The following is a 111,079-nucleotide window of genomic DNA, read 5'->3' as shown; positions in this document are numbered from 1 at the left end:
TGGGCTCTTGGTTTTGGCCAGGCCACCTTTAAGCCACCTTTGCAGGACATGGGTGAGCAGCCACCGCGGTGCCAGGCTGGGGAACCTCAGAGCAGCAGGTGGGGGATGTGGCGTGACCCAGAGACAGGGGAGCCACGGCCAAAGCTGCCGGGGCAGCAGTGCAGGAGGCTGCAGGCTGGTGGCAAAGCCTTGAGAGGAACCCAAGAGCCCAGCAGCCTCTTCTGGTGCCCGGCCCCGTGCGTTCCCTGGGGCTAAAGCCTCGGTGTGTTGAGGTGACGCCTCATCCTTTATCAGCCTTCTCAAAGGTTTCCTCTAAGAGGATTGTCGTGGTAGGTGTAATATACTTAAAGGATTGTTAGGAACAATGGCATTTTGGCAGCACAATCAGTAGTGGCTGCTGTCATGGTCTGTTTGGTCCACAGAGGTTTACAGGACAATGTACTCTGTAAATAAATCTTTATTTTATGGGCATATTGAGAGAGAAAAATAAAGAAACCAGGACTTGAATTCCTTTGTCCAGATGAAACTAATGTTGGAATTCACTAGTTCATGGGGAGGTGGGGGTCAGACTCTGCTCCCCAGTGATGAATGACAGAACAAGAGGAAATGACCTCAAGTTGTCCCAGGGGAGGTTTAGATTGGAGCTGAGGAAGAGCTTTTTCATTGAGAGGGTTGTCAGCCCCTGTCCCAGGCTGCCCAGGGAGGTGGTGGAGTCCCCATCCCTGGAGCTATTGCAGAGCCGTGTAGCTGAGGGACATGGGTTAGTGGTGGGCTTGGCAGGGTGAGGGGAGGTGTTGGATTGGACTTCTTCCTAATATCCTGTGCTCAGGGCAGGTGAATTGGGGCTTCCCAGGGCAATGTGAGGAGAGGCTGGGACTGGGAAGGAGAAAAGGGCCTACCTTTAAGAGCAGTCAGTGATGAGCCCTCTCCCCTCTAATGCCAGACTTTATTACAGAACTTGGAAGTGAAAGCTGATTTTTACTGATTGATTGAAACAGTCTTATCCTAAAAACATCCCCGAGATCTTCTCAATTTCCACTGAGGGTTTTGCACACTCGAAGCTGCGAAAGGTGACTTTTCAACAGCTGAATGTTGCAACAAGCTGAGAAAACAGCCATTCTCTAACATACACGGCAAGAGAGACTCCAGCCGCAACACGTCAACCCAAACGAAACAAACTTGAGTGTTGAGAAGGCCCCAGGGAGCTCACACTGCACCCGGGAACCTGTGGGCCCCTGGGGATGGCCTACCACCATCTGTGTGTCAGTAACCGTAGGAAGATGGTGTCCCTGTGGTGGGATAGGCCCCCATGTTGGGGATGGTGACCTCTAGAGTGATGAGTTGAGCAGGGACAGTGCTGTCGTGGGGACGAAGCTGCTTGGACTTGTCCCCACACTAGTGGGGCTGGCATGGCCCCAGCTGGCCCAGCTCCCTCCTCCATCCTTGTTGCTGAACATCCCTCCAACCAGCCTTTCAGGAGAGCTCCCATGGCTCTGGCGATGCAGCCCCGGGTCTCCTTTCCCTTCCCGTGGGGCTGGGGGCTTGAGCTACCCGGGAGGACACTGGCCACGATCCCAGTAGGAAAAGGGCTTGCAGACCCCAGCCTGGATGCCCTGCAGTAGCCAGCTGGGCACCTCTACCAGCCCCAGTAAGGGATGCACAGCCTCAGCATCAACTCCAGCCTCCAGCCCCATTTCTCTGGGACTCAAGCCACAAGTGGGACCCAAAGAGGAGAAATGCAGAAGAAGAGGTCCAGCAGCAGCAGCAGCAGCACAGAGGAGATGTCCCCTGAGGCAGCTGAGAGGCTGTGGGAAGGAGAAGGGCACAAGGCTGGGGAAGGTGCTGGTGTGGGACTGGGGACGTGGGAGAGGCTTCCATGCTTCATGCTCCCAGCAGCTTCTTGACCATATAGCCTGGCATGCTGTAGAGGAAGAGGGCGATCATGATGAGGAGCAGCAGGGCCAGGACGATTTTGATGATGAGCCACTTGTAGCGTGTGCAGATGAGGTACTTGATGGACTTGAGAGGGTTCAGGAACCAGATGAAGGACGTGTCTGGGCGGCTGCAGGGGAAGCAAATAGCCATCATTAATGCCACGGAGATGGGACCCAGGGCAGGCAAATCAACACAGACGTGGTGGGCAAAGGGAAGTGCAGGATCCCCTTTGCTGGCACAGAGTGAAAGAGCCCAACCAGGAGGATCAGGAGGATGGACAAGGGGAGTCAGCTTCACATGTCAGATGGAGTAATGCAGGTTTTTGAGGCAGCATGAGGATTTAGTCAAAGCTGGCAACTGACAGTAAGGACTGGAGAGAAAGAGAAGACGGGGGGGTGGGGAAAGGGGATGGAGCCAACAAGAGAGGCAGAGGAGGAAGAGTAAGGAAAAGCAGCAGGGCAGGGAATTGCAGGCAATGGGGGGGAACAGTGGAGATGGCTCTGCCTATGACCCTCACTCCTGCACAGAATCATCAAATCCTAGCATAACTTGAATTGGAAGAGAACTTAAAGCTCATCTAATTACAACCCTCTTCCATGAGCAGAGACACCTTCTACCAGACCAGGCTGCTCCAAGCCCCATCCAACACTGACAGGCATGGGGCAGCCACAGCCTCTCTGGGTATCCTCTAACATGACTTTGATACCCGATGCCTGGCTCCCCCTCCAGGGAACCCCCTCCAACTCCCACCACTATCTCACAGAAGCCCAGGTGCCTGGTGAGGAGTGGAGGTTTCCTACTTACTTTGGTTTCTCCAGTGGGTCAGGCTCGTTGCGAGCTAGCCCAGCAGGGGATTTCTCTGCCTCCTCCGCTGTCAGAAGGTGCAATTCAGCCTCCACTTTCCCCTGCAGGGAGCAGAGAGGTGTGTTGAGCCCCAGGCAATGCTCCTCATCTCAGCCCCTCAAGACATGCTGACAGAGGGGACCTGAGAGAGCAGAGGTGAGTGCAGGGTGGTGAAAGGTGCTGCAAAGAGTACAAGCCCCAGTATGCAAAATCTGTCCCTTTTCCCCATCCTTACAGTGATCTCCAGCTCATCATTCTCATGTCTGGCCACAAATGGCCACCAGCCCTTCACCCGCTTCTGCTTGAAGATGGAGATCATGGGCAGCTCTGCCTCGTTTGTCACCATCTCCAGGGTGCACTGTTTTGATGTCTTTGCTCCCCGGGGGAAGCGGTTCAGGTCCAGCTCAATGGTCCCTGGCAGGAGAAGCACACAATTACAGAACCATTTCAGCTGGAAAAGACCTTTAAGCTCCTCGAGTCCACCCCCTCCCCTCACGCTGCCAAGCCCACCACTAACCCATGTCCCTCAGCACCTCAGCTACACGGCTTTGCAATAGCTCTCCTTGTCCAGCTGTGTGCTCCTGGATGGCAGCCCCAGCTCAGAGGACCCTCCGCTTACCGAGGAAATCATCAGCTGAGAAGTGGTCGGCATCCCAGACCTGGAGTGTGAGGCGAGCTGGGATCTTATACTCGGTCTCATCCCAAGAGAACATCGACTCCTTCTTGGAGATGACGATCCTCTCCTCGGCCATCAGGTAGTCAAAGGGAAAAATGTAACGCCAGTTGAAGTTGCCTTCACCAGTGAGTGAGTGGTAATGGACATCTGTGTCTTGCTTGTCCTCCTGCTGACCCTTTAGCCACCTGCAGGGCCCAGAGGTGTGAGAGGGGTGCCACATGTTACAGGAGGGAGGAGAGGGCACAGGACCTCTCCTGTCCTCTCCAGGATAGACTGAAAAGACCTAAAAGATGTTAGCAATGAGCTGCTTAAACTACCACAGCAGCATCTCCAAGGGGCAGAATTGGCTTTGAGGCAAGATGGCACTAGAAGGAACAGGAGGGGTTTGAGAGAAAGAAATGCAAGAGGGTCATCAGGAGTCTTCGTTAAAGAGGTAGACGGGAGGATGGAGCATCGCTGGAGAGTCTGAAGCAGAGAATACTGTCCCCATCTCACATTGGTGGAGCAGTTGGGCCCCAAGGAGGCTGTTGAGACCTTCTCACTCCACATGAGGTAGTTAAACCTCCCCTGATGGCAGCTGCCCATGTGGACTGAGCTCAGACTGTGTCAGTCACTGCAGCTCCCTGTGTCAGAGCACATCTACCTGAGTCCACCATTTAGGGCTCTGCCCACCTTGCCCTCACATGTATTTATGATCGTAATTTTCTGGGCAGAATTCACAGAGCAAAAGGGACACAGAAGATGGTCCATATCGGCAAATCACTGGGCTGATGGGACCTGAGTTAGATAACAAAATCAGACCCAGTTTTCCAAGAGTAGCACAAGCTGCAAGCAAAGATCTGGCCTGAGCTGGCAGGGTGCCATTTAACAGACTGTTAGGAAGTCACCAGAGAGTCAGACACCAGCCTGAAATGCCATTGCATTGATTTAAGGTCATGTGAAGAATTGTGCTATGGGGATGTGGGTCCCCTCATCTCCATATGGGTGAGTTTTGGAAGGGGTGTTCCCCTACAACTGAGCAAGAGTCAACTAACTGTAGTTTGGCGCCAGATGCTGGAATTGGAGGTGACAGGGCTGGAATGCCAAGTGGGAGCATCAAGACAAGCTCAAAAAGGGGAAGAGGGGCAGACAGGACCAAGCAGCAAGGCCTCAGCCACTGCTCCCTGACATAGATATCAGACCCGTCAGGAAAACATTATCTTCCAAACCCACCTCATCGTTCTTCCACATAACAACCCTCAGCTCAAAGCTGGGCAGCCAGGCTGGGCATACACAATGGGTTATGCAGCCAAGAGAGAGATGGTGAGGCAAGAAACTTGGCACAGAAGACCACAGCAGCATTGGTGCTGTCTGATCTTCCAGCATAGTCAATATTGTATTCCCTCTTTCCACCCCAAAACCATTCCAGACACCCGAGAGCACTGACAACCCTAAGTAGAAGCAGAGGAGGTGGTGACGGCATGTCACACTCTACCTACCCCCTGACAAAAATGTCACTGGATTTCTCGCCTGTGAAGTAGTCGTCGTCCTCCAAGATGACCTCATCTGTGTTCCACACTATCACTCGAAGCTCGTATCTGGCAGGAGGAAGGGAGACAAGGAGGTGAGGCAGGGAGGCAGGACATGGGGAATGGCAGAAAGGAATGGGGTGAGGCTGCCCAGAGAGGCTGTGGCTGCCCCAACCCTGTCAGCACTCAAGAGCAGGTTGGATGGGTCTTGGAGCAGGTTGGATGGATCCTTGAGTCTACCTCCTCCCCTCACCCTGCCAAGCCCACCACTAACCCATGTCCCTCAGCACCTCAGCTACACGGCTTTGCAATAGCTCCAGGGATGGGAACTCCACCAGCTCCCTGGGCAGCCTGGGACAGGGGCTGACAACCATCTCAGTGAACAAGCTCTTCCTCAGCTCCAATCTAAACTTCCCCTGCGGCAACATGAGGCTGTTTCCTCTTGTGCTGGGAGAAGAGACTGAGTCCCACTTCACTACAACCTCTTGTCAGGTAGTTGTAGAGACAAATAAGGGTTTCTCCAGGCTGAACAAGCCCTGTTCCAGTCAAGGCACCCAGGCAGAGGGCTGGGCCATGGAGCAGCAGCAGGAGAGGGGAGAAGCAGGGCTCCATCCCTAGCCTGGAGTTCTCTCTGGGGTTGCTTGGGTGAGAGCTTCCTTACTTCTTTGGTTTCCTGGGAGATATATCAATGGCAGGGCCAGGCGCTGGCATGTCCATCGGGAACATGTCGACCCACATCTCCAGGCGACCCTGCAAGGTTTGAGAGGTGCAATCAGCTTCCCTTGTCCCTCCTTGCTGCCCATTCCCCCTCTGGCAGTGTTCCCCCCCACGTCTTCTTGCCCTTCCACGTCAGTCTGGCCATGATCTGGGACAGGGCAGGGTTCCCCCATGCCATTAATCCTTTTCCACTCCTCATGGCGTGGTGTGGTGCCAAAGGCAGGGACCAAGAGACTTTGGGGTATGAAATGGATGCAGGGTGGAGCAGGAGAGGCACTGAAGATTTAGTCAGTTAGGATTAAGAGGTGACTGTGAGGGGCTCTTGACACCCAAGCGCCACTCCTTGCAGGATGCCTCCCCAACTTCCACTGCTCACAATAAGGTGGGTAAGGAGTTGTCTGCCCGGGTGAAATTTCCCTCTATGAGCTGCTGGAAGCTTCCCCTGTATGTGACAGGGCCAGTGTCTCTGAGATGGACCCACCATTGACAAAGGTCGAGCCCATCAGCGACAGAGGTCACACCTCAGGGATTGACAGGTTGGAGAAGGGGAAGAAATTGCTGCACAGAGGCAAAACTGCAGCAGCAGGAGGGAGTGAGAATGTGAGAACAACAGCTCCCCAGACACCAAGGTCAGTGGAGAAGGAGGGAGAGGAGGTGCCTGGGCGCCAGAGCAGAGATTCCCCTGTGAGCTGTGGTGCAGCCCATGGTGAGGCAGCTGTGCCCCTGCAGCCATGGAGGCCACAGGGCAGCAGAGACCCACCTGAGCCTGGGGAGGATCCCACACTGCAGCGGGTGGGTGCCCGAGGGAGGCTGAGACCCCGTGGGAAGCCCACGCTGGAGCAAGTTCCTGGCAGGACCTGGGAACCCCTGGAGAGAGGAGCCCAGGCTGGAGCAGGTTTGCTGTCAGGACTTGTGACCCTGTGGGGGACCCACGCTGGAGCAGCTCGTTCCTGAGGGACTGTTTCCCTATGGATGAGACCCACACTGGGGCAGTTTGTGAAGAACTGCAGCCTGTGGGAAGGACCCACGTGGAGAAGTTCATGGAGAACTATCTCCCATGGGAGGGACCCCACAGTGTAGCAGTGTAAGTGTGAGGAGGCCTCCCCCTGAGAGGAAGCAGCAGCAGAGACCATCTGTGATGGACTGACCATAACCCTCATTCTCCACCACCCCTGTGCCACTGCAGGGGAAGAGGGAGAGTCCTGGGAATAAGGGGTGGGGTGGGGGGGGAAAATGTGTTAAGATTTGAGTTTAATTTCTCTATTTTGATTCTTTGTTAATAAACCAAAAACATCTCTCCCCAAGTTGAGTGTGTTTTGTGAATGCTGGTAACTGCTGAGTGATCTCCCTGTCCTTATCTCCACTTGTGAGTCCCTTGTTATATTTCTCTCTCCCCTATCCAGTTGAGGAGGGGGCATGATAGAAGGACTTGGTGGGCGCCTGGCACCCAGACAGGGTTAAACCACCACATCCTCCCCGCCTGGAGGATCTCGGGACCCCTCAGTGTGGGCTGCCACCTCCTCTGCTCTGGGCCTTTGAGGACCTGCTCGATGCCTGGCTTGTCAGGGTTTAGCAGTGGCCGCGTCTCCACATGCTCAGGGACCAGCTTGCAGCCTGCCCGGGGAATGTCCTCCCAGTGACGCAGCACAGCCAGGGCCAAGTGCTCATCTGTCTGCTTCTTCTGACCTGCATGGGCAAAAGGAAGGCTGAGCTTAGAGAACTGGGCAGAGAGAAACCAGGGACAGCAAAGAGCCTGGCTCCTCTACCCCTGATCCAAAGGGGAACTGCCTGCTAGCTACCCCTCTCCATTTCCTTGTGTCCACCTTGTCCTTCAGACAACACTTCCTAACTTCAATCTTTTTCCTCTCTCTAGGCATTTACAGAAGGTCCAGATCCTCTTTTCCAGGCCAAATAAGCTCTGTATCCATCGACCATGTTCTCCTCCTCTTCTGCACCCACCCTGGCCTGCCTTCATCATCCTTGAGCACATGTGAGTATGCTTGGACACCACCGTTGTTTGAGGATGCAGTTAGATGGAGAATGGCATGCTGAACCCTAGAAAAGTCAGGGTGGTTTTCATTGCTCCTTGGGCATACACTTCCAGGAGGAAGTTCTCAAAGGCAGCTTTGGTGATGCTGTGGCACAGATGCCCACAAGTGATTCTGAGAGCAACCCACTGGCTGGGGTGGTCTATAAGACTCTAACTGGTCATATACTGAAAGAGCCATTTAAGGTGGTGGTTGGGAAGTGATTGGCATGCTGCTTTGGGGTGATGGGGCCACTATATCATTCTCTGGATGATGAGGGGACACCTCAGACCCTTCCTCCCCTCCACAGCCTTCATCCTATGGGGCAAGTACCATTTTCATCCTCAATCTCCGTGGGGCCGGTGAAGACCCTGTTGGCAACTTTCACTCTTCCTCCTGGCCCAAAGTGCGGCCCATCCACCTTGCCCTCTTTGCACAGCTTCGACAGGATTTGGGAGGGCTTCATGGGGTCACGCCAGGTGTTATAACCGTGTCTGTGAAGAGGAGGGCAAGGTCAGTAAAGGAAAAGCAAGATTTAGAGGAATAAGTGAGCTTTGTTCCCCTCTGCCAACAGAACAAACACTGCTGCTGTGAAGGGCCTAGGATTCACAGGAAAAGGACCTGAGGCAGCAAACATGAAACTTCAGAGCAGACTAGGACCCCTTCCCTCACTCTACACTTTGCTGAAGACCTTTCCACCCCAGTCCTTTTACTCTTTTGCCGATCCAGACCTGAAATTCCCAGCACATTCAACTCCTGACAATCAGCATTGATCCTTTGGCCCTGCTGCTATTTCAGCTCTGTCCTCACCTCTCTGCCAAGTCTCACCGGTGCCCCTCAGCCCTTTCCTCTCTGCCCTGGGCTCCTTACAAGCTGCTCCCCTGCGGTGCTGATCACAAAACCTGTCTGAAAGGTACAGGCTAGACCCCTCCATTAGCAGGCAAGAAGGAGGGAGATTCCTGCAGGAGAACTGGGCTTGGTGTGGAAGGCAAGACAAGCATCAACTCAGGCAGAAGGCTGTGCAGATAAGGCTTTGCTCGTACATGGAGTAGGTCTGTGCCACCCCGCAGGTAGCTCGGTGCTTGCTGTAGTAGCGGTTCTCCAGGTCAATCTTGGTCTCTCCAATGAGGTCATCGGTCCCCACCAAGTCCCAGTCGTACACTGACACCGTCAGCATGGACTCCATGGGGAAGGTAGCCTCGATGTCAAAGGATCTAAACCAAAGCAAATCAGGAAAGCTGCTGAAGGGTCTGGCTGCTCCCCAAGACAGACCCATGGGTAAGGTGTGTCTGCTCCAACCTGTGGGTTTAGTTTGCATTTACCACGGCAGGACATCTGAGGTAGGGGTTTTAAATAAATCTCTGTGTGGACTGTTTCAGATCCAGCAGCCCTGGACAGGAGATGGTACAGGGTGACTGATTGACTTGGATGTCTCAATAGCCCTGAAACTAGGTTTGGATGTCACTGGAGAGCCAGGCTATGCTCTCACTGAAGCTTGGGGCCAATGATTCCCAAAGTAGCTGCTTAATTTCAATCAGATATGAATGTCTCTTGAACACCCTTTACTTTATTGAGCATACTGCTTGGCAAAGAAGGACAGATGTCTGAAATGTAGATCACAGAATTCCCAAATGGTGGGATTGGGGATGGAACTCATCCAGCCCAACCCCTTGCTCAAGCAGGTTCCCCTCCATCAGGGGACAAAAGAATGTGTCCAGGTGGGTTTGGAAACCTCCCAAGAAGGAGCCTCCACACCCTCCCTGGGCAGCCTGGGCCAGGGCTCCCTCACCCCAACAACAAACAAGTTTCTCCTCCTGTGCCACTAGCACTTGCTGAGTTCCAGCTTGTGCCCATGACCCCTTGTCCTGGCACTGGCCACTACACAACAAACACTGGCCCCATCTTCTCCACACCCACTCTTTAGGTACTATATAAGCATTGATGAGGTCCCCCCTCAGCCTTCTCTTCTCCAGGCTGAACAGCCCCAGGTCCTGCTGCCTTTCCTCCTCACACAGGTGTTCCAGTGCCCTCAGCATCTTGGCGGCCCTGTGCTGGCCCCTCTCCAGCAGTTCCCTGTCTCTCTTGAGCTGGAGAGCCCAGAACTGGACACAGGACTCCAGATGAGGCCTCAGCAGGGCAGAGGAGAGGGGAGAAGAACCTCCCTCCACCTGCTGCCCACACTCTTTTCATTATCCCCTGGATGCCACTGGCCGCCTTGCCCACGAGGGCAGATTGCTGCTCATGTTTAGTTTTTTATCAATCAGAACTCCAAGGTCTCTCTCCACAGAGCATCCAATGTAGGACGTTCTACATTGCTTGCAAGGAAGGTTCTGTGTGATAAGTCCCTTCTTTTGAGCCCCAGCAGCAGCTGCACTGTGCAGGACCAAGGGCTGGCAAGCTTGGCTCAGGTTTAGCTTATCACTTCCACATACACACAGGTAACAGGACAGGGACAACTCACTTTCCAAAGACAGGGTTCAGCTGCTTGGAGATGTAGTTCTCCTTGTCTTTTATGTCTGTTTTCCCCAGCTTGATGGCAATATAGGGGTCAGCTTTCCCATTGATATCAGCTGGGTGAAGATCCGTGGCCTGAAAAGAACAGATGAGATATATCAGTGCTATCTACAGCAGTGAAGAGTTCAGGGATGGCCCCATTCTCCCTCCCTGAGACCATTTCGCCTTGTCTGGCCATGAGCATGTGGCAAGTTCTCTCCACAACCTACTAGAGGGCCAAGGGCTTCTGGCTTCTCCCTGTAAAAGCAGTGAGTATCTCTATCGCTCCAGTCCCAGCCTCCTTCTTGGCACACAACAGCAGATGCCCAAGCCAGGAAACATCTAGCCAGTCCTGGTTGGTGGTGCTACCACTACCAAGGTGGTGACTACCATTACAGCCTCAGTCTGTTGGTGGTGGATGGGAGGCTCATTACCCCATCAGGCAGTGGGATGGAGTGCTCGATAGATGGTCAGACTGGTGGAAAATATAGACAAAAGCAGGTTGTACTTGTAAAACACCAGGTTAATGTGGTGCAAAGGGCAGCCCAAGTGCTTTTAGCAGGATAGAGAGCGCTCTCAAATGCCTGGCTACAGTACCTCATTTACATGCTCAGCTCAGGAAATGAGTTTTTGCAGGATACACTCTGTATCAAGAAACGTACAGGATCGGGATCAGATCAATAACCACTCAGTGCATTTGCAAACCAAACATGAGCAGCAATGTGCCCTCATGGGAAAGAAGGCCAGTGGCATCCTGGGGGGAATGAAGAAGAGTGTGTTCAGCAGGTGGAGAGAGGTTTTCCTCCCCCTCTTCTCTGCCCTGCTGAGGCCTCATCTGGAGTCTTGTGTCCAGTTCTGGGCTCCCCGGTTCCAGAGAGACAGGGAACTGCTGCAGAGAGGCCAGTGCAGGGCTACGAGGATGCTGAGGGGACTGGAACATCTCTGTGAGGAGGAAAGGCTGCGGGACCTGGGGCTGCTCAGCCTGGAGAAGAGAAGGCTGAGGGGGAACCCCCTTCAACACTTCTAAGTACCTAAATGGAGAATGTAAAAAAGATGTGGTGACACTTTTTTCCGTAGTGGCCAGTGCCAGGACAAGGGCTAATGGACATAAACTGGAACCCAGCAAGTTCCACTGGAACAGGTAGGGAAACTTGTTTGTTGTTGAGGTGAGGGAGCCCTGGCCCAGGCTGCCCAGGGAGGGTGTGGAGTCTCCCTCTTGGGAGGTTTCCAAACCCGCCTGGACACGTTCCTGTGCCCCCTGATGGAGGGGAACCTGCTTGAGCAGGAGTTGAGCTGGATGAGCTCTGCAGGGCCCTGCCAAGCCCCACCATTTGGGAATTCTATGCTAAGTTCAAGAAGATGCCATGCCCTTCAACCAGGTCCCACTTGCCCCAACCAGTTCCCATTCTGCTCTACATGTGTCACTGAGGTGGCATGGCTCTGTAAGGAACCAGCACCTCATAGTCCAGGCTTATCCAAATTATTCTCTTAAGCACTAGAACAGACATGTTGGTCCATCCTATATACCAGAAGAGATGTCTTGGGATCTGTCAGGATCTTAGATCTCTCTTTCTTCTGGTGCTGGGAGCACACAGCTATGTGCCTCCATTCAAATTCCCACCAATGAGCTGCTCTAGTCCTCATGCTGTATCCTGGGCCCTGAGAGCTAAAACTCAACATCCCTACAGCTCTGGGACCAGCTCCTGGGCTTGTGTCATGGCAGGAAGGGACAATCCCACACTCACCACACCTCAACGGCTGCACTCACCCGCACGATGTAGACTCGGACCAGCACATTGATGGGGTCGTTGCTGGGGATGCCCTGGAACATGCCAAAGTTAGGGTCGTATCCTGCCTCCTTGGTGATATCATCTGGGAGAGGCACTTTGTAGACACAGATGGAGCCCTGGTGTGAGGGAGAGCACAGCCCAATGAAGGTCCTGTTGTTCAGGGGCTCAGTGTTAGCAGATCCATCCCAAACCACCCTTCCTGAAAAGCCAGTAAATATCCTTGTTTCTAGGCACGTGCTGGAGCAGAGAGGCCAGATCTGGAAAGTTTCTCCACCCCAAAAGTACCTCTTCAAGGGGCTACAACCATGAGCAGAGAAGTCGGACAAAGGGAAGGAGGACTGCAGAGGAATCAGGCTGGCAAGGTGCTCATGGGCAGGGATTTCCAAGAGTAAAACTGGCAGGAGGACAAAAGCAACGGGAATAAGAGGGTTGATGAGGGATGTGCAGGAAAATCTGGGAACTACCATATGAAACACTGCTGATTTCTACAATTCCTAAGCACCTGATCCTAGTAAAGTGGGGAACTGCCTCATCTCCTTTGCTAAGCAAACAAAAGGAACAATTGGAATCAACAGGCTTCATCTGGCCAGGATCACACCCCCAAAAAGGTTTTTGTCCAAGAACTTCATAGCTGAGAGATGTGCTCCTTACGTTGCTTAAGGACTGGACATGAGCCCAGAGGACTGGTATTGGTGAAAAATGCTTCACAGAGATAACCCAGGTACATGACATTTTTACAGTGGACAATTATGAGGAGCTGCTTTTCTCATCACCTTCTGTAAGAATCATTAAGGATCTGTTTGCCTGCAGGTCAGCATCTCTGTGGATGAGCTCTTTGAAGCCATCTGAGCTCTGGGAGTATCTTTGAAGGCTCTCTCTCCCTGCAAGGTGCCTGCAGCTGGGTCAGTGTAAATAGGTTTCTATTGCATCCAACCCCTTCCTGCTAAACCTTCCTTCAGCAGAGAAACCTCTTGGCACAAACTCCCCAAGCAGCTCCTGCCCTGGCCAGACTCAGCAACCAGACTCACTTTGAACCTCCCCACTATTCGCTCCTCTTCTGTTGCGTTGTCATCATTGTCCCCAATCTTCCCACGGAGCAGGTTGAAAGTGTGCAGCCAGTCCTCAAAGTTATCAAACTCTGTTTCCAGCTCTTTGTCGAAGACCTGAGATGACAGAAAGTTAAAGAGAAGGAAGTTAATGAAATAAAAAGCGCCAACCTAAACAACCCAAAAGGTGAGGAAAAGATGCGGTGACTGCCTGAAGCAACTCAGAGGGAACACGAACACTTTGGCTGCCAGTCTCCAAGGGCTCATTGAGTTGGACCTTGATGCCACAAGCACCTCCTCAAACTGCTCATGTACAGGAGGGAAGCTCAGATGGATGGAGAAGGCAGCTGTACCCCCTCTGTGCAAGATCCAGGTTCAAACTCCTTCCAAACCCCAGGATCACAGACTCCATTAATCATAATTAATTAGGATTATTCCTAACTCCACCATGGGCCAGAGCCCATCCTTCCGCTGGAGTCCTGTCTGGGTCAACCTTGGCCAGGCTGAAAATTCTCCTCTCCAGCCAAGGCACAGTAAAGCTGCCCCAAGGATGCTCCTATCCCATGGCAACTCCTTTTCTGTAAACTTTGTTACGTCTGACTCCCTCCAACTTGGAAGTCTCAAGGCACATCTCACCTGGGGTTAGACACCCCTGAAATAGGCAAAGTGCGTCATGCAGGGTCGATCCATCCTGCCCTGATCTCCAGCTGGCTGGGAGAGCCATCCTGCCAGGCCTTCAGCCTGCCCCTGAGCAGGCAGGGCCTTCCTCTTACCCTCCCCACACACGCACCTTCAGTTCATCAATCTTCTGCTTGTTCTTCTTCTCAGGAAGCTCAGGGGCTGGCTGTTGCTTCTTTTTCTTATCGTCTTTGGGTGCCTTGGACTTCTCCCTGTTCTTCGCCTGACCCTTGGAACCTTTCATGGGAGAGTAATCAAATTTGATTTCTCAGTCCAAGGGGCAGTGACAGGGAGGGAGAAGACAGAAATGAGGGCGAGGAGTGTGGAAGAGACATAGAGAAGGGACTTGATCAAAGTCTTTCAAACAGGAGGAGCATGGAAGCTGACAGCTGCTACTGCCTGCAACTCCCATTCCTGTCCTTTCCTCTCTTTCCTTGAGCTCTGGCCACTGCTGCCCAGGTCATAGCACCTCCAGGAGCCCAGAGGTGCAGGAAACTTCCAGAGCTGACCTGAGCAGGAGTCATTTGGAAGACTACAAAGCATGGACAGAGAGTTAGGCTCTGGCTAGCTTCACTAGCAGGGAGAAGACCTGATCCTGCCCACAGCACCTCTTTTTCATCCTTTTGCTGGAGACTTTTCCTGCTGTATGTAGCCTGCAGAATAAATTCCCAAAGAAAACTTTTCCCACCTCTCTGCCATCCCTTGCTGCCTCTGCTAGTTTTCATGACTGCTGGACAATGCAGATGAGGACAGAGAGATGGCAACACACAAAGACTTAATGTGGAAGAGGAAAGGAGGACGGGATGGGAGTAACAAGGGGAAATGGACCTTTCTCGGAAGACAGAAATAAAATGGTAGGGGACACGTGACAGCCCCCCCAGGAGCTTTGCCATGACAGCAAGCCCAGGAAGGAGCTGCTTAGAATTGCCTCCAAGCTCAGCAAGACTTGGCCTCATCATTGTCATCATATGAAAATGAGTTTTCCAACAGAAACCAGGCTCTCTATTTTTCTCAGCTAGTGGATTTTGCATTGCCCAGGCATGACAACCACCTGCTGTCATGAGGACATTGAACATATGGAAAGCATGGTTGAAAGTCCTCAGGGAGAGTCCTCCAAGCTCTGCTGGTGGGACTGGCAAGGAGTCTTCAGGCTTCTAGATCCAGAGACAAACTCACTAGTACTCTTGGTCCACATAAGTTGTGGTACAAAATTAATCTCAACCAACTCCTACCACCCCTGCAACGGCCACAACCTCCTGTCAGGGAGTTGCAGAGAGTGATGATGTCTCCCCTCAGGCTCCTGTTGTCCAGGCTGAACACCCCCAGGGCCCTCAGCCCCTCCCCAGCACACTTGTGCTCCAGCCCCTTCCCCAGCTCTGCTGCCCGGCTCTGGACACGCTGCGGCCCCTCAGTGTCCCTCTGGCAGTGAGAGAATCCAATCACTCAACTGCTTTACTTGCACATGGCTTTCCTCCCAGCACAGACGGGTTGGAGGCTGCCACAATCCTGTGCTCTGATTTGGATTCACCTCCCATTGGCATGTAGGTGCAAAACACCCCACATCAGGCCTGCATTCACAAAAATGGACCCTCCATGGGGACGTACAACACTCTGTGGGCATCTGGTTTGGCAGGAGAGCAACAGCAGGTTCTGAAAGGGATGTCCTAGCCACCAAAAGGAATCTTGGTCCTACTTTTCCCTGTCATGTTCCCTCTCTCATTCGCAACCTGCTTACCTTCTGCAATCTCCATCTCTTCCTTCTCCTCCACTTCTGCTGCGGCTGCTTCCTGCTGCCGGAGTTGCTGGGGGAGAAATGAAGCGAAAAGGGAGTGGGTGCTTGTGCCGAAGTCTCTGTGCCTGCTGGAAATGCCTAATTCTGGATCACAGTTGTTAAATTCCTGTGCCTGAACACAAATCAGCCCACCCAGAATCCAGCTCAAGGAAGATGAATCCAGGTCATCTCTGCCAAGTTTAAAAAACAAAGCCTTTCCGACAGTCAGACAGGGTTATTGACGAAAGCAGCACAGCCCCCAGCCTTTGGGAGCACATGGAAATAGGTGAGACCACACATGCGGGATATTCCTCTTCCTCCCTACAGATTACTCCTCCTCCGCTCTGCACCCACCTCCTTCATAGTTTCAATTGAAGCAAAATACTTGGACCACCAGTCCAGCATGCTCTCATCTGGCTCCTCCTCTTCTACTTCCTCTCCTCCTCCTCCTCCTCCTCCTCCTTTCTTCTTCTTTTTCTTTTTCTCTTTATCTTCCTCAGACTGCAGGGAAAAGGGGAGCAAAGACAAAGAAGAGGGATCAGATGAAAGTGAAATATCTCTTGAAGTGCAGAGGTGGTGGGTGAAGTACTTCAGAAGGCAGAAACCTCCAGGTTTGGTGGCCTCATTAACACCTTCCCCCTTTTACAGCTGCAGATACTGGAGCACAGAGCAGCAAAGGAAGATGCCCAAGGCTCCAGGGAGACACAGAGTCCCAAGACATCTCCTCCTTTTCCTCATCCTTGTCATTCAGCACCTGAACCATACACAACAGCAACTCTCCTTCTATCCAGCAAAGTACCCTGGGTCCTGCAGTGGTTCAAGGAAGCCTTTTGCAGCTGGTACCTGGTTGTGGTGAGAATAACCAGCATCTCTCCCATGGGTGCCCTGCTCCTCCTGGGATAGCTGGGCTGAGAAGTGCTGGCCCAAAAGAGCTTCCCAATCTGCTGGAATCAAGCCCCTGCCATAACTATTGATGACATAACCCTTCTCTGGTGCAGATCTGTGGAATAATTACTAGAGGTAACTTATCGAGACTTGCTTGGACTTACAGAAACTTACAGGGCAACTTGGTACTCTGACTTGGGAGAAAAACAGCACAGAGGGTGGGGTGGAGTGGGGACACCACAGCCAGGCTCGGTGACACCACCACAGGGATGGGAACTTCATGATACTGTGCAGCTAATAAGCTGTCAAATTGCTACCCTGAGCGAACCGTTTTCCATTTTTTGTCGAAATCATGTCCTTTAGGTGAACTTTGCTCAGTATAATGTAATTACATCATTTGAGGGGGGACCTCAGCAACAATTGCTATTATCTAAAGGGTGGATGTCAGGAAGATGGGTTGACACTTTGTTCTGTAGTGGCCAGTGCCAGGACAAGGGGTAATAGGCATAAGCTGGAACCCAGCAAGTGCCACTGGCACAGGAGGAGAAAGTTGTTTGGTGTTGAGGTGAGGGAGCCCTGGCCCAGGCTGCCCAGGGAGGGTGTGGAGGCTCCTTCTCGGGAGGTTTCCAAACCCACCTGGACACGTTCCTGTGCCCCCTGATGGAGGGGAACCTGCTTGAGCAGGGGCTTGGGCTGGATGAGCTCTGCAGGGCCCTTCTAGCCCCAAATCTTCTGTGATTCTGTGATTATAATGCCAAAACACACCTCTATTCCAAAGGTTACCTGAGTCCAAGGTACGACCACCCCTCACTGAGCATGTGCTCTGAATATCCTCTAGTCTGTGCCTTTAAAAGCAAAGTGAGGCAATTTTACACTAATTATTACAAAAGTCTGTATGACCAGAGTCACTTAAGCTCCAACCTGAAAGTAAACAAACAGCATAAATATGGCTTAAAAAAGGAGGGATGCTGGGGAAGACAGTATTGCAGATGAGTCAGGAGGACTCATCACTGCTTTCTGAGATCAGTCAATGGTCTGAACTTCTCCCCCTCCACAGGGATACCCATTGAGTGAGATTCCAGCACTCAGTTGTACCAAGTGCTGGGAAACTGAGAAATCTCAGGTTTTTTATCATTTTTTGTTGTTTTATCATTTCACACATTCGCCTCTGGTCATGTTGCTCATATTCTTAATACTTAGACAACTTTTTGCAGGTAGTGTACTCATCACTGGCAATCCAAAAGACTCTACACTTCTGATGCTTCAATCAACTGCACTATTGGTTCATCCAGATATGAGAGTTCTTATTGAACATGACCAAACTCCTGCAGTGTGGCCATGCTGGTTTGTGAACATGACTGGACTGAAGGTGCACTGTGCTACTCGAGCATTTGTAATTGTGGTAATTTGATATACCAAATGCATCCAGAATTACAGCATGAATTTGGGCATCACTCAGAATCTAAGCCAAGGATATAAACAAACTCCCAGCCTCTCTGATATCTGAGGATGAGCTGGAAGGCAAGGGGGGTTGTTTTCTCCCAAATTTAACTTTTAATGCAACATAGTCCCCCCCTATCTTGGGCTTTGTGAGGGTGCACAATATGTTGAAAGCCACACAGGAAGGTAGGATAAGGTGTGGAGGGTCGAGAGCAGGGATGCAGAGCATATACATCACTTACCACATCCACCTTCACCACTGAGTCGGAGTTCTGCCGCCCGGGGTGGAAGGGAAGAGGGAGAGCGGGTTAGCAACACAGCCTCAGCTGAGTATGAATATACACCAGCATATTCATGCGTTACAAGTCACAGGCAGCTCCCCAAGGATGAAGGAACCAGACACCTTGAATGAAGGCTAGGAAAGCTCTGCAGACAGGGAAGACGTCTTCTGTGGCACACCAAACCCATCTCTCTCTCTGTTTGCTTGGGAAGAATCACAGTTCCTAACAGTGAAGGACTGGGTCTGGAAGGAGACCTTGGCCTTCAGCATGGATAATACCTTTCTTCTCTATCTAGGAAGGTCTGCAAGCTACTGTGGTAGACTTCAAGAAGCATGTTGGTGCTGGGGCATTCCAGAAATACCCACGTACCCACAACCTGTGGCTCCCCTTGCATGAAGCTATGTGAGCAGATATAGAATCACAGAATCATTTTGGTTGGTAAAGACCTTCCAGATCACCAAGTCCAACCCCTCTCCTCACAGTGCCAAGCCCACCACTAACCCACGTCCCTCAGCACCTCAGCTACACGGCTTTGCAATAGCTCCAGCGATGGGGACTCCACCAGCTCCCTGGGCAGCCTGGCACAGGGGCTGACAGCCCTCTCAGGGAAAAAGTTCTTCCTCAGCTCCAACCTAAACCTTCCCTGGTGCAACTTGAAACTGTTTCCTTCTGTCTTTTTCATTACTAGAGAGAAGAGACTGACTCCTACCTCACAACAACCTCCTATCAGAGAGTTGTAGGGAGTATACATGCATGATACAGCTTCTGGTGTGCATACAAGGAACTGCACATGAATCCCTATCCCTGGAGGGATTCCAAAGCTGTGTAGCTGTGGGACTGAGGGACAAGAGTTAGTGGTGGCTATGGCTGTGCAAAGAGAATGGTTTGACTCGAGGATCTAAAAGGTCTTTTCCAACTTGTCTGGGGGGCAGGTTGTGTGAGGATGTTGCTGCAAAGGGCCTTTTGCAAAAACAAATCTGTTTGGTTTTTTTTTTATGGAGTAAGCTCTGGAGCAGATAGGTATGAGGAGGAGTTGAAAATCCTGTTCTGGGGAGGAAAACAAGCACAAGCATGTTTAGTGTGTGAACAAAGCTGATGCTTCTGGATACATTGCTTGTCCTATGCACACCATGCCCTATTTTCAGGGCATGCACAATAGGTCTAAAGAGCTTTGTCTGCCTCAAACTGACTCTGTGTGCCTGGCTCAGTACTATGCTACATGCATCTGCTGTGGCCTGCATGGCGCAGACTTGATGTACAGTGGTTGTGCTGGAAGGGTATTTCAAATTGCTGATGGAGCCATCTGAAGGTCTCAAAACTATTGGAAAGAGGGGGAAAAATATCCCAAAAGTATGAGGGACGTTTTTGTGACCCTGGTTGCTTGCAGAGCCTGCACTGGGTACTATGCTGTGAAAGGGCAGGATTGGTGCATGGTGCAAGGGGGGGATTTCTGATGGGTCACTTGTGTGTGCCTTAGGCACAGACAAGGACAGGGTTGTGTTTGCAGGTTTTTGTTCCCATCTGGCTGGTTTTTGAAGGAAAATATGGAGCTGTCTAATTTGCATAGGCTAGGACTTTTCTGGGCATTGAGCACCAGCTAGTTTCAGAGAGAAAACAAAGAGACCAATTTGTAGGACCCAAAGCCTTGATGCTGAGGGGTCTGGAATATCTCTCTAAGAAGGAAAGGCTGCAGAATCTGGGTCTGTTCAGCCTGGAGAAGAGAAGGCTGAGGGGAGACCTCATTAATGCTGAAAAATCCCTAAAGGGTAGGTGTGGAGAGGATGGGGCCAGTGTTTGTTGTGTGGTGGCCAGTGCCAGGACAAGGGATAATGAGCACAAGCTGGAACCCAGCAAGTGCCACTGGCACAGGAGGAGAAACTTGTTTGGTGTTGAGGTGAGGGAGCCCTGGCCCAGGCTGCCCGGGGGGGTGTGGAGGCTCCTTCTCGGGAGGTTTCCAAACCCGCCTGGACACGTTCCTGTTCCCCCTGATGGAGGGGAACCTGCTTGAGCAGGGGCTTGGGCTGGATGAGCTCTGCAGGGCCCTGCCAACCTCCACCATTTGGTGATTCTATGAACAATTCCTGGCTTCAGGCCAACTCCACGTTCAGCAGGTCAAGGCAGCCTCTGTGTGGGGAGAATCCCTCAAAGACTGGCAATTCAGTGAGGAAGGATGCTGAAGTTCTGCCGATATATGGATACTCACAGCTTCCAGCTTCACCATCGTCTCCATCTTCTTGATGGGAACCTCAGGTTCCATATTGACAACGATCTCCCCTGTGGGGCGAGAGTGACGGGCTCTGTTGGACATGGCCAGATAGCCATTCACGTGTTTGGCTGGACAGAGGACAGAGGAAGAGAGAAAACAAGATAGAAGGATAGTAGAGGAAAAACTGGGAGCTCAGGTGAGATCTTACAGGATTCAAGCAGGAGTGACATGTGACCACCTTGTTCAGAGAAGAGCAGCATCGGAAATGAGCAGAGACACTTAGATGAAAACCCCCTTCCATAGTAAAGAAAAGAAGACAACGAGAAAGAATTAGGTTTTTCACTTGCATCAGTGTCTAGAGGAGAAGAGGCAGAGAAAGTGATTGCTCTGAAATTATCAGCTGGCATGGACACATCCATAGGTCCGGACCTCTGTCTGGAACCAGGGATGACCTTTGGCAATGCTCCCACAGACCTCCCGTCTCTGCCCAGCCAAGAATATCTCCACTTCCACCAAGGATTGGGAGGAGATGAGCAATTCCTGTGCAGGGAAAATGGATTTGTGAAGGTATATGCTGTGGGTGCTGATAGACAGGGTGGCCTTAGGAACTGGATGGGTGGCCTGCCAGTGTAGCTTTCTAGTCTTTACTCAAATAATAGCAGCACCAGGCACAGAGCATGGCAAATTCACCTTCCAGTCCAGAGGAATGTTTGAGGAGCCTAAAGCCATAAAGCTGCAGAGATAGTAAAGGTGAAATAGCCTTTCTTATCTTACAGATATCAGGTGGAGCAGGGTGTAGTTATCTCATCAAGATGCACAGATCAAAGAATCTCACATGACCTCCCACCCTGTGTCTTCTCAACCCCTTTGCTCAAACCCAGAAGTATTACTTGTTTAACCAACAAGCAGGCAATACCCCATCGTCCTTACAACCCTCTACTCATCTCCTTCTTCCCCATACACAATGCCCCACTGGTGACCTCTACTGGTCAGGTTCCCAGGGCCCAAGCCTGATACCTGTCATATTCCAGTGCTGGGCTTTCTTATCTGGTGGGTGGTAGATGAACTTTCGGAGAGAGCTGACAGCGTGGGATCCCACCAGGGTGTAACGCCCGAAAGCCCTGCAGTCCACCACCCGGATGTTGAGGGGTGGATGGAGCAGCTCGTTCTCCGGAAGGTCCTGGGAAGAAAAGGTGTGATGGTTATCAAGGGCTGGGTGTAGGCTGTCTGCTTTGGTGACTGGAAGACCAGTAGAGACTAAAAATAGCGATCATGCTGGAGGAAGAGGTCTAGAGCAGCTCCAGAAAAGCATGGCATGGGAGTCCTCAGAGAAAGTCTGTTGTCTACTGGGATGATGTTCCTCTCTTCCATAGCTATGAGGAAACTGAAGCAAAGGGCTGGGAGCCATGGTTTGGGCTCCAGAAAATATGGGTTGATGGCTCAGAGGGAAAAGGAAACACTCACCACTTCAAACCACTTGACCAAAGTACCGAAGTTGGGGTTTTTCTTGTAGTTCTGGATGAGGGCTGACTGGACTCCCTTCCCAGCACATTCAATGTCCACACGGGGCCGGTCCACCTGGGCTAGGTTCACTCTCTTCAAATCCCTGAGGCCCCAAAACAAGATCTAGGGCAAGAGGAGGAAGAACATGAATATGAGAAGGACTGCCCCTGTCTGGAGGCAAATGAGTTGGTTCTCCATATCCCCCAGGAGCAGGGACTCTACTGCAAACGTCATCACCTGGGCAGTGGTGGATCCCTGAGGCATCTTCTCCTTCTTCACGTGGCTCAGGTCTGCAGCACAGTCTGTCTGACACCTCACATAACCCACCTAATGCCTAATCTGCGGTGGCTTAAGATGTCCATCTGCTGCCTTCAATATTCCCTTTTCTGCCTTTCTCCCTTCCCAGCCGCCTCCTTCCCTGGGACTCCACAGAGGAGGACTAGACGAGCTTGTAGTGGACAAGTAACGTTTGGGTTTTTTACCACCTGAAAAATACTGTCCAGACTAAATGATCCAACATGGAGCTTTAGAGGAATGAGTGTGGAGTTGCAGTGATAGTTCAACACAGCTGCCACTCTAAGATACTTTTCTCTGCAACATGCACAGAAGGCATGTGGCTGTGATTTAGCTTAGTGGGAAGCACAGCTGGCTCAAGGCAATGGAGCTGGTAGATTGTTCTGAGCTGAGCCAGTCTCTCTTCATCCTAAAACACGTGGCAACCTATAAGCTTTTCTCCCCTTTCAGCCTTTTCCTGCTGTAGGACCAGATCAACTTTGTTTGCCCATAGTGGCTCTTGATTCAGCACTGGCATCATTTGGTCAAAAATATATCAGCATCACTGTATAAACTTGCCTCTCCCTTCTCAGGATAACTGACCACCACTGTGACCAAAAGTTTCCCTAAACTGAGATTTTCCCACCTCCTGATTCCACATGGCTGTATGCACCCTGCACATCAAGGGGATACAATTTATTTAACCAGATGTCAATGTCTGGAAGACCAGGCACTACAGTCCCTTTAGAGACCTGGAGATCTGGTCAGCAGCATTTCACCTGACCAGAGATATCTACAACCATGGGTGAACTGTGCAACGATCATCAATGTGCAATGTCATTAGAGCCTCAGAGATGCCTCCTGGCCTTCAAACACACATGGACAGGCTGTCCTGGCGCACACAATGATGAACATTACAATCTAGTGCTCCTAGGTAATTACCTCCACTCTGTATTTACTCAGCACCGGTCGAATTCCCAGTGGCACTGGTAGGATGGGACCCCGGTCCACGTCTGTGGGGCCATCAACTGGGGGTAAGTCTGACTTGCCCCCAGGGCCAATCTGGAAGAGATGCAGCATGAATTAGGATCTGTTTCTTTGAGATGGTGCTCAGCTACTGGGAAGCAGGTTTTTTATCAGTCTCAGCTGTAACTGGCACACCCTGGTCTGATGCATCAGGTCTGTGTAGTCTCAGGCGGGGCAGGAGCAACAAGAGTTGGTGAGTATTCAGCTGACTGTGCCATGCAGGTACTTCAGGAAAAGGCAGACATATGAGCAGAAGGTGCTGGGCAGTGGTGTGCTTCCACACAGGACAGACCCAGCAGCAAAGCAAACTTCTCAAACATATCCCAACCCCAGGGATACCCCTTTTCTACCTGCAAGAAGCTGCATCTGCCTGGGCTATGTGTGAAGATATGCAGAAATGGTCTGAGACCTCAGTCCAGGAGCAAGTTTTAGGTCTTGTTTAAAACCCATGGCATGAGGGAAATTAAATATCCCATGTGAGCCATTCACTAGAGAAAATGTCCTGCTGTAAGGAGAGTTGGGGAAAAAAACACTTGGATGAGAAAAGGAGTTGTGGGAACAGCATCTTGGGAAGTGGGACATCAGGTTGATTGGGGTTTGTCTGTAGTGTCCTTCAAATTGGCATTTCCAAAACCACTAGGACTCCAGAATTTGGGCTAACACAACATTCAGTGGGGTATTCTGTCCAGCAGGATGTCTGGGACCCACAGCACATCATCTTCACCAGCATAACTGGGCAGGAGCTGCCCTGTCATTGCATTTGCAGCTGTGCTAAACCTTTCCAGGATGAATTGAACTACCTGCCTTTTGTAACACCTAAGATATGGGGATATTGGTGTCAGTGGCTGAAGATGAGGCAGCAGCGTGCCCAGGTGGCCAAGGCCAGTGGCACCCTGGCTTGTATCAGCAGTGGTGTGGCAGCAGGCCCAGGGCAGTGGCCGTCCCCTGTGCTGGGCCCTGGTGAGGCCGCAGCTTGAGTGCTGTGTTCACTGTTGGGCCCCTCACTGTGCCAGAGGGACACTGAGGGTTGTCAGACACTATCACAGGCTGCCCAGGGAGGTGATGGAGTCCCCATCCCTGGAGCTATTGCAAAGCCATTGAGCTCAGGTGCTGAGGGACATGGGTCAGTGGTGGGCTTGGCAGTGTGAGGGGAGGAGGTGGAGTTCAGGATCCTAAAGGTCTTTTCCAACCTCAATGATTCTGCTATATAAACACAGGTCCTGCTCCCTTGCAACTCCCCATCCCACTCTTTTCCTCCCTCAGTCAGGGGTGGCTTTGGGCATCTGGTACCTGGAGCAGCTCAAAGGCAGCCAGCAGGTCTCCTGCTGTGGAGTTGCCTCGGTAGATCTGGTAGTATTCGAGCTGCGGTGGGAAGCGTGGGGGGCAGTACTGCTCATCTGACATCTTCACCACTGGCTTGGCAAAGGTGCGGCCCATGAAGTCAGCTTTGCCCTGCAGAGACAAAGAGAGTACTTGGGTTTGCTGACCCAACATGAGTTCTTCCAGGTTAGCCCCAGAGCTCTGCCCATTGTGGTCAGAACAGGACTCCTACTGGCCCTGAGACATTAAAGCTCAGTGACAGCTTTCACTCTTGGCTTCTTGAAACAAAATGAAGGAGGTGGCCTAGGGCTGGGACAGCAAGGAGGCCAGGGCTGAGCGGCTTTTCTAAAGGGAAAGACTCAGGCAATGTCTCCTTGCCTTCTGCCTCACAGAAGCTCTTGCTTCACTCTCCAAGATATCATTGAGTGTGAGGTCTAATGAGCAGCAGAGGCTACTCATCCCATGGGAGACGTTTAGGGGACCACCTTCCTAGGGGCAGGGTAGATGTTACTTCTGACATTCTCTGCACCATCTGCCGAGTCTCTGACTGAGGAGTCATCTCAGCATTTAAATAATAAACATTTTCGTTTGTTGGTGTTCATCTTACCACCGTGTCTTGGTCATAGATCTCAATGACAATTATGGGAGGGTCATCCCGCATCTCATGGGCTTCTCCATACAGCTCCACGTTGTCAAAGACCAGTAGCTGATCCCAGGTTGGGCAAAGGGTCTCATTGAGAACCTGGAAGAATGGGAGAGAGACTTACTGCTCCAGATAATAGCTAAGGACTTGTACAACGGCAGCAGACTAGACCTTGGTCTAAACTGCCTGGCAGCACTAGTAGGCTGCTGTGTGGTTTTTTAGACTAGTGAGGCATGGGGTATCTCCCAAGGATTCTTCTGAGATGAAAAAACCCCAACAGCAGGCAAGTAGACAAATTACATCATAGAATCCTACCAGAATGCTTTAGGTGGGAAGAAACCTTAAAGATCACCTAGTTCCAACTCCCCCTGCCATGGATAGGGACACCTTCCACCTTTTCCAGTGTCCACCAGGCTTGCTAAAGCTTGGCAGCCCTCAGACTGGAAAGGGAAGACACAAAACCCACTTCCACGTGCTCCAGTTTCTTCTAACCAGGCTGGTGAATTGTGGCCACAGAGACATGAGATAGCACTGTGGTGGTGTGAGGGGACATGTCATCAAGGTGCACCTGGCAAAGGGGCTCCTGGAGACAATCAGGCTCTAGTGTCACAGGGGAGCAGGATAGAGAGCTGATGGGACACACAATGCCAGAGCCCAGCCCTCCAGGTCAGGAGATGGTGTTTACCTCAGTACATTGGCTCTGGGAGATGAAGAAGACTCGTGCAAAGGGGTCCGAAAGGCCACTGCTGTCAGCTGCAAATAAACTCCTGGCTTGGTACATGTGGGCTCGCAGCTGGAAAACCTGCTTCTCTGCAAGGGAGAGGGGAAATGAGGCAGCTTCATATGCAACCCTAAGGTCCAGCACTGGGGCTCAAACTGCAGAGAGACATCTCAGGGGCATGCTTTGCTTGGGGCCAACACTGATGAAGGATAAAGGCTCAAAGCATGAGTCCCGAATGGGCATGGACTTCCATGGCATCCTGCTTGCCACGTACAGTGACAGCTACGAAAGGGGTAGGGAAGAATGTTCAGTTCCTATACCCCAGCTCCCCATGGGAGCAGTGTGAGACCTCAGACAAGTACAACTGAAATTTATAGACTCACAGAATGGTAGGGGTTAGAAGGGACCTCTAGAGATCATCTAGTCCAATGCCCCTGCTAAAGAAGGTTCACCTAGATCAGGTCACACAGGAATGCGTCCATATATTTCCTTCATAGTTCCTGAAAGCCCATGGGCCTTCCTGCCCTCTCCAGACCCACTGCAAGCAGGAGTTTCTTACTGGTGTAAAGGAGGCTGATGGGTGGGAAAGACGGCAGGTTTTGGCCTCTGGTGGTCTTCTTCTCCTCAAAGCCACAGGGAAGGCCACTCAAGAAGTCTTTGCGCTGTTTGTTGAGGCCTAGCCACAGGTATATCTCCATCTTGGCCTGAACTGTCCAGCCAGCAGGTCCAAAGCCCCTCTTCCCTGGTAGCTGGGTACAAAGGACAGAAGAGTTAACATGGATATAGGGAAAGTCTCAGATATGGACAGACTACCTCTAGCAGTATTCAGGTCCTTCTGGTGTACCACTTGTACCACTTCCTCTTAAAACCAAGGGACCCAGGCCTCATCCTTTTAGACCACAACAGTACTCTGGCTCATGCATTATCTTCTTCCCACCATGCTCATTTCCTCTCTCTAAGCCAGCATCCTTTTTTTGTGGTGAGCTGGATCAAACATCTCTCTCCTTCCAGAAATTTCTCACTTATCAATCTGAATAAGACCAGTGGGTCACACTCCCTAGTGGAAGGCTTCCATCTTTACCAGGAGAGTGTGGATGTGTCTTGCCTAGTATTTAGTCCCCAGTAAAAGCGGATACACAGTGCTCTCATCTTCATTTCCCATCCTCCCAGTCTGTCCTTCCCCCACCTCCCTCCTCCTGCCTGCATTTCCCCAGGAAAGGCAGATGAGCACCTTGAGGAAGATGGTCTTCACTTTGGCGCAGTCCTTGCCCATCTCCTCATCCACAATGGAGTAGAGGATATCCTTGGAAGGGATGCGGGCATAGGCGATGCGCTTGTTGTTGCTCATCATCCAGATGAAGATGTCTGGAATAGTGTGCTGGGGCTGTGGACACCAGTGAAGACCTCTGTCAGTGTCTCAGCTCTTTCTACCTCATCGAGGCACCAGTGGGGCTGGAGACTCAACAGATATCACTGGAGATGGAGGTACCTATTGCCTATTGCCACATTAGGGCCATTGAAAGGGTTTTGAGCTTCCTGCTGAAGAAGCTTGTCTGCTTAAGAAAAGATGCTCAGAGCTAAGCTCAGAAGGACAAAGCCTAGCAGGAAAGAAACTGTGATTTACCTTTGTTTTAGTATTTAAAAAACAACTCGAATGTTGTATTATAAGACTAAAGGTTTTCGTTCTCTCTTGTTTCAGCAGCCTTGAGGACTGTAGTGCAGTGTCCATACTTTCATTCCTTACTGTGGAAGAGATTCCCTGTCTGGACAGGTCCCATCACACTTTATGGAGTCATAGAATCATTTTGGTTGCAAAAGACCCTGAAGATCCCTGAGTCCAACCACTACCAAGCTCATCGCTAAACCACAGAATCATAGAATTGGGGGGGTTGGAAGAGCCCACTCAGCCCAAGCCCCTGCTCAAGCAGGTTCCCCTCCATCAAGGGGCACAGGAACGTGTCCAGGCGGGTTTGGGAACCTCCTGAGAAGGAGCCTCCACACCCTCCCTGGGCAGCCTGGGCCAGGGCTCCCTCACCTCAACACCAAACAAGTGTCCTTGTGTTTAAGTGGAACTTTTTGTGTTCCAGCTTGTGCCCATTACTCCTTGTCCTCTCACTGGAGACTACAGAAAAAAGTGTTGCCCCATTGTCTTGACATAAACTTTTTAAGCACTTATAATTGTTATTGAGGTCTCTCTCTAGTCTTCTCTTCTCCAGGCTGAACAGCCCCAGGTCCAGCAGCCTTTCCTCCTCACAGAGATGTTCCAGTGCCCTCAGCATCTTCGTAGCCCTTTGCTGGCCTCTCTCCAGCAGTTTCCTGTCTCCCTTGAGCTGGAGAACTCAGAACTATGTCCCTCAGCACCTCAGCCACACAGCTTTGCAATAGCTCCAGGGATGGGGTCTCTACCACCTCCCTCACCAGCCTGGGACAAGGCTGGACAACCCTTTGGGGAAGAAACTGCTCTCATTTCCAATCTAAATCTCCTCTGGGGCAACTTGAGGACAGTTCCTCTTGTCCTATCATTCCTTACTGGAAAGAAGACATCAACCCCCAGCCACAGCCTCCTGTCAGGGAGTTGTAGACAGTGACGATGTCTCCCCTCAGGCTCCTCTTGTGCAGCCTGAACACCCCCAGGGCCCTCAGCCCCTCCCCAGCACACTTGTGCTCCAGCCCCTTCCCCAGCTCTGGTGCCTAGGTCTAGACATGATCTGGCCCCTCAGTGTCTGGTTCATGTTCTGGTGTGGTAAGTCAAAGCCAAGGAAAGCTTTGCTGTAACAAAGGACTGCTCCCACATGGGCAAGTAACCCTCAATGTCTGACCTAGTCCTAAACTGTAAAAATATCAGAGGAATGGTGTATTTTTCTGAAGGAAGGAAAAAGTCTTTGTAGAAACAGGATTCCTTTGGAAATGCAACTCAAATGGATCAGGCTATTCTCTCTTGTCAGCTTCAGCAAAGCAAGAGTATGCTGCAGCAATAAAAATGAGATGGTTTGAGTTCTGCAAGAGGACAAAGCTTTATACCACAGACCTTCAAAGAGCCATGACTTTCAACACCTCCCAGGTGTCATCCTGGATACCCAGTCAGGATGAGAAATGGCTTCCTGCTGCTGACTTTAACACTGCTTGGACATGTGCCATCTTCCAATGACCAGTCTCCCAGAGAACCACTTGGCCTTGCCATGGCTGAGGCTGAGAATTGCCTTTATCTCTTCTGCAAGAGAACCCAGCTCTGTTGCTGGCTGGGAAAGGCTCTCGCATTTATTCTAGCACTGATTTGTTCCAACCCAGCTGTGCACAGGCAAACCCAGGAGTCATGGAGTAGTCTGTAGACTTGTGAGTGGCTCCTTGCACCTGTGCTATCTGTGCTACCAGTGACCTCTCCTGCTTGCAGGGTTTGCAGAGAGGTCCCCATCCATCCCAGGCTGCTGTCATCATGCGCTGACCCAGCTAACGCTGTCTCTGCACACAGGGAGACTCACCTCATCTGCCAAGAAGCGGAGTTTCTGCAGGAAGTTTTGTGCCAGCTTCAGCTTGTCTTTCATGGTGTTCTTCTTCACCTGCGACCGCAGGGTAGTGGCTTGCTGCCCCATGTTCTCCTATGGTTAAAGGGAAACCCATGGCATCATGTAAGTAAGAGCAGAATGGAGCACAGAGAAGGGAGAAGCACAAGGCCAGCCCTTGGCATTTGAAAGGGGGTGGTCAGGGGGCAGATATTGAAATTCCACCATGTGCATCCTGGTACATGTGACACCTGTTTGTCAGAAGGGGGCACCCACGCTGGAGCAGCTCATTCCGAGGGACTGTTTCCCTGTGGATGAGACCCACGTTGGGGCAGTTTGTGAAGAACTGCAGCCCATGGGAAGGACTCACATTGGAGAAATTCATGGGGGATTGTCTCCTGTGGAAGGAACCCCACACTGTACCAGGGGAAGTGTGAGGAGGCCTCCCCCTGAGAGGAAGCAGCAGCAGAGAGCATCTGTGATGGGCTGACCACAACCCCCATTCCCCACCCCCCTGCACCACTGCGAGGGAGGAAGGAGAGACCCAGGAAGAAGGGAAGGGTAGGGGGAGGTGTTTTAAGATACAGGTTTAATGTCTCATTTCCCTGCTCTGTTTTGATTGTTTATTAATAAATCAACCCAATTCTCCCCAAGCTGAGTCTGTTTTGCCCATTGTGGTAACTGCTGAGTGATGTCCCTGTACTTATCTCCACTCGTGAGCCCTTTGTTATATTTCTCTCTCTCTTGTCCAGTTGAGGAAGAGGAGTGATAGAAGCTCTTAGTGGGCACCTGCCACCTAGCCAGGGCTAAACCAACACGCTGTTGAATCCCACTTACCAGCTCTCGCATGCAGGACTTAAGCCTTTCCCGATCCAGCCTCGTGCGAGATGAGTGGTGCTGGTCCTTGTCAGCCAATGTCACAAAGTGCCTGGGGGAAAAGGTCAGCAGCATGAATCCCATGGGAGCCCATGGGCTCTCCCTAGGGAGGAGTGTCTGGCTGGATGTCTGACAGCAGGAGATCACTCTCTGGAGTGAAATGTCTTGTCCTCCCCACTCCCTAATGCAATCATGGCCACGTAGCCTCATTGCGCCCAATATTGAGTGTCACACAGGGGGAGTGGGTGCCAATCGGACACCAGCCTGTGGAGGACACAAGATTGAGTCTTTCAACACTGATTTGAAGTCTTTAGAGTGCAGATCAAAACACCACCTCACCTTTGCTCCAAGCCAGAATCTGGCATGATGCAAATGCAACTAAATGTTTGCCTGACATCCATAGCATCATAGACTCAGACTTATTTTGATTGGAAAAGACCTTGAAGATCCTTGAGTCCAATGCCTCCCCTCACAGTGCCAAGCCCACCACTAACTCATGTCCCTCAGCACCTCAGCTATACAGCTTTGCAATAGCTCCAGGGATGGGGACTCCACCAGCTCCCTGGGCAGCCCAATCCAGTGCTTAACAACCTTCTCAGAGTAAAAGTTCTTCCAAAACAGATATAGAGGAGCATATCCTCATGACCTTTACTGTAGCCCTGCAAAATGCAAAGGTCTGCAATGTTCCACCTTTGCCTGTCTTTTACTCACAAGCAGCCACTGCTCAGCTCCTCCAAGACCCCTCGGAGACGGCGCTCTGGGTGTGGCTTCTCCGTCTTGATCATTTCCTGCACATCGTTGAGCCCTTCCTCCTGCAACACCGATGGGGGAAATGGTGAAGGGGTGGTGGGGCAGAGCCCTGCAGTGAGGCAAGGTCCCCCCGAGGTCCAACCCTGCACAGAGAAGCCCTGGAGGGGGCTGCCAGGGGGAAAAAGACTGCTCATGTACTGACCAGCTTATCTGCAATCTTGTCCATGATGTTAGCATTATACAATCTGCGACGCTGGTCCTGCCACCAGCTCTTGATATATATGCAAGGCTTCTTCTCAAAGTATGGCAGGTGGAAGTAGTTCCTGCAAGAGGAGGCAGAAGACATGCTCTGTTGTGGGTAATACTCCAAGAACAGCCCACATTTTTCCTGGGGAGGTGATGCTGTGGTGGGGAGCATTGTATGTAGGAGGTCAGGTATGGAAGAGGGAGATGAGGTGAGTTGTATTCTGGAGGACAGAGCTTCCAGCTGTCCCAGCACCTTTCCTAACATCAGGCTTGGGGGGATGGGTCCATTGCCCAGGGATTGCAAATTTAGCATCTCACAAGTGGTGACCAAGAGAGAAACTGGGGAAGCTCCAAATCCCGCAACCTTGTGCATAGCCCAGCAGAGAGAAAACATCTCCAGCAGCAGCAATAGTGGGAGCACAAGGGAAAACAAAGCATTAACATTCTTTTCTGAATGCTGGTGACCATCTACTGTAGTCCCCTGGTCTCCACAGCTGATAGATTTCCATATCCTGGTGGGATGGACTGGCAATACAATCACAGAACCCAGAATGGTTTGGGTTAGAAGGGACCTTAAAGATCATCTTGTTCCAACCCTTTCCAAATGCAAGGCACCTTCCACCAGATCAGGCTGCTCCAAGCCCCATCCAATCTGCCCTTGAACACTGACAGGGATGGGGCAGCCACAGCCTGTCTGGGCAACTTGTGTCAGGGTCTCACCAATCTCACAGCTTAGAAGAACTTCTTCCCAAGATCTCATCTAAACAGTTGTGGTACAGTTAAAGGAAGGATGAGGCTGAAGAATGGTTTCATGCCTTTTGGTTGCCTGAGCACTGATAGGACAAGGGGAAATGGCCTCAATATTCCTCAGGGGAGGTTTAGATTGGAGTTGAGGAAGAACTTTTTCCCCTGTCCCAGGCTGCCCAGGGAGGTGGTGGAGTCCTCCTCCCTGGAGGGATCCCTAAGTCATGTAGATGTGGCTGAGGGACATGGGGTAGTAGTGGCCGTGGCAGTGCTGGGGGAACGGTTGGACATGATGATCTCAAAAGTCTTTTCCAACCTCCATATTTCTATGAGCTGGGAGTCACCCAGTGTAAAGCTGCACCTGGGATCACCACTAGTTGAAAACCACTTTTAACTCATCCATCTGAAGTCACTGGGGTTTTCCCAGACAGAAGATGTCAGCAGAGCTCCACAACTGAGCCTGATGTTCCCAGCAAGCAGGGGCTGGAGTCATCTGGGTAAATAGCACACAGCCAGAGCCCAAAGGACAGGCTCAAAAAAAGGCTGTGCTTCTCATCTCCATTCAGCATTCATCTTCACAAGAAGCTGGTAAAAAAATGAGGCAACCCCAGACAGTTATCTGGATTGCAAATGTACTTGATTCAGCTTGGTTTGTTTCACTTACTGGTTGCATTAAGCCAGTCAGTTAATTCTATTAACATCCATCTACTGTATAACACAGTTTAAATCCAGTTTAAGCATATATCATCAGGTTAAATCCAATTAGCTTTCCTTAGTACTAGTCCTTTGTATTCAAATCCTGTCTGTGGCCAAAGCTCAGTCCAGATATCTCAAGACACATATACTCATCCCATTCAGTTTAGGGCTTTCTGCTCCAGCTGCTTGGGGTGGAAAGCACCCACCAGAACCACACTTGCAACTCTCTGGATCTTGTCTGTATTTCAGGGTGACTGTTACCAGCACGTCACAAAACCATCTGTGAAATGGACACCAAAATTGCCATGATTTTAGAGCTGGAGAAAGCAAGGCAGAGGAAATAGAAGCAATTTGTCCACTGACCACCAGCCGTACATTAACAGATCCATGGTAAGACCCAGTTTCTTAAGTCTTGGTTCTGTTAAACAGCACAGTGGGGATGTCAATGACTGTAAGTAATGGGGAGAGACAGACTGATCAAAAGAGTGATGCTGCAGAGTGAGAGGATTCAAAGTCTTGTACTCCACTCTCCCGCCTAACACATTCTGAAGAACTCTTTTTCCATCACTTTTTGCACCCCCTCCTCTCTGCCTGTCAGTGATCTTCTGCTTTTAAGATCCCAAATGATGAAGAAATGCACTTTGTCTCAGCACAAATTTCCCTCACTTCTGAAAGCTGTGCCTTACCTCTAGATTTTAGAACCACAAAATGGTTGAGGGTGGAAAAGACCTTGAAGATCCTTGAGTCCAACGATTCCACCAGCACTGCCAAGCCCACCACTAACCCATGTCCTTCAGCCCCACAGTTACATGGCTTTGCAACAGCTCCAGGGATGGGGACTCCACCACCTCCCTTGGCAGCCTGGGACAGGGCTGGACAACCTTTTGGGGAAGAAATTATTCCTCATCTCCAACCTAAACCTCCCCTGGCACAATTTGAGGCCATTTCCTCTTCTGTTGCTTGTTACTTGTGAGAAGAGACTGGATGGACCTTTTCCTTTCTCTGTATGGTACTTGTGATGTATAGATCAGGCAGAGAGAGCACATATGCAAAGTTCAGACCCCTTGTGTCTGAGGTGCAGTACTGAGTTGTGCCACCAAAGACGGCAACCATTCTAAGGAAGGACCTGTTTATAGACTGGTTTCCTAAAGGTACAAAACTTCTATGTATGGAAGTTAACCTGTTTTTGTCTTAGTGTCCATCAATGATTTATTTGAATCCACTAATTAACTTCATCCCTGGTTGCCATAGGGAAAGAGCACTAAAGCTATCAGTTAACATTGGGCCAGGATGGGCTCTGTAGGTATATTCAGCCATTATTGCACATCAGAGAATCCATAGGAGTGCACAGAACTACAGGGAATGGGATTGGGGTTCAGCTTGCAGACTGTAGTATCTAAGACAAGGTATCTACATGTGGTATCTAATCTCCCTTTACAGGGCAGGGAGATCTGATCCCCACTGCTGCTCCCAGGTGTGTCTGGCTGAATGGATTCAGGCCCCGTAACAGCATTGACTTCACCTCTGACTTCAGCTCTGCAGGCAGCAGTGTGGGCTTGGACATTCAGCCCATATGGGAACACCTACAGACCATGTCTGAATTGAGAGCCACATCTCTGCCCAGTCGCCCTTCAGTGGCCAATCAGGCACTCTTACCTGTCTGTGACCAGGGGCTTCATGGGTTGAGATGAAGAAACAGAGACCAGCTCTCCATCCTCATCACCTTCATCCTCACTTGAGTTCTGGAGCAGCTCAGACTCCTCTTCATCCCCATCCCCTCCCTCTTTCTTCCTCCTCAGGATGGGTTTGGTCATGCCATCAATCTGGTTCCCATAGTTACCTCAAGAAAAAAACCATGAACTGAAGTCAGAGTTGCAACTCCCATCTAACTCAATCTCTTGGCTTTAATTCAGGTTGAGGAGAAGTTTTCTCTGCAGGGACCATGTGGGACAGTGGAGTCAACTCTCTGAAACTGTGCTTAGGAACCATGAATTAGTGATAGGTGTCTATCTTCTGGTCATGTTCCCTCTGAGGCCAGTGGGAATATACACCCTGTCTTTGGAGGTCAGTCTCAGGAGGCACAGAATCAGGCTGAGATACGAAGCAGCTCCACTAGCCACAGCACAGTGGGCACAGAAGAAATTATTTGGAGGACAGTGTAGCTTGTGACTGCAGAGTAGCTGTCACCTTCTCCCTAAACAGAGGGCCCTGCATGATCTGGCAGGTGCTGGTATCGAAAATGGGGAAGAAAACATGCTCTGAGCCTTGGATCCCACATTCCTCACCAAGCATGCTTCAAAACCACCCTGCCCCCCAAAAAAAAGCCAACCTATTGTGACCTCGAAGTTGATGGGTTTGTCACCAATCTTCCTGTCAATCATCGTAGCTTCCAGGAAGGCCCCAAAGAGAAAGAACTCCTCCATCTTCCCGGTGCAGTTCTGCAGAGGAGTCACAGGGATCAGGGTTGAGGTCAAATAAAGGACATTGGTCCCCTTGGGCTGAGGGGTGCATCATCTGGCACTGCTGAGTACCCTCATAGGCCTTGCAAGGGTCAGGTGCCACCGTGAGGGCTTTCAAGGGGACCATGAGAGCTTTTTCCTCTCTCAGCCTGAGCTAGTTTAATTAACGTTTAATTAAAGATTTTAGCCTAACTTTTAAATGTGTTGAGATCAGTCATCCCTTGCATGTGAGAGACCATCTAAGGGGCATTCAGCAATAATCAAACCCCACCAAACCATCTGCCTGGATGCTCTTGCAGAACCAGACCAGTTTTGTGTCCAGGTGGCTTCATTTTCCCTGGAGGTGAATTAAGGACATTTTACTTCTTTCACCCAAAGTGCACTGCCATTAGACTTATCCAGCTTTCCTTCACACCCTTGGGTCATACAGACTGACACTCAACTATCATTTCCATCTTTCCAGCCCCTCTGCCCCAGCCTGGGGTTGCTGTGGCCCAAGGGCAGGACTCAGCCCTTGGCCTTGTTAAACCTCATCCCATTGCCCTGGGCCCATCACTCCAGCCTGGCCAGGGCCCTCTGAAGAGCCTTCCTGCCCTCACAGAGGTCTAACCTCCTGTCCAGCTTGGTTTGGGGGATTTTGGCTTGACTCACATCAGCAATTGATGTGGCCTGCTCAACTTGCACTTCTGTGGAGCTGTTGATCTCTGGGTTGGTGGTGTCCAAGATCTCCACAGCAAGACTCATCAAGAGCCTGGCCCGGAAGGAGACGCCTTCACCCAGACCCTCATTCAGCTCTTGGTGCTCATCCATCAGGGTATAGTTCCGAGTGGAGCCATACATGTTCACCCATGCAGGGCCAAAGGTGGGCAGAAAGCCTGTGGCAGATCAAATATGCACATAAGGAAGGGGATATGCAAAGAGGAGGGCACATCTTTGCCTCAGAATACAAACTTACTCACAGATAGGCATTACTTTCCTGATCTGTGTATGCTGATGCAGATGTGAGCATGGAAATGCACACTTGTGACCATACATTGGGCAAATGACCCCACAGGACAGACAAGAAAAAAGAACCCTCCCCATTAGTCCCCTTTCTAGAGTCATCTTTGGTTTCTCATTGGTCCTGCCTACATATGTTGGTTTGTTCAAGTGCATATGAATGGGGGAGCCTGTCATATATTCATCCATTCACAGCAGTGACTTTTTTGTTCTTGGGTGTCTTTGCTTTCGTTTGATAGACTGTAGTCTTGTGGAAGTGCTTAGTTTTTCCAAGAGCACATGTCCAGTGACCTCAAAAGACCACTGCAGTGAATCAAAGTCTCTCCAGCTGAGGGCTAAAAAGCAGCTATCTCCAGGGGTGGGGAGAGAGCCTTGGCAATTTTGCTAACTCTCTGCCAAAGGAATGTCCCTTTACCATGAAGAAGGTATCCCAGCCCCCCACCTTAGCTTTACCTTTGTCTCCTTCGTTAGAGATCTTTCGCAAATCAATGAAATGGGTACCAATGGCTACATCATTGACTTTGTCCGAGTCTCGGATCTGGATCTTTATCCGCTTGCACAATGGGGGAAACATTTCTGTGAAGATTATTTGCTCATTCCAGAGAGGTTCATAGCTGCTTTTTTGTATGGATGTCTTCCCCTTCCGAGTGGGAGGAGACAGATGTTAGACAAGGGTTTGAACTCCCAAGCCATCCCTCACAATACGAACTTCTCGCTCACTAGTGACCACTGAAACATGCATTCTACCATTTCACTCTCCTCTCCCAAGCAACAAACTCCTTTCCTCAACTGCAGTGAGCTGCAAACCCATCAAAGTGTGCACAAGAGAAGGGAAATGTAGCAAAAAGTTTGCTTTGTCATATGTCTCAGCATCTACATGCCATCACAACTGAGATCAATGGCTGGTCCTGCTTGTTACCTCCCAGGCTCACCCTGGTACCACACACAGCTTGCTCACCTTCTGCCCTGCAAACACCACCTGCACATAGGGGTCTACCAAGTCCTTGTTCTCCCCAATGAGAGCCTTCTTCACATTGGCCATGATGCTGGTGTTCATACGGGGCAATCCCTCCGCTCGATAGATCTTGACATAGAAACGAGCCCACTGCCTCTCTGGAGGGACTCCATCTGGGAGGAGGAGGTTCCTGCAACGTCAGCAGATAGGGTTGGAAACAGCTGGTGGGTTTGTCAGGAGAGGCTTTATCAAAGAGGGAGAGGCTGCCCCACTTTCTGAGAACAGGCTCTATGGAGATGGGAAGTTGACCATTTCTGCAGCTGTACATTTTATTGCTGTCCCTTTTCTGCCCATCCTCCCGTTTTGGATTGAGGGACAGTGATTTTGCAAACAGAATTGTAGAAGAGCCCCTGAAGGTGCTCCTGTGTTAAAGGGCATTCCACTAATGGGATATAACTATTGTCAGTGGAGCCTAGGGGACAATTAAACTCAGTCTAATTTAGACACCTAAAGCAGGGCAGATAAAAGGGATGTTCAAAGAGCCTTTTTTCTTTATCAAGGTACAAGGAAAACTCCACCAAATTGTATATCTTGGCCGATTTCCTTTCCTCTTCTGAGGGAAGGAATGAGAGCCATAGGGAATGCTGTGTACAAAACTATTTCTAGAGGAATTGCTGGAATTGTCTGTGAAAAAGTGGGATAATATCACCAGTATGGAATGGAACACTGACCCAAAATAGTTTAGGTAGTGCCTTGAGCTCACAGATCCCCAGCAAGTCAAGAAAGCCATCTTTGGTATTTTACTGCTCATCTGGGTTTTTGACCATGTGGTGAGAGGCTAAGAGGTAGTCTTGGAGGTCTGTGGTTGCTCTCGGAGATATTTCATCAGCCTAAAACATTTTGAGGCTGGCACTTAAATTTTTAACTCTCCCAATTTTTCTACGTGGCTTTTTAAAAGCTCTGGGGAGTCCAAGAGCCCTGCCCACTCATACAGCCTGGGAAACCTTACCCAGACCTCCCTGCTCTGCCTGGGCAGTGAGTGATGAGACCTCATCCCATCCAAGGGCCAACAGAAGCATTGGGTAAACAGTGGGGACATGAGGTTGTATAGAGAGCTCAACAACCAGCAGATGGTCTGAACTGACAGAGACAGCTGTACTTGACATGACCTGGATTTGCACCAGTAATCTGTCATGTGTTCTCTCTTTTCAATAACTTGTTTGGTCCCTCTGGTTTCATTGCACGTGGTAGGCATGGATACTAGAAGGGCTGCCAGCCTTATCCAGAAGGGATAGTGCCCCCATTGAACAATCCAAGACGAAGAGACATGAAAAGTCACTCCCAAGCAAGGCTATGTGAAGCTGGCTATGCAGATCCTTACCCTTCAATATCTTCTTCTTCTGTCTCATTGGCTTTGTGTGGTGTCTTGATGTTGTCCCCCTTCCCTACCACAGCGATGTCACACTTCAGGTAACCTTTCAGTCCCGCAGTGAGATCCTCAGGGTCAGAAAGGATGGCCCATTTGTGGTAGAACTGGTGCTCTGGAAGACAGGGGACAAAACAGCTGTTTATTAGGATGAGACACAGCAATTACTGCAAAAACTGGAAATGTCCTTCCACTTCAGTGGCAGGACCTGCACAGATGCTGACCCCTCACTATAAGAGAGACACTGAGTTTCTGGAGTATGTCCAAAGAAGAGCAACAAAGCTGATGGAAAGTCTACAGAACAAATCTGATGAGGAGTGGTTGAGAAGCGGCCCTGGCGGCGTTCAGCCTGGAGAAGACTGAGGGGAGACATGATCACTCTCTACAACTACCTGACAAGAGATTGTAGTCAGGAGGGGTCAGTCTTTGCTCCCAAGCTATGAGCAACAAGACATGAGGAAACCAACACAAATTGCCCCAAAGGAGGTTTAGATTGGAGCTGAGGAACAATTTATTCCGCAAAGGGTTGTCCAGCCCTGTCCCAGGCTGCCCAGGGCCACGGTGGAGCTCTCATCCCTGGAGGGATTCCAAGGCTATGTGGCTGAGGTACTGAGGGACATGGGTTAACAATGCAGTGTGAAGGGAGTGGGTGGACTTGAGGATCTTAAAGAACTTTTTCAACCTCAACAACTATGATTATATGCATAAGTGTCATGGTTTTGTGAGGAGACACTTTTGCTTGGTAACAGAAGGGGGTTGTAGTGCAGGTCCAGTAAAGAGTTCTTGGACTTTTCCTCCGCTCTGAGGTTTGGGCCCACCTCCGGCCTGGTGCCAATTTGGTGCCTCTTCCATCACTATTTAAGGATGGGAATTTAAAATGCTGGAAGGAGGTGGAGGAGTGGTACAAGATGGAGGCAACCATGTGGATCTCACAGTCAGAGAAGGAGGAAGGAAGGAAGGAAGGAAGGAGTAGTGCTGGACCAGAGACCCCTCTGCATTCTGCAGCGAGAATGCAGCTGTGCACTTGCAACCCATGGAGGGCAATGGCAGGACTGAGAGCCACCAGCAGCTCCGTGCGAGTGCGCCTGGATGGGTGAGAGCCTGTGTGAGGAGGTGGCCATGGCGCAGGCTGTGCTGGAGATCCTGCGTGCTGCAGAGCAGACCCATATGAGAGGCAGAGAGGAGCTGCAGCCCTTGGGATGAACACGTCAGAGTAGCCCATGCAGGGCCGTCCAGCCTGTGAGGGACTCTGCGCTGGAGCAGGGAGGACTGGCAAGGAGCCCATCTGCTGGAAAGGACTGACTGAAACTCCATTCCCTGCCCCTCTGAGCCGTTCATGGAGGGAGGAGATAAAGACACTGGGATCGGGGCTCTGAGCCTGGGAAGAGGGGAGGAGTGGGGAGAAGGTGGCCTTAAAGGGCTGGTTGTGCTCTTCATTGTTGTACTACTCTGTGTTGTTTTCTCTTTGTTATATTTTGGGGGTTTATGGTTATGTTTTTGGTTGGTAGTACATTAAGTTTTTTTCTGTTTTCTTCCCCAAGCTGAGTAGCCTGGTCTGTTTTGTCCAGGACCATAAGTGGAAATTTAGCCCTCCTTGTCTTTTAGGGGTTTCAAAGTCTGTGGTACTTAAGTCTAATCGTGGTCTTTTGTCCCTGGACAGGCATAAATCAAAACATTAAGAGACATCTCCAAGGGTCAGGATTTCAGACAGAAACCTCAGTGATTTTGGAGGTACTTTTTCTGAAGGGATGCTGTGTGTTCAGCTCTAGCACAGTGCAATCACCAGGCCCTCAAATGGGCATAAGTTTTCTGTTCACCATCAGTGAGCAACACGTCAGCAGCTCTGGTCAACCTCCCTCTCTTTTCCATTGCACATCAGACACCTTCCTTTCTTGGTTTAAATGCTAGCCACAGAGGGCAAGATCCAGTCCACAACCTTCAGCTATCTGGGAGTTTTATATCTTGCCTAAGCAAGTTGCCTTTTTCTCCATTCGTCTGCAGGTCAGTGGACGGGGACCAGCACACCCAGAAGGCATCTCAGCCTCTTTATGGGGTACTCTGATACTCTGTATCAGTATGGGATACACAGCCTTCTCTGGAGGTGCTGAGTGCTCTTTCCTGACAAAGGGAACCCAGGTGACTAGCTTATATCTAGGATACTAAAATTAGTTAGATAAATATCATCCAAGGAAACTAAGACCTGCCCAGCTACCTTGGAAGGACATGTATTCAATGGTGCCGTTAGGCACACAGGACTGGTTGCAAACAGCATTTACATACCAGGCTGGGTATAAACGGTTCCAACATCCATCTTGAAGGAGCCTACCAAAGTCCCGCTGCGCAAGAGGTTTTTTGAGTGGATTACCTAGAAATGTAGAGGGGAAAACAAGTCAGACTTTTTGTTTTGTTTTCATGCCTTGGAAGCCGTAAGTGTCCTTCCAGAGGTGTTCAGTGTCAGATGGGAGAGGAGATGATGTCCTTCCCTTCGTCTGTATAAAGACACAAAGGGGCACAGTGAGGTTGGCAGCACTTGTTTGGCAGTCATGCAAACAAGTGTTCACTTGGATTGAGTTAAAAAAGATGCAAATGCAAAGAAATTAATCTTTGAAACAAGAGGTGGTTTTACAGCCACTATGAGAACAAACACTGGGATGTTCACCTGGAGAAAAGGTCTTTGGGATGCTCAAAAACTATGCTCTAATTCCCTTGTAGGAGAAATTGTACAGACAGGCTACGCATGGGATAGATATGGGTACTCCTAATTAGTGAGTTTTGGTCAGTGAATCTGCAAATCTTGTTCACTGCCCTCCTCTGTGGCTGGGGAGTGGGGTGCAGTCTCTGCTTTGCTCTCAGCATCTACAGTCCTGAATTTCCACAGAGGCTTTGTCAGTCTCATGTCTCAGGAAACTCTCTGGCAGGCTTGGGAAAGTCATGCTTCTGTCCAAGCCTAAACACATCCTTAGATAGGTTTGGTTCTGCTTGGCTCTGAAATATCATTAACCAGTCACAGAGAGGGGATAGCAAATGCAGGAGTGGAGCTGTGTGGACACAATAATGAAGGTCAACAAGAGAGACTGGGGATCTGTAAGGGAGGCGAGGCTTCTAGGATCAAACACCTTGGATCCTGGTGAGGGTCTCATATCAAAGACTGTAATTCCATCCCTAGTGCCTATGCAAAACAGGCTGGTTTCTTCCAAAGCCAGAAAAATTGACAAAACAACCATGTTCACTTACTGACAGCTTGATGATCTTGTCAAACATGACATCTGGAGGGACATGGAAATCGAAGACGAAGTACTGAAAGGGAAAGAGCAGTCGTGAAGGCAGGAGAGTCAGGGTGGGTTCCTTTCAGATTGAAAGACAGCATCACAGTGCACACTCCATCTGGAGAAGCTGTGGCTGCTGGGCTGAGCATCCTGCAGCACATGACCCAGCGGGGATACATCTGTGTGAGCCCCAACACCATCAGTGTCTGCAGTCAGCAGAATGAGAAGGAACCACTAACTTCTTTGAAAAACTGAGAATGGTTTAGCACAGATCAAGTAAGTGTTCTTGTTACCATTTTTGCAAAATGTCAGAGGGCAAAGGCTTCATTTCTTCTTCTGTGTGGTTTGGGATTTCATTTTATTACAACAAAAAGTGACACGAAAAAAAAAGGGAAAAAATGAAAAAGAAGAAAAACAAAAGGAAAAAAGAAAGAAAAGAAAAAAAATGAATAAACAACAAAAAAATCAAAAGCAAAACCCCAGGAGATGAGAAATGTCATTTAATTAACAAATGGCAACGTAGACTCTGGAGAGCAGGTAGCCATGAGCATCGCCAATGGACAGACCCACCTCATTGTAGTAAGGGCAGTTGGTCGATTCCTTCATGGATGTGTACTTCTTTTCCTCTCCAACCTCCACACAGACCACAGGGTCCATGTTGAGCCCAACCAGCTGCCGGGCCTCAATGATGGTGATGCTGACCTGGGGAGAGGGATTCATAGAGTCATAGAATGGTGGGGGTTGGCAGAGCCCTGCAGAGCTCATCCAGCCCAAGCCCCTGCTCAAGCAGGTTCCCCTCCATCAGGGGGCACAGGAACGTGTCCAGGTGGGTTTGGAAACCTCCCGAGAAGGAGCCTCCACACCCTCCCTGGGCAGCCTGGGCCAGGGCTTCCTCACCTCAACACCAAACAAATTTCTCCTCTTATTCTAATGAAAGTTCCTGTGTTCCAGCTTATGTCCATTGCCTCTAGTTGCTGGACACTGCAGAAAAGAGTTCTCCCCATCCTCTTGACATCCACCCTTTATTACTTATAAGTGTTGATGAGGTCCCCCCTCAGGCTTGTGTTATCCATTCTTTATTAACAATTTGTCCCTCCCTTCAATTCCACCTACTGCTACAGACTGAGGGATTGTCATGAGGCTTCCCAGGGACGAGGTCTGGAGGATTAAGCCCTTTCCTCTAACCCTCAGATGTTCCACAAAAGCCACTTGTCAATGGAAAGGAGACACACTGGAGATCAGCCAGGCACATACTCTGTCCATGAAACAGCCTACTGCTGAAAATCCTGTTATACTCCAGAAATTATCTATTCTCTATTAACACCAACCCTGTGATCCTCTTGCCCACAGCAGCCAGATAACTTGATCTTGTGTTCTCTTTGCCTCTTGGCTGTAAATTGTTCTGCATGTTCTCTCTCCTCTTCGTGTCCTTTATGGTTCCCTCTCCTGACCCAAGTACATTCATTCCCTGCAAGCCTCACAATTTGGTTTGCAGCGAGTGCTGCAAATGTTATGCAGTAAATCCTCAACAATAACAATTAAAAAAAAACCCAATTGTTTGTATTGTTCTGAGATACCCCCCAGGAATGTGCTGCTCTGCTGAGAGCCCAGGACATAAAGCTGAATTGCTGCTGAATCGGCACAACCTAGTGAAAATGAGAAGAGGATCCAATTTATGAAGCACACTGACCCCAACTAGTAAAAGAACATGTAGCAGCACGGATCCTCTGAGCCTTGGGAAGCTAAAAGTGTGGTTCTAAGTCTACATAAACTGGCAGAAGTGGAGCATCACTGAGCAGGACAACAGCAGCCATGTACCAGTCTATCCGAGGAAATCCAGCAAGCAGCCTACTGCCAGTCAGGGCTCATTGATCCTGAATACTAAACAGCATACTGAAGAGTCTTGAGGTGGAAGGGGGCTTGTTGGAGATAGTCTGTTTCAGCTACAGGGTAATTTGAGATTTCTGGATTTCACTCGGTGGAGCGCAAAACCAGTTAATTGCTTAATTTCAAGGTTATGGCGTGACCATTGAAATGCCAGCTCTGGGGAAGTCATGCTTTGTGGGTGCAGCACCTTGAAACCCAGCATGAACTGAGAACCTGAAGAGTGGTTTAGATTGAAGGAACCTTAAAGCTCATTCTTGTTCCAACCCCTTATCACAAAGACACCTTCCACCAGACCAGGCTGCTCCAAGCCCCATCCAACCTGCCCTTGAACACTAACAGGGATGGGGCAGCCACAGCCTCTCTGGGAATGCTGTGCCAGGGCCTCACCACCCTCACAGCTTGGAAGAACTTCTTCCCAAGAGCTCATCTCAGTCTCCCCTCTGTCACTTTGGAGCCATTCCCCCTTGTCCTGTCCCTCCAGGCCCTGGCACAAAATCCCTCTCAGCCTTTCTTGTCAGCCCTTTAGGGGCTGGAGGCTGCTGGAAGGTCTCCCCAGATCCTTCACTTCTGCAGGCTGAACACCCCCAACTCTCTTAGTCTGTCTCCATAGCAGAGGGGCTCCAGCCCTCGCATCATCTCTGTGGCCCCCTCTGGACTCGCTCCAGCAACTCCATGTCCTTCTGATATTGTGGGCCCCTGTTCCCTGCAAAAGAGTCACCCCAGCCCCTGGGTTGTAACCATTATGAGATGAGGTTGGGGACATATCATTGTCACCTACCTGATAATCCATTGGCCTTCCAGCACTTGGCTCCATTTTGATGTCAGGTTTGGACCTTTGGAGGGGCAGAAGAAACCCTCAGTCAAACCACAGATGCAATTGCTTCAACTTCTGAGTGAGCATTTGTAGTGCCATCCCTCGAAGCTCCTGCCCTCTTTGAATCTGAGGAATATAAACCCTGTGGGCTGTGAAACACCACTGGACATTGGTGCTCTTTGTAGCAGGGCAGGTATTTCCCCAAAAAGCCACCATCTGCACAGGACAACGTGACTTTTACCATACCTTGTCTCAGGGGACAGGTGGTTGTGGGGTATACTGATTTGCACAAGCTCACATCTGGACCTCACCTCTTGTTGGAGACATTGGTGGTGACAGCTGTGACAGAGGCCAAGGAGATGGTGTCTGGCTCCAGTCCAAATCCATGTCTCATGGCTTTCCTGTCCAGGTCTTCTGCCTCCAAAATAGCGGGTTCATCTGCATAAAGGAGACAAAAGAACGTCTCCTTTCCTTTCCACATGGTAAATAATAAAAGGTGAAGAGAAAGGTAACCAATACATCCTATCAGCCTTACCTGATGATCCAAAGAACAATGATCACCAGGTCAGATCACAGACAATCTGGTCTAAAAAGGCATTTAAAAAGAAAGAGGTATTGTCTTCTGTGACACATTATTCCCCAGAGCAACGTGCCTGTCTGTGGTTTTGGGAAAGCAAAAAGGAAACAGAAAATGACAAATATCCCAGAATTCAAGGGCTGAGAGAGCATTTGAGCAGCTTTAACTACCAGAAGAGCAGTTGCAAAGACAATCAACTGCCTAGCTTTGGGGTAGAGAGGTCTGAAAAAAATAGGAGAAAGTGGTGATTTCCCAAGAAGAGAGTCAAAACCCCAGATCCCATCAGCACTGAGACACGGATCTATGGTCCACCAATTTGCACCGTCAGTATAGCTGTTGGGTCCTTGGCTTGCTTTGGTTGAACAAGTGGCCATTTGTACAACATAGACCCTGCTCCTGGTAAGCAGGTTCCCTGTGTCTTTGCTAGCCTAGATTGGTATGCTCTAGGAGACCAGAAATCAGGTTTTTCACCATAGTCTGGCCTGGTTTTGTGAGATAAGCTGCTTCAGTTGAAGCGAGGAAGATGTAAGCTGAGTGTCAGGAACAGCTCTTCAGCAGGGTAGAGAGAGAGACACATTGCTACAGGTTGGGTGGGGAAAAGGTGTCCTCAGCTCAGCTGGGAGTTTTTGAGATTGAGTCAGAGCCACAATAACTGCTTAGGTCCTTCTCTCATGTGGGTCAGCAGACAGACTTGCACCTTCTTATTTTGGTGATTGTTGATTCAGAGGGTTGGTTTGACCTGAGCAGGACCAGCAGTCTGTGTGGAAGGAAAGCAGACCATGGCACAAGAGGGATGCTGGCTTGGCCAACAGGCAGAGGAGGCAACACATCCACTCCATCCCATCATCTCCTCACTGGAGCAAGTGTAGGAAACACAACCAAGACAGCACTGAGGCTGAGCTGAGGTGGTGAAGCCAGCAGCGCCTTGGGTGAGGTATGTGAAAGCCAGAGGTACCTGAGGAAGGTGGAAGGAGGAGCTCCATAGCTGTGCAATATTGGCCACACCAGAAGTTGTGTTGCAACTGTGCCCTGACCACAGGTAAATCCCCACCTGGGAAGGCACTCTATTATCTCCCAGCAAACCCTACTTCAGCCTTTACATCCCAGCTGCTTTCCTCATGGCCTGGGGTGAAGCTTTTAACCATGAGATAAACATCAAGGCACTGGGGAGAAAGAGAGGCCACCCAAGTTTCAATGCCAATCTTTCCCACAGACCAAATTCTCCTTCTCCTGTCCTCAAACCTGGTGGAAAACCAGTGAAGATTTGCCCACAAACAGTACCTAAAGTTTTCTGATGGCACCAAACTGGGCAAACTGTCTGAGTCACCAGTGACTATGCTGCCATTCAGACAGATCTGGACAGGTTGAGAGAGGGGCAGAGAGGAACCTCCTGAGGTTCAGCAAGGGCAAGTGCAGAGTCCTACACCTGGAGAGAAACAACCCCTGCACCAGGACAGGCTGGGGGTGACCTGCTGGAGAGCAGCTCTGCAGAGAGGGACCTGGGAGTGCTGGTGGGCAGCAAATAAACATGAGCAGCAATGTGCCCTCATGGGCAAGAAGGTCAGTGGCATCCTGGGGCGCATGAAGAGAGTGTGGACAGCAGGTGGAGGGGGGTTCTCCTCCTGCTCTCTTCTGCCCTAGTGAGTCCTGTGTCCAGTTCTGGGCTCCCCAGCTCAAGAGAGACAGGGAACTGCTGGAGAGAGGCCAGTGCAGGGCTACCAAGATGCTGAGGGCACTGGAACATCTGAGTGAGGAGGAAAGGCTGCAGGACCTGGGGCTGTTCAGCCTGGAGAAGAGAAGGCTGAGGGGGTCTCTCACCAATGTTGAGAAATCCCTAAAGGGTGGGTGTGGAGAGGATGAGGCCAGTGTTTGTTGGGTGGTGGCCAGTGCCAGGACAAGGGGTAACAGGCAGAAGCTGGAACCCAGCAAGTGCCAGTGGCACAGGAGGAGAAACTTGTTTGGTATTGAGGTGAGGGAGCCCTGGCCCAGGCTGCCCAGGGAGGGTGTGGAGGCTCCTTCTTGGGAGGTTTCCAAAGCTGTCTGGACATGTTTCTGTGCCCCCTGATCAAGAGGAACCTGCTTGGGCTGGATGAGCTCTGCAGGGCCGTGCCAACCCCCACCATTCTGTCATTCTATGATTCTAAAGCAACGCTTTGTCCTTGCCTGGAAATATACATTCACCTATTTCTTTGCCATTGAAACCCAATCCTTTGGTGTGAATGGAAACAGCAATGAATTTCCGATCACTGTCCCTCTTGTGCATTTCCAGAGAGGGTTCCGATTTCAGTGCCACTGTGGTGCTGATTCCAGCCAGCATGCAGCCCTGCAGCTGCTCAGTCCTTTCTCTCACAGTGCTGCAGCACTGAGCACCCAGAAAGGTGCAAGGACTAAGTCCTGCTTTACATTGTCCCATTTGCAAATAAATCCTGAAAGTAAGCTGGAAGCTGCCCAGTTGTTGCCATAGGTGGGATATCACTAAGTGGGTGATCATTAAACCCCAGAACAGTTTGTGTGGGAAGGGACTTTAAAGCTCATGCATTTACAGCCCCCTGTTATGGCCAGGAACCTACCTTCCACTAGATCAGGCTGCTCCAAGCTCCATCCAACCTGCCCTTGAACACTGACAGGGATGAGGCAGCCACAGCCTCTCTGGGCAACCTGTGCCAGGGCCTCACCACCCTCACAGCTTGGAAGAATTTAGTCATATCTGGCCAAACCTGCAGCTGGAGACTCTCTCCATCATTTTCTCCTTCCTATTTCCCAACAGAGACCGTCTCTCCAGCCCTCCCCATCACCCAACACGTCCCGTCCATCCCCAAGTTACTGACTGGAAGTGCCTGGTCTGAGCCACTTTGGGGACAAATATTTTAGCAGGGCAATAGGACAAGGGGTGATGATTTAAAAATAAAAGAGCGGCAATTCAGATAAGGGATAAAGAAGATTTTTATTCTTTTATGCTGAGGGTGAGGCCCTGGCACAGGTTACCCAGGGAGGCTGTGGCTGCCCCAGATCAAGGGTAAGTTGGATGGGGCTTGGAGCAGCCTGGTCTGGTGAAAGGTGTCCCTGCCTGTGGCAGGTGGGTTGGACTGGATGACCTTCAAAAATCCCTTCCCACCGAAACCATTCTGTGATTCTTTGGGGTTTCAGGTGCTTTTGTGGGATGTAGAAGATGGCCACAAAGCAGCACTAAAGCAGAGAGCAAACTCCTCTCAGGAACAACATACCTTGTTTCCGATGGTCATCCTTTGATGGGCGTGTCTTGCCAAGCTTCATGGATGAAAAAACTCCTTTCCCAGCTCTGGAAGAATACAGGGAGAAGAAAGAAAGAAAATCAGTTACTGTATTTTTAATGCAGGAGCCTTTTACAGCTCAAAAGTCTGAGAGGAAATAGCTGAAAGAATAAGCAGAGTCTGTTGCAAACAGGCCACAGAGGAGAGTCAAGTTGTAGCCTTTGAGTCTTGGGTCTTGTTTTTTATCTCAGGGAATGGCCCAGCTAGGTATAAAACAGCATTAGCAGCCAATAAACTCTTTCCCCTTGCCTTTGCATCCCTTCTCTGCTGCTGGTCCCTGCTACACACAGACTTCTCATCTCTCCCTGACCCACTTGTGCAATTGTTCCCGTTACCCAAAAGACAATTACCAAAAATCCAACCACTATCCCCACCAGCTTGCTGTGATAAAAAACCTCAAACAAACCTCTTTGGGTAGATCAGCAGCAAATCTGTGCAAATCTTAAGGTTTTTTAGCAGCCTGTTCCAGCAATGTGGGGTTTTTACCCCTTCTACCTTTTGCCAGCACCAGGTCAGTCAGTAAGTCAGTAAAACAGTCAGACTGTAAGAGCCTTGCAGATATTTTCAGGAGACTGTTCCCTGTTATTTAGAGGTTGGGCCATGCTGCTGTTGCAAAGAGGTGAGAGGTTCCGAGTTACCCTGGTGAAAGTTATGGACTCTGGATGTAATCTGGATTTGAAGCCTGAAGATTCATCTGAAAACCTCAGTAGGAAACAACCCTCCCACAGTTACTTGTAAAACTGGAAACACCAAGAAGCACAAGTCAGACTTGTTCTAACGTGAAAGAGCAAAGAGCTGGAGAGAGACTTGAAGGCCTGTGACTATCCTAAAAGCAGATGGTATTAAAGCCAAGGGGGGCATTTGATTTTATTGGAAAACTCCCATTACCTGAAAGTGTTCCTCTTTGCAGCAACCTTGTAGGTTTGATGGGAAAGCTCTTGGGTCAGCTTGGAAGAAAGGGGAAACTTCAACTCCAGCCTGGACCTCAACTCCAAGCTGGCTGCCAGGGAAACTGGGGCTCAACACCTGCCCTGGATGCAGCAGGATTCAGATGTGCTGCCCATGAGCCGGGTGACACTGCAAAATCCCCCCAAGTCTCAGCTTTGATCACACCTGTCTGGGGCCAAAGGGTGAAATTGCACCTTTTTTCTTTATCAAACCAAAGAAGTCCTGGCATTGCAGCCAGATTGATGCATTTGTTATCTTAAATAACAACTGGAAGTTTGCAGGCTGTTGACAGAGCCAGAGCAAAGGAGAAGAAAATTAAGAATAGGAAGATAATGTGTTCATCAAGGGAGGGGGAATTCATTCAGGGCAGAAGGCCAGTGTAAGGTACAACAACTATTTATAGCTGAGGTTTAATTGGAACTGAAGCGATTGTCAGGCCTCCAGGCAGTCTCTGGTAGCCGTGATTAATTCACAGGATCTTCTGTGAAAGGGCAATTTCTCAATGGGTAGAAGTAGGGAAGATGAGGGCTAGGTTTCCAAATCTGTAATCCTGCCAGGGAACATCTGCCTCGAGGTGCTGTGGGGGAAGTGACACTTTTAAGCTATTTGCAAACTATTTTTGTTTATGAGCAAATGCTGGAAGCACAGCTCAGGCTGTGAAATGCTACTCTGACACCACTCTCCATCACAGTTTCCTTCCAGCAGCTGCAGGAAATCCAGCAGACACACGGTCCTTCCATAAGCCAACATCTCTCCAGAGTTGGTTACATTCCATTCCCTTCTTTCCAATTAATTTCTTAAAAATGGGGGAAATAAGCCCCATAATCCCACCAGCCCCAGAACTGGCATGTGGGCAATTTGCATGCAGATGGTTAGAGATAAAAATCATTGCATCTGGCCTAGGAATTTCTGAGGTTCCTTGAGAAGTAAACAAAGCAGAAGAGGGGCTGGTGATGGAGCCACAAGGACTCTGTAGAGAAGATGCTGGCAGTGCTGGTCGTCTATCAGGACCAAAAATAACAAAGAACAGAGGATGCACAGCCAGCATCTGACGTCCCCATTAGTAAATGGATGAAGCTGGCTTTGGACCATGTGGAACAAGACTAGGATTAAGCACCTGGCCCCAAGCAGAGCTGAGACTTGTCCTAGCAGCACTAATCCAACCCACCTACTTCCAGAGGGACGCATGGGAGGGACAGTGTCATCACTCCCAGAGAAATGACCCCTCACTGCCAGCTGAGCCTTGAGCTCATCTTAAAGCTCATCTAGTCCAAGCCCCTGCCACAGGCAAGGACACCATCCACCAGATCAGGCTGCTCCAAGCCCCATCCAATCTGCCCTTGAACACTGACAGGGATGGGGCAGCCACAGCCTCTCTGGACAACCTCTGCTAGGGCCTCACCACCCTCACAGCTTGGAAGAACTTCTACATCAGCTGCAGGAGCCTCTCATGTGTCCCCAAAGGCATTTTTACTGCAGAAGAGATCCCAGAAGTGCAAAATAGTTTCAAAAACACCCACAAGACCAGCCTCAGCTCCAGCTGCTTCAGAGAGCAGAGTCCAGAGGGCACAAAGTGTGTCAGTAGCATAAAACTTCAGGTGCTGTCCTCATGCTTGCATCCTGGCCACATCTCCCTGTTGCTCTTCCCAGACCCAGTTACAACATCTAGTATTGCCTCCTTCCTCCCCACTGCCCTTACAGCTATTATCACAGTGGGTTGGAGCACCAGAGAGGCAAACATCCATGAAACCACAGAAGTCACAGAGAAAGAGAAACAAAGTTTTAAAAAAGCAGAAGAAAAGAGATGATTTGGTGTGCTGAGGAGAAGGGAAGAAGCAAGGGAAAGATGAAGAAGAAGCCATTCACCATTCATAGAATTGTAGAATAATTTTGGTGGGAAAGGACCTTTGGGATCTCAAAGTCTAACTCCTCCCCTCCCCTCACCCTGCCAAGCCCATCACTAACCCATGTCCCTCAGCACCTCAGCCACATGGCTTTGCAATAGCTCCAGGGATGGGGACTCCACCAGCTCCCTGGGCAGCCTGGGACAGGGGCTGACAACCCTCTCAGGGAAAAAGCTCTTCCTCAGCTCCAATCCAAACCTCCTCTGCTGCAACATGTTTCCTCTTGTCACTCAGGAGACAAGAGACTAACCCCTGTCCACAACCTTGAGAGCAAGAAGGTCTCCCCTCAGGCTCCTGTTGTCCAGGCTGAACACCCCCAGGGCCCTCAGCCCCTCCCCAGCACACTTGTGCTCCAGCCCCTTCCCCAGCTCCGCTGCCCGGCTCTGGACACGCTGCGGCCCCTCAGTGTCCCTCTGGCAGTGAGGGGCCCAACACTGAACACAGCACTCGAGCTGCCGCCTCCTTTTGAGGCAGATGCTCAGCTGCTCACCCTTATGCCCAGTCCCTTCCCAAGCCCCATCTGTCACCTTTTTCAAGCTAGCTGAGCACTGATACATCCCATAAACCCCTCCCCTTCCATCCCCTGGGAGTACTACCTTCACCTGCTGGACGTCCAGAACTTGGCTTCCCTCAGGAGGAGATGCTGGAAGAGCTCACTCAAGACAGGAGAGTGGCACGTTTAGGGTGGAGCAACCATCCCAGAGCTGTGTCCCATGTGCAGGTTGGCACTGGGCAGGGCTGGGGACCCCAGCCAAGCCTTCTCTCCAGCCACAGTGGGGTCTCTGCAGCATTAAACAAGGATTGTGCTGATCCTTCCACTGCTCCTGCCAGGCATTCGACAGTGCGGATGGGAACCTGGTGCTGGTGGAGAGCTGACACCGTACCCACGTGAATATTACATGAGGAAACACGAACCTGAGATGCCAACACAGGTTCAGAGAGAGCAAGGGAGCACTGAGAGCCCCTCCTTTGCCAAAGCGTGGGTTTAGCCTAAAGAACCAAGATACAGGAGAAAAATGCTGCTGCCCAACTGCTTCCAAAACAGTGTAAGCTGTTGGCCTATTGCAATCCCGTTTGGCAGCAGGGTTAAGACTGGGGTCCTGTAAGTTCTGAGGCAAAAGACTAAGCAGCTTTTCACGAGGAGGGTTGTCAGACACTGGTACAAGCGGCCCAGGGAGGTGATGAAGTCCCCATCCCTGGAGCTGTTGCAAAGCTGTGTAGCTGAGTTGCTGAGGAACATGGGTAGCTTGACACTGTGAGGGGAGGGGTTGGACTCAATGAGCTTCAACATCTTTTCCAACCAAAATTATTCTATATTCCCAGGCAGACAAGCCTCCAAGCAAACTAAACCCTGTATTAGACACCAAATATCCACCCTGACTCTCCCCTGGGATTTTCTGTTGTCTAATACAGGATTGCAGATGAAATATCTTCAGTTGATGGCAAAGCACACATTCCCTGTGTAGTTTGCTGCTCTCAGAAGCGCTTGGAGTTGTTCTTCAGGATTTCACCCATGTGGCTCTCCAGGAGGGGAGCACAGAGGGAATGGCAGAGAGGTGGACACAGTCTCTACTGGCCACCTTTGAGTTAAAGATATCGGGTTATTGGTTAATTATTCATGGATAAAAAGGAAATTTTAATCATTTCTTCTTACTGAGGACCTAGGAGCAGGGAATAGAGTTTCTGTGGCAGGTTTGGGGTTTTTTTTTCAGGAATTGTGCCCATCAGGTGGGGGCTGCCTCCATCACCCCCATGACAACAAGACTTTCAGTTGTCCCAGCTGTACTGGGGACAGACCCTACTGCCAGCCCTGTGGGGTCATCCTGCACACGCTTCCCTTGAGCCCAGGGAAGACCTCAACCCTCAGACCCAGTCTGCCTCTTCCCTTTCCACACAAAGTCAAATTAGAGAGGAGATCCAGCAAGGATCAGGAAAAATTCTTCCTCAGCTCCAATCTAAACCTCCCCTGGGGCAACTTCAGCCTGTTTCCTCTTGCCCTCTCACATGTTACTTGGGAAAACAGACCAACCCCCACCTCACTACAACCTCCTTTCACCTAGCCCTGTGCTGATGACCTGTACCTACACCCTCATCCTCCCTGAGCCCTGGCCAGGCTGTCCATGCCCAGACTAGGAAATCCCTCAAATCTGATGGGTCTCTCAAGACCTCACAGTTCCTTTCCACTGTTACCAAGGGCTGCTATAAAGCTGTCTTTTACATTTGGCTTTTGCTGTAAATATTCCCTGCAGATTCCAAGGCCACAGCCCACACATCCAAGAGACCCAAGCTCCTTCAGGTCTGAGAGATCAGCTTTTTAGAGAGGGAGAGGACATCATGGGTGGGATCAGCTGCAACATAAGCTAGGAAATCCAGAAACAAGAGGGAGTAGAAGGAGCAAGGAGAGCAAACCTACTTGTGCTCCTTTGTCTTCTCTTTGCCTTTGCTGGAGGTGGTAGGCACGCAAATGGAACAAAAAGCAAACAAGTTTCAGGGCATTACAAGTGTTTCAAATCAGACCATACCATCAGAGGTTGCTCTTCTCTTTGCTCGTCACAAGTGCTCCAGTCCCAGGCTGCAGTCACAGGAAACCACAACTCTAAACACCACTGTCCTGGCTGCATCTATAATTTTGGTGATACCTTCTGCCAGGTTAGAGGAGCTTAGGAGAACCACAACTCCCTGCAATTAGAGCCAGATGGGGCCAGTAAAGCAGCTACAGCTGCACATGCTCACGTGACTGGGTACATGCATAAACTGGGGATGCTGCTGGGGTAGGAGACAAGACTGCTTCTTCCTTTTTGGTAGAGGGGAGTGGTCTTCACTCCCCCAAAAGTGGATTCATATTCTCACTCCAGAGACGACTCAGCCAAAGGAGATGGGCTGGATCTGGGGGTCTTTATTCCTGCTCAGACTGATGCTGTGACCTCCTGCCCTGACACCAGGCAGGAACACAGACTCTTCCCCTTCCTGTTTCACTTTGCAGACTTCTCTTCTGTCTTTTCAATTCTGTTTTCTTCCTCTCATGGTTTCCACATTTTTCTGTTTGGGTCTTGCCTCCCTCTTTTCCTTCCCAGTCACTCTTTCTTCCCTGGCTGATCTCCCACATTGTGTAACAGCAAAGTGGGGAGAAGAAAACAATTAACCAGCTCCAGAAAGTAATTAGACTTACTTACTTAATTACTTAATTAAGTAATTAAGTCTATGTTTTAATTAAGTAAGTAATTAAGTCTATGTTTTAATTGCAGCTTGTTAGCTCACTTGACCCCATGGCCATGTCTGTATTGTGGACAAGGGGGAAGGTGGATGGCTTCAGAGCATGAAGCTCTAGCTCCCTGTGCACTGAGCTGCTGGAGAACCATGCAGAAAAAAACCACACCAAAACCTGGTTTTGTTTGATGTGCTGGATGGTTTTTAAAGCCCATCAGACCAGTTCCAGGACAGTACAGGGGTCAGGACCCAGTACTGGGTTGGGGTCTGTGGAGAACAGGGTCTTCCTCTTCAGCCCGTCATGAGCTTGGAGCCTAGGCTGGAAAACAGCCAAGGAAACCCTTCCAGAAACAAGTAGTCCTGCTCTCTCCCTGCACTAATGCTTGCTCTTGAGAGCAAACCAGCAGAAATTATCCCCTTGCCAGCTGAGCTTGTCACAGGAGCAAGTAAACACCAAAGCCAGCAGCTCAGCTGGTTCATCTGCATTGTAAAAGCTGCTCTAGTGCCCCTGCCCAGTGCCAGGAGAGGATTTAAATCACTCCCTGCTTTCTCCTGCAGCTGATGGATGTGGTCTGAGCTCCCTGCAAAGCCATGGCTCATCACCACCTCACTGCACAGCATGGCTGGTTCATCTGTATCTGGACACACAAGCCCTTTCCACTGCTGTAGGGATGAGCATCTGCATCTCCCCAAGTGACTCACTGGTGCAAGACCCTACCCTGCCACAGCCAGGCTGGGAAACTCCCCATGCTCCTCAGTGTCCACCCAAAATGCCTCCCATGCAACATCCTCAGGTGGGTTGAGCCTGAGCCTGTATCCTTCATACGTTCATTTTACTGGTGTAAATGGGACCTGGATGAGGGATGCAAGAACAAAGCTGCGGCTGCACTCATGCCTGGGAGAATCACAGAATCATGTGGATTGGCAGGGCCCTGCAGAGCTCATCCAGCCCAAGCCCCTGCTAAAGCATGTTCCCCTTGATCAGGGGGCACAGGAACGTGCAGGGACAGGAGAAATGGGTACCTGAACGGTAACACGAGGTGTCTTTTCTCTTTCCCTTTAGCCTTATCTCTGCAATCACAAAGAGCAATTCATTTAGACATGATTCATCTTGTTTCAGTGACAAAGACCCTTTCCCACCTTCTCCCCTCAAAGCCCCCATCAGCAACATGCATCAAGCAATCAACCAAACCCAAATTCTTGAGCATGCCATGAGGAGATCTTGCTGCAATGGAACTTACCAACCCACTGGCATCCAGGGGACTGGGTACAGAGATAGAGATAGTACTGGTGGTGCTGGGATGAGGAAGGAGGAGAGAGAGTGCACGAGCAAGATGAAACAACTGACAGAAAAACACCATGGGTGGACAAATTGTAGGGCGTTGGGCTAGCTGGTGTTATGCATAGATGGATGGACAGACAGTGTCACAGTAGGATGGATGGATGGATGGATGGATGGATGGAATGGCACTGGCATGAACAAACAGATACACAGACCTGTACTGGGATGGATGGATGGACAGTGAGAATTGCAGTGATGGATAGAAAGAAATGCAATGAGATGGATGGATGCATAGGATTGTATTGAGATGGAGTGATGGACAGGTGCACAGATTGGTGGATGGATGGATGGATGGATGGATGGATGGATGGATGGATGGACAGACAGACAAATATTTTTCTCAAAGCTCCTTTGGAAGGCCCCTGAATAGAAGGAAATGTGTCCTTGCTGGGTATAGAGGAGAACAGATTGAATACAAAGCTCTGCTCTTTGGGGAGGAGGGGATGGGGTGACTATAAGAAAGTCCAGCCCCCCAATAAGAAGAGGGCAGGAAGCAGTTGAGACCTTCTTTTGGGTCCAAATGCCATGCAGGGACTGATATGCTAACAAGCCTGTTACATCCATGCACACACCACGCCCAAAGGGCCTGAGCAAAGTAGCAGTGCCATTCCCAGTACCTGAGATCTTCAGGGTCTTCACTGGAAGAGACACAGCCAGGAGGGTGAATGTGAGGAAGGACTGGCTCACCCAAACAGACATACCCTCCCACAGCCCACAGGACAGGGATAGAGGCTAATGGTGGCCACCAGCCCCCAGAAGGATCCTCCTGGGCTGATGCTGGGAAGATTCCTTCAGGGCCATGTACACCAGAGGCCAAGGTCCCATTCTGGCCTTGTCTGGGACTGCATGGTGACGAATTGAAGGGATATTTTCCCACAGCAATTTGCAACCACCCAGGTCCTGCTTGCCAGTTGGAAGACAGCCCTCTTCTGCAGTGCTCTTCTGCATCCTCTCCACCTCCCCCCAGATACTGAGCAACAGCAATGAAGAACAGATTTACAAGGATGGGTTGGGGCTGGGATCGTTGTCCTGGACTCTCCCATGCCAGATAAATTTACTTAGACAGATGTATTCATATTGATAGTGCCTTTGGGAGTCCACCAGCCCTACAGATGGGCAGACTGACATAATATTATGTGGGATACACCTGCAGAGAGGCCACAGGACCAGTCTGTCCTTTACAATGTGACATGAAGAAGGTTTGCAGTTATGGCTGGGTCCTGCAGAAAGCTCCTGGAGCACAGGGCTTGTATGCTACCATGCAGTTCCTCCTCCCTTGCAGGCTTCAGCTCCAGCTTCACAACACTCATGTGTGCTGTCCTGCACTTACAGAGAAGGGCTGTGAGGCTGATGCATGAAGGTCTGGAACACCTACTCCACTCTCCTAGCTTAAGATTTGGGAATTAATTTGAATTAAGGAAGATTGGGAGCTTAGGCCTGTATCCTAAATCCTGGGTGTAGTTATGCCTGGGCAGTCCCATATTTGTGGGATGTGGGGTGACAGGGATAGGCTGGAACGAGAGCAACCCTCCCATAAAAGCCAAGATCCCACCAGTCATAACATTTTGGTACCTTGCTACTGACTTGTATCCATCGTTAAACTTAATCCTGAGTGAGGCACCAAGGAGACAAAAAAGCAAAACAAAAGCAGTGTCAGGTTTCTTGCAGCAGCCCCCCAGCAACAAAGGAAACAATGACCTGGTGAGCACAGGCACATCCCTTCCAAGGAGGTGTAGTGGCCTGCCCAAGCCATGACTCCCTGCCACAGGGTGCTCCAAGACAGACGAGGGGGTGGAAAATTCACCTGGGTGTGCACCCAGCCTAAGGTGCCCCACTCACACTGTGGCCTGGAAAAACCTGTCTGGTGACAGCATCTGCACTTCTGGCACAGAGCACAAGAGCTATCACCACCATGGCACAGCCAGCACCATCCATTGCTCCTGCTAGATCTGCAAGTTCTCCTACATTGGAACAATTTGTGGCCAATGAAGACAGCAGGTGCCAACAGCTTCCAGGAGGTATCTCAAGCTGCTGGAAGCTCTGCCTTGTGACTCACCACAGCACTCAGTCCATTGTTTTGAACACCTTTTCTTAGCCCTTTTCCTGCTTTTCAGGGGTCCTCAGAATTTTTTTCCCCTGGCAGTTTAATGGTACATTGTAGGGGTTGCAAAAAAGGATGGTATAAACTTGACAGGGACTGACAGTCTCTGGGAGAACTTTTCTTTTGCTCAGGATGAAAAGGACCCCAGACTGGCCTGGTTTTGCTGATGGAGGCACTGATCTAGTGCATGACATCCCTAAGACGTGTGCTCAAATGAGTTAGTAATTTCATACCCTCCTTATCTACTTGGACATGGAGGTTATGAATCTGTCCTCACAGCTCTATGAGGCAGGTACTGTGTTGGAGATTCCTCTTTCTTTTGACTATGAGAGCAGCTTAGGAAAATTGGACTCCTACCAAGAACCTTGCTGAGCTTCCCAGGGCCAGGCAGGATGGTGCTGGGATGCACTTCACTGCACTTCTTTATTTCTACCTCTTAGCAGCTCTGGAAAGCCACCTTGAGCAGCAAGAGTGCCAAGGAAATTGTGTTTGCATCATTGACCAGCACAGGCTGACCAACTGGGTGCCCAGAAGCAAGAAGTCTTGCCTCTCCCAACTTCCTGTCATTGATTATTTCCATCACCAAATTCAACTCTGGTGCTTGGCAATGATCCCAGCTTTGGAGCAAGTGACCCACGGGGCTAATTAGTGGCAGGCGGAGAGTTAAACCCAATCAGACGTGTCTGGGATCCACTGGGTACAGACAAGAAAAGGCACCATCAATAATTCACCACGACCAGATTGCTTTCGGCTGCAGAGCTCTGTCCTGCCCATGAATATTTCAAGGTCAACAACTATCAAGTGATGCTTCCTGGGATCTCAGTTTCAAGATGGTCAGGAGCCATGATGTGCTTGTCCCATCCAAATTTTGGCAGTCTGGTGGGGTCCCTGCTTTCCCTGAAACAGCTCTGGAAGTGCCAATTGCTCTTAAGAGGCCACTGGGGGAATCTAAAGATATGTCTCTATGGGCTTCCTCACCTCAACACCAAACAAGTTTCTCCTCCTGTGCCACTGGCACTTGTTGAGTTCCAGCTTGTGCCTGTTACCCCTTGTCCTGGCACTGGCCACCACACAACAAACTCTGGCCCCATCTTCTCCACACCCACCCTTTAGGGGTTTCTCAGCACTGATGAGGTCCCCCCTCAGCCTTCTCTTCTCCAGGCTGAACAGCCCCACGTCCTGCAGCCTTTCCTCCTCACAGAGATGTTCCAATCCCCTCAGCATCTTGTTAGCCCTAGTATCATAGGTAGCCCTAGTATCATAGTATCACAGTATATAGCCCTATATCATAGTGCCTGTTCTATCATAAACCTTTCCAGACATATACTGAGCCAAAGCCATGCCAGGGACTGTGTTAACAACCTAACAGATGGGGAAGGTGCTACCACCCGTGCTGTAGTTTGTTTCATCAAATGGATGCTGTGTAGGGTTAACAGGCACCCAGCCTGTGAGCCCCAGTGAAACATTCAAGTCTGGACGTAGAGGATCTGGGTCTCCAAGTTATGACATTTAAGCCTGGATTTAAATAAATGCTCTCTAGAGAGGAAGACTTTGAACATGTCTCAGCACTGCAGAGGCAGGACTTCAGGGCCACCATCTGAGCAGGGCTGGTGTGGGTATTTACCTGGTGTGCTGCTCATCTTCTGCATCATCTCCAAGGCTAGGGCATTTACAGAGAGATGGAAAAACATCCACTGTGATATGAAGATAGAGGGGTCTTCCATTGTGTCAACGTTTTGTGTCAGGAAAAACTTCAGAACATACACACACAGCAAAGCACTCCATGCATGTCTGAAACCCACAACCCCTTCACACTGAGATGATCCTCTCTGCCACCTGCATCACTCTCAGCTCTGCCTGCAGGGTCCATGCATGACCCAGACTGGTTTTCTGTGGCTATCTCATAGAGTCATAGAATCATTTTAGCTGGAAAAGACCTTGAAGATCCTCAAGTACACCCACTCCCCTCACAGTGCCAAGCCCACCACCAACCCATGTCCCTCAGCACCTCAGCTACACATTTTGCAATAGCTCCAGGGATGGGGACTCCACCATCTTTGCTCATCTCTGGATACTCCCTCTGGCAGTGAGGGGCCCAACACTGAACACAGCACTCGAGCTGCGGCCTCACCAGGGCCCAGCACAGGGGACGGCCACTGCCCTGGGCCTGCTGCCACACCACTGCTGATACAAGCCAGGGTGCCACTGGCCTTCTTGCCCACCTGGGCATGCTGCTGCCTCATCTTCAGCCGCTGGCACCAACCCCCCAGGCCCTTTCCCTGTGGGCAGCTTTCCAGCCCCTCTGCCCCAGCCTGGAGCGTTTCCTGGGGTTGGTGTGGCCCAAGGGCAGGATCCAGCACTGGGCTTTGTTGTTTGTCTGGCTGAGCTCCATGAACATGATCATATTCCCTCCATTCTGACCTCCCTTCTGCTTGGACAGAAAAGATGCTGGGGGTTGAAAATCTGTGTTAGGTAGTGCTGTACCCTATGCCTGGCTGTCTGGAAGGAGTTAAGGTGAATCACCAGCTGCTTTTCCTTTGGAAAGTCCTGCCATCACCTTGGCTGATTGCATCAAGTTAGATTTTTAGCTATCCCAAAGCACACCAGCTCCCTCCCCAGCAGAAATATGAAGCCAACTTGCAAACCCAGGCCCCATCCTACAAACACACGTGCAGCACCCTCAAGGGGGTGCAGCATCTGTCCAAGGGGACTGATAATGAAGCTCTTATGGTTTTAGCAGCACTGGTTCAAGGCCTTTCTGCCCCCAGCTCTGCTGGAGCTGCCTCCATGCCCAGAGCAGACCCTGCAGATGCTGAGAGATAGGTTAGAGCTCCTGCACATCATGATCTGGCCCTGGAAAGCTGCAGGATTGCTCTCAGCTGCTTCAAGCAACAGAGGAAGCTCCTGTTTACTTCAATGTCAAAAGTTCCATGCTTGGCATCAAGAAGAGATGTCTGTGTCTGTGGGACTGCAGATACCTGAGGGTCAAACACACACAGAGATGACCTGCAGAGGAGGAGGAATATGAAGATGCCTTGTGTCAGAGCAAGATATCATCCAGATCCAGCTCTTGCCAGGGAGGATGTCCTAAGAAGTATAAGAAATTTAAAATTAAAGGAAGCACAAGCCTTTTTGTTTCAGGTCCCTGTGTTGCCAGCACATAGCCTGTTTTTTTTTTTGCCTGCTCGTGTGTGCTGACCTGTATTCACAGGGACCAAGTTGCTCCCGAGGGGTAGGATCGCAGCGTGGTGTCTGCAGTTAAGGCTGTTTCTCCCCAAGCTACTTCACATGAGAGCACTTTCATGTGTGAGACAGTCTTGCTGGGGGCTTTTTCAGCTGAGGTGCTAATGACTTTCCTCCTCCTCACTTGTACCAACTGCCTTCTCCTTGTTTCATCTCGAACTGGCTGTCAGGTTGCCTGGCCACCCCAAACTCATGTGCAAAACACAAAGGCAGCCAACATGGGAAAACAGGAGCAGTCCAAACCGATCAGCAGAGACTTACTGCTGGGTTTTAGCACTGGTAGGGCTTTGATCTGTTGATAGCCCAGTCATCCGTGTGCTGCAAACTTGGTGCAGATATCCATGTGGCTCTGCAAGAGCTGAATCAAATGCAGTGTGTTGACCATTGAATCATAGAACTGTTTTTGTTGGAAAAGACATTTCATAGAAATCTTCTCCAGGGTGAACAGCCCCAGGTCCTGCAGCCTTTCCTCCTCACAGAGATGTTCCAGTCCCCTCAGCATCTTGGTAGCCCTGCACTGGCCTCTCTCCAGAAGTTCCCTGTCTCTGGAATGGAGGACCCCAGAACTGGGCACAGGACTCCAGATGAGGCCTCAGCAGGGCAGAGTAAAGAGGGAGGAGAATCTCCCTCCACCTGCTGCCCATACTCCCTTCATGCCCCCAGGATGCATTTGGACTTCTTGCCTAAAAGGATGCCAATAATAATGCAGTCACTGAATGAAAGTATTGTGTGTGCAGACCCCAGGCTCCCAAGGGGTCTGTCAGCAGGCAAGAGTCACACTGTGAGGAAGCGTGGTTGCTTTTTCAGAAGAATATTTCCAGGGAGGCAGCAGCCTCCAACAAATTGCTTCCTGCAGGTCTATTGACTGCAGCCCTATTTCTCAGAGCACTATTTGTCTCTGCCCGAATCATTAGTGGAGACCTGGCGGTTGTTCCAGGTCCTTGGGAACTTTTTCTTGTAATGGAGGGAAAATAGCAAAAAGAGCTTTGCATCTGCAAGATTGTGTTGAGCTGGATTTCTTTTTTTTTTTGGTCATGGGGAAGCAGGCTGCAGTGGTAGCCCCTGTAAGGAGTTGCTGAAAGTTGTCCTGACAGACCTATCTCTGTCCAAGGCTGGGGCATTGGGCATTTATGCAATCGCTATTTCAGATGGAGAAATACGCAGTGGGAGGAGGTGATCGAAAGACTGGGATCAGAGGGAAACAATCATGTGGACTCCAAAATCAGTGAGGGAGAAGGGGAGGAGGTGTGCTGGAGCAGAGATGTCCCTGCACTCCATGGTGAGGAAGGGGCTGTTCACCTGCACCCATGGAGGGTGATGGTGGAGCTGAGATCTGACAACAGCTCGTGGAGGACCCAAAGCTGGACAGGTGGCTGTGCCTGGAGGGGCTGAGACTCTGTGGGGAAGTGGCCCTGGTGGGAGAAGACTGAAAAGTGACCTTATCAATGCTGATAAATCCTAAAAGATGCATGCTGAGAGGATGAGGCCGGAGTTTGTTGTGTGGTGGCCAGTGTCAAGACAAGGGGTAAGGTGCACAAGCTGGGACCCAGCAAGTGCCACTGGCACAGGAGGAGAAACTTGTTTGGTGTTGAGGTGAGGGAGCCCTGGCCCAGGCTGCCCAGGGAGGGTGTGGAGGCTCCTTCTTGGGAGGTTTCCAAACCCGCCTGGACATGTTCCTGTGCCCCCTGATGGAGGGGAACCTGCTTGAGCAGGGGCTTGGGCTGGATGAGCTCTGCAGGGCCCTGCCAACTCGCACAGTTTGAGGATTCTGTGGGAATTCTGACCAATGTGAAGGACACCCATATGGGAGGAGTCTGTAAGGATTTGCAGCTCCAGGGAAAGATTCATACGTGAGAGCTTCATTATGGACAACCTTGCAAGCTCCTTCTGTCTTTGGGGGGGTTTCCATGAGGCCCTCAGTTATCTTTTCTCTTCCCCATCCCATCATAGGTATGAGGGAGGAGGAGTGAGAGAGCGGCTGTGCCTGGCTGGGTCTAAGAGACTCTTTGTGCCTGGCTGGGTCTGAACCATGTCAACTTTCTTGCCAAGAATCCTGATGGAACTTTATGGGGAGCAAATGTCTATCACTTAAGGATTTGCTCCTCTTGCTGAGGGCAGGGTGTCCCTGGCACAGCATGCATTGGGACAGAGCTCTCAGGTCTTGCTTTGCTAAGGGAGATAAGGCACAGACTGGCAAAGAGAATGCGAATCTGGCACCTCTTGCTCACTGCAGAATAACAGCTCAGTACTGTAACATCTCAAATATCCACAACAGCCTTCCCGCTACCTCTGCCTGCACGCAGGTTTGAGCTTCTGTGTGAAAATGCAAATCATAGAATCATTTCAATTGGAAAAGACCTTTAAGCTCCTTAAGTCCACCCTCTCCTCTCACACTGCCAAGCCCACCACTAACCCATGTCCCTCAGCACCTCAGCTACACGGCTTTGCAATAGCTCCAGGGATGGGGACTCCACCACCTCCCCGGGCAGCCCTTTCCATTCCTCAACCCTGCCTAGTGAGGCCAAGGGATTGGGGCACCTCTTTGAAACAGCAAATCCTAACTGTACTCACAGGGGTTTTTTTTCCTGTCTTTTACTGTCTCAGATTCTAATCCTCACCTGTGCTTCCATTTGAACCATATATTTATGCTATACTAATTTGTGTCACTTCCCCTCTTTCCCTCACTTGAGATTTTGTCCAGAAAACAAGAGAATTCACCCTGTGTTAATGACTTCTGTGAACTGAAGTCATCGCTCTGGGCACGGAGGAGTTATAAGAGCAAATATGATATTTCCCTCTAAGGCGTGTACCTTCTCCAGACAGCATGGGGACTGAGACTGGCTTCAAATAGCTCTGTTATCACTCTCCAACCGGCATCTCATCGGCAACTCTATTAGGCTGCAAGCAAACGGCTGAGAAGTGCTTGGCAAGCCCAATGCTATTTATACATTCCTTGTTGTTGCTGCTGCTTTTCCCATTTCAAGGTCTGTTTGTTTCCCTCCTTCTGCATCCCCCTCAGGAAAGGGAATCAGCTGAATAACAAAATAATGTCCCTAATGAGCCCAGGGAGGAGGTAAACAGCTTTGATGGAGCTGACACTGACAGAAAGCCTGTGGAAACCCAGGGAGATCTTTCCACTACCTTCATTCAGATTCAAACCCCCTCCAGCCTGGGGGTCACAGAGGATGGAAACAGACTGTGAAGACACACAGAATTACAGGGCTGCCAAGAAGATGTCAAGTCCAACTTCTTCCCCAGGGAGGATCATCTCAGCCCAAGGCACTCCTCAGATCGGCATCCAGCTTGTACTTAAGCATCTCCAGGGATGGGAGCTGAATTCCTTCCCAGTCAGACCTGCGACTTCTCTCATCTTGTCCCTACAACACGTCTCACTGCCACCTTGCAGAAATGTGACTTTTGGCTGATCTATGCCAAAATGATGAGTACCTCATCCTGAACCCAACCCAGCCCTTGAAGGCAAGGTAAGAGCTGGACTTGGCTTTGAATTTGGCTTCCCTGGTTTGGTCAGGTCCAAAGGTTAGCATGGCATAACAAGGCTGCCCATCTCCATTCCCACACTGAGCCATGGTACCCACGGGAAGATGAAGACATTGCACAGTCATGCCCCATCCATGGCTCACACATCTGGGCTTGGCCCAGATGACCTTTTGAGGACCTCTCAGGCATCCAGCACCCTCGTCAGAGCACTTTGACCGTCCCCTCCTCTCCAGGCACACAGACATCACAGATGCATGTACGGCCTAGGGCAGGTGCAGGAACAGACATGCATGCAGCATCCTGCTCACTGGGAATATGCTACAGCCACATACTTTTACGCTACAATATCAAAATTTCAAGGCCACACTCCCTGACTTTGATGTCAAACTGGCTGGCATACATCATACATCACACCCATGCTAATTGTTCCCATCCAAAGAAAGGATTTGGATGGGCAATCCCTCATCTGCCCTTTGGACCTGGCCCATGGCTGTTGTATCTCCTGACCCTGCCTAAGGATCACTTAGGTCAGTACTAGGTAGCCAAAACCACCTCAGAGACTGTCTGTCCTAATAATTTATTAAGGTTATGAGCATTTCAGGTGCTTGGCCTGGCACTGCCTAATTAATGAGATTTGGCAGAGGTGTTTCCCAGTACAGACATGGTCACAAATTCCCATGGAAGGAGAGTCAATATAGAAGCCACAGACTGCATGGGGAGCTGCTATGAGAAATCAGCTCCCCAGAAGAGCTGTGTGTAGGAAGAACCACCATCTGCCATTACTGGACTCACAGGAGTTGAGAGACACCCCCCAAATATTCCTTCCTTTGTCTGAGCTGCTCTCAGAGGCAGTGGGGTGGTCACTGGCTTTTACCTCAACTTCTCTTTTTTTTCAGCTCCTCCCCAAACCCCTTTTGGCACATGGTGGAGAACAACTAATAGCACCATACTGCAAGAAAAGCCACTGCAAACAGAAACCAGAACTTCATGCACATCACAAGGAGTCCTTCCTCATGCACTGGGCATGGCTGATCTCTGGCTCTGGGGACCTGAAGAAGGAAGCAGACCTCAAAGGTGAGGTGATAACCCAGTTGGAGCTTCACCTCAAGGCTCTTTCTCCATCCTAGATCTCAGCAATCCTTCAGAGCCTCCTGTCCAAGGATACTTCTTCAGCTCCTCCATCATTTCTCTGTAGGAGCTCTCTTGCAGACAAGAAATGGGAATCCGGGGGCAATGTTCATAGGATGTCCAGAGGGACAAGGCAGGAGAAACACAGCACTGCAAACCTCACTGCTGCCAGCACGAGTGGGTGCTGACTCACTCCCTACCTCACGCTGAGGGATCCCTGGCTAAGGGTGTCCCCCTCTCCCAGAAGTTCATCTTCACTGTGGTAATACATCTCGTCCTCTTCCATCCTGTGAGGGTGGTGACACAGAAGACATCAGCCCTTTCCCTCTTTGGTATTCATCACAGTGTTGGTGGGGACATTAATGACTATAGCCCTTGGGGTTGGCAGGGGTGAGGGCAGGGCAACAAGTCACAGCCAAATCCCACAGCTCTCTGCGCTGACAATGACCCTCTGAGGGACAGGACTCCAAACCAGAGGAGACAGGGCAGCTGCCTGGGACAAAAGCAGCAGTTTTAGTGCAATTGCCCATATGTGAACTTGCTTGGGACAGTGGGACTGGCACACTTTGCCCTTCTAGTGTGGCTACTAAGGGATGCTCCTCCTTCTTCTCTAAAACAGTTGTGTATGAGTTTGTTTATAGTGCATAGCTTCACAGCGTGCTCCAGTGGGATGAATGGGAAGCAATGGGAAGGGGCTACAATGGTTCTTTTGGCAGCTCTGGGGCTGTTGGGCCACCCACAGCCCCAGTGTAAGCTTTACATGGAAAGTTTTTTTCTAAAGCCTCAAGGATCTGAATGAGAAGCTGAAGCCAAATATCAAGGAATTGTACCAAACTGTCACCACCAGGAACCACTCTCCCACCTGCTAAGAGGTGCTGACCATGGAGAAAATGCAGGACAAGGATCATTGCCACAGTACTGTTTCCAGATGCCACAGCAGTATCTAGCCTGTATATGTCCTGCTGCCTGTCTATAAACTGTTGGCTTTATTTCAGCTCTCAGTGAAGAAGGATTTTCCACCAACCACGTACAAACCAACCTCAAAAAATCCTTCTGTTCAGCACTGCCTGCGTGCAGGCAGCACAGCCCAGCAGCCTTCAGCCACAATCCAGCTCAGGGGTGTTCAGCAAACCAGGCACCTCCTGGGTGGGATCTGTCAGGCTAAATGTGTCTGTCCTAACCCTCCAGCTCAGCTGGTCATCTTAGACTTACTTTACAGTCCCTAGAGACCTAATTCAGAGCCTCAATCCATCCATTTGCCTGCTATAGGCAATGCATCAGCCACGCAGTGTTGATTAACATCTTCAGTGAGAGCAAAGCCACGTTCACATCCTGCTGACTGAGTCTCCAAAGACCTCCAGCTGACTTCCCAACACACTGGGCTGACAGACAGACTGAAACCCTCTCTGCACATTGGGCTATATCTGGGAATGCTGCCTTCCCATACTCCTTTTAAATCCTTCAGCCTCTTCCCTGCTCAGCAACATCACGGGCCACTGAGCTGGGAAACAAATCTACACTTTCAATTTGCTTGAAAATTCACAGGTTTCAGCCCAATTCACACAGCTAATTGCCTCAGAGTGATGCAAGAGACTCAGGGGGTGAAAGAAATTTTGCTTTTATATGTCCACAATAAAGTGCTAAAACAGGCAGAAAGTGAAGTCTTCTGAAGCAGACAAGGGCACAAACCTGGGGAGGGAGTGATGATGAGGAGCTGCAGCAGCTCTTGAGATCTAAATCCTAGAATCATGGAATCACTTCCATTGGAAAAGATCTTTAAGATCATTAAGTCCAACCCCTCCCCTCATACTGCCAAGCCCACCACTAACCCATGTCCCTCAGCACCTCAGCTACACGGCTTTGCAATAGCTCCAGGGATGGGGACTCCACCAGCTCCCTGGGCAGCCTGGGACAGGGGCTGACAACCCTCTCAGGGAAAAAGCCCTTCTTCAGCTCCAATCTAAACCTCCCTTTGGGGAAACTTGAGGCCATTTCCTCTTGTCCTGTCATTCATTACTGGGGAGAAGAGATCAACTCCCACTTCACTACAGCCTCCTGTAAGGGAGTTGCAGAGAGTGATGATGTCTCCCTTCAGCCTCCTCTTCTCTAGGCTGAACACCCCCAGGGCCCTCAGCTGCTCCATGGTAGTCTTGTGCTCCAGCCCCTTCCCCAGCACAAATCTCTGTTGTCTGGTGAGCTGGGTGAGGATTTGAGCATAAGGCTCATAGCACCCCTTATAGGGTGGTCTGAATCTGACCCAGCATTGCTGTGGCCTCAGTGTCCATCCTTGCCTTGGTCTTGTGAATGCATATGAAGGTGTTGAAGAGACTGTTCCTCACAGAAAGGACTGAGCCCCAAGCATCCAAAAAACACGCTCATGGCAGAACTGGTCCTGATTTGTATTTCCTCCAAATGGACGGACAACTACAGTGTCCATGCCAGTCCCGTGGCATCTCCCTGTCACCAGGCTGACTTTGCAACTGATTACAGCACCTTTGTGTGAAGAGTGAATACAGTCCCTGGGCTTGTTTCAGTCCAGACCCAGGTCCTATGAGCTTAGAAAGACACAAGGATGATGCTGAAGACCCCTAAATTAGTAGAAAGCTGGTAGCAGCATCTCTTAGAAGAATTGGAGGTGTTTCCACCTGTCATGACAGGGCAAAGGGTCCCTCAGATACCCCAAGCAGGGCTCACTTACCTAGGCACAGCCTTTGATATGGGATTGCATTTAACCCTAGTGATGTACTGTGGTCCTGACAGACTGACATGGAGAGAGCATTGATAATGTCTTTGACAGCTGAAGTTCTTGTCTGTTTGAGGATTAAGGCTGCAAGGGAAGTGCCAGGGCTTGTGCCACAGCGTCCCTGCTTTCTCCTCCAGCCTCTGCTATGCCAGCTGATTTGCCATGGGATATGCACACTCATGATGCTCCCCGGCACATGGATCAGAGGCACTGTCACCTCCACCCCAGATGCATCCACACATGTGTGTTCTTGTGGTCAACATGCCCTTCTCCCCTGTCCCTGGCTGCAGCTGCACTCACCCCTTGGGGTCAATTTCTTCTTCCCAAAAGATCACCCTTGGAGGTCAGTTTCTTTTCTCCTGTAATGAATGACAGGACAAGAGGAAATGGCCTCAAGTTGTCCCAGGGGAGGTTTAGATTGGAGCCAAGGAAGAGCTTTTTCCCTGAGAGGGTTGTCAGCCCCTGTCCCAGGCTGCCCAGGGAGCTGGTGGAGTCCCCATCCCTGGAGCTATTGCAAAGCCGTGTAGCTGAGGTGTTGAGGGACATGGGTTAGTGGTGGGCTTGGCACTGTGAGGGCAGGGGGTGCACTTGAGGATATTGAAGGCTTTTTCCAATCATAATCATTCTATGACTCTATGATTCTATAATTCAGCACATCTAAGGCTCACTTCTGGGGAAATTATGAGCTCCACTGAGATGCAAAATGCCACACATTGCTCTGCACCCCACATGTGGCTCTAATCTGATCCAACACGAGGCCTGCCCAACAGCCAGACCTTTAATCCTCTCTGATTCTGTACTTCATTACATTTGCTCTGCTGCGTCCAACAAGCCTCAGTGCTTGCCGAAAGACTCTGTGCATGACTGGCATACTGAAACACTTCTCGGTGGACACTTACAGCACATCCTTACCTGGAACTGAGATAATGGATCTTCTGATGGCCAGACCTTACAGGAGCACTGGGGCAATGCTGTTTTTTCATGACAAGCCAAGCCTGCTGGCCAAGCCAAGCCAAGCAGGGATCAAGCCTGATCCCTGCTGCCATCACACATAGAACAATTTTGGTTGGAAAACACCTTGTAAGTCCTCGAGTGCAACCCCTCCCCTCACCCTGCCAAGCCCACCACTAACCCATGTCCCTCAGCACCTCAGCTACACGGCTTTGCAGTAGCTCCAGGGATGGGGACTCCACCAGCTCAGGACAGAGGCTGACAACCCTTTCAGGGAAAAAGTTCTTCCTCAGCTCCAATCTCAACCTGCCCTGGGGCAACTTTAGGCTGTTTCCTCTTGTCCTGACATTCATTACAGGAAAGAACAGACTGACCTTCTTCTTGGCCACAACCTCCTGTCAGGAAGTTGCAGAGAGTGATGATGTCTCCCCTGCTCCCCTGTGGCTCTTCTTGTCCAGGCTGAACACCGCCAGGGCTCTCAGCCCCTCTCCAGCAAACTTGTGCTCCAGACCCTTCACCAAGCTCTAGTGCCTGTCTCTGGATATATCTCCAAGAGCTGAATATCACATTACCTCCTGAAGTTCCTCTCCACAGACTGCTGGTTGGATCTGCCTGGAGAGATATCTGAGCTCTGTCGATGGCTGGAGAGGAGGCTGTCTGTCTCTAAGGGGTACTTGCCATCACCCTCTGAGTGGACGCTGGGGGTCTCCAGGAACTCCTTGTCATTCCACGTGCCCACTGTCCCATCCAGAGCCTGGTACCTGATCTCTATGGAGATGCTGGTCTGCAACACACACGGAAGACACAATCAGCCTCCAAGAGCAGCACAGGTAGAAAGGAAGGTTCTGCAAAATCTTTCAGATTTAGGTTTTTTCCTGGCATCTGCTGGCTTGATCTCTGAGCCTTACTGACCACAAAGTCTGCATGAGACATTTGGAGAGAGGGGCTTTGGCTTCAGAAGGTGGTCTGACCCAGCTCAGGCACGGTGCTACAGCCTCTCTTCTGCTCAAGGATTTGATTCACTGGAAGTGCTGGTGCATCTCAGTCCTGCTGCATCAGGTGTGAGAGACATAAACAGCCTTGAACAGTAGAGAAGCAGCTGAAGGCACCACGAGCAGATGAAGCCATGTCATGTTGGTAGACTTTTCTCTGTGGTGCAACACCTTGCCAAGCATTTGTGCCCTGCTGTGAAGTACTGAGCTGACAAGCCCCACAGATGCATGGTACCTTGTTCCTGCCTAGCCCCATCCCATTCCATCCCTAGGTGGGGCAGGGCTTGGCAAGGGACAGGCATCCCAGGGAGGTTTGGATAGATGCTGGTTTGGGGAGGGAGATCTCCCAGACTAGCTAAGACCAGGAGGCTCAGGGACAGGAAGAGATCTTGCACTGGGTCTGTCCAAACCTGATATAAAGCTTCTTCTAGATGAACTGAGTAAGGTCCACTCTTAAATATTGTTATCCACAACTTGCTCACTCAAGGTTGCACCTCGTTGTTGCAGTAAATCTGGGGCTAGAGATCCCAAACATGTTTCCCTCCAAAATATTTCTCTGGATTTAAAACTCAACCATATATGTGGGAGTTCACCTTACTGCAAAGAGCAGCCCTGATGTCCTTCTAAAGCCACTGCTTTGGACAAAGCAGCCAGAAAAATCTCTCTCCTAAAAACACATCTATTTTGAAAGGCAAACAGCTGCTACAAAGATCGACGAGAAGGCAAAAACCATTATCCACTCAGCTTCCATGGAGAAGTTATAAGTTATATTTGATGCAAAGGCAATCAATTTTAGACACAAGGACAAAACAAAAAGGCTACCAAACTGGAGCATGAAAACTTATTACAGCATCTTCCTTTTTTCATCTATATATGTAAGAGGGGGTGCAGCTTCCTAACTTGCTCCAACTGCAGCTTGTAATAGGGATGATGGAAGCATGGACAACAGAAAACATGGCCTGGAAGGATTCTGTGCATTTAGCATCTGACAGCTAAACGGTGACTCAAACCCAGCTGGAAACAAGAGCCCTGTGGATGGTTTTGATTGATTTTCTTCTTTGTATGGCAAAATAGAGATTTGAGTCAATCAAAATTATTTGCCACGCTGTTCTGACCTCACCAAGCTGCTCTGGATTGTTTGAAACAGCAAATGCAGAGGAGAGACAAAGATGCACATTGAAACATTAATTTCTCACGTTTTTCAAATCACCTCAACGCTGTTGTGAAATATTTCCTTTTGAAATATGACTTTTGAATTATATGTAAAGCTTCAAAAATCCTTTAAAAGAAATGAAAAATTATGGGTGTGATAAACCAAATGAGTTTATTTTTGGGCTGAATAAAGTCATCACTTGCTTGAAGGGAAATTAGTAGGTGTAAGCTGAAACCAAGAGAAATTGACACTGGAAAAAAAAAAAACACCCCTCAATTTACCAAGAAAATTAACAAGTGGAATGATTCATGGAAGGGCTGATGGATTGCTCTGTCCCTGGACATTTTTAAATCATTTTTATTTTTTTCACCTTTATTTTTTTCACCTTTTTTTCACCACTTGAGATAATAACAAATTCTGAGGCTCTCTTGCAGGAGGCCAGATGACACAACCATAATATTCCTCCTGGCTTTACAGTTCCTGGTTCTTTTAATTTGTTTGCTGAATTAAGTCAACAGTGATATTAGGGCCAACTGGAAGCTGCCAGTGAAGTTTTGCATTCTGCCAGAAAAAAAGGAAAATAATTTTTATCAAATCCTAGAATGGTTTGGTTTGGAAGGGGTCTCAAAGGTCACCCGCTTCCACCCTCCTGCGATGAGTAGAGACAATTTCCACCAGACCAGGTTGCTCCAAGCCCCATCCAATCTGCCCTTGAATTTTTATCCCTTCCTTTGCATTTGATTACAGAAAGACGAAGTTATGCCTGGAAAGTGCTTTCAAAGAAATGAAAACAGGGAAGATGCTCCTCTCCCCTCATCCAGAGCTGAGGTCTGACACCAAAGTGTCAGCAGTGGCTCAATCCAGAGTGGGTTTGGAGGTGGATGGTTCAGGGAGCAGAGTCTGCAAGAGGGATCCCCAGTGCCAGCCCAGCATCTTGCAGAATGCATGACAGCACCTTCAGCATCTGTGCCCTGCTTGCCAGGAGCCCTCCTGGAGATAACACAATGCCAGATCTTGCTCAGGTGCCTTCACAAAGCTAACATGCCTTTAAAATCCAGAGGTTTAAGGAGCTGTGAGAGATGAGATTTGCCAAAAGGGGACATCCTGGACTGGATTTTAAAGGTCTTTTCCAACTGAAATGGTGCTATGATATGAAGATTGCTTTCTTTCCTAATTCTGGAGGTGAATTTTGCAACAGTTGCACATGATTTGTCTCCAGGTTTGCTCAATGCTTGGAACGTGTTGCAAAACCTTCTTTCTTTGCATCTCAAAGGATGAATGCGGAGGGCTGGTTAGGAGAAGGAGAAGGGATCTAAAATCCTGCTGAAAGCCCAAAATGCCAACATATACCCTCACCTTCCAGGCCTGGTTTGAACAGGGGTGGCCTGGGGGTGCGATGATGCCCTAGAAATGCAGAGAAAATAGAGGGACACTGCATTTCTGCCCACAGTAAGCTCCAGAAAAGCATCTATATGGCTTGTGGTGTGCAGAACATGGGAGGAATTTATTGTCTTCTCCCTGAGAGACCTGTACTCCTGTAAAATCTTCCTTGCCTGAGCCATCCTGATTTTGTAGCAATAGACAATGCTCAGTATTTACATTTTCCAGAGCACTCTGTGAATAGCAGCTATAACAGCTGCAGCAGAGCTGCCATGGCACAGAGATGTAGCCATGAGGTCCTCGGAGAGCAGGTGATAAGCACATCAGGCATGGGCTGAGGAAGGTTGTTCCTTCTCCAGGTGCCTCCAATTAGAAGCACATGGCTTATAAGGAGGTGAGGGGTAAGAGATGATCTGCTTTGACCTACTGGGCAGCTGTACCAAGCTTCTGGCCAGACTCCAAGGCACCAGCCAATGTAGATACCTCCTCAGTCAGTTCATTCTGAAAATGTTTTCTGCATCAAGAAGTTGCAGGTATTTAACTGTCTTCTGTTGCTTTTCCTGTTTGCACCTGTGATACTGAAGGTTCTTGAAAATATGGGATTGTTCTTCCTTTGGAGGGTCCCATATAGTTTAATCAGGCCACTTCTCAGTCTGACAAACCAAGAGAGTAGCAGGAGCTGTTTTCTTTAGCTCTGAAACTGGTTTTGTAGATGGGGTGTGTACTCCCTCCATTTTTTTCTCCCTCCTCAGGACTGTATCACTTATACTGTTATTAGTTACATTCCCTTTACACTGCAGGAGAAGTCACCTCCTCTCTCCTCCTAATGCAACCACTTGCCTTTCTCTTGTTAATTGCTGCTTGTTATCATAAAGGACCACATGCAGTTGCACTTTTCCCTTTTGCTGACTGCAGGAAGCAGCTGAGGTTTTCTCTCTTTTTAATTAAAACACCAGGGTTTTGGTACCCAAGAAGATCAGAAGTAGCTGCATTTCCAAGTGTGTTTATAAAACTCAGTCTCCACGGGAAACAGCTCCCATGAGATGCGTTAACCAGATGGAAACGCATTGAGTTATACAGCAGTTGCTCTGCAGGCAGAGCGCCTTTTCCTTGGTGTCAGGATGTCAGCATGAAGGGTGCAGACCCAGACTTTCTTATGCTGTTTTTTTTCTCCAGAAGGGTATAAAGGATGAGATTTCAGGTGAGCTACTGCACAAGGTATTTCTCCAGGGTTAGATGAAAGCAGTGTTGAGGTGAGAGACAATACAGACAATACCGAGCATCACAAACAATGAGTACTGCAGTGGATTAAAGCTGACCCACTAATGGCCAGGGCAGAGCCAGATTGCTGAGGTGCAGGAGAGTGTTGGGAGCAGAGCTCAGTGTGGGAATGTTATCAAAGCAGCTGCCTAGTATCTCTGGTGGCATCTGAGGATCACACTGTACTCTGAGCTGCCATGGGTCTCCAGCAGCAGGACACTTACAGGTTATTTCTGAGCTGTATGTGAGTGACTGCATCCTGTCTGTGTGCAGATTAAGACTCTGTAAACTTGATCAATTTCCACTTGGTTCTCATCTTAAACCCTTTAAGGCATGCAGAATAGCCAGCCTTTGCTGTGTACCCTCAGGTCAATCCTGGCTGCCTTATTTCTTCAGACCAAGAATAATGAGATGAAGGAAAAGTTGAGGATTTGGCAATTCAGGTGCATAACATAGACTTCTACACTCTCACAGAGTCAGCAGAAACATGTGATACCAGAGACTCCCACTATAGACCCTTCCTCATTTAACATCATAAGGGATACCTCTAAAATGGATTTCATGCGAGCATGATTTGGGCTTCGCCTTGAGTGATTATAGTAATGAGATAAATGATGTGGCAATCACATGCAAGGAGTTTTGGCTAGAAATCATGGTATTGAGCATACAAATGACTTCAAAACAGTTTCAGCAAGGCCACGGTGCTCAGAGTGGGACCTTTGATTCATTAACCATAAAATTAACAGTAAAGTTAACACCCTGAAGTATGCTAATGAGCTAATTGAGGTCCATGCTGAACATATGACTATGTTCCTCAACTCTCCACCCAAATCATGTTAAACATCACCCTGTATTGCATATGTCTTAGGTATTGATGTATATAAGGAGTGGGTTTTTGTATTTCTTGGGGTGCATGTTAGGAGGAGAGAACCCACACGCACCCAGCACTGCAATAAACTGATGTCTGCTTTCTAAACTATAAAAATGAGTTTGGAGAGTGGTTATTTGTTACAGATTTTGGTAACATGCATAGACCAATGACTGAAGGGAAGAAGCAGCTGCTTATTCCCTGTGACTCACCTGAATGGCTGAATTGTTGTCGTCTATGAGCGTGTCTGTCACCTCTACCTGTCCTTCCTCCACCACCTTTTGCAGGACCATCCGGAAAGTGCCGATGAGCCTTTAAAGAAAATAAAAACTGTGTGAGCTGTGCTGACCACATGCCAGGATCCGTTTTTAATGGGAAAAGGCTTTGCTGGCCAAGCAAAGCTAGCTTGCTTCCCCTTTGCCTTAAGAAGAGGTAGATGCAGGATGGAGGATCTGAGCATGGCCAAAGACTCTGTCAGACATTAGCCCCAGCTCAGTGGAGATGGTGGATGAAGGAGAAGCCATTTCCATGTAACACTGATGAGCTAAGAAGAGAAGGAATCTTTGGGAACTATCAGTCTTAAATTGCCAGTATGCAACTAAAAAAACCCAAAGGAGCCTCTTTCCATCCTGAGTGCAGTTACGTCTGTGCTGGTAAATTAAATAAGACAAGAACCAGGGCATTATCCCTCACCAGGAAGAACCTTCAGAAATAGGTTTTTCCCCAAGAGGGTTGTCAGCCCCTGTCCCAGGGTGCCCAGGGAGCTGGTGGAGTCCCCATCCCTGGAGCTATTGCAAAGCCATGTAGCTGAGGTGCTGAGGGACATGGTTTAGTGGAGGGATTGGACTCAGCTTAGAGGCCTTTTCCAATCAAAATGATTCTAAACTCTTGTCAAATGAACAGGAGGAAGGCATCTAATTGCTCTCAGTGAATCTTGCCCAGGCTCGATGCAAGTCCAAGTAAATACAACAGTTAAGAAGCCTGATACTCTCTAATAGAAGCCATTACTTATTTGCCAGCTCATGGCTTGTCAAGGAGCTGTGGCTTCATGTTCTTTGTATTCTGCTGTGGCACCAGAGGGATCTTCCCAGCTGGTGAAGAGTCAACTATAAATCAACAAGTACCTCCTGACATGGAAACGGTGAATGCAGATCTGCCTTATCCCATCTATCTTGCCTGTCATCTGCAGTGCTGTGCTCCCAAATAACAGAGAAGATATTCCACAGCACAACAGGAACATGCCTGCAGTGCTCTGCCATCTGGGGCCAGCAAGAAAGCTGCTGCTGCTGATTAAACTACTTCCTTGCAAACCTTCAGGGATTGCATACTGTGACCCTGATTTATTGAGATGTGGTTTCAGAGAGGGGAAAACGCCCCTTGCTGTGGGATATTGAGAGGCTCCTCTCCTGCCTCTGCCTCATGAAATCCAAGCACCCCATGCTGTGCCTGCCTAGAGACCCACAGTAAAAGAAGTGTTGGCCCTAGGGCAGCCTGGGACAGAGTTGAGGATGTGGTTTGGCTTTTTTCTAGCTCTCAAGCCCTCCCTTTCAGACTTTGAAGTACCCTCTGAAATGCTGGGTAGGGTCTGCTCAGCCTTACCTAACTCCCTGGGATCTTTGAGGCTTGAATTGCCAAGGCCCTGCCTCTGCCAGCCCTCCTTTTATTCTTTCCCCACCGTGGGTCCTTGTGTGTACTTGTGCACACACACACACGTGTGTGTGAGGATCAGCTAGTATTGCTGTGGGTGTTGTTCTGACCAAAGACATCAAACTGTGCTGCATAGCTGGCCCACAGTACACCACTCATTTATAATAAACTACCTGAGGAAAACAGAACAATCGCCTTACTCTTGCTCCTCTGCTTATCCAGCTCAGTCTAACTTGCAGCAGGGAGGTCCTGCTTCCCAACAAACCACTGTTGGATCCTGCTGGAGCTTGCTGGTGGTGCCTGATGCTCATGGGGCAAAGGATAGCTGTGTAAGATGAGGAGCTTCCCCACCTCAGCTCCTGTGTGCTGTAGATCTCAGCATTGAGATTCTCAAACTCTGTCTCCAAGGTGCTGCACAAGGCATTAAGCATGAACACCTTTTCTTTGTGTGCTTCATGTACAATGAATAATGCATTGCTGCCTCCCATGGAGAGCTGCTGCTCCTCTGAGATGGACTTACTGAAAATTTGCTGTATCAGCCTGGATCTCAGGGTCTGTGAAATAATCTTATTTGTTTGCAACAGCAGCAGCTCTCTGGTTTTAGAAAGGCTTCCTTCAGAGAAGTCTGCTTTATTTGTCAGGGTTTCAGCAGAGGCTGTGCTGCAGAGCTTGAAGGGGGGGTTGTTGTCTTCTATCTGGATGTGATTTCAGCAGGTGAGCGTGGAGGAATACTTGTGTGGCTTAGGCTCTAAAATCAAGTGATTTTAGTGCAGTTGCTTACAAGTTAGATATATCTGTGAAGGTTTCTAGGTTCAGCCAGTAACACATTGCGCAGTTCTCTTACAGATCTGTTTAGGTGTCTATATTATTTAACATCTTTACTGATGGCACATCATAAAAATGCAGCTCTGAGATATGGTGGCGACTTCTCTACTCTTCTGACATCAAGATGGACCCAGATGCCTCTGGCTTATGGATGCATATTGCCCCAGAGTGGCCTGATGAGGAAATAAGAAGCTTACTGCATGGACACAACAAAATCAGATGTATATGTAAGTGGAAACACCCCTCAGTTGTGAGGAAAGTCCTTCCAGCACAATGGACAGGGATTTGGGAGTGCTGGTGGGCAGCAAATAAACATGAGCAGCAATGTGCCCTCGTGGGCAAGAAGGCCAATGGCATCCTGGCGGGCATGAACAAAGTGTGGGCAGCAGGTGGAGAGAGGTTCTGCTCCACCCTGGTGAGGCCTCATCTGGAGTCCTGTGCCCAGTTCTGGGCTCCCCAGCTCCAGAGGGAGAGGGAACTGCTGGAGAGAGGCCAGTGCAGGGCTACCAAGATGCTGAGGGTACTGGAACATCTGTGTGAGGAGGAAAGGCTGCAGGACCTGGGGCTGTTCAGCCTGGAGAAGAGAAGGCTGAGGGGGGACCTCATCAATACTGAGAAATCCCTAAAGGGTGGGTGTGGAGAGGATGGGGCCAGTGTTTGTTGTGTTGTGGCCAGTGCCAGGACAAGGGGTAATGGGCACAAGCTGGAACCCAGCAACTGCCAGTGGCACAGGAGGAGAAACTTGTTTGTTGTTGAGGTGAGGGAGCCCTGGCCCAGGCTGCCCAGGGAGGGTGTGGAGGCTCCTTCTTGGGAGGTTTCCAAACCCGCCGGACATGTTCCTGTGCCCCCTGACTGAGGAGAACCTGCTTTAGCAGAGGCTTGGGCTGGATGAGCTCTGGAAGTCTCTTCCAAGCATTCCAGAATCCATTCTGGGATTCTGTCATTTACTGAGTTACCCTCAGGGAAGAGCCATGATTTCAATACAAGGTGTGTTCCTTTGTTAAGGGCCACAGTGTGATGTCTGCAGGACAGAGGAAGAGTGAGGCTTTCACTTGTCTTTGTAGTGGCCTGTGAGTACGTGGAGGGTCTTGAAAGCTCAGTTACCAGAAACCAAGCATGGTTCTAACACCAGAAGTATGTCCACCAGGTTCAAACAGATAATTGAATTTTCCTGATCAATTTATTGTTCTAGAATGCCTGACTTCCACAAGATTATAACCCACCTTCCACTTCAGTATCCTTTGACTGATGGAGAATGAGCACCAGTGACTGCAGTCCCACAGCTCTTAGCATTTCCGCTTTCTATTTAAGGTGCAGAAGCTGCTCAAAAGTAGTTTCAGGTTCCTTTGCCTTATTTTATGATTGTAGGGGGTAGGAATGTGCTCCCTGCCTGAACATCTCCTGGTTTCCCATCTGGAATCCCCTGCAGCTCAGTGCTCACAGTTGCTGCTTCAGCAGCAAACCAGTGCAGGACTGGAACTCTTCCCAAGGGATCTCGCAAAGATTTTTGTTCAAGGGTTGGTATGTCTGAACCACAGACTTGCTGTGTGGAAGATACCTCCTGCAAGGCCACCACCAACTCTACATGAATTTGGCCATTGATTCATCTATCTAAGCCTCAAAAATCCCCATGGATGGAGATCTCTCACCTCTTTCCTGCGGCTACACCACCCTCCTGGGGAAGAATATTTCCCTGATAGCCAACCTGAATCTCCCAAGCCACAATATTTGCCTGTTGCTCCTTGTCATTTCACCTGCCACTACTGTTACCTCTGTAACTCTCTTTCAAGCAGCTGCAGGTAGCTGTTACGTGGTCCTTTGGTCTCCTCTCCACCAGACCAACCAAGCCCTGCTTCCTCCACCTCTCCCTACAGGCTACATGTCCCAGGCACTAGTCAGTTGAGGGTTTATTTATGATGGTGAAGGTAGTTTCAGCTGTTGACTCCACTGAAGAAACAACTGAAGTCTTAAATGAGTCATCATAAATTTTTGCCATGAATTTGTGCCTCCAGGGAACTCCTGAGAGTAATGAGTAAAACATAGAGAGTGATAGGACATGAGGAAATGGCCTCAAGTTGTACCAGGGAAGGTTTAGATTGGAGCTGAGGGACAGTTTGTTCACACCTGAAAGGGTTGTCAGCCCCTGTCCCAGGCTGCCCAGGGAGCTGGTGGAGTCCCCATCCCTGGAGCTATTGCGAAGCCGTGTAGCTGAGGTGCTGAGGGACATGGGTTAGTGGTGGGCTTGGCACTGTGAGGGGAGGGGTTGCACTCGAGGACCTAAAAGGTCTTCTCCAACCTAAACCCACTTTGCAGGTGATGATGAGACAGGACACAGGGCAGGCTAGTCTGAAAGATGCCTATATATTTCCTTGGTGCTTTATAGTTAACAAGGTTAATGAAGTCGTCCACAGCTGGTAGCTCTGGGAGGGCACATCTTAATACCAATAGCACTTTTAAAAACAAGAGTAACCCGTTAGGGTTCTCCAGTGTAGCTGTTGTGGCGTTGCTAGGAGGGGTATGAGCTATTCCAGCTTGTGTGCTCAAGGCACTATGGCATCATGTCAGCCACACACTTGGATGCTCCCTGAGAGCATCGTGGTTTAGTGCTGTCAAACCAAATGGCAAAAAGAGGCACAGAGGGGGAAGAAACCCACAAGTCAAACAGGGTGAAAATGTGTTCAAGAAGCATTTTGTGTAGGTGCTTGTTCAAGAGTGGGGTGGGGGAATTGTGGCTGATGGGGGAGAAACTAGATTTAGGCTATATCTCTACCTGATAACAGGCCAGAGAGACCCATCAGGAGAGCACAAGCACCAGCTGCAAGTAAAAACCTGGAGCTCCCTCTTTATTTCTCAAAACAACTTCACAGACATGCTCTGAGACCTGCTGTTGTCCTGTCTCTGTCTGGGGAAGGTCACTCAAGAGAAGCCCAGAAGCTGTAGCAACATCATGTCCATCTCCAGCATATTGATGCTCTCCCCAGCTGAATAATAGAATTGTTGAGGTTGGAAAAGACCATTAAGCTCATCAAGAGCAACCCCTCCCCTCACAGTGCCAAGCCCACCACTAACCCATGTCCCTCAGCACCTCAGCTACACGGCTTTGCAATAGCTCCAGGGATGGGGACTCCACCAGCTCCCTGGGCAGCCTGGGACAGGGGCTGACAACCCTCTCAGGGAAAAAGTTCTTCCTCAGCTCCAATCTTAATCTCCCCTGGGGCAATTTTAGGCTTCTTGTCCTGCTATTTATTAATGGGGAGAAGAGACTGACCCCATACCAGCCACAATCTTCTGCCAGGGAGTTACCAAGAGCAAGAAGGTTTCCCTTGAGGCTCCTGTTGTCCAGGCTGAACACCCCCAGGGCCCTCAGCCCCTCCCCAGCACACTTGTGCTCCAGCCCCTTCCCCAGCTCCGCTGCCCGGCTCTGGACACGCTGCGGCCCCTCAGTGTCCCTCTGGCAGTGAGGGGCCCAACACTGAACACAGCACTCGAGCTGCGGCCTCACCAGGGCCCAGCACAGGGGACGGCCACTGCCCTGGGCCTGCTGCCACACCACTGCTCATACAAGCCAGGGTGCCACTGGCCTTCTTGCCCACCTGGGCACGCTGCTGCCTCATCTTCAGCCACTGGCACCAACTCCCCCCCACTGAGCCCTTTCCATGCGGGCAGCTTTGCAGCCCTCTGCCCCAGCCTGAAGATGATGTGACCATTTTCTGTCCCAAGCCCCAAACACATTGGCCATGTTCAGGCAGGGAAGCTCTCCTCTCCAGAATCTGGCTAAGCCCGGCTCCTACATCCCTGCAATGGTGCACTGGGCCATGATCCACGGGCCTGGCAAACTCTGGCAGGCAGCATCCCAGCATGAATGGGTGACAGACTGTGCCCAGGCAGCACTTCATTCCCTAATTTAGATGGAGACAACAACTCCAAGGGGTTCAGGTGCAAATGACCTGAGGTATCCCTGAGGTCTCTTCACTATAATTGTGAGTTGGATCCTCCCTTGGGCAACTGAGCCTTCATTCCCATCTCCTAGGCTCTTGCAGGTCTGATAATGAGTTAAATGCAGTTGGCATCCCTCTGTTTTCCCATCCAATCATGCCAGGCCTGTCTGGAGGTGGGGACCAATCAGAGATGTCATGATTTGCCTTTTTCACTTCCCAGGATCTGACGATGGATGGATGGAGATACTACTCCTTCATCAGAGGCTCTCCCCAGCTAAAGGAACTCAGAGGGAAAACAGCATCCAAGGGAAGCTATCAGAGAAGAGAGGACAGGAGGATGGTCTGGGGAATGTTCATAGCAAAGCCAGACTCATTTACACATCTTAGCCTCAAAGTCCTTGCTCAGAGGGAACAGATACATCTGTGCTTGTAGTGTCTGATGAGGTTCACTGTCCCCCCCAGCCACTGTTGCTCCTGACACAGGCAGCTTCATTGAAAGATGGCATATGCCATACAGGCAAAGAGCAAAGGGTGTCATGGGCTGTACATCAGCCCCAGCCTGCCCTGATCTCAGGCTTTGAGCAAGCTGTGAGCATTGAGCCATCCAGCCTGGGTTTGAAACAAGAGATGTTCCTGTAGTCTGATAAAATTACGAGTGACCCAGAAAAACTCCCTCTCTTTCCATCAGCAGAAAAGCCAAGGAAGAGAGCAGGGCACTTGATGAATTATGAAACACTTGGAAATGAAAGGCTGTGTAGACAAGTGCTGAATATTTTATTCCCTCTTGCTTGCCAGGGGAAGTGGGTTGGGAAGGCTCTGAGGAAGAAGAGCCTTATCCCAAGCCTAACAGACACATCTTCCCAATAACTCACACATTTGCAGATGAGTCATCCCAAGGTCATCTGTAGCAGAGCTCGGTGAAAGATCTGGAGCACAAGTGTGCTGGGGAGGGGCTGAGGGCCCTGGGGGTGTTCAGCCTGGAGAAGAGGAGCCTGAGGGAAGACATCACTCTCTGCAACTCATTGACAGAGGTTGCGGCCAGGGGAGGGAGAGTCGGTCTCTGTCTGAGATGCAAGTGACAGGACAAGAGGAAACAGCCTCAGATTGTGCCAGGAGAGGATTAGATTGGAGCTGAGGAAGAAGTTTTTCCCTGAGAGGGTTGTCAGCCCCTGTCCCAGACTGCCCTGGGAGCTGGTAGATTCACCATCCCTGGAGCTATTGCAAAGCCATGTAGCTGAGGTGCTGAGGGACATGGGTTAGTGGTGGGCTTGGCACTGTGAGGGGAGTGGGTGCACTTGAGGATCCTAAAGGTCCTTTCCAACCAAAATGATTCTGTGATTCAATTGCAGCAGCTCACTGGCAGCTTCCCCCTGCTTGGCATCCTTGCCTGTGCTGTCAGTCCTAACTGTGATTCTATGATTCTATGAACTGCTCCACACACACTGGTTAATGCAAACTGCTGTATGACAAGGTCTAGTCTCACAGGGCTCCAGCGCACTCTGTGACAAATTCCTGGTTCCACTGACTCCCCAGCATGCTCACACGTCTAACACCTTCAGCACCTGCCACGTTGAATTTATGCAGGAATTTAAATTTCTCAAACAAAATATTGTGTGACACCAAGTCAAACACCACTCTAAGTATACCCAAATTGCCACTTTACCAGTTCAGATCTGTAATGTCATCCCAGATTAGTTTCCTGACGGGATACCTTTCAATAAGACAAGGCTGACTGGTGCTCATTATGCTGTTCCACTTGTCTTTCAGAGTGAAAAGAAAATCCAGTTATATTTAATAGAATTTTTGCTTTAGTTTACTGAAAAAGAAAATCCATTGAAGCAACTTTTAATATCTGGAGGCTGCCATGCAGGAACTGCAGGAACTACATCTCAGAGGCTATCCAAACAATAACAAAACACAAGTAATTAACAGACATTCAGAGGTGTAAGTTCAGATTCGCCTCCGTGCAAAGAGGGTAACTAGAAGAGAAGAGATTTAGGAAGCTTTAACTTAAATAGTCAGATGATTACATCAGAAGCTGCAGTTTTGTAAGGCAGTGAAAAAAGGCTCTTCATTTTGGTCCAGGGCACCCACTGTGTAGGCCATTAGAGGAAATTATTTGCATTTATCAGCCTTGTGCAAACACAAGGTTGTACAGAAAGCAGCAAGCAGCTTCCAAACCTCAGGCCCTCAACTATCCAACAACTCCCTTTAAGGTCATGTACTTTCAGCTTTCCAAGCCTGAGCTCCCAGAGTCATTGCGTCTCCTCCCAGATACCCCAAGGAATCATAGAATCATTGGACTGTTTTGGTAGAAAAAGACCTTTAGGATCCTCGAGTCCAACCTAACCCTGCCAAGCCCACCACTAACCCATGTCCCTCAGTACCTCAGCTACACGGCTTTGCAATAGCTCCAGGGATGGGGACTCCACCAGCTCCCTGGGCAGCCTGGGACAGGGGCTGACAACCCTCTCAGGGAAAAGTTCTTCCTCAGCTCCAATCTAAATCTCTCCTGGGGCAACCTGAGGCTGTTTCCTGTTGTCCTGTCACTTGCAGCTTAGGCACAGAGACTGACTCTTCCCTGGCCACAGGCTCTGTTAGGAAGTTCCAGAGACTGATGATGTCTCCCGTCAGGCTCCTCTTGTCCAGGCTGAACATCCCCAGGCCCCTCAGCATTCCTCAGCAGGCTTGTGCTCCAGACCCTTCACCAAGCCTCTCCAACCCGACCAGCTACTCATCAGAACAGCTCCCTGGTTTCTCACACCCATTTTTGGACCCCTTCCACATTTCTGGTCTTTCAGACAGTCCTGCCCGCTTACAAGGCTTCCTAGTGGCAAAGGACAGCCACAGCTGTGGGTTTTGAGTATGAAGTAAGAAGGTCCCATAGCAAAGAAACATTGCTCACAGGTGAGCTGCCCACAGCTTAGCACCTGGTGCATGTCCCAGGACATCCATCCTCACATGCTGTTAGACAGAGAAGTTATAAAGCTGTAAAATCACAGAACCGTGTAGGTTGGCAAAGACCTTTAAGATCATCAAGTCCAACCAATATTACAATGGCTAGGAAAAAAACCCCAATATTATTTTCAACTTTTCAACCCACCTTTGGCAAAAGAGGGCTTGGGTTTTCAGTTGCATCAATGCAGAAACTAAATGGAAATGACTGTAACCCATGAGGATCCTTTCACCAACCCAGGTCTGAGAAAGCAGAGAAGGCTTTGAGGCAAAATGCTCAGGTTGCCCCTGAGGAGGATTTTAAGCTCAGAATCTTGCCCACAGATCATTTTGAAGCTACCCTAGATGTAAAAAAATCCCTGGCAGGTCAGGTGGTTTGATGTCTTTGTGTAAAGAAAACAGAAGTGCTCTCTTTTTCTCTTTTTCCCCCTTCCAGACACCCAAGTTGCCCAGGGGTATCAGATCCAATCTTTGTTGGGGTTTGTGGGAAGCCCACCTATGTTCTGTGTGTTTTTAAGAAGTTAAATATAAGGCTGAGGAATCTTCAAAGACACAGACTTTGCTCAAAGACAAAAAATGTATTAAACAAAACCAAGTAAAATCCCAAAAGACAAAAAAAAAAACCCTCTCATGCAGCTCAAAATCATCAGGGTTTAAAATACTCTGATGGTTTCCTCACTCTCTGGGGAAGGGTCCATCCCAACTACTCTTAGCAGTTCACCTGAGCTCTCTGTGCTCAAATGGAAGGACTGTCCAAGCCTGAGTGAAATTAGTCCCAGATACCTTAGATGAATTAGAGTTGGGGAGAAAATGCTTGTGGGAGGTTTTGGTCTTTCTTTGCTGACTATTGAGCTTAAAACCTCTGACTAGGTTACAGATAGGCAAAGCTGGGTGATAAGAATTCTCCTGTTGCTAACATAAAAAGTGTTTTCCTGGTAACACAAAATACTGTGTGCTGGCCGTATCCAACTTGAGCTGAGCCAGTCATCCTAGTTGCCTTCTCCCCTGTTCACTTTGGCTCTCAAAGAGCCAAGATGATTTGTAGCTCCTCCTGGGAAGTCTGGACTCTGCTCATCTCTGTGACTGTAGCTTCCCTCCTCCACACAGCTCAATGTTTCAGCTTTTTTTTCACGTGCCAGCCTCGCCTGCAAAACTGGACAAGTCGTGTGACACGGTATCACTCGCAGAAAGGCTGAGCTGATACCTCCATGGGCATCTCAGCTGATTAGCTCTCATCTCTTGACACAGTATGGAAACTTCTACCCTTCCAGGTTCCTGCCCCTGGTGACATCAGTCCTCTCAGGTCATAACCAAGCACACCCTGTCCATCTATCTTTTACCTTCCATGGAAGCTGATGCCATAAAATCTTAATGAGACTTCAGCCATCCCATTGCAAGGGTCTTTGTGCAAGTGAAAGGTTTCAGGTCAATCATACATTTGCCTGTGGACTGGGCAGCTATAGCTGTGCCACAGACACTAGCCCTAAGGGCTGGGAAGCTAAGCCAGGCTTTGTGAAGCTCAGGCTTTGGAGCACTTGCCACTCACCCTACTTTGTGGAGGGGTATGTCCAATCCCCCTACTACAGCAGGTCCACCTAGATCAGGTCATTCAGCAAAGGGTCCAGGCAGGTTTGGAAACCTCCTGAGAAGGAGCCTCCACATCCTCCCTGGGCAGCCTGGGCCAGGGCTCCCTCACCTCAACAATAAAATAGTTTTTCCTTATGTTTAAACGGAACTTTTTGTCTTCCAGCTTGTTCCCATTACCCCTTGTCCTGTCACTAGATACAACACAAAAAAGGGATGCCCCAACCTTCTGACATCCACCATTTAGATATTTGTAAATAGTAATGAGATCCCCTCTCAGCCTTGTCTTCTCCAGGCTGAACAGCCCCAGGTCCTGCAGCCTTTCCTCCTCACAGATATGTTCCAGTCCCCTCAGCATCTTGGTAGCCCTGCACTGGCCTCTCTGCAGCAGTTCCCTGTCTCTCTTGAGCTGGGGAGCCCAGAACTGAACACAGGACTCCAGATGAGGCCACACTAGGGCAGAGGAGAGGGGGAGGAGAACCTCCCTTGACCTGCTGCCCACACTCCTCTTGATGACTTCATCCTGAGCCTTCTTCCCTTATGTTCATTTTTATGTCTTTCAATTTTTCTACTGAAACAGATGATACATAACTGCTTCCTCCACAGTTGTGGCTATTCATTATGTCCTCTTTTCAATTGGACTAATGCAATGTACAGTTTCTCATATAAAAGCTATCCCCTTTTCTACTTTTTCCTATTCCATTGGATCTTTTTTTTTTTTTTGCTCCTGCACAGTTAATAACACAAAAATAAAGGACTGGGACAACCAATAGCTTGTTGCAAATACAACCTGTAATAGCACTGGAGAGAACTTTCTGTATTTCCAGTGCTGAAGGGATTAGTATAAAAACTTGGTTTAGTGATATTTGGATCATCAAGGATGCTGGATTGCTCCCAACTACTAAGACAGGTATAAAATTGTCTCCAGGTGATCTGCATGGTCTGGACTTCTAGTAATAAAATTTGGCGATTCAAATCACATACAACAAAACCCCAAAAGTAAACCCTAAATTGTGCAGGTAGCCCCCAAAATCCTTCCAGATCCTCCTACATGATTTGTTTGTTTGTTTAATGCTATAATTACAAAAGGACTCTGAAAAAAATTGGTTTGGATCAAGGTAAAAGCAAACCCAACCTGAGGCCAGTATGCTGTGTTCTTCTGTAAACACTTTGCCTGTGCTACAAGCACACTCAGTTTCATTTGAAGACATTTAATTCTTTTCTGTCTTTTAGCAATTCCCTAGACGAAAATAACATGTTGATATGTGCACCAGGGGCATAACTCATGCAGTGGTCTAGTGAGCCAGACATAGACCTCTGGATGCAACAACCTCAGGGTATCCCTGAGATCTTCCACATTTGACGGGGAAGAAACTGAGGAGGATTGAATCTCCTCCATCACTGGTGATGCTCCAAGGGCTGCAGCTCAAACCTCTGCCATGTTTCAGCAAGCTGGACAGCAGAAAGGTTTGCAAGTGTGGTCTCAAGAAAACCATAGTTTCTTCTGGTTTGCAGATCTTGCAGTTCCCTACCTGCCCAGAGTCAGGTGAAGACTCATTCACAGAGAGGGCACTCAGACAAGAGGGGAAACCTACTACACCAGACCTATTAATTTTTTTCCATTATAGTCTTTCTACAGTGATTCCGCAGTGGATTATTTTGTGCAGATGAAATGCTGAGCATCCTGGTTTCTGCAAGTAGGAGGCAGCCCCTTACAAAGGACTTGAATTCTGCAGAGGTCTTAATTGCAGGAGAAGCCAGAGTACAAAGGACAAAACAAACCTCTATTTTTATCCCAGACAGCAGAGTGCTGTATTAAAAGTGTTTGGTATTAGTCTCTTTGTCTCCCTGTCAGGTAAGGAGAGCCTCTTCCCCGTGGGTATCGGTTTTCTGTGGGGGGATGTTATCTGTACCCCTATCCTTGCATCACCCATCAGGCTGGCGGGGAAATGACAGGTTTGTAATGTGGCTTTTGGCCTTTGGCCAGATCCAGTTACTGATTCTTGCCCCAGAGAGGAAAACAGTGACACAGAGGAAAAGAAACCACCTCAAAGCAACAGCTTTTAGTTTCTATGCAGCCTTCTTTATCCTTAAGGAATGTGGTTGTTCAGAAAATCATCAAATGGTGGGGGGTTGACAGGGCCCTGCAGAGCTCATCCAGCACAAGCCCCTGCTCAAGCAGGTTCCCCTCCATCAGGGGGCACAGGAACGTGTCCAGGTGGGTTTGGAAACCTCCCAAGAAGGAGCCTCCACACCCTCCCTGGGCAGCCTGGGCCAGGGCTCCCTCACCTCAACACGAAACAACTTTCTCCTCCTGTGCCAGTGGCCGTGTTCCAGCTTGTGCCTGTTACCCTTTGTCCTGGCACTGGTCACCACAGAAAAAACCTTTCTCCCCATTCTCCTGACATACCCTAAAGCGTATAAGTACCCTTTAGGTACTTGGTGTTGATGAGGTTCCCCCTCAGCCTTCTTTCCTCCAGGCTAACAAGCCCCAGATCCCACAGCCTGAGGCCTCACATCATCCATCTGTCCCCTGCTCATGCCTTCTCCTAGGGCCCTTCACTGCGGGACCACATGCTATGAATTTTCACTCATCTCATAGGTCTCCCCAAGGGACTGGAAGAGAAAGGACAGAGTTGAATTGAGTGCCAGTAGGAGCTCTGTATTTCTACCTAGGTCATCCCACCATACAGCAGTTATTTGGCTTCACCCCCTGCTTTTTGGGATGAGGTATGTGACATCAGATGAAACATCTCATATCTGCAGGACGCAGGGTGCAGAATCAATGATCAGTAATCCTTATGTAAAGCACTTTCAGCCTGCATTTATACTGGTAAATCAACCATCCACTCACACTGGCAGAGGGCATCTCTGGGGTGCTTTGGGTGGTTCTTGGCTTGAGGGGAAGGTTTTCCAGCTTGGTGATACCCTGTATGACCAGTAGCTGGAAAGAGGTTTCTGGGCTGGTGGCACCACTTCTCTAGCCTATTTGAGCTGTCCTCATGAACTACCTTCACGCTCTACTCTTTTCTTTGGCACTCAGACATGCAGCACCCTCGGGAATGGCTCTTGGGGAGAGCTACTGTACCAGAACTGAGTCCATAGCCCCTCTGAGGAGCCAGCATGCAATTAACTGCTCTAGAGGGGGCTGAGGCACCTGGCCAGGGCCAGGAAAGGATTATCTTACCACCTAATCAGCTGCATGCTGATGGCCACTGAGGCAAGAAACAAAAGCAACTCAATGAGCCACACAGCCACATCTCAGCACTGGCCCCCTTCATTATTCAAGGTGGGACTGCATCAGGTGTCATGCCTTTATCTGGGACTTTGATAAATAGCACTAATCAGCTACATATCAATTATTCACAAAGATCACAGCTCACCTTTCCAAACACCAGTGCCAGGGCTCTGCTTCTCCCCACTCCTCTCCCTCCTCTCCAAGATTTATGTCTCTTTGTTCTCCTCCAACTCATTTCTGTGCCAGAACGATGGGGTGTAGTTACAGCATGGCCTTGTGACCCTAGGCTTTAATTTAGGTTTGTTTTTTACTACAGATTCCCTGCATTTCCTTGAAGGAGATGCTCAGCACCAGTAGGTGATGGTGGGATGGGGCCAGGTTCATTGGTTGTGCTTTGACACTAGTATCCTGGTGTAGACATTTCTTAGCCATCAGAAGCAATGCTGTGAATCTGAACAGAAATTATTGGATAATCTTCTTAATATTTACAAATATCTAAATGGTGGGTGTCAGGAGGTTGGGGCATCCCTTTTTTCTGTGGTATCTGGCAACAGGACAAGGGGTAATGGGATGAAGATGGAACACAAAAAGTTCCCTTTAAACATAAGAAAAAACTATTTCACTGTGACGGTGAGGGAGCCCTGGCACAGGCTGCCCAGGGAGAGTGTGGAGTCTCCTTCCTTGGAGGTCTTCAAGACGTGCCTGGACATGTTGCTATGCGACCTGATCTAGGTGACCCTGCTTCTGCAGGGGGGTTGGACTAGATGATCTCTAAATGTCCCTTTCAACCCCTAACATTCTGTTATTCTATGATAATGCCTTTATATTTGTAGCTTGGAGTAGTCTGTTCTGCAGGTTGATTCTGCCACTGATGCTCAGGTCTGAAACATGTTCCTTCCTGCATCAGTAGGTAGCTCATACGGTTGGACTAAGGCTCTCCTGCCAGTGCCACTGTGAGGGGAGGGGTTGGAGCTGAGGATCTTAAAGAGCTTTTCCAACTGAAACGATTCTATGATTTTACGATAAGCCTCTTTTGCTGTCGAGGGCAAAGACAGGGGAGATGTCATGTGTGGTGTTTGTGGAAGGGGCTTCCTGACCCTGGCTCTTTTCCTGGGCTGGGCTGAAGGGATGAGCTGCTCCAGTGACCCAAAGCAAAGTCAAGCAGCAAGAAGACCACGTTGTGCTGGGTCTCTTAATTGCTGAGGGACAAGCTGAACGCACAGAGCCACAGACATGCTCTAGGGTTCACTTTACCACTGTCTGAAAATGCTAGCATGAGAAAACTGTTTCTAACCTGAAAGGCTTTTTAATTTAGCAGAGCAACACAGAACGGGTAATTAACTCTGGCAAACTTCTGCAGGGATGTGCTGGATATTCTGCTTCTGCACTGCGCAGCTGATCTGATGTCAGTCTGAAGCAGGACTTGTCCAGCAGGTCAAGAGGAGATTGTAACTGGGGTCCAGATGCTGGGGAGTAAAAGCTCTGGATTTCGATACTTAAAAAGGGCTTAGAAGAAAAATGGGGACAGGTTTTTTTAGCAGAGCCAGTAGAAATGGGACAAGGAGTGATGGTTTTAAACTAAAAGAGGGGAGAATCAGGCTAGAGATAAGGAAGAAATTGATTATGGTGAGGGTCAGGAGACTCTGGCACAGGTTGCCCAGAGAGGCTGTGGCTGCCCCATCCCTGTCAGTGTTCAAGGGCAGGTTGGATGGGGCTTGGAACAGCCTGGTCTGGTGGAAGGTGTCCCTGAACATGCTGGGAGGTGGGGAACCAGATGATCTTTAAATGTCCCTTCCCACCAAGTATTTCAAGGCAAATGCTCCCCAGAAACAGAAGCAGCAGCTCCCGTTCCAGCCTGTAACGATGCAAAGCAGGCGAACATGCTGGATAAATATTTTTGTTGGTTGCTGCAGGCAAAAGGTAGTGTGTTAGTAATCACCACAAAAGAACCAGCAGCCTCTGATCCACTGATATCAATTTTTAATGAACTTGGAATAATAGAGAAATCCCAGCACAGCAAAGAGTTCCTACAGAGAGAAGAAGCCTGGCAGCCATCCTGGGAAAAGAAGAGGAAAGCTCATACAGGAATTTGATGAATAAGCAATTAAAAACTGGAGTGTAATCAATGACATTCAAGGCAGATTTATGAGGAGATAGAGTTTGTCCAAACAAACTTGGTTTGCTGCTAAGGAGTAGTTTTGTTTGGCTACTGCATGAAAGGAGCAGGTTCTGAATTACAGAATGGTAGGAGTAGGAAGGGACCTGTAGAGCTCATGCAGCCCAAGCCCCTGCTCAAGCAGGTTCCCCTCAATCATGGGGCACAAGAACGTGTTCAGGTGGGTCTAGAGTCTCCTTCTCAGGAGGTTTTCAAACCCTTCCTGGGAAGCCCAGGCCAGGGCTCCCTCACCTCAACACCAAACAAACTTTCCCTTGTATTTAAGCAGCACTTGTGTTCCAGCTTGTGCCCATTTACCCCTCATCCTGCCACTGGACACTACAGAAAAAAAAGTGCTGCCCCATTCCCCTATGTTAATATTTATGTTAATGAGATCTTCCCTCAATCTCCTCTCTAGTCTGAAGAGGATTAATGGAGAAACACTAAAAATGGGCATCATCTAAGAATCTTTGAATGACAGTGCTGCCGTGGAATTTGATTACCACATCAGTGACTGGGATGTGAAAATAACAATCTAACTATCAAATAATGTGAGACTGACAGAGCAGTCAACCTGGAGAGAGTGGAAGCAGCCGTGCAGAGCAGCATGGACCTTGGGATTTGCGTGAACCAAACAAAAAGGGCATTCCTGTCCCCAAAGTGCTGCCAAGAAGCAGCATCTGTACCTCAGGCTGGGGGAAAATGGACTTGATTTCTATGAACGCAACAGTTCTGGAGAGTGTGGGGAACCAGCAGCTCAGAGTGGTAAGTAAACAACCAATTAACCCCAAACTGCACAAACAGAGGAGGGATGGGAAAGAGACGTGTTTCATCCCCAGGCTGCAGAGCTGGGGAAATGGAGTGGAAGCATCCAGCCTGTGCCTGTACTTTGAGATGATGTTGAAAGTTGAACATTAGTGGGATAAAGAGCTGCAAAGATGAATTGGGATGGAAAAAAAACCCACTGCGCCATGAGAGGTGCCCAGGACAGCCTTCTCAGAAACAAGATGGAGAGACGTTTTGACTACAAATGTGCAAGAGCTTCTGAGGACAGAAAATACCTGGTGAGCAGTGGTCAGAGATGCTCCTGGTTTCATGTGCTCTAGACACCAAGATGGAGGTGTCCAGCTCCCTGGGACAAGAACCACAGCATCTTGGTACATTCTTTGTACCAAGGCGGGATGATATTGGTGGAAGAAGTCAACGCTCATGGGGCATTGGAAGCAGATTCACTGCAGAATAAAGTTCCTTAGTTCATTATGAAGGTGAGGGTGCAGCACTCAGGCGTCAGTTGAGCTAGCTGAGATGGCAGTGGAAGACAAAGAGACACAGACTTCTTCCTGGACAGGGATATGACTGCAGCCTACTCCCCTCCAGCATCAACAACTGCTACTCAAAGCTAAGGCTGATTAGCATGTGTGTCTCTGAGACAACCCAAGCCCTCATGAGTCAGAGTCAAACTGAGAAAAATGTCCAAAATGATGAAAATCACAAAAGAGGTCATCTTGGAAGCAGAAGTGGCTCTTGGCTGGCTGATACAGCCAACCTCTTTGCAGCTCACCAATGGAAAAAAAAACACAACAACAAAAACACAACCAAGGCACTTTTAAGCCATTTGGCCAAATATTTTGTGTTGGGTATTTGGAAATTTCCAAGAGACTTTGGTCACCTTGAAAGTGGAAGGAATTACGAGAGTGATTGCTTTCTCAGTCTCTAATCAGTGCAACCTGCAGGTATGCTCAGGCCTTTGCAATTCACAGTTCTGTGAACAGTGGTGGGGTATTTTTATTTCCAGTCACAGAAAAACCGCTTCTTGCTTTTTATTCCATCTTTCAAGTATACTTTTTTTCCAGGTTTTAAGACATGGAGAGAAGGGATTGCTTCTTTGTGTGCAGAGCACACAGAGTTGCTGCCCAGGGGGTAAATTGGGTACATGCTAAAGTGTGGTTTATTAGGGCAAAACCATCTGATTCACTTGGCATGTTTTCACTTCTGTCTGCTGAAGATACAAAACTTCAAGCCGTCATGGATGGAAGGATGCTCTGTCCCTTCAGGAAAAAGACATGGCAGTGTCCATGCTGCTTGCTCACAGCAGGGGAGTAGAAAGTGAAGGAAGACATTGAAGGAGCATGCAGACAGAGAAAACCACTGCTGACACGGATACAACATGAAGAAGTATGTTCCAGAGGCTGGAGCTGACATTGCTGGGGAAGGAGGTGGATCTCAAGGTGTGCATCTGTCCATCTCAGGCTCCCATGTGCTGCCCATAACCCCTAAGGAGTTCCTTCTCCCATGGATCCTGTGATAGTTCAAGGTTTCAGAAATGATTCAGATCTCCTATTCCATGTTCTCATCACTCATGAACTTAGTCACCACCACAGCTGCCTTAACTCAGTGCAGGTGCCTGTAGGAGGTGATCTGAACACTAATCAAAGGGACCTCTACTCTCTAGGGCTCCTGTGGCAGAGCTGAGATCTCCCCATAAGCCCAGAACCACTCTTCTGCCTGTATCTGCCATTCCACCTGTGTTGGGACCCTCCGGGGGCTACTCATCTTTCTCCTCCCAGAAATCAGCTGAATAAGACATTTTTTCAACTCTCCTGTTACTTAAGCTCTTACCTAAAAGTCAGTAGGTGTATTTTTTTTTTCTGTTTATTGTTTAGGATTTTATGTTTCATTTGCATTTTTATGGGGTTTTGAATCTTATTGTTTTTAATTATGTCTATCTATCATGCTTGCCCTGCATACCATCTGTCTGTCTCATTTTTTGGCTCTGGAGCAAATTTTTTGCATGAACATGTGCCTGGGAGACCTTCAGGAGACCCTGTTGAGCTCCAGCTGGGGAAGACACTGGATTTCAAGACAAAAACGCTCACGCAACATCCAACCACAAGCAAGAGCCCTTCCTTGGCTCTTTTCTTCTTTTTGCCCTCTTGAATGTCAATGGAAATGTTCCATAGGACAGCTCACAGATGCCACTCGTTTTTGTGAAATGCTCCCATGTTTTTGCAATGAGAGGAAGGACAAGTGTGGGAAATGAACTAAGGCTGACAGAAGGGACAAACTTTCCTTCATTTGTGTTCATTATTAATGTAGGAGCAAAACCAAGAGAAATATGGGAGAAATAATTACAGGAATAAGAATGAAATAAATAAACATCTGCAGAATTTGCAAAAGCTGGGGAGTTACATTAAGTCTCAACATTCACTTGGATAATTAACTAAAAGCCTTTCTTTTAAACACCTGCAAATTGACTGAGCCAAATGGCAGGACCTTGGGAAAAACATTGCATAGATGTAGTGCTGATCACCATCTAGTTCATCGAATTCCAGAATGGTTTGGGAGGGAAGAGACCTTAAAACTCATCTTGTTCCAGCTTCTTTGTAACAGGCAGGGACACCTTCCACCAGACCAGGCTGCTTCAAGCTCTGTCCAACCTGCCCTTGAACACTGACAGGGATGGGGCAGCCACAGCCTCTCTGGGAAACCTGGGCCAGGGCCTCGCCACCCTCACAGCTTGGAAGAACTTCTTCCCAAGAGCTCATCTCAGTCTCCCCTCTGTCACTTTGGAGCCATCCCCCTTGTCCTGTCCCTCCAGGCCCTGGCACAAAGTCCCTCTCAGCCTTTCTTGTCAGCCCTTTAGGGACTGGAGGCTGCTGGAAGGTCTCCCCGGAGCCTTCTCTTCTGCAGGCTGAACACCCCCAACTCTCTCAGTCTGTCTCCACAGCAGAGGGGCTCCTATAGTGGCTGGTAGTCAGCAATTTGACTCACTGAGCTGTACACATCTCATCTGAGCTTCAGTGGCCTCCCCAGGAGACATCAATCACCAACATCCTCCTCACTCGACTCTCCAAACCAAACAGGGATGGGGCTCCAGCTCACGCAGGATCCTCCTCCCAGCACAGCAGAGCTGGGGGATGGGAGAGAAGGACAGATCATACTCTCACCTGTTGGTGAAGACTTTGCTGTAGTTGAACACTTGGATCTCCAGGATCTCATTCCCATCAATGTTGCTTGCCACTGGCCAGCGGAAGGTCTGTAGAGAAAGGGCAGGAGCGGGATGTCAGGCTTGTTTCAAGTTGCTGCTCTAGAGATGATGAGGATGGAGTTGAGATGAAAAGGCTAACTAGCCTAACTAGTCAGATAACCATGAGAAAAGACAAACTAGCCTCACTAGCAGACAAGGCTGTTTAACAGGTGGCCCAAAAAGAGTGTGCCTCAATGCCAAATATTTTAAACGTAGAGAGAGTATGAATATTAATATGCATTGTATAAAGGTATTTTAATATATTTTTACATTTCTATAATAATATTTCTTTGTATATAATAGATTATATAATATACATTTATTATATTTTACACATTTATACGTGTATACAAACACACCAAAATACGTAAGTATATATAAATCACATTCATTTGTGGGGTTTTCTTTGTTTCCCGAGGCAAGAAATCGATCTGCCAGGCTAAACCACCTGAGCTGCCTTCCTTTTCCTGAGCCATGGGTCTCTGGTGGCCTCCCAAAGCCAAGCACATCCCTTTGCCAAGCCGCTCTCGTTGCGGAGGCAGGGGGGTTGAGCCCCACGTCACTTATAGAAGCACAGAACCGCTTTCAAAGTCTTCAAAGGAAAGTGCTGATCACGCAGCTTCACAGGAAGAAAATAGTAACTCTTCAAAAACATGCCAACATTCATTTTTTAAGTTATTTTTTCCCCCCTTTTACATTTTTTGCAGTGAGTCAAGGAAGCAAATGAAATAAATACATTTTAAAAAATCCTGAAATATAAAGAAAACTGGAAATGGCCCCATAACAGCGATAACATTTTGCTTAGGGTCCAGCCTCACTCCTCATCCTGCAGCTGTATTTACTCTTGGCTCTTCATCACAGGCATGTAACTCAGCCCTTTCCCTTACAGCACATCTGCTGCTCTCTGCTCCCTCCTTCCCATTGCTTCAATGTTTCATTAGCTGGTACTTTCTAGGCTGATAAGTGCAACCAACAACCCCAAGATTAATTACAAGCTGCCTGTTCCCTCCTGCCATCAACATGCCTCTCTCGCTTGAGAAGTTTTCCCTGTCCTGACTATTCAGGGCTCCTCAACACACGCTGATGGAGATTCATCAGCCTGTGCTCCTGCACTCAGCTTCTGCTCTCCACCACAGCCCCCAGAGATGCTGGTGAAACTGCCAGAGCACACCATGTCCCAAACCCATCAACTTCCCACAATGTTCTGGATGTTAAACCGATCCCATCTATTATCTACAGTTTCAGCTGGGCAGAGGTTTCTCCATCTTTCCTCACAGTGGGTGGTGACACTCCCAGAGTCTGTCTAGAAGTAGATAAAGAGACCAGAACTTAGACCTTCTCAAGAGAAACTCTTCAGTTCCAACACCAGTGGTAGTTTATTATGGGATAGGTTGCTCTGTCAAGATCGTGACTTCTGGTTCCTTCTGAGAGGGAGACAGAAGGCCCAAGTGCAGTGGACATGATTTCTGCCTGGATTATAGAATGTTTTGGGTTGGAAGGGATCTTCAAAGCTCATCTAGTCCAACCCTCTGCATGGTCACGGATACCTTCCACCAAATCAGGTTGTTCTAAGCCCCATTCAGCCAGCCCTTGAACACTGTCAGGGATAGGGAAGCCAGAGCTTCTCTGGGCAGCCTGTGTTAGGTCCTCACCACCCCCAGTTTAAAAAATATCTTCCTTCTATCTAGTCTGAATCGCCTCTCTTTTAGTTTAAAACCATCACCGCATGTCTTGTCACAGCAGGCCCTGCTAAATAAGCCTGTCCTCACCTATCCTGTAAGTCCCCTTTAAGTACCGAAAGGATCTTCAATTCCCTCCTGATACCTTGTGTCTATCCGTCCTCATCACCTCAACAAAGCCTCAGGTCTGATCCATCTGTCCAAGCCTTGGCCTGTACAAGACAAACCCAAACCTCTCCGTTATCACCACAGAAGAATAAACCACAGTCTAGGCTCAGGCTCTTTTCTGCTCACATACATCTGACACATAAAGGGCAGATGTAGACTAGATATTAAGAAGAAGTTCTTCCAAGCTGTGAGGGTGGTGAGGCCCTGGCACAGGTTGCCCAGAGAGAGGCTGTGGCTGCCCCATCCCTGACTTGAATATGACAAAATCAATATGGTAAAAGGTCATTTGGAAAATGCAGTGTTCTAGAAAATATCACAGGATCTCCCCTGAACAGCCTTCCTGACAGCTTTCCACACCAAGAAGCTCGTTGGGCAATGTTCACGCCGCAGCTCATCCATGGCTGCTGCAACAAACCCCAGAGGCCTCTAGCATGGAGAAGCCCACTCCCATCTGCTGTGCTCTGTGACATGCCATGTCATCCTGAGAGATCTCCTTGCACATGTGCCTGCACCTTTCAGTTCCAGAGGGACCTACTTTTCTACAGGCGCTAATGCAATTTGTTTAAAGCACTTGGAGTTTGACCTAAAATCCCGGGGAATGCAATCCACAGTACCATTTTCTGCCATCAGAAATCATCCCTTTGTAGTGTAGTCCCTACCTTCTTGTGGCTGGGCTTTGGAAAGGGTCTCAGCTCTTAATTCAGTTGCAGATCCCTTGGATTTCATTAAATCATTTAAGACAGGCTGCAGATGCTCTTGGTTTGGGCCTTAAAAATCAGGACTGGGATTCCTCCACCTTGACTTAGATATTTAGAGGTTGCCTGCCTAAATCAACACACATTGCCTCAGCTCTCCATCACTAGAGAAACTGGCACATCCTAGTACAAACTGAGCCATGATCCGTCTTTGACAGGGGGTCATGCTCTTCCTGTCCTCTCTGGACAGACTGATTATCCAGCCATGACTACAGGCCTCAGATTAAAGGAAGACACCCAGAACTGGAAGGTGACAAAATTTCTCCCCTCCTCCACTCCCAACCAACTAACAGACCACCAACAGGTTTCCCAGAGAGGCTGTGGCTGCCCCATCACTGGCAGTATTCAAGGACAGGTTGGATGGGGCTTGGAGCAGCCTGGTCTGGTAGAAAGTGTCCCTGTCCATGGCAGGGGGTTGGAATGAGACCATCTTTGAGGTCCTTTCCAACCCAAACCATTCTGGGATTCTATTTCCCTCCCCTTCATTTTACACACACATTGTCTCAGGCACAGGTGAACCTCTGGGCACTGTTTCACCTGAGGCTGCTGACAGCTTCTCTGCCTGCTCTGTGATTTTTATCTGTGTATTTTGGAGAGGCAGGTGGTGGATCTACAGCACCCAGACCATGTCTAGCACCTTATGGGTGGAGGCCTGACAGTGGCAAGTCAGCATGACTGCAAAATGAAAATGTCTCTGTGCTTCGTCTCTCTGAGTTACAGCCACCTCAGCCTTAGCAGAACAAAAACAAACTCAGCTGAAGGAGACTGGGTAATACACTTTCCCCCCTAAGGTAGATATTTTTTTATTATTACTATCCTTTAAGCCTGGAAAGGATGATTACAGTCACTCAGCCTGACCTCTTAACCCCATCCACAGATTTTCTTGTTTTATTCACAGGTTCCTAAATCCAACCCATATATACCTTGTAGCTCAAGCAGAACACATTTTCAACCGGGGAAAAGGATAAAAACTGAAAAGACATCTCATCATTCAAACAATAACATTTAATTACCCTTTCAGATAAGTGGCTTCCACAGCTGATTACCTTCAATGATAAACACTTGCATTGTATTTCTGCTTTGAATTTATGGGATCCAGCTCTCCAGCCTTTGCACTGTGTTCTCCTACCAAGTGAACATGCTTCCTAAACTCTTGGCTTTTTAGATTTCATTCCTGAGGTCACCTAGGAGCTGTTCTGCATTCACACAGCCTCAGCTCTTTGCAGGCAGGTTGCTTTTTCCCTCCATGTCGTGCTGTCCTTCATGCAAGTGATGACAGAGGGCAAATGCTTTAGAGGCGAAGTTTTCTCAGTTAATTTATAACAGGCACTGAGGGATTACTTGGTCTCATTAAATCAGACTGCCTGGGCTGAAGGGAAATACCACAAGGCAGGTAATAGGATGCAAACACAAACCATGGCAAGGAGGAATTCAGCGCAGGGGCTGCAGCAAGTGTCACGCCTGACTAGCTCCACTGCTTTCCACCAAACCAATACAGCTCAGCACCAGAGACTGGGAGGGAGCCCCAGCCCTAAAGCACTCTCCAGATGTGGCAAGCATGGAGGTGACCCATTTTCTGGGCTCTCCAGCTCAAGAGAGACAGGGAACTGCTGGAGAGAGGCCAGTGCAGGGCTACCAAGATGCTGAGGGGACTGGAACATCTGTGTGAGGAGGAAAGGCTGCGGGACCTGGGGCTGTTCAGAAGAGAAGGAGGGGACCTCATCAATGCTGAGAAATCCCTAAAGGTTGGGTGTGGAGAGGATGGGGCCAGTGTTTGTTGTGTGGTGGCCAGTGCCAGGACAAGGGGTCATGGGCACAAGCTGGAACACAGCAAGTGCCACTGACACATGAGAGGAAACTTGTTTGGTGCTGAGGTGAGGGAGCCCTGGCCCAGGCTGCCCAGGGAGGGTGTGGAGGCTCCTTCTCAGGAGGTTTCCAAATCCACCTGGACATGTTCCTGTGCCCCCTGATGGAGGGGAACCTGCTTGAGCAGGGGCTTGGGCTGGATGAGCTCTGCAGGACCCTTCCAATCCCCACCATTAGGGGATTCTGCGACTCATTTGTCTTCTCAGAGCCAGCCCATCCCAGGAGGGTCTGGCCTGTGTAAGGGGATGCACTTAATAGCTGCTCTTTGCTTTGTTTACATGACTGTCACCATTGCAGAGGGCTCCTGTGGCAGAACTGGTGTGAGGACTGCTGCTAAGGTGTATTGCATCAACAGGCAACCTTGTCATGGCTACTCTGCTTCAGGACAAGCACTGTGGTTAACTCACAGCGTGAAAGCCACAGATTTTGCGTTTATCCAGTGTAATTAGGCAGCCCTATGTCCTGGAGTGTTGAAGAAGCCCAGGGAATGAGTTCATAAGGTATCTGAGAGCACATCCACCTGTTCTTCCTTCCCTGGCAGCAGCAGGACCACTCAACGTTTCAGCTCAATTTTACAGATAGATGAACATCCGAGTGTTTTGCGAAACACCCCTGCAAAGCCACAGTGGGTGACAGCTAAGAAACAAACATGCCCACCATAAATATTAACTTCACATCTAACCACAGGGCATGTTGATGGAGATGCTGCATGCTGTTGCAGGGGAGAGTTGTTTAGCAGAGTTACTACCTGTGATATTTTCCATCTTCTTCCAAATGAGATGGTCACTAGTGGGTCATCACTACAAGAAAGACACTGAGGAGCCAGAGTGTGCCCTGAGCCAGGCAGTGGAGCTAGGAAAGGGGCTGGAGCACAAGTCTGCTGGGGAGGGGCTGAGGGCCTGGAGAAGAGGAGCCCGAGAGGAGGCCTGGATCTCAGCAAATCCCTGACAGGAGGCTGTAGAGAGGTGGAGATCAATCTCTTCTCCCCAGTAATGAAAGACAGAATAAGGGGAAATGGCCTCAAATTGTGCCAGGGGAGGTTTAGAGTGGAGCTGAAGAAGAATTTTTCCCTGAGAGGGTTGCCAGCCCCTGTCCCAGGCTGCCCAGGGAGCTGGTGGAGTCCCCATCCCTGGAGCTATTGCAAAGCCGTGTAGCTGAGGTGCTGAGGGACATGGGTTAGTGGTGGGCTTGGCAGGGTGAGGGGAGGGGTTAGACTTGAGGACTAAAAGCCATTTCCAATCAAAACAATTCTATGATTCTATGGTGGGCATTAGACCCATGCAGCTTCCTGGCTCTCTACCAATGAACTGTCAGAATCACAGAGTCCCAGAATGAGGGTAACAGAGCTGTTCAAGTCCCCTCAGCATCTTGGTAGCCCTGCACTGGCCTCTCTCCAGCAGTTCCCTGTCCCTCTTGAGCTGGGGAGCCCAGAACTGGACACAGGACTCCAGATGAGGCCTCACCAGGGCAGAGGAGAGCAGAAGGAGAACCTCCCTCCACCTCCTGCCCACACTCTCTTCCTACCTCCAGGATTCCATTTGCCTTCTCGCCCATGAGGACCCGTTGCTGCTCATGTTTATTTGCTGCCCACCAGCACTCCCAGGTCCCTCTCTGTAGAGCTGCTCTCCAGCAAGTCACCCCAGCCTGTCCTGGTGCATCATCTTAATGATCCACCTAGAAACTGAAGGACAGACATGTCCTTCATGCCTGACATAGCAGGGCATGTAGTGATAAGACAAGAGGTGATGATTTTAAGCTGAAAAAAAGAGGGTACATTCAGAGTACCTATAAGGAAGATAATGTTTACACTGAGGGATGTTGAAGCACTGGTAGAGAGGTGGTGGATTCACTGCTCAGGGGTGGGTCTCCTCCCAAAGTCTTCCCTGCTTTCATTACCTTCCCTCCTTCTATGGCTGGATGCCTGTTTATTTTCCTCATTGGTTTTATTGTTAAAAGCCTTCTCAAAATCCCTCTGCAAAGCTAAGCAAGTGGGTCAATTTATCTGGTTTTATTAATGGAGAGAGTGCCTGGCACCATCACTGGAGTCCCTTTCCCTTCTGTGCTGGGTGCTTGTGCGTGAGTCACAGGATAAGTTCCTCCAAGAAGAAACCCTTAGGAGTGCAGGAGGGCACCTACAGCTGTTCCAGACAATGTCAAGTACAGCCATAGTGCTGTAGCTACCCTCTGGAATAGCCATCTGCTTATCTACGCTCTGGAGGAATGTAGGTTTTGCATAATTCATTAAACAACAACAAAAAATACAAATGTAAAATAGAGTGAAAGCAAATAAATGGAAATTATGAGGGCTCCCCAAAATCAGGCTGCCAGTAGGTCCTCATGAATGCTAAACAGTGGCAGGGAAGGTTCATGTACTCTTTAGGGCTGTAAAAAAAGAACCTATTGTCTTTGTGTGAATTTGATGTGAATTTTCTGCTCCATTTTGTGCACCACACGGGCATCATCAGCTCCACTGGCCGGAGCCAAGTGGTTGACGAGGAAAATCCCGGTGTAGGGAGGAAGGAGGTGGGTGCAGCATCACTAGAGCTGATGTATCACCTATCAACCAGTGGAAGGAGATGAGGAGATTCTAAAGCTTAATCCAGGAATGAAAGATTCATGAAATCCTAGAATGGTTTGGGTTGGAAGGGATCATAAAGTTTGTCTTGTTCCAACGCTCTGCCAAGGGGTTCCACCAGACCAGGCTGCTCCAGGCCCCATCCAACCTGCCCTTGAACACTGACAGGGATGGGGCAGCCACAAATTCTCTGGGCAGCACGTGCCAGGGTCTCACCACCCTCACAGATTGACAAAGCTTCTTCCCAAGAGCTCATCTCAGTCTCCCCTCTGTCACTTTGGAGCCATTCCCCCTTGTCCTGTCCCTCCAGGCCCTTGCACAAAGTCCCTCTCGGCCTTTCTTGTCAGCCCTTTAGGGACTGGAGCCTGCTGGAAGTTCGCCCTGGAGCCTTCTCTTCTGCAGGCTGAACACTCCCAACTCTCTCAGTCTGTCTCCACAGCAGAGGGGCTCCAGCCCTCGTGTCACCTATGTTGCCTCAAATCAACTTGCCTCACTCTGCTGCAATTCATTGTGTAGATCCTACCAGGCTAATTTTAATGAGGTTTACATGAGGTTCCCATAGCAGGAACTCTAATAAACACAATCTAAAGTGCAAGACGGGGACAGCCTGAGGCTCATTGCTACAAATGCAGTAAGGGGCACTAGAAGAAAATATGATGCACATTAATGCACATCCATGGTTCAAGGCTTTCATATCTGATATATTTTAAGCTTTATAGTCACAGTATCTCAGAATGGAAACCTCCAGAGAAGGAGCCTCCACACCCTCCCTCGGCAGCCTGGGCCAGGGCTCCCTCACCTCAACACCAAACAAGATTCTCCTCCTGTGCCTGTGGCACATGTTGCGTTCCAGCTTGTACCCATTACTGGACACAGGACTCAGGATGAGGCCTCACCAGGGCAGAGGATAGGGGAAGGAGAACCTCCCTCCACCTGCTGCCCACACTCTCTTCATGCCCCTCAGGATGCCACTGGCCTTCTTGCCCACGAGGGCACATTGCTGCTCATGTTTATTAGTTGCTTCCAGGTCTCTCTCTGCAGAGCTGCTGTGCAGCAGGTCATCTCCTCCACATTCAGACCACAAAGAGGTTTGACACACAGGCAACTCCTCCAGTACACACCTCTACTGTTGTAATTCAGATCAGTTATTATACTAACAAATTGCTCTGTGCAGATCTATAGAAATCTGCATCTCATTAAAATCAGCAGCTTCCCCCGGCTGCCTCGGCTCTGTGAGAGTACCGTTGGAGCCACATCTCCATCCTCCTCACTATGCCTCATCCATCCCCTGCAACCCTGGGCAGATCCCACCCTGCCCATCCCATGGGCTTCCTCTATCCCTTAATCCTCCCTGCAAGTTTAGAGGAGACTGAGATTAAACTCTTCCCCTAAAACCTGGAGCAAGGTCTAATCCACACTGGGGCTGCAGAGAGGCATGGAGGAGCTGGGTGTGCTTCTGGCTGTTCAAGCTGGGAACCCCATGGGATTTATCACCCCCCAAACACATCCCATGCCTGGAACTGGGGTGAAACCTTGTTTTCTATAAGGCGGAAAAAGCTTGAGAAAGCAATAAACAATTTAAAGACTTAATATTCCTTGTAGCCTCTTGTATTCTCCAGACTCTAGGAACAGGTTATCTTTGACAAAAAATACAAAGCAATCGGAGGAAACATCTATTCTCTTTTGAAAGCATATTGCCATTTTGAATGTCATTCCTTAGCAGCACCTCTACTCCCTGCTTCTGTGGGTGACCTTATTTCCATCATTTCAGAATATTTTCTTGCTAACTCCTTAAGAAAATTCTGCATTTTATTTAAAACCACACAGAATTTGCGATTCAGTTCCTTCCCTCTCTCAGACCAAAGCTGAGTGCCGAAGGGCCAATACACCATCTGATCAGCACCCAAAGCAGACCGTTTGTTATCTGGTGTGAGCAGAGGGATGCAGGGCTAGAAGGCTGAGCACCCACAGCTGAGGCACCAGGGATTTGAAACAAGGAGTAGTTTTTTTCCCCCTGTGGCAAGAGAAAGGAGAGCCAAGTGCCCCAGAGGAGACAAGCAATTTCTCCTGAATATTCAGCGCAAACAATATGGATTTTAATTTCCTTTTCAATTAATTGCCTCATGAGGAAATGCTGTAGGGCTGTTCCCACTTCACAGGACACCTTGTGTCCACAGTCCCAGACAGGCTAGGGCCAAGAGACTCATTTGGAACTTGCCAGGAGAAACCCTGGAGTAGATAACAAAGATGCCAACACACTTAAATTGGGGAAAAGGGATTTTCATCTGGACAGGTCGTTACAGCAAAGCAAACCAGATGTGAGAGATAGATGGGGAAGATACATCTTGTCTTACCTCCTCAAACCTGGCTTCATCCTCACAGTTTTCAAGCACTCGGGTGTAGAAGGAGAGCCCTGGTGGGAAAAAAAACCAAGGTGGTTGGAGCAAAGCAAGAGGCAGCTGGGGTGGCAGACACGGATGGGGAGTGCACAGTGAGAGGCCAGGGTCAGTGGCTGCAGGGTGGCTTCAGAGGAGCCAAGACTGTGAGTATCATCTGGGGTGGATAAAAGGCATCTGCAAATGTGTGAGGGTACCACAGGAACATGTAGGTGGGTGAGGGGGTGCAGAGGAGACATAGCTCACATGAGAGGGTGAATCCAACTTCAGATTTGGAACACTGGCACTTAACACCACACTTTATGAGCTAATTAAGGTTTTTATGGTGTGTGCTTCATCGGTGTGTTCCAGACTTGTCCCATCTATTGGAGAGGAAACAAATGCGGGTGGTGGCAGTTTCTCTGGTGGATTGGTTGAACAGGGGCTCCTCAAGCTTTGGGGGAATGACATCATAGAATCACAAAATCATTTCTGTTGGAAAAGACCTTTAAGCTCCTCTAGTCCAACCCCTCCCCTCACAGTGCCAAGCCTACCACTGACCCATATCCCTCAGCACCTCAGCTACACGGCTTTGCAATAGCTGCAGGGATGGGGACTCCACCAGCTCCCTGGGCAGCCTGGGACAGGGGCTGACAACCTTCTCAGGGAAAAAAGTTCTTCCTCAGCTCCAATCCATCCCTGTTAGTGTTCAAAGGCAGGTTGGATGGGGCTTGCAGCAACCTCGTCTGGTGGAAGGTGTCCCTGCTCAGGGCAGGGAGGTAGAGTGAGATGTGTTTTAAGGTCCTTTCTGAGTTAAATCAATTGTGTGCTTTGATGGCTCTAGGACCCGTAGCCTCCTAGGTGATGGGAGAGGTAATATGTGCCAGAGACACAGTCAGCATCTCAGCTTTGTGGGGAGCTCAAGTGGGTGCTGAAGAGCACCCCCACATAGATATGGGACCACACTAACAAGGAGAACATGCACAAATCAAGAGGTGGATCAGCTGTAAGTAAACACACACAGGAAGCCATATCTGGGAGAGGACACTCCAAAGGGGGCAATCTACCATCTGAAATATTTCTCCTAAGAGTATGACAATAGAAGCTGAAACAGTGGGACCCTCTTGCCCCATCCTCTCCCAATCTGGGGCATCACAGAGAGGTTTGATTACATTATCCACCAGCTCCAGGAGGTATCCATGAATGATCTCCCTCATTTACAGACTCTAATCCAGAGAGGAAGCCTCGCCAAGAAGCTCTTTAGAATTCCATCTGTGATCAATTAGCTGATAAGCACTCTAATTGCATGAAGCGGGGGGGGGGGGGGGGGGGGGGAGGCACAAGTCCTCTCCTTCACAAATGCAATTAGGCTGGTCTGAGAGTGAGAACTACCATGGGCTAGTGACCCTGCAGGAGTTCAGACCTCACTAAGGCACAGGAGCAGGCACTCCCAAAATGAGCAGAGTTCATTTTTCTGCTCTTCCCCTGCTGCCAGCCTAACAAGTAAGTGTTAGCAGAAAGTCTTCAAGCCAACCCTAGCTGAGTTTCACATGCAGAGCAAAGAGATGGAAGGCTGCAACAGCAACAGATCCAGGGCTTTGGAGCACTACTCAGCCAGTCTGGAGCGTGGCCGGGGTGGCTGCTGTGGGGTGAGGAGCCACTGAAGTTCAAAACCAGCCCCAAATCTCCTATGAGTAACTGAGAGGATGATAAAGCCAAAGGATCATGTCAACACCCCCCAGCCCCCCAGGTTGGTAGCAGCATCCCCAGGGAGTCTGGCAAGTTAATTCCAATGCCATGGCTGGAGATGAATCTCTGATGCTCAGGGGTGGGAGTGCATTTTGGCCACGTTGCTGGGGCACAGTCCATTTCCCCACTTCCAAACCAGGAGACAGATAACCTGGCACCTCTCCCTGGCTGCTCCATTGGGCCCAGACCTGGGAGCTCCTGTTCCTGCCTCAGTTTCTCCTATTTGTAACATGCAAACAGTGCAGCTACAGCTCGCAGGGGCTGCCAGGAATGCAGGGATCCCTGGGAGAAGCAGAGCAGCGTTATCCACAGCCATCCCACACGGCTGTCAGTCTCAGTCCTTTCTCAGGAACACTGCTAACAAGGTTGTGATTTATTCATCTCCCACCTGAGCTGCAGTCAAGCAGAGTTTGAGAGCACTGCCCACCTGCAGAAATGTACATGGCAGCCTGTCACACTGGAATCAAGCACTTTAACTTCTTTTCATGCAATGAGAGATGGTTTTGGTTGAATGAGTAAACACCCACTCAGAGAGCTCTGCCCAATTACTCCCCAGGTTGTTCTGTTAGTGGGTGAGGAGAGGGAGGAGAAGGCTGGAAACCCAACCACACACAGTGAAGTGTTGCCCTGAATCTAGGTGATCCTGCTTTAGCAGGGGGGGTTGGACTAGATGATCTCTAAAGATTCCTTCCACATCCCCTCTATGATTTGGCACTGAGGGTCCAGGCCAATGTGCCTGCCTTCACCCCATCACATTCCATTTCACTCCACCCCCATCCTACCCTCATCCCAGAGCTAGGCAGCCCTGGGGCAGTTTGGGTGGACCCTTGTTGGACAGAAGAGTCATGGCCAGCCCTCATGGAGATCAGGGCAGCCATGGTGCAGCATCATTTTAATCACATAGCAAAGATACAGCCAGGGATTTAAAAAGCTGCTTGGGGAGGATGAGGCTGCCAACAAGACCAACAGTGCAGCTTCACAGCAGCATTGATCTTGCCATGTTTTGACTCTGCTGCCCACTATTCCTAAATTCTCTTGAAGCAAGGGGACAGGGAAGCACTGCCTGAGCCACAGGGGCACTAAACACCAGAGGAGCTCTGTCCCATCCGTGGACCAAGTACCCAAAGGGATGTTTCACCATCACCTCGGGCATGGGACCCAATGGGGAGCAGACCCCATTCCCAGCTCTGGAATGTGCTTATGCACTCATTAGGACCACAGCACCACGGCCATGCCCTAAACTCCCCTCCCTGAGGCAGTAAAGCCTTCTCCCAGAAGGCAAGGCAATGCAGAGCTGTGCATCCTCAAAGATGGCTGTCAGGAGCTACCTGCTGAAACCCAGCACTGAGACCCACTGGTGCAGTCCAATGTCTAGCCCAGGCACCTACAGGACCTGGCCCTGCCTCACCCAAAGAAATTAGGAACCTGGCACAAACCAAGTACCACCAAGCGTGTCAAGAAAAGACTGACAGCGTGTGAGAACTCCTGTGTTACTACAACTATTAAAATCCACGATGTGTCTGAGAGATCACCTTTCCATAAAGATCACACTGTTTATGTGTCCTTACAGTGTGATAATTCTGCTCTCTTCATCCAGAACAAGGTCCTGTCCCAGATTCACATCTCACGGTAGACAACATCCCAGGCTCAGCACTCTCCCACAACCCAAAATGATTCTGTTCCATGTCAAAGAGGTAATCAGGGGATCTGCCCCTGGATTTCCCTGTCCATGGGGCAGACACAGAACTGCCCCTCTTGAAACAAGGAGTTTGGGTGAGACACAGACAGGATTTGGAATCAAACTGCTGTTGCCTGTACAGGCAAGGCTTGCTGCAGCTTTGGACACACACCAAGTGGCATGAACAGGGAAGGAGACCAAACCCCTCTCCACTCACTGTCTTGTTCAAGAGATGGGTCGGTCCTAACCCACATTGCTGCTACCTTCACCGACCCAACCACACGTGGGAATGCTCCCTAACCCACCTCTACCATCCTTTTAGCAGTAGGGAACCTCTCCTCTAAGACCAAGCTTGTCAAAGACAGAAGCATCAGGTGTCCTGCTCATGCATTCCACAGCTGCTCAGGATGAGCAGGGAAAGAGATATCCCTGATCTGGTGACTATTTGCTACTGTGAGATCAAACCTGCTCTTTGCACAGAAATCAATTGCAGGCAGGAAGAACATTTCTGAACCCCAACTCAACTGTCCTCAAAGATTACATCAAATTTCTTCCTTGGGAAAGAAGGCACTGTGCTGGGCCTTGGTGAGGCCGCAGCTCGAGTGCTGTGTTCAGTGTTGGGCCCCTCACTGCCAGAGGGACACTGAGGGGCCGCAGCGTGTCCAGAGCCGGGCAGCGGAGCTGGGGAAGGGGCTGGAGCACAAGTGTGCTGGGGAGGGGCTGAGGGCCCTGGGGGTGTTCAGCCTGGACAACAGGAGCCTCAGGGGAGACATCGTCACTCTGCAACTCCCTGAGAGGAGGCTGTAGTGAGATGAGGGTCAGTCTCTTCTCCCCAGTAATGAATGACAGGATAAAAGGAAATGGGCTCAAGTTGCCCCAGGGGTGGTTTAGATTGAAGCTGAGTGAGAACTTTTTCCCTGAGAGCATTGTCAGCCCCTGTCCCAGGCTGCCCAGGGAGCTGGTGGAGTCCCCATCCCTGGAGCTATTGCAAAGCCGTGTAGCTGAGGTGCTGAGGGACATGGGTTAGTGATGGGCTTGGCACTGTGAGGGGAGGGGTTGGACTCGAAAAGCTTAAAGGTGTTTTCCAACCAAAACAATTCAATGATCATATGATTCACCGCAAGAATTTCTATGATTCTATGAAATGCCCAAGAGGAGCTCAGCTCCTCACAGTTCAGCACAGGGAACAGAAACATGGCTGTGAAAGTTTAGTGTCATCCTCCTCGGACAGTGTGAGAGTGATGGCAATCTTGCATCCCATCTGGGAGGATGATGGGGGCTGGATAATGAGTGACTCTGAATAAAGGCCTTGGTATCCCATAAGTTGAGCCATCATCCCTGGAGCGATCCCAAAGCTGTGTAGCTGAGGTGCTGAACAACATGGTTTAGTGGTGGCCATGACAGTGCTGGGGGAATGGTTGGACTCAGGGATCTGAAAGGACTTTTCCAGCCTCGATGATTCTGTGACTCTATGAGGGTTCTGGCAAGTAAGCTGGCATGAGCATGACAGGGTGGGTGCAGTGCGAGCACAGTGGGTGCAGCATTGATCCCAAATCATCTGCAAGAGTGTGTCATTCCCATCGCCCAGGGGTTGGACCATCCAGCCTCACGGTGGCTCTTAGGCAGAGATGCCCAAGCAGGGACAGATCCTGCTCATCTGATGGGTACTGTGTCCTGGGCTTGGGGTTTCAGTGTCGGCCAGCCGCACCTGAGCTGCTGCTAGGATGCAGGGCAGGGCAATAAAGGAGTGATGGTCCCTTTTTAATGACTTCATGGTCACTGAAGCAGGGCAGGGAAGGCCATTTCAGGCAGCATTATAATGCTGGTCTGGCTTGGAGGTATTGAAAATAGCTGTTGTCCCTGCATTCACCAAGAGAAGGGATTGCTACTCCTGGCAAACCACCCCACATCCTCCTCTGCCTGCCAGTCGGCTCCCACACGCTGGAGAAGCGACCCACCACCACACAGCAAGCTCAATCTGAGCCTTCCCTAAGCCCTCAGCGAGCTTGGAAGAGATTTGGCTGCTGCTGAAGGTATGAAACCCTGGGCAATTTTTGTAGCTTCCCCTGGAAAGCTTTGGAGCTGGCACAGATCTGAGCAGAAAAACCCAAACTGCAGCATCCGTAGAAGAAACGCAGACACACACCGAGTCCTGGCACAAGGCAAGTTCTCCTCCTGGCTCTTCCAATGATTCTTTCTTAGGGGCAGAGCTTGGCGACAGATCCCTTGACCCTATGGCAGGAGTCCAGCTCCCCCCAGCTGGGGCATAGCCCTGCTCCTGGCAGGGGGGCAGGTTTGTCACCCTGGAACCTCCCCTAGATGAATGCCCCTCCTCAGGGCAGAGGCAATGTGGAGGTGGCAGTGTCCCAGGCAGGGTGCAGGTGGGGAGGGGGACCCCAGGAGAGCAGCTTTCAGGGCAGGGGGTCATACAGATGGGAAGGAGTGGGGAGCCCTTAAAGCTAGCAGGCTCGCACCCCGTCTCCCTTCCCAACCCAACCCAAGTTCGGTCGCGGTGGGGAAACTGAGGCAGGGGGCTGCGGGAAGACACAACCTACCCCAGGACCACCCCCCCTCCCGATACCTCGGAAAGCCGCTTTGGCGATGCGGTCGGCTTTGCCGCGGAGGCCCGAGACGGTGCGGAGCTGCAGGAGCAGAGCCATGGTGCGGAGCAGTGTGGAGGCGGCGGTCCGAGGAGCGGAGCGGTGCCGTACCGTGCCGTGCCGTGCCGGGCTCTCAGATGTGCTCCGGAACGCGGGGCGGTGCGGGGCCGGCCCCAGCGCTCAATTATTCAACAGCGGCACCGCCCGCCTTCCACTCCCTTCCCCTCTCTTCCCTTCCCAGGGACGCCAGGTGATTTCGGGCGGAGGCTGCAGCGAGCTT

At 49.7% G+C, this 111,079-nt stretch overlaps 1 protein-coding gene across 1 annotated transcript; it reads right to left on the bottom strand.

Annotated features, from left to right (window-relative positions):
• Positions 1–1,881: 1,881 nt before the first annotated feature.
• Positions 1,882–110,859, bottom strand: OTOF (otoferlin). The gene is made up of 46 exons (XM_061989496.1): positions 110,781–110,859; positions 104,752–104,810; positions 95,275–95,363; positions 75,198–75,297; positions 69,905–70,116; positions 48,202–48,275; positions 44,712–44,838; positions 44,365–44,419; positions 42,270–42,401; positions 41,668–41,730; positions 40,714–40,798; positions 38,389–38,548; positions 37,011–37,197; positions 36,506–36,692; positions 35,705–35,928; positions 34,924–35,032; positions 34,251–34,434; positions 31,111–31,231; positions 30,870–30,970; positions 30,120–30,210; positions 29,262–29,378; positions 27,014–27,166; positions 26,342–26,531; positions 25,747–25,871; positions 25,026–25,160; positions 24,389–24,550; positions 23,015–23,134; positions 21,761–21,922; positions 21,314–21,476; positions 20,294–20,424; positions 18,052–18,081; positions 15,839–15,985; positions 15,449–15,515; positions 13,826–13,950; positions 13,018–13,152; positions 11,968–12,105; positions 10,168–10,295; positions 8,750–8,920; positions 8,040–8,200; positions 7,223–7,365; positions 5,624–5,712; positions 4,933–5,031; positions 3,398–3,639; positions 3,014–3,192; positions 2,740–2,840; positions 1,882–2,062 (listed from the first exon to the last, which is right to left on the bottom strand). The coding sequence occupies exons 1-46, from the start codon at positions 110,857–110,859 to the stop codon at positions 1,882–1,884; spliced, it is 6,033 nt and encodes a 2,010-aa protein (XP_061845480.1).
• Positions 110,860–111,079: the final 220 nt, after the last annotated feature.

This window comes from Colius striatus, chromosome 2 (assembly GCF_028858725.1).
Source record: "Colius striatus isolate bColStr4 chromosome 2, bColStr4.1.hap1, whole genome shotgun sequence".
In the NCBI taxonomy this organism is placed as follows: Eukaryota; Metazoa; Chordata; class Aves; order Coliiformes; family Coliidae; genus Colius; species Colius striatus.
Note: the sequence above shows the minus strand (reverse complement) of the source record. Positions and strands in the feature narration are given on the sequence as shown.

Bases quoted from the DNA above. Each gene is read 5' to 3' on its own strand.
- OTOF (XM_061989496.1), bottom strand. From the start codon at position 110,859: ATGGCTCTGCTCCTGCAGCTCCGCACCGTCTCGGGCCTCCGCGGCAAA. The intron at 38,549-40,713 runs GTATGTAAATGC...CCTGTCTTCCAG, and splicing joins AACCGTTTATACCCAGCCTG to AGCACCAGTTCTACCACAAA. The intron at 30,971-31,110 runs GTCAGTACATGA...TCGGTGTTGCAG, and splicing joins ACAAGATTGCAGATAAGCTG to GAGGAAGGGCTCAACGATGT.